This window comes from Mytilus trossulus, unplaced genomic scaffold (assembly GCF_036588685.1).
Source record: "Mytilus trossulus isolate FHL-02 unplaced genomic scaffold, PNRI_Mtr1.1.1.hap1 h1tg000234l__unscaffolded, whole genome shotgun sequence".
NCBI lineage: Eukaryota > Metazoa > Mollusca > Bivalvia > Mytilida > Mytilidae > Mytilus > Mytilus trossulus.
In genome coordinates this window covers 1,829,702-1,973,880 of record NW_026963315.1, presented here as the reverse complement: position 1 = coordinate 1,973,880, position 144,179 = coordinate 1,829,702, and the positions used below count along the sequence as shown (strand labels likewise).

General features: G+C 32.4%; 3 protein-coding genes and 1 long non-coding RNA gene across 4 annotated transcripts; 2 read left to right on the top strand and 2 right to left on the bottom strand.

Moving 5' to 3' along the window:
* Positions 1-36,884: 36,884 nt before the first annotated feature.
* On the bottom strand, positions 36,885-42,100 carry LOC134701291 (ankyrin repeat and SOCS box protein 8-like). The gene is made up of 3 exons (XM_063562422.1): positions 41,989-42,100; positions 40,296-40,534; positions 36,885-39,316 (listed from the first exon to the last, which is right to left on the bottom strand). Exons 2-3 carry the CDS (start codon positions 40,521-40,523, stop codon positions 38,681-38,683), a joined length of 864 nt encoding a protein of 287 aa, XP_063418492.1. The 5' UTR covers positions 40,524-40,534; positions 41,989-42,100; the 3' UTR covers positions 36,885-38,680.
* Positions 42,101-46,889: 4,789 nt separating this feature from the next.
* Positions 46,890-98,653, top strand: LOC134701327 (presequence protease, mitochondrial-like). Its single transcript, XM_063562463.1, has 27 exons — positions 46,890-47,064; positions 50,945-51,041; positions 51,616-51,722; positions 55,024-55,175; positions 58,887-59,001; positions 59,832-59,928; positions 60,516-60,676; positions 61,225-61,351; positions 62,516-62,604; positions 63,235-63,363; positions 64,764-64,877; positions 65,767-65,863; positions 66,400-66,534; positions 67,548-67,686; positions 68,901-69,017; positions 73,492-73,621; positions 74,082-74,202; positions 75,425-75,501; positions 76,392-76,557; positions 77,442-77,548; positions 84,469-84,577; positions 85,247-85,359; positions 86,636-86,689; positions 89,039-89,107; positions 89,711-89,825; positions 96,752-96,885; positions 98,317-98,653. Exons 1-27 carry the CDS (start codon positions 47,015-47,017, stop codon positions 98,411-98,413), a joined length of 3,018 nt encoding a protein of 1,005 aa, XP_063418533.1. The 5' UTR covers positions 46,890-47,014; the 3' UTR covers positions 98,414-98,653.
* A 10,718-nt stretch (positions 98,654-109,371) lies between these two features.
* Positions 109,372-119,575, top strand: LOC134701235 (interferon-induced very large GTPase 1-like). Its single transcript, XM_063562366.1, has 5 exons — positions 109,372-109,645; positions 110,041-110,133; positions 110,855-110,932; positions 113,907-114,035; positions 114,684-119,575. Exons 1-5 carry the CDS (start codon positions 109,372-109,374, stop codon positions 119,573-119,575), a joined length of 5,466 nt encoding a protein of 1,821 aa, XP_063418436.1.
* Positions 119,576-130,522: 10,947 nt separating this feature from the next.
* Positions 130,523-133,429, bottom strand: LOC134701329 (uncharacterized). The gene is made up of 3 exons (XR_010104093.1): positions 133,319-133,429; positions 131,772-131,837; positions 130,523-130,918 (listed from the first exon to the last, which is right to left on the bottom strand). It is a non-coding gene; the product is annotated as an uncharacterized LOC134701329 (long non-coding RNA).
* Between the last annotated feature and the right edge of the window lie 10,750 nt (positions 133,430-144,179).

The window sequence follows — 144,179 nt, the reverse complement described above, 5'->3', positions numbered from 1 at the left end:
GACGTATTTAAGCTGTGTCCTATTTGCATTACCAGAGTCTTAAAATTTAGATACATGTTCCTTTATCAGTATATATAAGGACAAGCTGACCAATGTCCGGACAATATCAGTTTTCAGCAAGAGCTTGCAGTTAAACTAGCATGTGCCACTGGATCACTTGGACGGTACCATTGGTTGAATGTTTTCAACAAGTTTCCTATAAGAATCTATATCTTAATTTTTTCCTACAATGATATAGAGGCTGGAAGGGACGTCCGTACTTTGTTCGTCTTGGTTTTGTATGAATTTTTTCTCTATTTCTTGTTTATTTGTCTACTATTTTCTATTCTTATTTGTTGGTCTTTCTTTATTATTTCTGCGTTATTTGTTCACTGTTTTCTCCCTATATCAGTAAACCCCATTCAAGTCCTCATAATAGTGAAGTACGTGAACTTCAGAAGAGTACATAGAAGTGCTTCATAAATTAATGGACAACTTGGTATGTTTAGAGGTCATCCCTTAAATCTAATCATGTCTATGACAAGATCAGATCATGACAATGCTTTTAGAGAAGTAAAATGTTACGTGGTAGTTATAACTATCACTATATGGTTTCCTCTATAAAAAGTAAATGATATTTTGCCCACTAACCTCCATTTTTCTTTTTATAAATCTTTTACATGCATAATTAAAAGCAATCTGTAAAAATCTTATAAAATCTTTGTTATTTTTTAATAGTTTTTAAGAACTTAAACTTGTCAATGATAAAGCAATGAAAAATCAAGAGAACATTTTCCCGTCAAAACATTTCAATGGTTGCATGATATCTCGAAAACAAGCACATTGACCTATATTTTATGTTTCGCTCTTTTGGTTCCTTTATTAATTCCCTATCAATGTATACTAGTCTTATAAAAAGCTTGTTATTCTGAAACTGAGTAGCGAATTTCCTTAACATTGCTTTATCATATCATTTAGTCTTCCACATGTACAAAGTATTTACATCAAATATAACTAGACGAACGTTCATATTGAGGTCGTTTTTTTCACATAAAAGTGCGATAACAAGAGGGGGCAAATAAAAAGAGGGCAATTGATTAACCCTCAGTCGAGAAAAAACAGACATATTGGTTGGTTGATGTTTAACCCCACAGGGGCGGATCCAGCCATTTAAAAAGGGGGTCCCAAACCAGAGTAAAGGTGGGGGGGGGGGTCCAACTATATGCTCCCATTCAAATGCATTGATCGTAAAAAAAAGACCCCCCTGGATCCGCCAATACCCACCATATTATTTTTGTGCCTGTGGTGAGTCAGGAGCATGTAATTCAGGGGTTGTCATTCTTTGCTGTATATTACACATGTTTTTCGTTTATTGTCTTGTACATGTACATGTCCTTTTTTGTTTAATTGTTTAACATTTGCTATTTTGTGGCCTTTTATTATTGTAATGTTTATTGGTCGTTAAGGTTACAGTTGAGTAGAATCTTAGTGTAGAAATGCATGGTTTACGCTAGAGAAAGAGTTACGCAGATTCAGACGTTTGGCGGGAGTTTCAGTGGTTGGGTCCATCGGTATGGGGGTGTTTGAGAGGTACTCTTGTGTTCGGTATCGGGAACATTTAGAGAACACCCCTATCAAGTAAATAGTATAGTCGCCCTGGGGTATATAAGAGAGTTAGAAAAGGCACTCGGGTCTGTCGGTTGGCTGTCAATGAGTCGTCACAAGTCTACAGAGAGTACGTTGGTTGTATTAAGCGCTAGTAAGAGCCTTAATATTCAAAGGACACTTTGTACCGGGTACAAAGTAAACGTACAAGTTGAACGGATTGACAAGGCAGACTGTCCCACTCGAAGGACAGGCTGTACCAGCCCGCACTGTCTGGTAGTGACAGGTTGTCCCACTCGGAGGACAAGTTGTTCCGGCCCGCACTGTCTGGTAGTGACAGGTTGTCCCACTCGGATGACAAGTTGTACCAGACCGCTGTGTCTTGTATTGACAGACTGTCCTATTCGGAGGACAAGCTGTACCAGCTATACTGTCTCTAAGTGACACTTAGTCCCATCTTGAGGACAGACTGGTTTATTGTATTATATGTGTATATATATAATTGTCCGTTGTTACTTTATATCGACAAAGAGTCAATGTGTATATTTTAGTTCATTGTGCATAATATAGATAGTTGCATGTAGTTTTTAGCATTACCGTATTGTTTGTGGACAACTTGGATCCAAGTATTGACTGGAACGGACGTTTGGGATATTAACGCCTGGTTACTCGTTACATTATCATTATGCGGTATATCTGGATTTTGTTCTTGTTGAAGGACAGACGGTGACCTATAGTGGTTAACATCTATGTCATTTTGGTCTCTGGTGGGTTGTAGTCTCGTTGTCAACCAAACAACATATTCGAAGTTTTATATATAGTTAATTATCTTTACAACATACATGAAGCTATTCCGGAACATTTATTACTCCACTGCACGAAGTCCTATTTTGATATTTATAAGTGATATCATAACCTTTAAAGCAGAAAGCTTTCGAAGGGCAATTACAACATAAAATCACGCAACGATGAAATCACCGTCAAATTGACAATGTTTTCAGAGAAGTCAACTATTACTATATGGTTTCCTCTATTTAAAGTCCATGATGTTTTCCCTAACCTTATGGTGAATTAATGGATAATATGTCAGTTTAGCTTCTACGGTAAATGTTAACAATTCAGCAAGATTAAAAACCTGCTTTACTAAATGTTGACTAGTTATCATTTATTCTTATATGACGTGCTTCTTTCGCTTTGTAAACAAACTCATGCTCTAAATCCAATAAAATTCGTTTGCACATGCGTATATTGACTTCTTCAGAAGAATGAATTTTATCAAATTATCATGCACTTTATATATTTCCTTAACTTTAAAACACATTCAAACTCTTAAATGGTGCACATTATGTTACTAATTCATTTAACTGTAATGTGTTGCATTCCGAAATTGACATATTTGACCTAGATACGACAACCGTTCATGCTGGCGGTTCAAACTCCTCCCTCTGAAAAATCACAGTGCCAGCCGTTTGCTGTTTTTCAAACAAAAAAGGGAGGTTCATGGGAGAGCCTACACAAACGCTTTTACACTTAATGGATATAGAAATTACCTTAATAGTCCTATTCAGAATCGAAATAATGATGCAAGCTATACTTTATTGTAGTTTAAACATGGGTATTCATTATATTCGTGATTTTTTTTTTGCCCGAGCGATAGTGATAATAATTTAATTAATAAAAAGTTAAAGTTTTGGCAATTATACCAGCAAGAGACAAGGAAGTACAGCAATATCATATTGCTATACAAAAGCAGTGGTTAATTTCAATTTAATGACAGAAGTAGACGCATTTAAGAATTTATTTCCAATCCATACATTAAAAACATCTCCTGAAGAGTTACTGCAGCTGTATATTAATATAATGACACTATTAGCGTTTTATTTACTGAATTCTCTTCTTCGAACAGGAGACAAAAATAAAATAATTATTTATTACTGATGTTATCGTCTCATATGTGGCTTACGCTCCTAAAATTTGAGAAGCTTGCATCTAATACATAGAAGTGTTATCAATAATCAGCAAAACTTTCGAGTTTTTGCAAATAAACCAGAAAAAGATAACATATATTAACAGCAATTCATATTGCCATACGGAGAGCAGTCGTAATGTATCAATATTTGATGACAGAAAATGGACGCGGCGAAGATCTTATTTCAAATAATTAGTACAAAAAGCATAATATTGAACGCTCGATAGTCCTCACTGGAAATGTATGCATTGTCTCCGAGTTTCAAGATTTGTCTCATTGGCATACATACCACATCTTCTTTTTCAGAATTATTACGAAAGAGAACAGCAGGTACTATACATAATAGTATATAAAATGGAAAATGGAAACAGGACTATGTCAAAGAGTCAACAACCCGACCAAAGAGTCAAAATTCAACTCCACAGCTATCAAATTCGCAGATACACTGTAGTCGACCCATTTCGAACGATAAACGTCTTGGGGCCCTTTATAGCTTGTTGTTCGGTGTGAGCCAAGGCTCCGTGTTGAAGGCCGTACTTTAACCTATAATGGTTTAATTTTTAAATTGTTATTTGGATGGAGAGTTGTCTCATTGGCACTCACACCACATCTTCCTATATCTATAAGATTATTATATAGTTCGAAATTCTATTATGCTGTTTTTGTGTACAATCGTAAATTAGTTTTAGGTATCCATTGTTATTCTGTGGTTAACATGTCGGAATGTACTATTTATTTTTTGTTTTTCTGTGTCCTGAGTGTTCTTGCATTTATTTTTCTTGTAATATTGTCATTTTAGCGGTATATTTGTATATTTAACATCTCCATAAAGCGTGAGGTTTGGATAGCCACAAAACCAGGTTCAACACACATTTTATTTTCTAAAAATGTCCTGTACCAAGTCAGGAATATGGCAGTTGTTATCTAATAACTTCGTTCTATTATGTATATTGCATTGTCGTTTGTTTTTGTTGCACATCAGGGTTTCGATTGTTGCGTTGTATTCCTCTTATAATTTATGTTTCCCTCGGTTTTAGTTTGTAATCCGGATTTGTTTTCTCTAAATCGATTTATGACTTTTGAACAGCAGTATACTACTGTTGCCTTTATTTATTTCCAATGCATGTCTACCCTGTGGCTACCCATGTCATATTATTTTTATACAATTGAAAACATTTTTCGTGCATATTTTTTTCTCACTATATAAAGTAGCTTGATAATTTGGAAAAGTGGGGGGAGGGTAAAAACACATCACCCATCATGGTGATACCATATCAAAGAGTGTTTATGTTTACTGAAGACGATCGGCTGAAAGACCTAGTCAACAATGGCTCATCTTAATTTTAAAATATAAATTGAATTAAAGAGCAATATTTTCTATTTTTCCAAGATGCGTATCTAGACTTTTATTCTAGTAGATGCTTTTCATATGATAAGCAATTGTAGTGTAGTAAAAATGGAGTGAAGTACACGATCCCTTTGAATGTCATAGCTAGCCCAAAAATGGAGGAAACAACCCATCAGTGCAATTTCTGTTCATTCTTCTGTCCTTACTGTCCAACCTGCCCTTTTTGTTTCCTACTCCTTCAAATGCAAAGAAACTTTTCAACTACCGGAAGAACATTTGTATGAGCACAAAATACTATAAATCCAGCAAAAAATTCACAATTTGTTAAATTATTTTAATTTTCTGATCTTTAAACATTCAATTGTCCAGAGAAACTGCAATGAAGTGCTTTTCATCTTTAAAAATGTGCCCCTCTTTCCGTTAACAATCACAATAACACTACCTTGTAATAGATGGATATACCCCCCTTTTTTATGTTTACATTACAAATACCAATTTGTCTAATTAAAGCAGATATAAGTTAATCATTTATCGATGTAAATAATAAAAGTCTTACCTGAAGGAGAGCAGTTCTTCAAACGACATGTTAGGGACTAATTATTCTGTTTTATCACGTTTTATCATCTTGTACATATAATCATTACCTTAAAAGTGCCAACATTCTGATTTGATTGGTTACCAAGGCAACAGAATACTTTAGAAAATCATCCTATTCATTTTCTTTGGGTTATTGAATAAAGCAGACTACTGTTGTTTACTTAATTTGAATGTTATTAAAAAATGTTTTAAAAGAAGAATTGATTCTCATAATCTTAATTGCTTTCGTATATGATTTTAAGATCAAGTATCATTTTTCAAGAAAATATTGAAATTTTTCAATTTCTTATTTTTAAGACAGTTTTATCAATTTTGCTTCAAAAATTAAATTATTATATGTTTTATCATTAAATCACGTTTTAATTATTTCTTAAATTTCAACTTTTAAGTCGAGAAAGATCAATTGAATCTTTATAAATGTTTGGAAATCAAAAATGAATCTGACGCATCAATTCGAAATCTTAAATGTTGTCATCTATTTCAAAACGAGTTTGACGTATCGAAACCTTGAATGTTATCATATATTCTATAAAATGAGATTGACGTATTAAAAATTATGACTGTTGTCCAGGATAACATGATGAAACCTTCTAGTTTTAGTTGTTAATTAAATCTTAAACGGAGTTTGTTTCCTTGTGAAATCATTGTCTGCTTTTGTCACAAGATGATTAACATCTTGCTTTTCGTCACCTACATCACTCGGGGGTTGCCATGGAATTGCCAGCGCCTTTTGTGTGATTGTTTGATTACTTCACCTCAACATATAAGATTATCTGATTACCACAAGTATTTGTGATATTTAATTAATAGAAAAAAACGTCAAGTTTGTTACTTTAATATAATTGTTACTCATTTCATCGATCATACTTTTATGCCGTTATGTTATATCCTCTTTGATATTTCACTGACCAACTTATCAAATGTTCATACTCCAGTAGCGGATACAGGGGGCAGTAATTTTCAGAGTTTAAAATTAAAAATGTTGATCTTTTTTCATTTAATGTCTTAAAAGATGGATATCATGCGGAAGATATTCATACATGAAAAAAAAGTAATACATGACATTAAAACATCTTTCTCAACCAACAATCTTGGGCAGGACTATGATCTTTTAAACCATGCATCCTTCATTTATGTCTATGCATATATTCCGATAATAGAGAGGAGTTCAAAGAAAAGACTTTTCCAATCTTGAACTTCGTCAAAATATTTAGAAAGATTACGCTTAAAACTGATGTAAGTATTGCTAATTCATTGATAGTTTTCCCCTCCCCCCCTCTTGTATGAACATTTCTGGATCCGACATTGAATGTCTAGCCTGTCGCAGTCAGATGCCTTGTCACTAGTTTCACAAGTCGTCTGAGTAGCAGGAAGATTTTTGTATAAAAAACGGTTCATTTACTGTTTGCACCTTCCGGGAGACACGCATATTTTTGTTGCGGCTTTTGTTTAAAGTTCGCAAATACCCGTTTGACTGTTTCCGCTACGCAGTGCTAGTAAAATTTGCCACTGTCAATTCGAAAATTAACGGCGACAACGCTTCATATACAGCAGGGTAAATCCTTTAATTATAGATTGTTGTAACGTTGCATGCCGTTTTCCATTTGTCGGTTATAAAAGCATAGTAACATTTTTTCTTAGCAATTTAATGGAAGTAAATTCGTTAAATTGAGGAGAAAAAAAGGACTTATGAAACGATCAGTTAACTTTAAAAAAAAAGGGGGGGAGAGGGGAGGGTAAGGGTTTTTCCTAAATAAAAGATATTTCCCCAATTTGATGAAAAAACATTGTGGTCAATCATATAACCAAAAAAAAATTCTGAATTCGGATTTTCTCCATACCTTAAAGTGTTAAATTCTAAAGAAGGAAAAAACGATTCATAGCGTTGAAAAACTAATAATAAATATGTTCGAATTTCTTATTCAGAAAAAAAACATGTCACCCTCACTCCCTTTTTGAATTAAATGGTTGTTCCCTAAATTCCATCGCGCGTCTTACGTAAAAAAATCCCCCAGCTTGGTATCTTTGACGGCTTTTTATTTAAGTATCGAATGCTTCTTTGTGTAACTTCATCGGGGTGTAAAAGCGTTCACTCAATTACATTTTGTATGAAGCGCTTCATTCTAAAAATGTGCGCACGGTCAACGCTTTTACAACCCTATGCAGTTACTAAAAGAAGCATTCAATACTTATAATTACATTTTTTAGCTAGGATCATGAAAACACGATTTTTATCAAGTTCTTATTTATTTTACCTGTGCACTTTATTGATGGACCTCGTGTCATCATGAATGATAATTTTTATTGTGTGATGAATTGGATTAAGGAATAACGCGAGATTGCAGTGTAGCCAATAAGAATAACGTATTATAATGAAACATACATCTAATGTAAGTATTGCTCATTCATTGATAGTTTTATTGACATACAACTAAGATAACTTAAATGTGAGTTAGAACTTTATTACAAGTTAACAAATTTTCAAGTTGAATTTATATAGATTCTACCACTGCATCGAGTGTAATACGATATTTATCCACTCGAGACAGTTAAATTTTCAAATTTAAAACGCGAGGCTTGCCCGAGCGTTTTAAATATTTAAAATTTAACTGTCGAGAGTGGATAAATATCGTATTACACGAGATTTGGTGGTGGAATCTGTTTCTCTAATGATTTTCTGATATTATGCAGGCAAACATATTCCTTCTTTTCGAATGATCTGCAAAAAGATGTGTTCTTTCTATGTGACGTCATCAGGCATGGTCGCCTTTTTTCATTCCGTCACAATAGGAAATTCAAAGGAAAGCAAGAAAATTCGACGTCATAATCGGATTCTACCCAATGAAGGACTGAAACGAACCACACGTTGATTAAATTTTTTTTTATACAATGGGTGCAGAAAGGGATAAATTGATGAAGAATTAGAGAAAAGACAATAATACACATTCGATATGGTCTACCGAATTGTCACAGCAACGTATATATACCTTTAAGTCTTGCTTATTTTGTGAATGCAATATCACACGGGATTCCGAGTGCCAAAGACAGTTGTAATTTTATGATGATTAAGCCATAATTGAATGATGGAGTTTGTGTCTCCGTTGCATCTTTCTTTTTCATAAAAGGATTTAGCACAAACAAATGTTTCACTGTAAAAATAAATCATATTGTTTTATTGTTTCGCACATCTTGCATATCTATAAAAAAAAAAAAAACAGAAAAAAAAACATACAAAAAGTCGTCTCCTGAGGTTTTAATGATGTTGCATAATTATATAAATGCGTATCGAATCCTGCAGACTCCTGCAGACCTATAAACCGTTAAATCAACTATAAAATGATATGAAATATGGATATATGTCGTGTAAAACAATCACAACATCCAGCACGAAATAGGATATACATATAAAAATGATATTAAAATGGGAAATAATTAATTGGAAAAGAATAAAAGATGGATGTCCACGTGTTAGCCATATCATAAAAATCTTGGAAAAGCGTTTTATGTCTATTATACAGCATCTATGTAATTTCATCACTTGTTCTTTTCTGTGTGATGTGGTCAGATTTCGTTCAATCTGCGCATGTAGATGATTTCAAGAGATGAATAAAAATGTCTATATGTATCCCTCCCGCCAATAAAACACACAAGCAGAAACATTGATACAAGCACTTCGTTTCTTTTAACTTGTGTACTGTAAGTTTTATGTTCTCTATCGAACATACCCTTAGTTTCCAGATCATTTTTAAATTTGGGATTTCATTCAGATCGATCGACCCGACCATCTTTGAAAAAAAACTTTTTTTCGTCCTGACTTTATGTAATATTTTCCACTGAAAGATCAGCAAACACCAATAGACCGGCCATTATAAACGATTCAAGAATCTATCCACTGGATTGCAGCATGATTTACTATGATAGAATTAAAACCAACGGGCGACCCAAATTAAGATTAAACCTTGAAGAAGAGCATAACATATAGATTTTTGTCGAGCCTTAGACTTTTGTCGAAAAAACGAGACAGAGCGATCCTACATTCCGTTGTCGGCGTCGTCGGCGGCGTCCACATATATGCACTCTGTGGTTAAAAATTTTGAAATTTTAATAACTTTCTTAAACTATCCTGGATTTCTACCAATCTTGGACTGAAGCTTGTTTATGATCATAAGATAGTATCCAGAGGGAAATTTTGTAAAAAAAAATTCTAATTTTCCGTTTTTTTACTTATAAATGGACTTAATTTTTTTCTGCCAGGAAACATTACAGACACTCTGTGATTAAAGATTTTAATAACTTTCTTACACTTCCCTGGATTTCTACCAAACTTGGACGGAAGCTTGTTTATGATCATAAGATAGTATCTATAGAAGGACATTTTGTTAAATTTTGTACCTGTCTATACGTAGTTTACTTAAAACTGGACCTTTTTCTTCCAGTTACATATACAGTCTGTAGTTAAGATTTAAAACATTTATTCTATTCATAAACTATCATGGGTTCTTACCAAACGTTGACAGAAGCTTCTAACAATCAAAAGATTGTATCGAAAGGAATATTTTTATTATTTTTCCACACATTTTTGTTGAGCCTTCGATTAACAGCAAAAGTAGGTGAGACACTGGGTTCCGTGGAATCCTTACAAATTTTACCACAGAAAGGAGCTGCGTACATTATTGTCGTTTTTGCTTGTTGCAAAAAAAAAACTCGGTGTAGTTGATATATGAATAAATTTTGGAAAAAGAAATGAATGTAATTCCCACTAAAACAGGAATCAAACATCATAACACTATACAAAGTCATTCAGAGGTCAAATCATATATATATACAGACCTCGAATGATAGACAATTACATGAATACCATATATATGTAAAGTTTATAGAATTTGTCCGCAGACATTTCTATTTGAATTTCACGGGAGAGAAAGTAATGTCATTACGGTATTGATTCCGAAAACCTCAATACAAACAAACAATTCCAGCTAGCAAGAAACGTCTTAAAGAAAGTGTATCAACAGTAATAGAATAAAGTGTTGGATATGAATGTAAAGCATTCACATAATACATGTATTAGATATGAAAATGTTACAGAGTAAGAAATGATTAATTGTATAGCGAGTGCGAATTTTTTTTTTTTTTAATATATATAAGCGTATAGATTTACAGTTGTAATTACACTCTTTATAAAGGAAAAAAACAATAAAAGGGATAATATTTTGATTTAACGTCCAGTGAGAAAAATTTCAATCATATTTAGGATGAGAAAAAAATGAGATTAGAAAGTTCTACATGTTACATGTGGTAAAAAAGGGGTTGCTTAATGCTTAAGGAAGCTGGCTTGTCATGTTTTGGATCTATTGTCAGATTTTCAGAATCCTCTGGTTTTATCCATTTAAATGCCTTGAAAAAATTTGCCCGGTGACCCCCACTTTTCTTTTGAAATTCTTTAACATGTATAATGATAAGCCATCTGTAAAAGTCTTATAAAAATTTAATTACTTTTTAACAGTTTTTGAGAAGTTTAACTTGTCAATGATAAAGCTATGAAAAGTCAAGAGAGAATATTTTTCCGCCAAAATTTCAATCGGACTCTTATCTCGAAAACAAGCACGGTGACATATATATTTTTTTGACTTTTTGGATTCCTTTATTAGTCCCTTATCAATATAAACTAGTGTTTTGAAAAGTTAATTACTTTGAAACTGAGAAGCGAGCTCCCTTAAGTTTTGTGTCATGAACTAGAATTTCAGGAAAATGGCAATTGTTTTTCACTCGTTTCGTTGATTGATTTTGTCACTTTTTATAGATCTCCTTTCGAAGTTCTCTTATTATTATACTTTTCTTATTATTTGGCTCGGAAATTTGGTTCATCATGAATAAGATTTTTTGGACGAAAAGGGGTCCCTCTATTTTTGGCATAAACAGGGATTAACCTGATATATGAATAAATTTTGGAAAAGGAAATGAATGTAATTCCCACTAAAACAAGAATCAAACATCATACACTATATAATAAGCCATTCAGAGGTCAACTCATATATGATAAATGTAACATGTTTCAAGATTTATACCTTCATTAGGAATTTAACATTCAAACCAAAACCCCCAAAACCTGGATGTATAAAAACCTGAATTAATATAGGTGTGTGGCTTTATGACCAAAAGGGTCTAAAACAATAGTCCAAATCTGTCAAAGACCAACTTAGCCAGCGAGAGTTGGAACATCAGTTTCTAAAATTATCGATGGGGAATTAAAGAAAAGAAATCAATGTTAGCAAACATAGCAGTATTGATAAAAACTGACTTCCTATAAAAGTGCATGCAGGAAATTTCGAACAGTAATAGAAAATTAATATATACATTGTATATAACCTTTGTCTGTGTCAAGTTCGAAGCAAATGCAATGGTTACAGTTCGTGTCTTCTTTTGTTTTTCGTTTTCTGTTTTAGCTTAAGTCGAGGTGGCATTTTGGTCTTCTTTTTTGTATTGTTTAAAATTTTGTAATGGAGGAGACTTTTTGTGTGTGGATTTAATTGCTCATTGTTGATGTTATACGATGATTTGTAGTTGTTAACATCCCGACATTTGGCGCTGGTAGATAGCTGTCTCATTGGCAGTCATATCAGATCGCCATATTTTCATATGTAATAATTCAAACTAGTTTAACTATGCCACATCCTATATGTGCTTGGCCCAAGTCAAGAGCCTGTAATGGAGAGTTGTCTCATTGGCAATCATACCACATCTTATTTTTATACGTGTAGTAAAAAAATATCTGTACAAAGTTTAAAGACAGAACGAAGAGCGAGGCTTGCATGTATTGTTTGTTTTGTTTTAGTTTAAGCTAAACGCGTTATTAAAGTCAAGTTAGAATTTCCAACTGTCTATTTTTAACGTTGTTTGCATGGCATTAAAACACCGCAAAAAAAACTGTAAGTTGCGAAGGTAGTTACCAGTTGTTCAAAATAGAAGTAGGATCAATGGAGACTTCAACAAAGCAAACATTCATTTGTAAACCAATTATTTGTACATCAGTTGGATGATTGCAGGACAAAATCATACAAATTGAATTGGAATTCATTTGGGCACAATCACCTTTTCTAAATTAGCAATGCACTGCATAATATTCATGTCTCTTTACGGTTTTTGGTTCGCTCTCGTCTTGATTTGATATTTATTAAGCTACATCTATAAATACAGCATGCTTTGCATCTTGAAGTCCGTTGGTTGGTTGATTTTAAGTAAAGAAGTTTACAATGAATAGATCGTATAGTAGATCTATATCTGATATCCCCATGTGAAGCACCAATGTCGCATTCTTGAAAAGCGTGAGAAATCTCGCGTGATTTTGACTTCGTCATCACAGAGTATAAAGGTAAAATATCTTGGAACTTTTGGTCAAAAAATTAATAAAAAGGTGAATTATTGACCCTTGATTGTGTAATACAACACAATACCAAACTACTCCGTAAAGCAGACAAACAAACACGTAAAAATCTTTGAATATTGTTTTTATTGGTATTAATATTGATTTTGTTATCTGTAAATTTAAAGCAAACTAAACATAATGTTAAATAGATACCTGTATATTTGACTTGCACAATGTCATGTTTTTCTCTGACTGTTTATGATGTCTTTACACTAACTACATTGGATATTGGAAGTGTGTTGATTAATAATTTAGTTTTAGACTCCTGATTTTTTTGTAAGTTGTTACTGCATGGCTTTGAACTAGCTGCCAGTAATTGCAAGTACTCTTAGATCTGTACTTAGTGTCTGTTTTTTGTTGGAATGTACAAGTACCAGTCTACCTCCGGGTGCGGGAATTTCTCGCTTCATTGAAGACCTGTTGGTGACCTTCTGTTGTTGTGTTTATTCTTTGGTCGGGTTGTTGTCTCTTTGACACATTCCCCATTTCCATTCTCTATTTTACGTTTAATCTGTGTTTTTGTTCAATGTATCTATATTTGTATTCATCTGATGAGTTAAACCTTTTCAATTGACAGTCTGTTTTAATTTGCGTAGTGTAATATGAAATGCTCATCAAATGTTAATTGCGTTGTCTTTGTAAGATAACTTTGGAACAGGTATTTTGTTGTTGACAAATTGTACTACAATTTTACAAATGTATTTAAAAAGTATATAGAAAAAGGTTAAAATACGTGATCAAGTTGCTTTTAGGGGAAAGGAAGATTTAATTTGAACTATCTTCATATATATAGCGATTACAGTCCACAATAATTCCAAAATGGGATACAAGGACGCTGGGCATGTTTTCAAAAATGTTATTTTCGTTGTGTTTCATCTTGATATTTCATGAATGTATTCAAAGATGAAATGAAATCAGACATTATTATAGTTTATTAATTATATATATTATATAATTCTAGATAAGAGACTGCCTTCGATTACATGTGTTACAATAAACACCGGTAGGGGTCAATCCAATTTGCAGGTACATGTATAATCTAACATTAATACGCTTATGCTAATTTCGTTTTTTTTTTAATAATTAAAAAACGTGCACATCTGTCAACGCCTTAATTTTTTTATTGGTGCAATAAATATTTCACTAGAAATAGTTAAAAATTAATAGCACAAATATTTACTTGATATATGATAGTATTATATATAAGCACCAACGCATAATTATAACGAAACTGGGATAAAAATGATTTTGAATTTCAAAAATTCGTGTTTAAAAATAAAAAAAAACCAACATAACAAAAATGAAATCGTATTTAAGATAACAGCACCAATCTCAATATAGATATGTAAATCCAGTCAAAGTCGTTAAACACATCCATCATCATCAATACGGAAATTATTACATTCTTCATTTCCTTGAACAAGGACAAAAGTCATTACTGTTACACCATTGTCCCAGGTTAGGAGAGGGTTGGGATTCCGCTAACTTGTTTAACCCCGCCAAATTCTGTATGTATGTGCCTGTCCCAAGTCAGGAGCCTGTAATTCAGTGGTTGTCGTTTGTTTATGTGTAACATATTTGTTTTTCGTTCAGTTTTTGTACATAAATTAGGCAGTAGTTTTGTCGTTTGAAATGTTTTACATTGTCATTTCGGGGCCTTTTATAGCTGACTATGCGTATTGGGCTTTGCCCGTACGATGAACTATATTTTTTCATTTCTGTGTCATTTTGGTCTCTTATAGAGAGTTCTCCATTAACGTTATTGAAGTTCCAAATAAATTTTGATTTTTTTTTAAAAAGAAAGCTGATGTGGTATGATTTTCAATTAGACAACTATTCATCAAAGTTCAGATGAAGTGGATATAAGAAATTAAAAATGACCGTATAGCATTCAACGATGAGAACCTCCATACTATTTTGTCAGCAGCTGCACAAGAAAATTAAAATGTATGTCCCCTTTTTTCCGGTACAAGCAACGCCATGCATTAGAGCAATAATTACACTGCAAAACGTGGTTTTATCGATTCAGCGAGGTTAAGTAGGTTTTAGTCTTTAAAATAATTCACAGCATAGTAGGGTATACCTATTAGTGCGGTGACTGAAGGCAGATTTTTTTGAATTTAATCTCCCCACCGAACACACACCTATATGATATATCATTGGAAAGAGGAAATCGTGTACTATAATACTATGCCTGTCGTCATGACTTGATATGGTCACATTTTTTTCAAATTGAGATCAAAGGTCATATGTAAAAATCTGTGAAAATTTGGGAGGGTTTGAATTTTGACATTTTTTTCTATTTCTAAACTATACCTAAATACAAATGATACTGTTTTGGCTTTATTAAATTTGTTATTATACATTAACCTTAATCATTGAGATTTTTTTTTATCAAAAAAGTTCCTAAAACGACGTTTTATAAACAAAACTTCAAAAATCAAGTTTTCAACCTATTAAATGTTTTGAGCACCTTAACCTTATGAAAAATTTCAATTTCGGTTAAAGAATCAAGTGTCATGCAGGGCAATACTTTAAAATTATTTTTTTAAACTATCATTTTGGTTGAGGTATCAAACCAAAGCAATATAACTCTTCAATCAAATATGACCTCAAACTGAATTTGCGGATACTTCAGGTTTTTTATAGACTACTCATTGTTTTTGGTTGTTTTTCACAATTAATACTGCTTCCATAGTATAATCTGTTGTTGTGTATTTAACTCTGGTAAATATCTTTTATATTATAGGTTTTGTACCTATATCCCCCTTTTTTTCCTTGCAACGTACCACAAACTTTAAAAGTATTCCATATCATAAAAGAAGATGTGATATGATTGCAAATGAGACAATTACATGTAACTCTCCAAATGAGACCAAATGAGACATAGATTAACAATTATAGGTCACGTACGGACTTCAACAATGAGTAAAAGTTATACTGCATAGTCTTCAATTCCCGAAATGAATAATGTAAAACAAACGAAAAATCTATCGACTTGATAAATATACAAAATAAATAAGAAAGAAACAAATATAGTTTATAGAAACAAACGACAAACACTGCATAACGGTCTCGTGACTTGAAACAGACACATACAGATTGTGGCGGGGTTTATAACTTTTTGAAGGGCGCGCCAAAACTCCCAAAACCTGGGGCCTGGGACCGTGTGTACCAGTGCAAACAGCTTTTTACCTAATCAACCGTCATCCTCATCATCTTCTTTTTCATCAACCGCCACAAGACATGTTTTAATATTTCTACACATTTCACTTATGGCCACAGTTCTGCACATGAAAGGTTCTGCTCAAAGCAAACACCTTATTTTGAGTTTTTCTTTACAAGTACAGACAAGGTATTGTAGGAAATCCGAAGACATTTGTTCCTAAAATAATAACAGATTCAAACCATCCCTATTAATTCATCCAAAATTTAACAGAGCTCTAAAGGGTTTTTTGGAAAGTGCGATGGCATCCATATGCTTGTCTGCAAAGATGCTGGGGAAACATTATCCGAGACGAACACACTATCTTGAATTCGCTCAATTTCATGGTTGACACCACATTAGATGGCGCACTAGCGTCGCACTTCATTTTTAGAAGCATAAAATCCACTGGCATTCAAATTTTCAACAAGGTGTTTTAAACAAAACTCATGGTACATTTGTAATGCCAATCCTAAATGAAAAGGAGGGGGGAAAGGCCACACAAACGACTGACTCAACAGTTGATTAGCATGTACGCAATTTCTCTGGTGCCATTTTCCGAGAATAGTCTTGGCTGTATGCAATTTCATCGAGTAACCATACAATGAATTGCAATAAATACGAAGGCATTGGATGAATTGAAGAAGGAAGAGACAGTTCATCCGAAGTTGGGTATTCTTCTGTAGAGTCTCGGTGTCTTTTCTAAGCATACTTGCAGCGGAATGAAACGGCTGTCCGTGTTTGTATCTATTACAGTTGACATTGAGATTCCGAGGTCAGTTTTCAATTGACTAGCAGCTGATATGGCATCTCAAATAGGTTTTTTGCTACTAAATATTGTTATATTTGCATTGAACTTGTTGAAATTGTTTGACAACTGAATTTCCATAAAAATCAAATGATAAAATTGAGAAAGGAAATGGTGAATGTCGAAGCGACAACAACCCGACCATAGAGCATAGAGCAGACAACAGCCGAAATGAGTTTAGACTACATTTAACAAGTATATTATTTTGAATCTGAATCAGCAGGAAGGAAAGATCTATATTTATCAAGTAACGGTGTCATGGGAATTACCATTAAATTGTTTTCAATAGCCAACAATTTTTTTAGTAAAAGCAGTATCGTGATCTGAGATATCTGCTTCCACGGGTTTGGATTTTCGTTATTAGCAAATAATTTGTAATGCAATCAAAATGACTTTAAAAGATGGACGGGAACCTGTTTTAACTTTAACCTTATTTGACACGGATAAAACATTCTTAATACGCTCATCTGATTCAAATTTCAGTGGATTTTTTTAAGCACGTCTGCATAAAATTTAACGACTTTTGTCTTTTCTTTGGACTAAATGGAGCAAGTTGCAACGGACTTAATATATCACGGAATATTTACTGAAAATATCCGTCAATTATTTTGATTTTACAATAAGACTTTTCTGACAAAGTATAGTTGATGTTTTATAACAAAAAAACATAGAATATAAACATATTCAAACAACGTATGTGGCATATATCAGTGTTCAATAATGAAAATATGTGTATATAATAACGAAAAAGGTATAAATTCCATGTATCAGTTGAGAGCAAATTATTGACTAATACACAAAATGTGACGGAAGGCAAGTGATTCAGTTCCGTGTTGAAATTAAAGTTTTCCTCTCATTCTTATTCCATTGATTTCTTAAGGTTTCTTTCATATTTTGGTTCCGAAATTTTTATCACTTATTAGTTTTATGAATTACTATATGCTTAAAATATAATGGGATAATCTTCATAACTACTATGAAGAAGAAACTGAAGTTTGTGTCTAAATTTGCAATTAAAATTACCTAAATTTTAAACAGTCCAAACTTCGCAAATTTTATAGATTAGAAGACAATAAAATACGGAATAGAATATTTTGACATATAAAAATAGCTCCAGGAAAAACTATTTCAATTAAATTTAAGCAAACATACACAATTTTTCATTTTGAAAAAGGGGGGTTGAAACTCTCCAATATACTGCTAGTCATTAAAACGACTTTTAGAAAAATGTGACCGTACGAAATTTTGACGACAGGGCAAAAACGAAAGAAGACATATTTGTCTTTAAGTTAAGACCATTTTTAGCCGTGTGTTATTTGGGGAGATTAAACTCGCGATCTAGACGTCTTTTTACACTTCTGTCACCGCACTATATATATATTTATGCTCCACTAAAAATGTTCAGCATATAAATTGGGTAATTTACAATAAGTATACCAAAATTTGCATTCATTATTTAGACGTAACCGTAGTAAAATATTCTCCTTAAGAGTTATTTCTTTTCTAAAATTTTGTTCTTTGCATTTTCAAATTCGTAGTACATTGTCAGGCGAGAGATGAGAGATGATGAAATTTCAAAATGAATTTTGCAAAGTTATAGAAAACCCATTTTCTTTTTTCAGAAGCATTCAACAGAGTTCATGACTTTGTATAGATTGTTTCAGCATCATGCAAATATCAAATAATTTTGTCTGCCTTAAGGGGGCTCGCGGGTCTAAATATTTTTTTTTATTTAATATAGGATTTCGCTATATTTTTCTATAAATGAACTTTATCTTATCCTTAATAGAAAAATGAAATAAAAAATTGGGGTCACCGTTCATTTACGCTCACAATCTGCCTTTGAAAGAAGCATGCATTTTTGTAAAAGTCCTTTTTTTCGGTTGAACTAATAGGAGAAATAGCGGTAATATCGAAATAAAAAAAGAACTAAATTACAGAAATCGCCCAAATTTTACAATTATTTAGTTTATGTACAGCTAATTCGAAAACAACAATAAAAAATATAGGTCACCGATGAGTTAAAAAAGACATTTCAATTTTAATGCCAAAAAAAAGGCTATTTTGCAACAAAGGGAGATAATTTAGAGCTTTTTAAATGATATTGACTTTTTGAAAGTCACCTGGGGTCAACATGAATTTTTTTTTTGGAATAATTTTTGTACCATATGATTAAGTAACAACTACTAAAGGTAATTAATAAAATTTGTAATGTAAAATAAAAGTTTTTTTTTTTTTCTAAAAATCTTATACCCGCGAGCCTCCTTAATTGGTTGTCAAGCTTTCTGAAAATTACAAAGCAGAATTTTTGATTTTAACTGAAACTTATTTTACACAGAAGTCTCAGATTTCAGATGATATATCGAAACTACACTAAATTTGAATCTATAAGGCTTACCTTCTCTAATAATAGTAGTTTATACTTGTCTTGTCTTTTATCCTTCTTTCTGTCTCTTCAAAATGCAACATAGATATTCGCTAAGCGATACCATAGACATGACAGGAAATGGACCTCCGTGATGCCCTTGTCTTTATATTGTTTATTGTAACACCGACCCGAGGCGGACCTGGATTATCGCTCAGTGGGGAGTCCCGTAAGATCTCGAGTCGAGTTTTATCCCTTATAGGTATTCTATATTGTGTACAGAGAAACTACGCCAAAACCAAAAAGCTATTAAATGATTTTTTTCTTTTCTTTTCCTTTTACAAGGGTTTTGATACAGCCCGTAACAGAGAAGTGATCGAATTGATGTTTCTTTACCGTCAAAATTAGCTACGTTATCGACAAACTTAATTGAGTAGTGACCGAACTACCAGGCAGAAGCTAGCGAACAATAGCTAGCGAACAATAAGCCAGCGAACAATAAGGCGATATATCGAGAAACCAAAAAACAGAATAAGACAACAACGGCCGTTAAATAAAAAAGTATTCAAAAAGGCAGAAAATCAGTTAAAATATAGCAATTTTAACTCAATTTTGAAATGGTTTTTATCCAATCCATTGATTTAACAAGTCGCTTTACTTTTTAGGCTAATATTCAGTACCACAATAACTCTGCATCTATCAACGGATTATTTGTAGGTGTAGGGCCACCAATGCACCCACTTCAATTTAGAACGTATGTAAAAGTAGTCCTACCCTGTAAATTATAGCACCTTTTATGTCATTGTTTAATTTAGAGCTCAAAATTTGAAAAAAATGTCAAAAAATTAGGGGGGTCGGCCTATTCTAGGACTTCTAGAGAAAAATAATGAGGGGTGTCACGGGGTATGACTATATAGGTCTTGAAGAGGAGAAACAGGCGCTTCTTTTGCGCTAGGTATCGAAGGGCGCTATGTTCAAAAATCTGAAACTAGAGCTCAAAATTCGAAAAAATTGTCCAAAAAATGGGGGTAGGGTTGGCCTATTCCAGGAGTTCTAGAGAAAAATAATGGGGGATGTCACGGGATATGACTATAAAGGTCTTGTAGAGGAGAAACAGGCGCTTCTTTTGCGCTAAGTATCGAAGGGCGCTATGTTCAAAAATCTGAAACTAGAGCTCAAAATTCGAAAAAAATGTCAAAAAATTAGGGGGGTCGGCCTATTTCAGGGCTTCTAGAGAAAAATAATGAGGGGTGTCACGGGGTATGACTATATAGGTCTTGTAGAGGAGAAACAGGCGCTTCTTTTGCGCTAGGTATCGAAGGGCGCTATGTTCAAAAATCTGAAACTAGGGCTCAAAATTTGAAAAAAATGTCAAAAAATTAGGGGGGTCAGCCTATTCTAGGACTTCTAGAGAAAAATAATGAGGGGTGTCACGGGGTATGACTGTATAGGTCTTAAAGAAGAGAAACAGGCGCTTCTTTTGCGCTAGGTATCGAAGGGCGCTATGTTCGAAAATCTGAAACTAGAGCTAAAAATTCGAAAAAATTGTCCAAAAAATGGGGGTAGGGTTGGCCTATTCCAGGAGTTCTAGAGAAAAATAATGGGGGATGTCACGGAATATAACTAAAGAGGTCTAGTAGAGGAGAAACAGGCGCTTCTTTTGCGCTAGGTATCGAAGGGTGCTATGTTCAAAAATCTGAAACTAGAGCTCAAAATTCGAAAAAATTGTCCAAAAAATGGGGTTAGGGTCGGCCTATTCCTGGAGTTCTAGAGAAAAATAATGAGGGGTGTCACGGGGTATGACTATATAGGTCTTGAAGAGGAGAAACAGGCACTTCTTTTGCGCTAGGTATCGAGGGGCGCTATGTTCAAAAATCTGAAACTAGAGCTCAAAATTTGAAAAAAATGTCAAAAAATTAGGGGGGTCGGCCTATTCCAGGGCTTCTAGAGAAAAATAATGAGGGGTGTCACGGGGTATGACTATATAGGTCTTGTAGAGGAGAAACAGGCGCTTCTTTTGCGCTAGGTATCGAAGGGCGCTATGTTCAAAAATCTGAAACTAGGGCTCAAAATTTGAAAAAAATGTCAAAAAATTAGGGGGGTCGGCCTATTCTAGGACTTCTAGAGAAAAATAATGAGGGGTGTCACGGGGTATGACTATATAGGTCTTGAAGAGGAGAAACAGGCGCTTCTTTTGCGCTGGGTATCGAAGGGCGCTATGTTCAAAAATCTGAAACTAGAGCTCAAAATTCGAAAAAATTGTCCAAAAAATGGGGGTAGGGTTGGCCTATTCCAGGAGTTCTAGAGAAAAATAATGGGGGATGTCACGGGATATGACTATAAAGGTCTTGTAGAGGAGAAACAGGCGCTTCTTTTGCGCTAGGTATCGAAGGGCGCTATGTTCAAAAATCTGAAACTAGAGCTCAAAATTCGAAAAAAATGTCAAAAAATTAGGGGGGTCGGCCTATTCCAGGGCTTCTAGAGAAAAATAATGAGGGGTGTCACGGGGTATGACTATATAGGTCTTGTAGAGGAGAAACAGGCGCTTCTTTTGCGCTAGGTATCGAAGGGCGCTATGTTCAAAAATCTGAAACTAGGGCTCAAAATTTGAAAATAATGTCAAAAAAATGGGGGTAGGGTCAGCCTATTCCTGGAGTTCTAGAGAAAAATAATGAGGGGTGTCACGGGGTATGACTATATAGGTATTGTAGAGGAGAAACAGGCGCTTCTTTTGCGCTAGGTATCGAAGGGCGCTATGTTCAAAAATCTGAAACTAGGGCTCAAAATTTGAAAAAAATGTCAAAAATTAGGGGGTCAGCCAGCAGCGGCATAACGCAAAAAAACTCATCATAAATACCAGACGCGCGTTTCATTTACAAAAGACTCATTAGTGACGCTCGAATCAAAATAATGGTTGAAAGGCCAAAATAAAGGATGAATTCGAAGAGCATTGAGAACATAACATTCCTAGCAGTTTTGCCAAATACAGGTAAGGCAGTCTATTCCTGGTGTAGAAAAACCTTATTTTTTCAAAAAATTCAAAGCGGTGTTAATTTATAAGATTATATCAATGATAAGCCAAGTCAACACAAGTGCTGACTACTGGGCTGGTGATACCTTCGGGGAAATAAATCTCTACCAGCAGTGGCATCGACTCAGTGGTTGCATTTTAAGTTTTAACTCATCATAGATACCAGTATTTTAATTTTATATTTACGCCAGACGCGCATTTCGTCTACAATATATCAGTGAATGTCCTATGAAGGGAAAACAGGCGAACCGTTTGCGTAAGTCTTCAAATGGTGCTATGTTCAATTTTGTCGAAAGGAACCTATTCTTGTCATAAAAAGTCATAATTTCCCCATCCGAATAACATGATAAAAGAGTTTGTAAAATGTGTTATGTAAATACTGATAAAAAAATGCTGATCTGGCTGTGAAGGTTATGTCGAAAAGAAAACAACGAAGATGAAAGAACTTTAGTGCGAATGCCAGATGGTATATAACCAAATTGGAATTGAAATTAAAAAAACACTCTTTATTTTTTTCTGATATAATTTGTTAAAATTGAACTAGTTAAACACTATTTAAATATCACCGGAGTTTGATCAATAATTATCGACTCGATAAGTTCTTATCTGCACATGCAGCTACTGTACCCGTACACAGCAAAACATGTGTTTCATCCTCATTGTTTTCAACACTTTAAATAACCAAGTTTATAAAGTTGTGTGATTGACACCTTGAAATTGGTCCTCCACAACTCTTAACCGCAGCAAGATGGCAGATTATCAGCATGAGAGAGGCAGGAATGTCGCTGTGACAATTGCACGTATTGTCGGTCATCACTTTTCCACTATAAGTCGTTTAGATAAAAAAAAAATGAGGCAATACACGATATAAAAGACTATCCGAGATCAAAAAGACCCCCTATGCCACCTGCTAGGGAAAATCAAGCATGATAAAGCTTAGTCAGAAAGAAACCCATTGCATACAATACAATCCTAAAAAGAGAGGACTGGGCATACAGGAGCCTTTTAACAATAATTTTTCCAGATTGAATCATCCCTTCTGGTTATTGTGCGACCATTTCAGGACGTTTGCTTACGAACAGACACATAGTTATCCGTATCCAATGTAGTGCAGAGCTCGCTAAAATTGGAAATTAGCATCGTGGAGGAAAATCCATTGTTCAAATTGAATTCGGTTCATCTTCCTTGGCCAGATCGTAGCCCGTATGTGAACCATATCGAGCATATTTGGGACACTATTGGGCGGAAAGTGCACAAAAAGACACACCAGTTCAAACACATCATGAAATAAACAATGCCCTTCATCAGAAATGGTTGCTGCTACCTTAACAACGTATTAGCCGATTTATGGCAGGAATCAGAATACGGTGAAATGCGGTAATCCGTTTGATTGGAGGCTGCGCACAAAGTACTAATTCTTTGGCGTATAACGACCAACCATGATGCGAACAGTCATCTGAAGATTAATTTTGAAATACCTGACATTGTAAAGTTCGACTACAGTACAAGTTGAAAAATGCATTTTTTGTACAAAAAACACTACATTTTGTTATTAAAATTGTGGTTGCTAATGTTATCATAAACTATGTTTCAATAATATCATACACATATGTTATTATATTTCATCCAAAAAAAGAGGCTGATTTTTCAAGTTTTAAAAAATCAAGGTGTTGCAATACTTTTTTCTATGTGTATATATAATACAGCCGTGCGTAAGATGGGTTAATTAGGGTTGTTAACTAAGCGTCTTTTTGAAATAAGTCACTCGCTTATTGCAAATAAGCAGTCGATGCTCAACATAAGAATACAACGACTCGCAACTATGTGAGTTAAAGAACATGGGTTGTCAACTATGCACTATATAACCGACTTCATCTAGTCAGCCGTTTAACAAACCTCATCTTCACAAAAGTACAAATCGGTCTAGGTGTCTCTATAGAAAAGTTTGTTAAACGGATAAAATATTTCGACTTAAATTCGAGAAACGATGTTTGATCGTTGTTCGTTTGAGTGAAACTTGGATTACAGTTCTGTTTCAACAGAATAAAGAATTCACGTTTATTCTTCGCATCATTTATGTTGTACTTGCCAATATGACTAAGTGCCGCCCAAGACCAAGAAGTTGTGATGATCCAGGTTGCTTTTCATACCATATTCAAGTCAAGTATTTTCATAAAACTATGGACGGAAAAGATTACCGAATTCAACAACAAAGAGATCAAAGTACTATGCATAAAACACAGCGTTGATGTCTACTCTATCGATCCCGGAAGATTTGAGGAAACTCGAGTTTTTCTCGACCACTGAGATCATACCATGATGGGGAAGATGAAAAAATACTTTAAAGCCAAAAATATTCACACTTGCGTGATTGGTACTTTAGATGATCTCATTAACCAACAAAAGCACCACCAAACAGCAATCGACTTAGGACATGTGGCTGTAACTTATAAGAAATATGAAAGATAATAAGTTGAAGTGTAACTTGTATGCAGACATACTAACTATACAGCAGGGTCAGTTCCGCGTGATTACCAATTCCAGAATTTTAACAATGAGGAAAAACAGGGTTCCCGAACTTCTGAATACCTCGTATCGCATCTATAATCGTATAATTGGGGTGATGTAAATGATCTCTTGGAGGAATGGAAAGGTATTCTCAGTCATTCATTTCTTGGTTCAAACAATAAGACACGGAGTCACAACCTCTATTTTCAAACACAAAGGTTCATGGTTTTATCTCCGTTTCTGGGATACAATTTCAGGGACCAAATTGTCGGCTCTTCCTTCACACCATTTGTCTTCTGGAACAACGATAGTCTGTCAGAAGGATACGCGACTGAACACGTGTTAAAAAAGAGCCATACCACTTGCACGTAAAAGACAACTTGTTAGCTTCCAAAAAAAGCAGGCTAATGGCGCTGCAAGGCAGCACTCGCACAATAAAAGTAGAAAGGGGTATGATTAATTTAACTCATAATAACTTGTTTCCAAATAAACTTAAAATAACTATGCTTAAACTAACATCTCTAGAAGGTCTATATTCTTGTTGATTCTCCAGGACTGTAAAGGTTATGAGAATGTAAAGGTTACTACTAGTAACCAATGATTCAGCGGTTTTCTCTGATAAATCAGAGTAACTACTATGAGTATATGCTGCATTCTATTAAACAAGAGATGTCGACGTGAATCAATTTAATTGGCGTGCCGGTGCTATTGAGAGGAGTGACTTGCGGGTAGACATTGTTTGTAGTTGAAATTATGATATGTATTTGTGTATTAGAGGTAGTAACATGGATATCTAAAAAAACGATAGTATTCACGGGTAAGTTATAACTAGATGATTGTGAGGATTGAATAAAAAAAATCTAATTTAACGGATTTCTTAATCTGAACGAACATTTACTGATTTGTTTGCTAAATCTCTTCCACCACCTTTTTATACCAGCAATCTTCTGCAATTTTATCATGATAACCTATATAAATATCACTTTTTTGTGAGTATGAATCTAAAATTCCTCAATTTTTATATCGAAACTATCTAGTTATGTATCCAAAATTCTTCTAAAGTCTTGTAAGTGCTCGTTCATTTCCGGAACAAATGGCTTTAAGCTTTGTATTACTTTTCCTTTCTTAAAATAGAAATAAGGGACTTCTTAACTATGTGAGAGACGTATTATTCATAGAAAGATGTCAAAGTGACGTGACATTACATTGAGTGCGACACATAGTAAACGCCATGTGTGTGGTATTTACGAGAGGTATGAGTATGATGCAACGTACTACCCTAATTTTTTAAGGTTTCGATATCTACTCTAGTTTGTCTCAACACATCTCACTCCGTGAATCTATTCAATTTCTCTTTCTTGTTCTTCTTGTTTTGCTTACCAAACATTCATCACCTGGATCTCAGCTGTCGTTTTATTTTCGTGAAGTTAACAAATCAATGGTTCTGCATGTTTGAATTTGTGGTCATACTTGTCCAGCTTGTTCATTATTTTTTCTCATGTTCTTTTATTGCTGCATCATATTCTATTTGCATCCATTTTATATCCGTTTCATACGTGATTTTTAATGAACCAACATTTCATTACAGCATCCGAAATGGCCCTCAGAGCTTTCATGATGGTGATATTGTGGTCATTCATGTTCCAGTATCTGAAGAAACTACACTTGATCATCCTATTTTATCAATGACCCTTTCTGTTGTTATTTTCCCTGAAAAGTGTTATTCAAGTTGGATGACCGTTTCCGATGGATTTGGGCTCTTTTTGGTGAGTCGTCCAAGTTCGTCCCAAAAGATGTCCCATTGGCGATAATATGAAGACATTACTGGCCACGGCAACACTCGAATGCGATTATTCTCCAAAACTCATTAAAATGTGTTTACAACGGGCGTTTTCTGTTAAAAATGTAGTTTAACGATGCCTTCGGAGAAACGGGAGAACTAGTGGAGCCAGAATTTCGTTCCTATACCTTTTTGCATTTAGGTTTCATTCACTAATTGTCAGATCGGGGCGTTCCTGGTAGGTTATCCATTTCATACCATTAATTCGCCACCCTAAAGCCAATTTGTTTCCTGTACGCACGCATCAAAAAGCATGCCTTGCACCTGCGGCAGACCATGTCTCTGCCGTCGATAAATGTCAAGTTGAATTTTGATTCAGCGGTAAAAAGGATTTGTCTCCATGTTAGTCTATGTCATCGAATCCGAACCCCCCTTATTTAACTCGCGACATTCTTCGATTCTGCGTAAGGATAGGTCACTTCAACGAACGACGAGCTCTTAGACTACCTAAAATAAAGTCGGTTACAAACTGTTTGCGCATATAGCCTATTTTTGTTTCTTCCATGAGTTTCTCCAAATCGATTATGGAGATGAATAATGCGGATTTGCCAATCTTCACACAACCTCGTTTCACGTGAGTTGCAACCTCGGGGACGTTAAAATGTTGTACCAGTATCTCTAAGACGAGTCTTTAGCGCCTTTCAAAGTCATTCTAGAGACATTGAATAGTGCTCGATACATTTAATGATCAAAAGGAAAACTCAGTTCCATCTCTATAAAGGTAAATGGTTGAAAAAAATGCGTATTTGTTTGAAATCGGAAAATGGCGTTAAGTTATCTTCGAATTTAAAAAAATAAAATAAATGATCATGAATAAATTATTCAGATCATTAGTATTAATCGTGAAAATATTACAAACTAATATATTAAATATATTTTACTTAAAAAGTAATGTTTCTTTTTTTATATATACACATGGAAAAAAGTATTGCAAAATATTGATTTTTTAAAACTTGAATAATCAGCCTTTTATTTTTGATGGAATAAGATAAAATATTTGTAAAATAATATTGAAACATAGTTTATGAAAATATTGGCATTTTAACGAACAAAAAATTATTGAAAAAAAAATATTTAAAAATATTATCGAACCACAATTCTAAAAACAAAATGAGGTGTTTTTTTTTGTACAAAAAACTGCATTTTACCACTTTTACTGTAGTCGAACTTTACAATGTCAGACATTTCAAAATTAATCTTAAGATGATTGTTCACATCATGGTTAATCGTTATACGCCAAAAAAAATAGTACTTTGTGCGCAGTCTCCATTTAAACGGTCAATCGCCACTTAACGTCTTATGATTTCTGCCATAAATCGACTAATTTGTTGCTTAGGTAGAATCAACCATTTCTGATGAAGGGCATTGTTTATTTCATCACGTGTTTGGACTGGGGTGTCCTTTTGTGCACTTTCCGCCCAATAGTGTCCCAAATATGCTCGATATGGTTCAAATCCGGGCTACGATCTGGTCAAGGAAGATAAACAGAATTCCATTTGAAAAATGGATTTTCCTCCTAGATGCTTATTTCCAATTTTGGAGAGCTCTGCACTACATTGGATACGGATAACTGTGTGTCTGTTCGTAAGCAAACGTCCCTGAAATGGTCTTATCGCACAATAACCAGAAGGGATGATTCAATCTCGAACAATTATTGTTAAAAGGCTCCTGTATGCCCAATCCTCTCTTTTTATGGTTGTATTGTATGCAATGGGTTTCTTTCTGACTAAGCTTCATCATGCTTGATTTTCCCTAGCAGGTGGCATAGGGGGTCTTTTTGATCTCGGATAGTCTTTTATATCGTGTATTGCCTGAATTTTATTCTCTAAACGACTAATAGTGGAAAAGTGATGACCGACAATACGTGCAGTTGTCAGAGCGACATTCCTGCCTCTCTCATGCTGATAATCTGCCATCTTGCTGCGGGTAAGAGTTGTGGAGGACCAATTTCAAGGTGTCAATCACACAACTTTATAAACTTGGTTATTTAAAGTGTTGAAAACAATGAGGATGAAACACATGTTTTGCTGTGTACGGGTACAGTAGCTGCATGTGCAGATAAGAACTTATCGAGTCGATAATTATTGATCAAACTCCGGTGATATTTAAATAGTGTTTAACTAGTTCAATTTTAACAAATTATATCAGAAAAAAATAAAGAGTGTTTTTTTTTATTTCAATTCCAATTTGGTTATATACCATCTGGCATTCGCACTAAAGTTCTTTCATCTTCGTTGTTTTCTTTTCGACATAACCTTCACAGCCAGTAATCAGCATTTTTTTTAACACATTTTACAAACTCTTTTATCATGTTATTCCGATGGGGAAATTATGAATTTTTATGACAAGAAATTGAAAATTAGTCTTTGCTTACTATCATATGTTTTTTTTTTTTGGTTTTCGCGTTCTTGTCTGACAGTTGAGTTTTTCATTAATTTTTTTAAGTTCCTTTCGACAAAATTGAACATAGCACCATTTGAAGACTTACGCAAACGGTTCGCCTGTTTTCCCTTCACAGGACATTCACTGATATATTGTAGACGAAATGCGCGTCTGGCGTAAATATAAAATTAAAATACTGGTATCTATATATGATGAGTTAAAACTTAAAATGCAACCACTGAGTCGATGCCACTGCTGGTAGAGATTTATTTCCCCGAGGGTATCACCAGCCCAGTAGTCAGCACTTGTGTTGACTTGGCTAACCATTGATATAATCTTATAAATTAACACCGCTTTGAATTTTTGAAAAAAATAAGGTTTTTCTACACCAGGAATAGACTGCCTTACCTGTAATTGGCAAAACTGCTAGGAATGTTATGTTCTCAATGCTCTTCAAATTCGTCCTTTATTTTGGCCTTTCAACCATTATTTTGATTCGAGCGTCACTAATGAGTCTTTTGTAGATGAAACGCGCGTCTGGTATTTATGATGAGTTTTTTTGTGTTATGCCGCTGCTGGCTGACCCCCTTAATTTTTGACAAATTTTTCGAATTTTGAGCTCTAGTTTCAGATTTTTTAACATAGCGTCCTTCGATACCTAGCGCGAAAGAAGCACCTGTTTCTCCTCTACAAGACCTATATAGTCATTCCCCGTGACACCCCTCATTATTTTACTCTAGAAGCCCTGGAATAGGCCGACCCCCCTAATTTTTTGACATTTTTTTCAAATTTTGAGCTCTAGTTTCAGATTTTTGAACATAGCGCCCTTCGATACCTAGCGCAAAAGAAGCGCCTGTTTCTCCTCTACAATACCTATATAGTCATACCCCGTGACACCCCTCATTATTTTTCTCTAGAACTCCAGGAATAGGCTGACCCTACCCCCATTTTTTTGACATTTTTTCAAATTTTGAGCCCTAATTTCAGATTTTTGAACATAGCACCCTTCGATACCTAGCGCAAAAGAAGCGCCTGTTTCTCCTCTACAAGACCTTTATAGTCATTCCCCGTGACACCCCTCATTATTTTTCTCTAGAAGCCCTGGAATAGGCCGACACCCCTAATTTTTTGACATTTTTTTCAAATTTTGAGCTCTAGTTTCAGATTTTTGAACATAGCGCCCTTCGATACCTAGCGCAAAAGAAGCGCCTGTTTCTCCTCTACAATACCTATATAGTCATACCCCGTGACACCCCTCATTATTTTTCTCTAGAAGCCCTGGAATAGGCCGACCCCCTAATTTTTTGACATTTTTTTTCAAATTTTGAGCCCTAGTTTCAGATTTTTGAACATAGCGCCCTTCGATACCTAGCGCAAAAGAAGCGCCTGTTTCTCCTCTACAAGACCTATATAGTCATTCCCCGTGACACCCCTCATTATTTTTCTCTAGAAGCCCTGGAATAGGCCGACCCCCCTAATTTTTAGTTATTTTTTTCAAATTTTGAGCTCTAGTTTCAGATTTTTGAACATAGCGCCCTTCGATACCTAGCGCAAAAGAAGTGCCTGTTTCTCCTCTACAATACCTATATAGTCATACCCCGTGACACCCCTCATTATTTTTCTCTAGAACTCCAGGAATAGGCTGACCCTACCCCAATTTTTTTGACATTTTTTTCAAATTTTGAGCCCTAGTTTCAGATTTTTGAACATAGCGCCCTTCGATACCTAGCGCAAAAGAAGCGCCTGTTTCTCCTCTACAATACCTATATAGTCATACCCCGTGACACCCCTCATTATTTTTCTCTAGAACTCCTGGAATAGGCCGACCCCCCTAATTTTTTGACATTTTTTTCAAATTTTGAGCTCTAGTTTCAGATTTTTGAACATATCGCCCTTCGATACCTAGCGCAAAAGAAGCGCCTGTTTCTCCTCTTCAAGACCTATATAGTCATTCCCCGTGACACCCCTCTTTATTTTTCTGTAGAAGCCCTGGAATAGGCCGACACCCCTAATTTTTTGACATTTTTTTCAAATTTTGAGCTCTAGTTTCAGATTTTTGAACATAGCGCCCTTCGATACCTAACGCAAAAGAAGCGCCTGTTTCTCCTCTACAATACCTATATAGTCATACCCCGTGACACCCCTCATTATTTTTCTCTAGAAGCCCTGGAATAGGCCGACCCCCTAATGTTTTGACATTTTTTTTCAAATTTTGAGCCCTAGTTTCAGATTTTTGAACATAGCGCCCTTCGATACCTAGCGCAAAAGAAGCGCCTGTTTCTCCTCTACAATACCTATATAGTCATACCCGTGACACCCCTCATTATTTTTCTCTACAACTCCAGGAATAGGCTGACCCTACCCCCATTTTTTTGACATTTTTTTCAAATTTTGAGCCCTAGTTTCAGATTTTTGAACATAACACCCTTCGATACCTAGCGCAAAAGAAGCGCCTGTTTCTCCTCTACAAGACCTATATAGTCATATCCCGTGACACCCCCCATTATTTTTCTCTAGAACTCCTGGAATAGGCCAGCCCTACCCCCATTTTTTGGACAATTTTTTCGAATTTTGAGCTCTAGTTTCAGATTTTTGAACATATCACCCTTCGATACCTAGCGCAAAAGAAGCGTCTGTTTCTCCTCTTCAAGACCTATATAGTCATACCCCGTGACACCCCTCATTATTTTTCTCTAGAAGTCCTAGAATAGGCCGACCCCCCTAATTTTTTGACATTTTTTTCAAATTTTGAGCCCTAGTTTCAGATTTTTGAACATAGCGCCCTTCGATACCTAGCGCAAAAGAAGCGCCTGTTTCTCCTCTACAAGACCTATATAGTCATTCCCCGTGACACCACTAATTATTTTTCTCTAGAAGCCCTTGAATAGGCCGTACCCCCTAATTTTTTGACATTTTTTTCAAATTTTGAGCTCTAGTTTCAGATTTTTGAACATAGAGCCCTTCGATACCTAGCGCAAAAGAAGCGCCTGTTTCTCCTCTACAAAGCTATATAGTCATACCCCGTGACACCCCTCATTATTTTTCTTTAGAACTCCAGGAATAGGCTAACCCTACCCCCATTTTTTGACATTTTTTTCAAATTTTGAGCTCTAGTTTCAGATTTTTGAACATAGCGCCCTTCGATACCCAGCGCAAAAGAAGCGCCTGTTTCTCGTCTACAAGACCTATATAGTCATATCCCGTGACACCCCCCATTATTTTTCTCTAGAACTCCTGGAATAGGCCAACCCTACCCCCATTTTTTGGACAATTTATTCGAATTTTGAGCTCTAGTTTCAGATTTTTGAACATAGCACCCTTCGATACCTAGCGCAAAAGAAGCGCCTGTTTCTCCTCTACAAGACCTATATAGTCATACCCCGTGATACCCCTCATTATTTTTCTCTAGAAGTCCTAGAATAGGCCGACCCCCCTAATTTTTTGACATTTTTTTCAAATTTTGAGCCCTAGTTTCAGATTTTTGAACATAGCGCCCTTCGATACCTAGCGCAAAAGAAGCGCCTGTTTCTCTTCTACAAGACCTATATAGTCATTCCCCGTGACACCACTAATTATTTTTCTCTAGAAGCCCTGGAATAGGCCGACACCCCTAATTTTTTGACATTTTTTTCAAATTTTGAGCTCTAGTTTCAGATTTTTGAACATAGCGCCCTTCGATACCTAGTGCAAAAGAAGCGCCTGTTTCTCGTCTACAAGACCTATATAGTCATATCCCGTGACACCCCCCATTATTTTTCTCTAGAACTCCAGGAATAGGCCAACCCTACCCCCATTTTTTGGACAATTTTTTCGAATTTTGAGCTCTAGTTTCAGATTTTTGAACATAGCGCACTTCGATACCTAGCGCAAAAGAAGCGCCTGTTTCTCCTCTACAATACCTATATAGTCATATCCCGTGACACCCCTCATTATTTTTCTTTAGAACTCCAGGAATAGGCTGACCCTACCCCAATTTTTTTGACATTTTTTTCGAATTTTGAGCTCTAGTTTCAGATTTTTGAACATAGCGCCCTTCGATACCTAGTGCAAAAGAAGCGCCTGTTTCTCGTCTACAAGACCTATATAGTCATATCCCGTGACACCCCCCATTATTTTTCTCTAGAACTCCTGGAATAGGCCAACCCTACCCCCATTTTTTTGACAATTTTTTCGAATTTTGAGCTCTAGTTTCAGATTTTTGAACATAGCGCCCTTTGATACCTAGCGCAAAAGAAGCGCCTGTTTCTCCTCTTCAAGACCTATATAGTCATACCCCGTGACACCCTTCATTATTTTTCTCTAGAAGTCCTAGAATAGGCCGACCCCTCTAATTTTTTGACATTTTTTTCAAATTTTGAGCCCTAATTTCAGATTTTTGAACATAACGCCCTTCGATACCTAGCGCAAAAGAAGCGCCTGTTTCTCTTCTACAAGACTTATATAGTCATTCCCCGTGAAACCCCTCATTATTTTTCTCTAGAAGCCCTGGAATAGGCCGACCCCCCTAATTTTTTGACATTTTTTCAAATTTTGAGCTCTCAATTAAACAATGACATAAAAGGTGCTATAATTTACAGGGTATGACTACTTTTACATACGTTCTAAATTGAAGTGGGTGCATTGGTGGCCCTACACCTACAAATAATCCGTTGATAGATGCAGAGTTATTGTGGTACTGAATATTAGCCTAAAATGTAATGCGACTTGTTAAATCAATGGATTGGATAAAAACCATTTCAAAATTGAGTTAAAATTGCTATATTTTAACTGATTTTCTGCCTTTTTGAATACTTGTTTATTTAACGGCCGTTGTTGTCTTATTCTGTTTTTTGGTTTCTCGATATATCGCCTTATTGTTCGCTGGCTTATTGTTCGCTAGCTATTGTTCGCTAGCTTCTGCCTGGTAGTATAAAAGTCCAAGCTTAGAATAACGGTTGACACTTACATGTATCTTTTGAAAATAAAAAATTCTACAAGACTAACAAAGGCCAGGAGCTCCTGACTTGGGACAGGGCGGCGTAAAAATGAAGCGGGGGGATGTTTTGAGATCTCAATCCTCCACCTATACATCTGATCACTGTAGAAAAACAAATGCAAAACACTACGCATAGTAAAACTCAGTTTAATAGAAGTCCGAGTCCGATGTAAGAATAGGTAACAAAAGAAAAAATAAACAAAACGACAATAATACATAATAATAAAAGACTACTATATAGCAGTAACTGACATGTCAGCTGCAGACCTCAATTTAACTGATTGAAAGATTATGTCGTCATCATATGAATATCAAGCACAATCCCTCCCGTTAGAGGTTTAGTATTATATACTATCATAAAATATACGAGAAGAACATATATAACCTTTGTCATGCCAACAACAGGTTTTAGAATAAATGTGTTTAATTCCGATGCAAAGACCCTTTAAGTGAATCAATATTGAAGCCAGAATATGCAATTTTTAATGACCTGTCAACAGTATCGTAACTGTATCCCTTCTTTATAAGTATGTTTAAAGGGTTTAGTTAGCTTTTGAGGTGAATACTGACATTTTTGTGCTTTATAAAGAATATTACCATAAAAGATTGGATGATCATGTGGAATACCTGAACGTATAAGATATATGCATGTTGAGTTATATTTACGAATGATGTCCTTGTACCGATAATAAAATTCAGTAAATGTTGTGACTACTTTGTTATATCGAAAACACTGGTGTAATAATTTTACAGTAAGACATAAATTTCTCTCGCTAAAATCTAATACGCTGTTACATACAAGGGCAAATCGTACAAGTTGAGATAGATATACACCATAAGATGAAAACAAGGGAACGTCACCACCAAAAAATGGATAATTAACGATAGGAAATGAAAAATCATCTCTTATATCATAATTTTTTGTATTAAGCTTCCCGTTAATGATATAGATATCAAGATCGATGAAAGGGCAGTGGCCATTGCTAGTATTAGCTTTATTTAAAGTAAGTTCAACAGGATAAATTTCTTTAGTATACATACTGAGGTCATCATTATTGAGAGCCAATATATCATCCAAATATCTAAAAGTACTGTTAATTGTGGTATTAGATGTTGATTCGATAGGTCTTTGCTGTTTTTTTTTGTCATAAATTGTAACTCATAACAATACAAAAACAGGTCCGAAATAAGTGGTGCACAGTTAGTCCCCAATGGAATTACGATTACTGGACGATATACGGAATCTCCAAATCGGACAAAATGTTATCTAGTAAAAATTCAAGAGCTGATATAATATCAAAGCATGTCCAATTCACAAAGTACTTTTGTTTGTTGCTACTAAAAAATGACCTAAAAGAGTTTGAACTTATGTATTTGCATTTTGACTTATTTAATGCCTTTTCAAAAAGGTGTATGATTTTTTTCTTAATAAGAATGAGGCAACGTTGTATATAGGGTAGACAAATCAAAACTTTCAAAATCATCAATACATGCATGTAATTTATCAAGTAAAATGTACTTCCAACGAGTTTTTGACACCCCAAAAGTAATTAATTCCAATATTTTCAAAGGCCTTATTTGAACAATTTATTATCAGTTTTTTTTATTGTATCAAGTGCAGTAGTAGATAGAATAGACAATTTAGTAGTGGAGCAATGACTTGAAGACGAAATAAGATGAAATAAATCTGTATTTGTGAGGTGTTTTGTGTAGCTTCGGAAGCCAGTACACAGTTGGGACTTTCTTTTTATTTGGTTCTGCTTGTAAAGAAGTAGCTACAAGTTTATCTTTTGTGTGACAACTAATGCTATTGTATGGCAACATATGATTGGTACCCTTCCCCTTTTTTATATGACTTGAATATATTGCAACCCCCTTTAATAAATGGCTAGATCTCTGTAAGTGAGCATTGTGTTGCTAAATCTGTTTTGTGTGTAATGTTTTGTAAATGATCTTCTTTTTGTAAATATCCTCCATCTGATGAGTTAAGCCTTTTTCAACTGATTTTCATAGTTTGTTCTTCTGTTGTACTGTTACAACACTGTTCAAGGTTAACAGAGGATAGGGATCAATCTATCATGGTTACCCCACCCCCTCCCCCATTCTGTAAGTATGAGCCTGTTCCATATCATGAGCCTGTAAAATTAGGTCGTTCGTTTTCTCGTATTTTGTCATTTCATGGCCTTTAATAGCTGACTATGCAGGCTTTGCTCATTGTTTTTGGAACTTAAACATTAAAAACAGCTTGAACAAGATTTCTTCACAATATAACAGTTTATTCTTAACAAATCTCAAGTGAAAACAAACAACAAATCTAATAATGATATAAAATACATCTACATAATTTGTTTTATACAATAGAGACAAGGTAATTTGTTTAATAAACTGTGGACACAGAGAATTGTCTTGCCATGAGTGTTATTTCTATAGTAAACAATTTAAGAAGTAAAATTTTAATAGTAAACAATTTAAGAACTCATTCTTTGTCAATACTGTGATTCATTGAAACCAACTGGAAGAAGCAATAGTGTGCACCAAGTCAGTTGAGAGCTTCAAAAACAGCTCTCCAACGCTGTCAATAGGCGCTCTCTCTCCCATCGAGTAAAAGTATTGGTACCTTCAACGTAACGATACAGATACAGACAGAAATGCAAATGTTAGAATTAAAATGGCAATACATGTACTTCCAAATGTAACATATTCCAAAAATTTACAAAATGATGTAGGGTCACAATATCTCCTTGGAAATTATATATGCCAATGCTAATACAATTCACTGCATAATAATTCATTTTTTTCTATTATAATAAAGTGGTTTTACATACAGTGACATTATCACAAACTTTGACATGTAAAGTTTTCAAAAATTAATTACAAAAGTAATAATTAGTAAATAAACTATGACTTAGGGACAGGACCATATATTATAATTTCCCTAGAAATGCTGTAGGCTTTTGCTAATACAAATGCATAGATGTGACCAAAATTTCATTCAATTACCGTAAGTGGATCTTCTCAGGTGCAGATGTAGAAATTTTCATAATAGGAGGGGCACTGACTGCTTAAGAGGGGGCCTACTCCTGTCATGCTTCGGTGATTCCTTTTATTTTCAAACAATTTTTTCCAACATAAATACGGGGCACTGGACACCTGCCCCCCCTCTGCTAACTAACATAATCCCCATATCACAAACTTGAAACATTAAAACTATTCAAAATTTTCAAAGTCAACAAATAGACCATGATTGAGGTGGAAAAGTCTAATGATCTTCAAGAATATTAGATGTGTAAATGCTGATACAACTTCATACCAACTTACCATTATATGTACATGTATAGTGCTGTCACTTAAACTATAACCTATAATCACAAACTTTAACATCTAAACTAAGAACAGTATCAAAGTCAATAGCCAAAATTGAAGGGACAGGACCAAATGATATTTATACATGATATATGTACATGGAAATAACATGTACTAAACTAATATGCATGCACATCAATTATCATTGACTAAGTTATTACATGTAAGTGAATCCCGTTAAACTGAGGTAATAATTTATAAACTTGATAAATTGGTGATATGCCACATCCACTGCCAGGAAACAGCATGCTTAAATCTTGCTTCCACTAAACTATATAGAGGGCAGACATAAATAAACTCATCATAGATACCAGGACTACATTTTGTATATATGCCAGATGCATGTTTCGTCTACAAAAGACTCATCGGTGACGCTTGAATCCAAAACACTCTTGCACAGGCATGGATCCAGGGGGAGTGGGGTGTTCCTGTGGTTGGAACCCCCCCTTTTTTTGGATGATCATTAAAATGCATTTGAAGATGTTGAATGGGGACATGTACATTAGTTGGAATCCCCCTTTTTAAAATGACTGGATCTGCCCCTGCTTGCTAGTGTTCTGTGAACTGAACTTCTGTGAAATAGGGTGATTTTATGAATGCATTTTTCCTGTTGTTAAGTTTGTTAGATAATCACTGACATGAGTGAAACACATACCAACTATGACAATTTATGTGACTTTTTAAGTAAAAAAAAACCATCCCAACAATTATATTTTTTTTTACCCAGTTTGATACAAAGAATAGGTTAAAATGTGGATGTGATCATTTATAACTTTTTTGACTCATTTGATCCTAATCATGCTAATTATATATAATGGTATAATAAAGGGCATCTTTGATGATAAAAGATAATTACCATTTGTAAATACTTTCAAATATTACCTATTGAAATACACAGCCCTGATATTAAAGAGTGAACTAGCCCTTTTCAGCAGTAAATACATGTATATATCATGAAAGATTACCAATAAGAAGAATTTTCTAGACTTCATGTGGATTCATTTTTATTTTTGTGAGAAACCAATTTTTGTTAAATGTTTTGGTACAGATGAACTGTAAATTTCTTTGAAAAATTTGATAAAGTTAAAATTTTCTATGCCTATGGGCTTGTGAATACAAATTTTATCAAAACAATAAAATTGATTATTAATGAAAATACATGTACAAGTGTTTCTTAGTTCACAAAATTGGTACCTACGAAATAAATGAATCCATACAATGTAGTACATGTTACTAGTGTGTACTGTTCCATAATGCAAATATATATACTATTTAAAATTCATTTTTTTAACAAGACTAACTCTTGAATAGATCTAGGAAGAGGTAACTTTGGTACAACGTTTGGCAAGTATCTTTGGCCTAAAAATTTCCTAATAGTAAAACGACATAGATTTTCCAATGGTCGAACATTCTGTGAGAGTGGTAACAGTGTTTCGCATAACTTATTGTCTCTAGCTAAATCAGCCGGAAGTTCTGAATTCTCATTTCGAAAGTCAAACTGACCAACAGCTCTCAGCAATAACTCCATGCAGTCACTGTCCGCATCTGTGTTGAGTCCACTAGCTAATACTGATGCTATCCTATGTAATGCTGTAAGTCCACGAAGATTTTTACAATTGACACAAGCATTGTAATCTAAAAGTAGTTTTATTATAGATACACTGCCTTTTCTAGCTGCCCAACTGAGAGGTGTGTCATCATTGAAATCATGGGCGTCAACATTGGCCCCATTCTTTAATAACAATATAACACATGGTTCGTTGCTCTTGAATGCTGCCCAGTGTAAAGCTGTGTTTGAATTAGCATCTCCAGCATTTACGTTGGCTCCATGTTCTATTAACATTTCTGTACAAACAGAATCTCGCTCAGCAGCATAGTGTAAAGCTGTTCTCCCATAACCATCAGCATCATTAACCTGTAAAATATTAGACTGTCCATTAGTCTTATGGATCATTAAATATCATACAAAAGAAAGAAAAAATGTACCATTGCCAATGAGACAACTCTCCAAAAGAGACCATCACACATAGAAGTTACATTGCATGTATATGCCTCACCAGGTGTTTGACGAGTTTGTATGTCAAAATTTATTTTTATACATGTATGTTGAATTTCCCCTCAATTTGTTTTGTCCCTCAGCTTTTGATAATAATATTCCCAATTCTAGTGATTACAACTTAATCAGGGGTTATACTTAAACTTGTCAGTGTTTTAATTATCTTTGGTGAAAATAAAGGGGAGATAATTCAAATCTTCAAATGAAAAATAAATTTACTTCTAGAAGTATTACTGTTACTTACTTTTACCATGTTTACATTTTCAACATGTTCAAGTAAATAAACATGAAGTGTATGCAAGTCTTAAATCTTCAATTGTATTTTGTATTTAATTGTACTATGGTTTTTCTAACTTATAATTATGATCAGCGTAAACATCTGATTTATGGTTATCAGTCATGTCATGGCCTTTTTTTTTTTTTTTTTAATCAATAAACATGATAAAACATGTACATGAATGAGTGTTGATGTATAAGCTTTATGAGGGGCTGGATTTTCATGTCTTAATTTCTATATTTGTTTTAAGGCCATTCATTTGCTTAATCTTTCTCTAATTTTCTGTTCTGTAGACCATAATTCAGATCTTCACTAACACTTCAAAGTTCATAAATTTTGCTAAAGTGTTTCTGAATTTATAAACTTTTGTACACTGGGGGATATTCATACATGTAGCTTGCCTCTGACATATATTGAAAACTTGACAACATTGAGGTTCCGTGTGTATATAATGACCTGAAGATGTGTTTTAAATAAAAAATTTTGGTTTAATTACTCTATGTATTATTGATGGTAACCCTACTTTTACTTTTTTCCTTGGCATATTTAAAATATACTAACCCTAGCACCTTTGTCCAACAATAACTTGAGAGTTTCATTGTCGCTGACCATACAGGCACAATGGAGGGGTAACAAAGTACCATGCAGTCTGTTAACATCTGCCCCTGCATCAATAAGATCTTCTATGTCGTCTACAGAGGGAACACATAAATGCCAATTACTAATAGCTCGAATCAGACGCTCTGATAAAGCATACATATTCTGTTCATTCTCCATAGCATACCACATTGGTAAAGCAGCTAAAAAATAAGTGAAAAACTCATATAATTTCTTAAATATAAACTACTGAGTGATTGAAAAAGCATAAACATTTTTTTGATTCCACCAGGGTGAACTTAGCCTAATTGGTTTCTTGTTTTTCATGTTGAAAAAGCAAAGAATTTTCTTTTGAGTGCACAGTCATTGACAGTAAACTACACTTGACATAAACATTTAAGTGTACAAAATTTATCTCACAATAAGTACATTTATATAGTACTATATACATTGTACATGCATGTATGACATAAATGTCCATAACAAGGTGTAGTTATATATTATGCAACAATGCAAAAGAGATTTTCATATTTAACATTAATACTTCAAAAGAGGGGCCAAAAATACCAGAGGGACATTCAAAGTAATAGATCAAAAATAAAACGGACAAAGCCATGGTTAAAAAGAAAATCAATAGTACATGTACACAAGACACAAACTAAAGACTTTGCAACATGAACCCCCTAAAAAAACTAGATCTCAGGTGCTTCAGAAGGGTAAGCAGATCCTGCTCCACATTATGACCACATGTGGCACCAGGACACATTCGTCGAAAGGGCAATGGATTAATTGTATATTGTACATTTTGTAAGTATGACATTAAAAACAAAACATGTATATTTATATTCTGTGAAACAGATATTCTGCAACAGTCAACTAACTCATGGAAACATCTGTAAAGGAGTAGGTCCAGTAAGACCCCTTTTCGGCCCCAAAATATAGCAGTTTTACAAAATTGTTAAAATGTAAACTTGTGGTTATCTATTGGATAGTAGAATGGTTCTGCTACATAAATATGGGCTGTTTTTGACAATACAATGCACATATATTGGGTACTTAAGCACCAATAAGTCATGCTATATTACTGAAATCTTAACAATTCCAGCATTTTACTTAAATTTTAGACAGTTTCCGTGTAAAACGAAAGCGGCCCCATTCGTGTTCATCCAAAATATTGAAATGGAAGTTGTATTTGATGATAATACATAACATATATAAAGATTGAGGATGAACACGGATGCGGCCACTTTCGTTTTTCACCGAAACCATCTGAAAAGTGACATTTTTTCGCATATTTGGTAGATTTTCATATTTGAGCTTAAATCGGATCGATTTTTATGACTAAATAAGTTAAAATCTTTCACATAAATTAATTGAATCATATGAAAGAGACAATTAATGCCATAGAGATTTATTTTAAGGGAATTATTATTTTAAATTTTTGCAACATTGGAATTTGATATAACTGTTGTTTTTTTTTTGCAGTAAAATAGCCAAAATGATTTCATTTAACATTTTTATATGTTGGCACATGAATATATTTATAGGGAAAAATAAAACTACATGTCAGCATTTTGTTTAAATGCATTCCAAATTTTTAATGCAAGGTATTTGTTGTGCTATTTTTCTATGAGTTTACGATCTAATTAAAATATACCATTAGCCTGTACTACTTAAACGTGTTGTCACTGTCCAGAAAGCCTTTTTCTTCAAATTAACAGCTGTCAACTATCTGTCAAAGTTTGTTGACATTTTTTTGTAAGGTAAAGTTACTGGGTTACACTAATGTCCTGACAATGTCCTGACAATGTCCTGACAATGTCCTGACAGAAATGTAATTGCTTAATACTTTTTTGTTATTGGAAGGATTGACTTGAAATTTGGAATTATGCAAGATGGGAACTTATATTTAATAAATATAATAAAAAAAAAATTAAAAAAAAATTTTAAGACTTAGAAAACTTGACCTGACCAACTTGACTTCGAAAATACTATTGTCCTGACGGATATGAAACGGCTAAAAAATAACTTATTATTGACAACATAGACTTCAAATTCGATACCAAGGAAGATTAAAACATTTAATACAAAAATATAAGAAAAAAAAAAGAAAAAAATAATTTTAAGACTTAGAAAACTTGACCTGACCAACTTGACTTCGAAAATACTATTGTCCTGACGGATATGAAACGGCTAAAGAATAACTTATTATTGACAACATAGACTTCAAATTCGATACCAAGGTAGATTTAATCATTTAATACAAAAATATAAGAAAAAAAAAAGGAAAAAATAATTTTAAGAGTTAGAAAACTTGACCTGACCAACTACGTCCAACCGTAACTAATGTCCTGACCGACATAAAACTGGTAATTTATTTCTTATATTCGGACGGATTGACTTTAAAGTTGACACAAGTAAAGAAAGTAACATTAAGTTAATACTTATTTGAAAATAATTGGAGGAAAAATACTTTGAGGGTAAGAAAACTTGACCTAACTATACAAATCCTTGACCTGACGAACATCGACTTTGTTGTGAGTAAATGTTTTTAGTTCTTACCTTATATTGTAATAGAATTTATATATTTCCTATCCTCAAAATACAACATCCAAAGCAAATAAATTTTGTCAAATGAAACGATTGGGGAAATAAGAGTTGCTGAGTGACTGTGAGTATTGTTTACCCCTTTGTTTCACAAATCTACTTCTTAATTTGATTAATAATTCAGAGTGACTAATGAAACTAATTATTGATTTATTAAACTCAATCAAAAAATATAAAAATTTGTTGTGATTAGCTACCTATTGATTTTAATAACTAAGTTCATTGAATTTTTTTATTTCTTTCTTGGTGCAATAACTAAGTAAAAAACTGTTTTAAAATAAAGGCAAATTACGGAAGGTGACAAGAATCAATAAAATTAAAACAAACCTATATCAATTACTGTAATCACAATTTGGAATGTTTTCTTTACAATAAATAAACTATCTTTTTGTTTTTTATCTAGTTAGTGAGTGATTATACATGTCATATAAAAGCAGGAAATGGGCTTCGTTTTGTTTGAAAAGGATGTATATACAAGCATTATATTAGAATCACAAAGAAATACAATAAATTAACTCACAATTTTATCTAACAGAAAAATGATTCAATTAAATTAAGTTCCAACAGAACAATTAAGTACAATATACAATACAATATACCATACAATATACAATACACAATACAACACAAATTTAAATACACAATACAATAAAATAAACAATACACAATAATAATTACAATGAAATACACAATACCGTTAACAAGTACAATACAAATAATAATTACATTACAATACATAATTCAATACAATACAATATACAATACAAAACAATACACAATACAACACAAATTTAAATACACAATACAAATTTGAATTGAAATACAATACACATTACAACACAGTAAACATTAAAATACACAATTCACAAAACAATACAATACAATACAATAATACGATACAATACAATGTTCAAGCATCACGATGTTCATCACAGTACCAATCTTGTGAAACTCCTGAACATGTCTGATGAACCCACTTAGTACAGCTTATCCGTCCTCTTTTCGCTTCACATCCTATCATGTTCTCGAAAACATCTGGTTTACCACACTGACAACTACACTCAATTCTTCTTGCATAAATCCTAACGAAGTCTGTACTTGATGTTGTATTTTGAGGAAATGGTGTAAAATGGCCTTTTTCCAAACACGATATCAAATGTGGTCGCATGTATTTTTCAATAAACTTCGTACGTCTTTGAGTGTTGAGTTTTTCTTTATAACAATACTCCACCAAATTGGCAATAGCATACACTCCACAGTCATATCCATTTGTCTGTTGTTGAACATCCGGTAATTTAACAAGCAAGTTCTTTTTTCCATGAGAATAAATAGCTGATAACTGAATTTCTGTAGATGGTGTTAATCTGAATTCTGTACTGAGACTATCTAACACATAAACGGCACTATCCTTTTTCGTTTGCAGAGATGTAATCCAATGAGATTTTCCGGTATGGTGAATTTGCACACATGGTGTATCTTGACTGATGAATGTTCCGTAATTTTCTGTCCAACACTGTTTATCTTCATCGAAAAGAGGCGCTAAACCTGTTGGTTGAAATCCAGATATAAGTGGGAACTGTTTCGCTAATATATTCATGCTCGCATTTATAATTTCGGAACATAGCCATGTATTATTTTCCAACATTAGTTTGTGTTCTGTATTTAAACTTGCTACCCAAGGTGTATGGTTTGTACTCTTAGCGTTTGCTGCTAATTTGCGCTTTTTCATCGGAAGTCGACAGGTACTCTTCGGTGACACAGACGGCGATATTAGCTGTATTTCATCATCATCCTCTGAAAATCGCAATTTCTTTCCCTTTTTAGGTGTTTCACATGTGTTTGTATCCTGTTCCTTACATTTCAATTTAATTTTTTTCTTCGATTTAGGTGTTTCCGTTGAGGATGATTGTTTTCCTGGCGCTGAAGTGCCCCTTGGAATTGGTTGTCGGCTCTAGGTAGGACTGCAGATATGATGATGTCGGCTGTTGGGTTGCTGTGCCAAATGTCTGATGTCAGTTGTTGGTATTTCCTGAGTAGAGTCTTTACAGATGAACCACGGGAGAGGTCGTTGGCGCCAACGTGAAGTACCACAGTGTTGTAGTTGTTGATGGTTGGTTGCAGTTCGTTGAACATCTGGTCAATACGGAAACCTGAATAAGAAAGCACATTAGTTTTAGATAAAGATAAATATTGCTCAAAATACTTGGCCTGGGAATGGCCAGCAATCAGCACTGGAAATGAAGACATGATTAGAATCAAATAATATGAAACAAAAGCACAAAAATATATTTACAATTTTCTACAATTAATTACACTAAACAAAAAGGTTATTTATATATACACAGAAAAAAGCACTAAAGCAATATATCAATTCGAATAAAAAGCACTGAGGTTGTGTGTGTTATAGCACTATGAAAACTTTTGAAAGAGACTCAAGAGTGTTTTACATTTATAACTATTAGTAACTAATGTTCACATTTAAAAAGCAGTCACCAAGGCTTATAGAAGCTCATACATACCAATATATATATTGTTTATCATAAATAATCAGTCTTAATGATAACACAGTTCACGTTCATAATTATTTAATTGGATTAACAAATAGGTGATTAATCTAATCATAACAAGTCCCTGATCAGATTAAATAATAGAGCAATAAGAGAATATTAACATGCATGAATAAACAATACTCACATTCAGCAACTGGAACAGGGCCTAACAGTTTTCTTTCAATCATTTCAACAGTATCTCTCGTGTCCAATGTTGATTTTAATATTATTGTGATCGGATATTTTAATTTCACTAATTTAAGGTAAGAGGTTAAATTTTCTTTCTGACAGTTAGTAATTTTCTTAAGTCCTATGTACACTGGTCAGGTCAATATTATATTAAACCTTGCAATAATTTTTCACTTTTTTTTTCTTTTAGTCACTTTTAAAATATTTAATAAGATAATGATAGTTTTCAAAGTTAAATACTTATTTAAGTAATAAACATAGTCATTCTGTTTTTTTTTATAGCTGCATGCCTTTTCCCGGTGAATAGCCCATGTTGGTCAGGTCAAGTTTTTCGTTCTTTTCTACATTTGTTTTCTTTTTATTTCTTATAATTTCTTTGTAAAATGTTGCAAACTTCTTTACTACTCTATTTGAATTCATTCATTTCAATAACAAAATAGATAGAATAATTTTTATATCGATCCGGACATGAGTCACGGCAAAGGTGTAGTTGGTCAGGTCAAGTTTTCTAAGTCTTAAAATTATTTTTTTCTTTTTTTTTTCTTATATTTTTGTATTAAATGTTTTAATCTTCCTTGGTATCGAATTTGAAGTCTATGTTGTCAATAATAAGTTATTTTTTAGCCGTTTCATATCCGTCAGGACAATAGTATTTTCGAAGTCAAGTTGGTCAGGTCAAGTTTTCTAAGTCTTAAAATTTTTTTTTAATTTTTTTTTTATTATATTTATTAAATATAAGTTCCCATCTTGCATAATTCCAAATTTCAAGTCAATCCTTTCAATAACAAAAAAGTATTAAGCATTTACATTTCTGTCAGGACATTGTCAGGACATTGTCAGGACATTAGTGTAACCCAAAGTTACTATGTAAGAAAACAAAGACAACTTAATTTTAATAAGGTCATCCAACGGACACCTGCTAAATATAAAATAGTAAATAATCAACCAGTGTAAACTTAACCACAGACATTTATTAAATGCATTTCATGTATCTGACTCAACTTATTTTTCTACTATTCAATCAATATTTGATTCAAGATATAACATTGGAATATTCACTTTACCGTATAAATAAGAAATGCAGAAAATGGGAAATAATGTATTTTACAATTATCTTCAAAGACATATTTTGACAATATGCTTGTAATTTTAGTTTTAAATTAATATATTCAACATTATTTTACTGTCATATTTTTTTTAGATATGTTAAATTTTGTTTATATAAATTATTCTCTTCTGAATGTCAACATGGATGCGCCCATTGAAATTTGACCGACCTGACTTATAATTTTTCTATATCTACACTTCGAGCTAATCAGTTGACTATTTTGATACAACATGCATAGGATAATCAAACCAGGAAAATTTTCTAGGATTTTTGCGAAAAGGTATGTGACTGTTTTATGAGGCTCACAAGTCTTGCATCAGAAAAAATAATTAAAGTACACATTAACCTCTCAGGCTCTCTTAACCTTAAATCCTTTAATCATTGAATTTAAGCATATATTTAATTGCAATTGTCAGTTGAAAAGTGGTGTCTGACATTTAATATGAGGCAGGCATAACCTGTGAATGGGGACGAAGTCGGTATGTATTTTTTTTTAATTCAATGAATCAAATTATCATGTTGATGAAAGAAACCGAAATACCGTAAGTAACGTTCCCGATTTTGGTTCTGTTGTTAGGGAATTAGCTGTGACGTTCTTGAAGTAATGACGTCATATGCGATGTAAACAAAAGAAACGCTTTCATCAGGTAACGTTTTTATTATATCAAACAATTATTAAATTTGAATTTGTATTGAGATCCAATCTTATATTCTACTAGACTGATAAATATAATTTTTATTTCAAAGTCTCATGCCATCCAGACAGATATATGCGCAAATGCGGGGAAAACCGGAACAGGAAGTAGATTTGAAAAAAAAAGTTAACGATTTTGAGTTCATTAGGGTGCAATCAACAGTTTTTTCCTATGACGTCATATTTTGAGGGACCATCTATAATTGACCCTTAGTGGTGTTAATGTTAATGAAGATACTTGTATAAAACTAGATATCATTAGAATCAGAATTTTCTCTAGTTTATGATGAAATAAAAATAAATTGTACTTTTAATAGTACCAAAAAGTTTTATCCAGAGAAAATGGGAAAAACATTGCCTAATCTATGCATAAAAAACATGAAATCAGGCCATGTGCACACCCATGCAGACATGATACATGCACATTTTTCATATTCAAAACTGTATGAATTTCATAGGTTTTTACCTGGTCTTTCTAAAAATTTATGCTTCAGGCTACGTTCGCCTGCTCCGAAAAGAGTTACATTGGGTGCAAATAAGTTTTGCACTTTTCACTGCCAAAAAAACAGGATGTTTACAGTTTGTCTCCCCTTAAAACATGTGTATTTAATCTAATTTTTAAAAATTATTTTAATCATACAACCTGTTTTAATTGAAGCTAATTAACTTATTTTTACAATCAAATATAAAAAACATGATACTTTTTTACCAATTATGTTGATAAAAAGGGACTTCCCTCCAAGTCTATTTTTAGTTGGGGAATAACCCCTAGTTTTTTATACGAAACTGTTTATAGCACCCTTAAGCAAAACCTTGTATGCGATATATAAAAACTTCTCAGCTTTTATGAATCTGTACACAATACCGATTAAAATGATGTCTTACTTTAAGGATTGTGACCCCGAATGGTGAAACTACAGCTAATTTTATATGTTGCATAGTTGTGGTATTTTGGCCAGTGGCAAATAGTTTAACTGGCATATTCCAAACATTGCCTGTTTTCTATTGTCATCAGTTTATTTAAAAAGAAAAAACATAAAATTGGGTTTCTTTTGAATAAATGGAATAAAAACTGTAAAATTAGCATAAATAAAGTTACTTTAAACATATTTTGTCCCTATTATTATATGAACAAAGTTGTAGCTGAGTTGAGAAAAAAATTGAAATAGTGTATTTCTTATATATGATACTTGGAGCCTTTTAACTATAAAAAGTACAAAAAATATAAATTAATGAAAAAAAATCCATGTTACACTAATCAGTAGTACAGGCCAAAGAAGAAAAAATCAACACTTTGCATGTGCAACTTTTGGTTCCATATATAGGAGAGAATTAATAAAAGTATCATGACGTCGCAATAATCTGAAAAACTTCAAAATTTGAACAGAGTCTGGTTTTCTTATATCTGGTTGCTATGTACAAATCTGTAATATTTGCATTAAATATACCAAACTGATGCTTTAAAATTAATGTACACATGCCATACAATATTTTTCAGAATTGTTTTAGTCCATTCACTAACACATTTCTATGCGAAAACCTCACTATATTATATGTTTGTCCCTTTAAGGGTGCAATCAACAGTTTTTTCCTATGACGTCATATTTTGAGGGACCATCTATAATTGACCCTTAGTGGTGTTAATGTTAATGAAGATACTTGTATAAAACTAGATATCATTAGAATCAGAATTTTCTCTAGTTTATGATGAAATAAAAATAAATTGTACTTTTAATAGTACCAAAAAGTTTTATCCAGAGAAAATGGGAAAAACATTGCCTAATCTATGCATAAAAAACATGAAATCAGGCCATGTGCACACCCATGCAGACATGATACATGCACATTTTTCATATTCAAAACTGTATGAATTTCATAGGTTTTTACCTGGTCTTTCTAAAAATTTATGCTTCAGGCTACGTTCGCCTGCTCCGAAAAGAGTTACATTGGGTGCAAATAAGTTTTGCACTTTTCACTGCCAAAAAAACAGGATGTTTACAGTTTGTCTCCCCTTAAAACATGTGTATTTAATCTAATTTTTAAAAATTATTTTAATCATACAACCTGTTTTAATTGAAGCTAATTAACTTATTTTTACAATCAAATATAAAAAACATGATACTTTTTTACCAATTATGTTGATAAAAAGGGACTTCCCTCCAAGTCTATTTTTAGTTGGGGAATAACCCCTAGTTTTTTATACGAAACTGTTTATAGCACCCTTAGTACAATGAAAAATTCGGGAAATTTTCCCGATTTTTTTTTTTTTTTTTTTTTTTTTTTTTTATTGATTTTTCTACCGTAATTGGGGACTTTGTCCCCATATTAGTTACTTTAGAGCTAAAATTTTGTCAATGAAGACTGAACAGCTAAAATGAAGGGGAAAAATGGGGGGTAATATGAGGCAGGCATAACCTGTGAATGGGGACGAAGTTTGTATGTATTAATTTTTTTTAATGCAAACATGTTAATGAAAGAAACCGAAATACCACATGTAACGTTCCGGATTTTGGTTCTGTTGTTAGGGATTTAGCTGTGACGTTCTTTAAGTTATGACGTCTTATTCGATGTAAACAAAAGTAACGCTTTCATCAGGTAACGTTTTTTTTTTCATAACAAACAATTATTAAAATTGAATTTGAATTGAGTTCCAATCTAATATTTTACTAGACTGATAAATATATTTTTTTTTCAAAGTCTCATGCAAACAAGACAGATATCTGCAGGATTTTCCACAGGGACTTTTTTTTTGTTTTTTTCATGTTTCCTGTCTATTTGTATTACATACATGTAACTGACGTTTTTAATGTTGGCATTAATATTTGTATTACATTATTGACGTTTTTAACGTTGGCATCAATATTTCTTTGTTTTCTAGCTAGCAATGTGCATGCAGTTTATTATCCATATCTGTATACTGGAAATTTTTATATTTACTAAATTTTAGTATATGGTAAATGGTAATAAACTGCACACTGCTAGAAAATGCAGTAGGGGGATAGGGGTGTTTTTAAGCTTTGGATTTATCAAGGAATTCTTTTTCGAGATGTCAGGATTTTAATTTATTTCAATTGAACCTCTGGATATCATGTTTTTAAGCCTGGAATTTCAGGATCAGAACCTCTCTGACCCCCCACACCCCACCCCCTCTAAACTGCACATTGCAAGAAAACAAAGAAATCTTTAATGCAAACATTTAAAACGTCAACAATGTACATTTAATGCATTTAGACAGGAAATATGAAAAAAAAATGTTTGCTAACCAAGTCCCTGTGGGATTTTTTTGCTGTGTTGAACACCCATTGGTGGCCTTTGACTGGTATCTGCTCTTTGTTCATGCCAATTATTGTCTATTTCACATATTCCCCATTTCCATTCTCAATTTTATTGGGACACAGTACATATTAATAGATATATATCCAAATTTAAAACTAAATGTTCAAAAAAAATACAAATTCATTTTCAGTCAAAGAATTCACCACTGCCGTCTATGTTCCTCTGTACAAAATGCAGTGAAGAAATACAAAGATGGAGATAAAGTGCATGGTTATACAGTTAGAAAGGTATGAAAGTTAAGGTGATATGACATGTATGGTGTCCGAGTTATTGGTAGCAAATTTAAAAGAACTCGTAATTAAATGTATGAACATATATAGTTAAATGGTAAAAAAGTTGACCATGATACATAATATACATTTATTGTATTTTTTTACACTTATCTCTATATCATGTGTATTTGATTACACAATACTTTTTTTCATCTTTTACAATATAAAGAGATTCATGTCGTCAAATGTCAAAGAAGGAGGAACCTATAGTTTTCAAAAGGGTGATATTCAACCAGCAATGTCTTTATAAAAAAGTTTTCCAAATTTGAAAAAAAAATCCTGAGAACTGACAACTCTAAGAACAGAAATGTCAGTACAGTGTATAGTTCATTTTCATGAAGAAGAAAAAATGTTTACTAGAATGTTGTTCTGTCGTCTTGAGGTTTTCACTGGGAACTCTTGCCTCTCAACCAGAAAATAACTTAAATTGGCTGCTATGATCGATGCAGCCAAGAGTGCTGAAAGAAGCACTTAACACCTGGGTCACTGAACAATCAATTAATCATAAAACTAATGCATATCTTTGTAGGTTGTTGAGGTTCCCGAGTTAATGCTGACCAGTGTTGTACTCCACCATGACAAAACAGGAGCAGAACATTTACATGTGGCCAGGGATGATAGTAATAATGCTTTTAGGTAGGTAAAGAAAATATGTCATAACTAGACTAGAAAGTGTATACCATGTTTCAAGAAGAAGTGAGGGGAAAACACTTGACCGTTTATATATACAGATATTTTTATGCTAAAAACTGGATCAACCTTTAGTTACTAAGTAGGTCTATATGTTTATGTTTCACATTGTTTGTTTAATTACTTTATATATATATATATATATATATGATATATACAACATTTGATATACCGTCTTTTGGTATGTATAGTGCGCATTGATGTATTGTGCGCACCCCCTTTCTGGTCCGAGAAACTTAAGAAAAAAAGTTTCTTGTTCGTATAATACTCATTGACATTTTCGGAAAAGTCACATCTCCGAAATCGGCAAACAGGAAGCCGGTAATGTGGAAGTTTTCTAAATGGACACCGATTTCGGAGAATTCCGTACGGAATACGTAATTCATACAAAATTGCAAATATTCTGACAAATAAATAATATCTTATAATAAGAATATATAAAGAAGTTTTCTAAAACCGAATTTAATAATTTGATTGAATATCAAAGACAAATTAATTTCCCATGATTAAAGTTTTGATTGAAATAATAAAATAATTATACAATTCAGTCAAATAATTATTATAAACATCTATTTCTCAATCTTTAATGTTTATAAACACATGTAAGCCGTCAATTCATTAGATTGTTTTATCTTGTATTAAAAGCCCAAGCTGACCATGCATTGGAATTTCAAGGCTTGCAATTAAAAGAAATTAAAATTAATTCTTTTGTGACTGAGTTGAAAACAATGTAATCAAAACATCATTAAGTATTTCATATATAAATGAAGTGGCAATTTTAATTTATTAACCTCCGAATTTTCAATACCAGAAGATGGGTAAAATAAGACAGTCATATACTGCTCGTGAAAAACTTAAAGTAATCGCGTATGCCGAGGCACATGGAAACCGGGCAGCTGGTAGAGAATACACAATTGGAGAGTCCAACATTCGTCAATGGAGAAAACAGAAAGAGAGACTTCAAAATATGCCACGTACTAAAATGGCTAACAGGGGCAGCGCAGCACACTGGCCAGAGCTAGAGAGAGAACTCCTTGTCTGGGTTACTAATCGCCGTTTACGGGGATATGGTTTATCCACTACTGAGCTCAGACTTTAAGCTTTACTTCTGGCTAAACAGAATGATGCAAATGCACAGTTTCGTGCATCTGTTGACTGGGCCCATGCATTTATGAAAAGATCTGATTTGTCCATTAGAAGAAGAACACACATTGCACAGAAACTGCCTTCTGATTTTGAGGACCAACTTACCAAATTCCAGTCCTTCATTATCAACCTTCGAAAGAAACATCACTATAGCCTCTCCCAAATTGGCAATGCTGACCAGACGCCACTCACATTTGATATGCCATCCGGTACAACAATTGACCAAAAAGGTGCCAAAACTATTACGATAAAAACTACTGGCAATGAAAAGAACAGATTCACAGTCCTTGGGTGTACTGCTGACGGTGGGAAGCTACCAGCATACGTCGTGTTCAAAAGAAAAACCTTCCCTAAACTACCGTTTCCAAAAGGCATAATCGTACAGGTCCACGAAAAGGGTTGGTTTGATGACCGAATTACCAATGATTGGCTACAGAGAGTTTGGGATAGGCGTCCTGGTGCAGGCCTAACTAGAAGTTTGCTAGTGTTAGATGCATTCCGTTGTCATCGTACAGATAAAGCCAAAGCCGTACTTGATGAACAACGTACTGACCTTGCCATTATACCAGGAGGGATGACATCTATACTTCAACCACTAGATGTAGACATCAATAAACCTATGAAGACTGCTCTCCGACGTAGGTGGAATGAGTGGATCTCATCAGATGACCATTCCTTCACAGCTACAGGTCGTATGAGGAAGGCTGATTTACCCACTATTTGCACTTGGATAAGAGACGCCTGGGAGGAGTTGGACCCAGCCATTATCGTAAGGTCATTCAAGAAATGTACAATCTCCAACGCACTAGATGGGTCAGAAGATGACATGGTCTGGGAGGACCAAGACACACCCACTGCAACTCCAGACGTAGTTGAAGAAGAAGAAGATGATGATCTTGATTTGTACTATCAAGACGAAGAGGACACACCACTATCTATTCTACAAGATATTTACAGAATCTTCAATGAAGACAGTGATGATGAAGAATTTGAAGGGTTTTGAATGACAATTTGATAATTAGTGCCTCACTGACTTGAATATTGTAACTTTCAGTGCTTTGATATATATGCAATATACATGTTTTATTAATATTTGTTATAAATTAGTGCTGAAATAAATTGTTAAAATCTCATTATTTTTATTTTTTGTTTGTTGATTCTAGCTTTTAATCCGGATTATCACACCTCAATCAACGGGTCTAATCGATGTCAAAACAAATCAATAACAGGTTTACCTTGTTCCTAATTAAATTCGTTCAGGTTACAATTATGGGATAATAATGTTTTCAATCGTAGTTTCTTGAAAGGTTTTAATCAGTTGTTTAAAAAACACAAAGAAGAAAAGTATTTACAAAATAATAAAAAAACTTTATACACGAAATCACCACTTTACAATAAAGTCACATGATTTGCGATCACCTGATACACTAGAAAAAATATTCTGTACTCTTCACTTCACCTGAAAATGCCTCAGTCGGAGATTAGACCTGAAAAAAGACTAAGAAAACGTCTGTAGGCATGTATAACGCGCACCCCTCTTACATGAAACACAACCCAGGGTATAAATGTGCGCGTTATACATACCAAAAGACGGTAGTGATAAACAAAATTGAAATACATGAAATTATCACTGCAAACATATCTGCCAGCTGTCACTATTTGTAGTGGATTTTCACCACAAAAGTTCAAAACCGGAAATTTTGAAAGATTAATTTTGTCCACAATTCAAAACAAAACAAAACAATTTAATTATTACATGGCTATAGATTTGTACAAGTATGAAGAGGCAAAAATAAACAACATCAAGATAAATTGAAGGCCCTGTTCATAGGTTTTATTGGATGAGAGCCATCTTGCACATATACATTTTATGTAAATTCATGGGCATTTTGAAATGTTGGCATATAAAAAAAAAATCAAATAAATTCATATGCAGTGCCAATAAGTTTTTCGCCAGCATTTATTTTTACAAGTGGAAAAATAACTTGAATATTTGAACTGTTAACTAAACTAACAGGTCAAGTAAAATTTGAAAATTGCAGCATTAGCTAGAAAAGGCTAGATAAAATCACATATTATCTCATATGTTTTATAATTTCAGTGTTATGTTCAGGACCACACCTATGGATAGTACAGGTGTACCACATATACTAGAACACACCACACTGTGTGGATCAAGGAGGTTTCCTGTCAGAGATCCATTCTTTAAAATGCTGAATAGATCATTATCTACGTTCATGAATGCTATGACTGGTATGTTACAGTTTAAGTTTTGCTTATTATTGAAGGTTGTATGATGTCCTTTCATTACTTGTATCCACATTATTTAAGGTGGTACCTAACACTACAGAGAGATAACTCTGTAAAATCATCAGAACGTTTTAATGACACAGTGTTCATAAGGAAATATTAAGCTTCTGAATGATCAAAATAAGTGTTTGCCAAACTGCTAATATAGCCAGTGTAATTTTTCTGATAAACAGTTGGTTCAAACTTTTTTATTTTTAGCTCACCTGGCCCGAAGGGCCAAGTGAGCTTTTCCCATCACTTTGCGTCCGGCGTCCGTCGTCGTCCGTCGTCGTTAACTTTTACAAAAATCTTCTCCTCTGAAACTACTTGGCCAAATTGAACCAAACTTGGCCACAATCATCATTTGGGTATCTAGTTTAAAAAATGTGTGGAGTGACCCGGTCAACCAACCAAGATGGCCGCCACGGCTAAAAATAGAACATAGGGGTAAAATGCAGTTTTTGGCTTATAACTCAAAAACCAAAGCATTTAGAGGAAATCTGACATGGGGTAAAAATGTTTATCAGGTCAAGATCTATCTGCCCTGAAATTTTCAGACGAATCAGACAATCCGTTGTTGGGTTGCTGCCCCTGAATTTGTAATTTTGAGGAAATTTGGCTGTTTTTGATTATTATCTTGAATATTATTATAGATACAGATAAACTGTAAACAGCAATTATGTTCAATAAAGTAAGATTTACAAATAAGTCAACATGACCGAAATGGTCAGTTGACCCCTTTAGGAGTTATTGCCCTTTATAGTCAATTTTGAACCATTTTTCGTAAATCTTAGTTATCTTTTACAAAAATCTTCTCCTCTGAAACTACTTGGCCAAATTAATCCAATCTTGGCCACAATCATCTTTGGGGTATCTAGTTTTAAAAATGTGTGGCGTGACCCGGTCAACCAACCAAGATGGCCGCCACGGCTAAAAATAGAACATAGGGGTAAAATGCAGTTTTTGGCTTATAACTCAAAAACCAAAGCATTTAGTGGAAATCTGACATGGTATAAAAATGTTTATCAGGTCAAGATCTATCTGCCCTGAAATTTTCAGACGAATCGGACAACCCGTTGTTGGGTTGCTGCCCCTGAATTAGTAATTTTGAGGAAATTTTGCTGTTTTTGGTTATTATCTTGAATATTATTAGCTCACCTGGCCCGAAGGGCCAAGTGAGCTTTTCCCATCACTTTGCGTCCGGCGTCCGTCGTCGTCCGGCGTCCGTCGTCCGTCGTCGTTAACTTTTACAAAAATCTTCTCCTCTGAAACTACTGGGCCAAATTGAACCAAACTTGGCCACAATCATCATTGGGGTATCTAGTTTAAAAAATGTGTGGCGTGACCCGGTCAACCAACCAAGATGGCCGCCACGGCTAAAAATAGAACATAGGGGTAAAATGCAGTTTTTGGCTTAAAACTCAAAAACCAAAGCATTTAGAGGAAATCTGACATGGGGTATAAATGTTTATCAGGTCAAGATCTATCTGCCCTGAAATTTTCAGACGAATCAGACAATCCGTTGTTGGGTTGCTGCCCCTGAATTTGTAATTTTGAGGAAATTTGGCTGTTTTTGGTTATTATCTTGAATATTATTATAGATAGAGATAAACTGTAAACAGCAATTATGTTCAGCAAAGTAAGATTTACAAATAAGTCAACATGACCGAAATGGTCAGTTGACCCCTTTAGGAGTTATTGCCCTTTATAGTCAATTTTTAACCATTTTTCGTAAATCTTAGTTATCTTTTACAAAAATCTTCTCCCCTGAAACTACTTGGCCAAATGAATCCAAACTTGGCCACAATCATCTTTTGGGTATCTAGTTTAAAAAATGTGTGGCGTGACCCGGTCAACCAACCAATATGGCCGCCACGGCTAAAAATAGAATATGGGGGTAAAATGCAGTTTTTGGCTCATAACTCAAAAAACAAAGCAATTGGAGCAAATCTGAAAATGGTCATTTGACCCACTAAGGAGTAATTGTCCTTTATAGTCAATTTTTAACAATTTTCATAAAATTTGTAAATTTTTATTAACATTTTCCACTGAAACTACTGGGCCAAGTTCATTATAGATAGAGATAATTGTAAGCAGCAAGACTGTTTAGTAAAGTAAGATTTACAAACACATCACCATCACCAAAACACAATTTTGTCATGAATCCATCTGCTTCCTTTGTTTAATATTCACATAGACCAAGGTGAGCGACACAGGCTCTTTAGAGCCTCTAGTTATAGATAGAGATAAACTGTAAACAGCAATTATGTTCAGCAAAGTAAGATTTACAAATAAGTCAACATGACCAAAATGGTCAGTTGACCCCTTTAGGAGTTATTGCCCTTTATAGTCAATTTTGAACCATTTTTCGTAAATCTTAGTTATCTTTTACAAAAATCTTCTCCTCTGCAACTACTTGGCCAAATTAATCCAAACTTGGCCACAATCATCTTTTGGGTATCTAGTTTAAAAAATGTGTGGCGTGACCCGGTCAACCAACCAAGATGGCCGCCACGGCTAAAAATAGAATATGGGGGTAAAATGCAGTTTTTGGCTTATAACTCAAAAAACAAAGCAATTAGAGCAAATCTGAAAATGGTCAATTGACCCACTAAGGAGTAATTGTCCTTTATAGTCAATTTTTAACAATTTTCATAAAATTTGTAAATTTTTATTAACATTTTCCACTGAAACTACTGGGACAAGTTCATTATAGATAGAGATAATTGTAAGCAGCAAGACTGTTTAGTAAAGTAAGATTTACAAACACATCACCATCACCAAAACACAATTTTGTCATGAATCCATCTGCTTCCTTTGTTTAATATTCACATAGACCAAGGTGAGCGACACAGGCTCTTTAGAGCCTCTAGTTTTTTATTTTTGTCATGTTTGTCAAAGGGTCAAAGTAAATACTTTGTCAAAACTTTAAGAAAATTAAACAAGCCAAATTAATTTTAGTTAAATTGTTAGGTACCACTTTAAACACTGTTGGATAGTTGTCTCTGAATATATATGCTGTACATGTTATTGCACAGAAGTGTACTGTATAGGATATTTTTAGTTTTGTTTTCACTTTTTGTGCCTTTTCAACCTACTATTCAATCATGCATACAGTTAAAAAAATGTATAAATTAAATATGTTGAAAACCTTTTGGAACACATGTATTGTTATTTAGAATCAATTCTTTCATTCATGCTTATAAAGAAATATTAAAGAAGATGTGGTATAACTGACTTTAAGACAGCACCTCACCAGAAAACAGATAATTTGAAAGTTAGCAACTTAAGGTCACCATACAGCATTGAACCTTTAAGAAGGACTAAAACCCAAACAAAACTATAAAACTCCATAAAATGACAAATTTAAAAAATCAAAATGAGAAAACTGAAGGCATGATTTATAAACAAGACAATGAATGAAAAAGAAATATGATAAACAGCAACACACACAGAGTTCGGGAAAAGTGTTGGGCCTCATGATTTTACCACCAAAATTTTGCATAGGACTGACACAATTTTAGTACTTTTCAATAGAATTAATAGTGAGGACCAGCAGATTTTCTTCAAGGACCATCAGGGAAAATAAGATTTTGCGAACTCTGCACAGTGACACAACCACTTATTATGCATATTTTTACTTTTAAATTTTCTGTTCATCTTTTATTGTTATAGCTAGTGATTGGACAATGTACCCATTCTCCTCACAGAATCAAAAAGATTTTGAAAATTTGTTGTCAGTTTATTTGGATGCAGTGTTCTTTCCACAACTGAGAGAGCTTGATTTCAGGTTTGTAAATCTTGTTTTTCTTTTCATGTGTCTGGTGGCAGAGGGGTATAAGAAGTTAATCTTGACCTACTTTACAGATTGCTATAACTTATAACCATTATCAAGAAATCAATGTGATTGTAAGAAAGGATGGTTGCTTTTAAGAATTTCAATGATTTGTTAATATTTTGTTTTTCTATAGAGTCATATTGTGTATACAAAATTTGTCAAGCAATCTCTTGTGTTTAAAAAAAGATAGAAAGACTTCAAAGCACTTCTGTTAAAAGAAAAGTATTTTTTATTTAAATGTATTTTTGTTACAGTTTAAAATATCATTCACTTCTAATTATTCAATTTGTTTTGAAAAAAAAACCATTTAAGGGTTAAATTTCACATCAGAAGGCTACTCTAGATTAATGGAAAATAACTCTAAAAATTCAGTGACAAGTGTGTCAACCATTATCAGAAATATCTTAAAAGCTTCTCAAAATAATCCATCAAAAGCATTAATGAAATTGCCTTTGAAAAATTCATTACTGATTTAAAAAGAATTTTCTCCCTTTCCTCATGTTAAGTCTTGTTGTATTTTCAAACCTGACATAATGCACTGAGATCAACTTCTTTAAAGAAGTGTGCATGACTCTTTTACTGCATTCCACTATATACAGGATATCATACGCTTTGTTGCTTTCAAATCCAAGTTAACTGCAAATAAAATAACTCTTTCAAAATATATTCAAGTGAATCAACTAGGATGGTGGTAAGGAAATGAAGACTGCCAGTGGGAAAAAAGTATGTCAGAAAGGGACAGAAAATATATTTATGGTTTTTAAACTATATTTTTTTTACAGTCAAGAAGGGTGGAGATTAGAAAATGAGAACCCTGAAGACAAGTCTTCCCCACTGATGTTTAAAGGGGTTGTATATAATGAAATGAAAGGGGTATTTGTAAGTACTCTGTTATAGTAATATGGGTTGGATAAAACAAAGGAATACACATTTTCCCATCCTTTCTATCTGAAAGACTTTAAAAATGACACACAAGTATACTGGATGAGAAATTTTGGATGTTTACAAATTAAAAAGAATATATCTAAGCTGGGGTAAAATAAAAGGTACTTTCCTATCGACCACCATTCAATACAGGAATGCTGCCTAAATTTATCAATTCAAATTTTGGGGTATTTATTGCTTATCACATGCTGATTGAAAATAATCAAGTGAAAAAAAGGAGTTCCAAGCTTTAAGGTATTCATAAATAAATATCTGTTTGCACCAGTATATATATTTTTTTTGTGGGAAAAAAATCTGTGGCTGAACAATTGGCAAATGGATATTATATCAGTTCGCATCCCCTCCCTCAACAGTCATACACACAAAATACAGAAACACAATAATAAAACTTGACATTAGAAGTTTCCTTCATTTCAATTAGCCACAAAAATTATTGATTTTTTTGTTGTTGAAAATACATAAATTGAATCCTAAAAACATTTCTTTTGTTTTATATCCACAATTCTTTCATTTTGTTACAGTCAAATAAAGACAACATCTATTGCCAAGCAGTAGAGAATGAACTGTTACCAAGTCATACCTATGGAGTTGTATCTGGTGGTGAACCTTCAAAGATAACAGATCTTACATGGGAACATTTAAAGAACTTCCATGCTTCACATTATCATCCTTCAAATTCAAGGTATGTATATCCAGAATTAATGATCTCATTAAGGAACTGGTAAACAAACTCCTTGTGTTACTTTAACACTTTATATATAGATACAATAGACAACCAACCAACTAGAAATCTTACATAGACATATTTAGACTTGTAGGCAAATTTGTCCGCCATTGCATTAAAATCACACAGGTTCCCAAAAACTTTGACATCATAATTTAAAATATTTGTCGTTACAATTTAAAAGTGATTGTTGCTTGACTTCAAAAGGTGATTCGGAGTCGATCTAAGGTCATTTGGAGTCGATCTAAGGTCATTTGGAGGCAAGATACAGCTAAATACCAAAAGTGTAAATACCTTTATTGGAAGAGGTCAAAAGCTCAAATACGTTAAACAAACTGATTTATCACGACTTTTGCAAGTAGAAAATAATGCCAATTTAAATATTTGCGCAGTTAAATTAGAAAATCGCAAAATTAAATAGTCTCATAGTGGACTAGAAAGTAAAACAAGAAATAAAATATCCTCGAAAATAAGTTGGTTTACAGGATCCATTATTATTTTTGTAGGTTTTATACATATGGTAATTTTCCCTTAGAAAGACATCTAGAGTACATTAATAGTAACTATCTACAGAAATTTAGTAAGATTGATATTGATACTAAAGTGCCGAATGAACCAAGATGGACAGAAATGGTAAGTTGATACTTCAAGTTGTTGGTTTGCTGTCTCATAGATGTATTTCATAAATCTCCTTTCATTCGCATATATATTTGTGTGTGTCTAAGGCCACAATATGTTTCAGATTTAGATCTTTTAAATGTAGGCCAATAATTAATCAAATCTGTATAAAAATTGATATTGGTACAAAAATGGGTCCTAAGATCCAAGAAAAATCTTCTGCTGGTAAAAGTTTTATATATATATCTACTTTATTTTTTTACTAAACTTATATATATATTGGTTATTTTTGCAGTCTTCATTACACATCTACACAGATAGTAGAAATCAGAGACACAATGTTTTACTGGACCGCAGGCTCTAGACGTTCTGTCAATAGTATAAAAATATTGGCAATTGGAAGAAAATATTGTCCATATATATATATAATATAGAGAAGTCTTCCAATGTCAAAATCGTCAAAATGTAAACAAAGCGGTTTTAAATTTTCGTGAAAGGCTTGCGCTTTACTGTTACGGTATTTAGGGACAAGGGAGTACCTGTGTGGGATAGCGATGTTATGGCAGTTCCACAATGAAAGTCGAATATTTTCCTCAGCACGACAAAAGTGGTCAGTGGCGATGTCTAGTTGATTAATATCCAGTAAAAAGTTGAGCGGAGTAATTATTAGGTACTCACTTGTCCCAAAATACCGCAACAGTAAAGCGCAAGCCTTTCACGAAAAAAAAAACCGCTTTGTTTACATTTTGCTGATTTTGACATGAGAAGCCTTCTCTATATTATATATATGGACACTATTTTCTTTCAATTGCCAATATTTTTATACTATTGACAGAACGTCTAGTGCCTGTGACTGGACCCTTTATACAGGACTATTTTACTGAGCTTACAGATTACAAATAAATAATACATATTCAAATAATATATTGTAAATATCTATATACAGCATGTACAAAGAATTTAAAGTGATAATTGTTTATACATTCAGAATGAAGTTGATACAATTTCTAATAATAGATAGCATTTTCCCCCATTAGATTCATCACTTGTTTATTTGGTTGAATCTGTTTGATTAATTAATTGGTATATTGATTGAATGATGTATTGAATGTAAAAAAAGCCAGTAATGAGATATTTAAAGTTCCTTTATTCTTATACATCATTTTATATTTTTATCAGAGAAGAACACATATAACCTGCCAGCCTGACCCAATGGCACCTGACCCAGAAAAACAAACAACAGTGTCAGTCAGTTACCTATTAACAGAGTAAGCTTTGTAGCTAATGTTTTCATGTCCAGGTTTTTTATAGCTGACCATACAGTATTGGTTTTCTCATTGTTGAAGACTGTACAGTTTCCTATAATTGGTTACATCCACTTCATTTGGACTTTTGTGGATAGTTGTTGCATTGCCAATCATACCAAGTCTTCTTATTTTTATCTGTGAAATGAATTTTTAGTCAATTGTCTCGCTAGTTATTTAGCTATCAATGAATTAAATATATTTCTGCAGTTGGTCTTCTTCAATTCTTGACCTGTATGTATATTATAAAGAGCATTTGTACATATGTGTTTTCTTTGACGACCTGATGAAAATGACTATTTTAGCTCATAGACCATATCAGGAAAGAGAGCATTTTGTTGATATTTTTGAAAGTATGTGCCAAAAGTAAAACCTCTGTGAATATAAATATTTTAAAACAAATCAATTTTTGAATATTTGTGTAATTGCTGAATTCTATAAACAGGGGTTTATTAATTAAAATGAATAACAAGACTGCTGCAATTAGTAATACATGATTTTTATTATCATCAACATGCACATATATCTATCACAAAATACATGTGATAATATAGGTTGAAATTTCATTATTATTTGTTTTTAAATTTATTTCAGTATTTCTGAAACATTTGAATCCTTTACCCTGAGTATCATTGGAGCTTTACTGATGGATGGAGAAACTTCACCATTCTATCAATCATTACTGGTACCCAACATTGGTTCTGATTTTGCACCAATGACAGGGTAAGTAACTGTATGCCTGTTCATATTGGAAAGGGAGGTAACTGAAAATATAAAACAAAATCATCTATTTAAACTTAGGCCACGTTTTTTTTTATTTGTTGGTTAACAGATCCGCCGACCTGATTTTGCCAATTTTCAGAATAAAAATAAAATTGACTTTTCATGCTTTTTTATTCCCGCAGACCCTTATAAATGCATTATCCCTGAAAAATAATTAAAATTTTCTTTTATTATGAAATGAAATGCATTAATCATTAACAAAGTTGATAACACTTTCTGTTGTGAAAAATAAAACTTCCAATTTATGTTTCTAAAAATAGACAAATAAATTATAACTGACCTTGAAATGTCTTTTGCGCAAATAATTTTGTGGAATGAAACCTGTGTTTAAAACCAATTACAAAATAAGTTTGTTTCCCTTATTTGTCATCAGTCCATAAGATGCATCATCTCAGAGAAATAGACTTGTCCAAATGTTGACAGGTGGAATACATCAATTAAAGTACTGAATATTAACAAATCATTTGAAATTTTCTTGTTTCATAGATAACAAAAAATATTGATCATTGGGATAAAAACCGGATTGCATGACAACTGATTAACCCGATATTGTCGTTTATCCAGTGGACGAGTCTATTACGTTTTTCGACACGTGTGTTGAAACTTATTTTTGTACGACGTTTTTACATTTTTTTAATTTATCAGTTTTTGTGACTGAAGATCTTTATTTACCAAGTTTTCTGGAATTGATTGATCCCTACGCGAATCTGTTTTTCTTGTTTGTGAAATGATGATTTAATTTCTTCTATGTCCGTGCAACCCCCCTTTTTTACAGGAAATTATTAAACGATGTCATGCGATGTTCATGAACACTGATCAATAATAATTCATCGAACTTAATGTTAAGAAATGATGACAAAACAGCATTTAAGACAAACATTTTGTTAGTAAGGTGAAATATATATTTATTTTGCATATTTTTTCTGTTTTGAAAGATATTTTTTTTCTTTTTTTTTCCGACTGACCGACCAGACTTTTTTATGCGGAAAATCCGTAAACCAACAAATAAAAAAATCTTGGCCTTATTGTATTATTTAAAAATTGTATACAGATAATATCACACTGTTTGAATAATAAATATATAATGTAACAGATATGATATTATCTGTATGTATTAACAAAATATGAAAACAATTGGTTCTTAGGGTGCATGTCTTATTAAATGTCTTATTAAAATAAGTCATGATTAACTTGTAGTAATTAGAATCTCCATATTTGGACCAAATTGTTCCAAAATGTCATCCTTTGATTAGTTTTCCACTGTATGAAAATTATACTGAAATATATTCCAGACATTAAATTATTATATTTATATATAATTTATATATTAATGTTTTCAGTTACCATAGTGATACCAAAGATTCAGCATTCTCTGTTGGTCTTCAAGGAATCAGCTCTAATGATGTGGAGAAAGTCACACAGATCATATCTGATACCTTTGATCAAGTTGTAAGGTACTTTAAACTTTGAATGTGAATATCTGAGGCAGTAATCAACAAGTTACATAGTGAAATTTTCCTGAATAAACATTTAAGGAATGACTGAATATTTTTTCTGTCTGTGAAAAAAATAACATAGCGTAGCGGGTTATTTACAGTGTGCACCACATTTTTTATGTTATTTCCAATAGACAGAAAACATATTACAGTCATTTCTTATAATTTAATTCTAAATTCCATGTTAACTGAGAAAACCATGAAAAAACGTTGATGACGTCACAGTCACATGACTAAATTATGTCTATATGGGCTCGTAACAAAATATCGTCAGCCAATCAGAAGACACATTACATCCAAAATTAAATTATTGTTATTTACCACGACTTAGTACAAATCTGATAATTAACATTCAAACACTAGATTCCACAAAAACTCATTGTTTTCCTGTCACATCTATGTTTCCTCTTTCTGTCTGCCCTTTACAATTGCAAAGTGACTGGATTTCACTGAGACTTTAACCTTTAAGTATCCAATGGTATTTGACAAAAAATTATTTTGAATTTATAAAAGCAAAACCTGGTGTTTGCCGTGGGTCTTATTGGGGTTTAAGCGTGACACGGGATTGCAAAATTTTTGTACATCTGACACATGAAGTCAAATTATTGTGCCGTGAAAATGAGAAATGAAGTCTAGCGAGACACAGCAAATTACCAAAAAATGAAAATTGCTTACCTACATAGTGCAATGGGGATACGGGAATCCGACAAAACAGTAAGCGGTATCTGGGATCAGAAACCCCAATGAGACCCCCTTTGCCATTCACAACAAATTGGGAAAGGGGATATTGATTTGTAATTCTGCTGTCAGTTTCTAGTTTTTTCATAGATGTGTTCTTCATTTTTAGTGAAGGATTTGAACAGAAAAGAATTGATGCTTTGTTGCATCAGATAGAACTTGGACAGAAACACCAGAGCAGCAACTTTGGTATAAAATTAACTTTAGTAAGTATACAACAGAATAGATATGAAATAAGTAATCGAAGAATCAAATTTAGAAAAATGTTCAACAAGTGATCTAACAACACATTTATTGATGAATTTTCATGAGTTGAATATTGTTTTGGATTTTGAATTCTTTGATTAGTTATTCTATTTCATACATTATAAAAATATATATTTACACTAAATCTGACATATATTGTAGAAAACTATAAATGTTGGCTTTGATAAATATGGCAGTTGAAAAATAATATTTGACTATTGGTGATTTATATATATATATAGGTAGAAATAAATCTTTAAATAAAAGGAGATGCAGCAAGAGGACAAGTATGTGAACAACTGCATGTCACTGTACAGCCTTCACAAATATGCAAAACCAAAACCATATTGTAAGTCATACAATGCATGGGTGACAAGATGTTAAAACAGAAACAATTCAAAGAAGAAAACCAATTGCCTGATTTTGCTGAAAGAAAAATTAAGTGAAAAAAGTAAATGTAGCCAACTCTCTTTTTATTTTTTTATTTGTATTTTAGGGTATAAGTCATAGTTGGAACCATGACACAGATCCTGTCGAAAGTCTACAAATAAATAAATACGTCGGACAGTTCAGACAGAAATTACAAGAGGATCCACAGTTCCTACAGAATAAAGTTAAACAGTATTTTAAGGTGAGAAAGTTTGAGAAGTTGGTTGGTTGTTTGTATGTCAATCAAGCTAGAATGTAATTTTTATGCCCCGCTTACAATAGAAGTTATGGGAGGAATTATGTATTAAGTATGTGTATTTGTACATCAGTCCATCTTTCAATCCTGTAGGGTATTAATGGTTTTTGGATACTGGTAGTTAACGTTAACTTGAAATTTGATACACATGTTCATTATGATGTTAGAAACTATGTCAAACAAATTATAAAGGCATAGTGCATTTGAGGTTGTTTTAAAAATCAGAAAAAAATGTTATAGGGGTTACACTACAGTACAACTTGGATAAAGAAGTAGCTTTCCCATACTTAACTTTGCTTTTCCTGACTGGCAAAAGGTTATCTAGTTGCCCAAGTGTTCACAACAGCTTCTTTTAGTCATTTTCATTTTCAGCAATTTTCCATGTTGATGAAACAGCAACTTTGCATTTATAAGTAAATAAATTCTAACTAGTTGAAAGATTGACTTCACAGACAGATTGGTCATATGTTATGAGAAGAAACAACTTTTTAAGAAGCATTTTCTTTTACTTTTGGTACTTTTTCATGCCAAGTGCACAATAAAACATTCTGATTTTTTAAATGCAAAATAGATTTGTTTTTTCAATATGATATCAATTGCCTAGTGGTCATTTTTCATCCATTGCATTAAAAACCTTAAATCTCTTTCCAAATCACTTGTCAATAGAAAAGAAAGGATATTTGGTATCCATCCACGACAAAAATAAGTACATGCACAGCAAATAACACAAAAAGCAAAGAATCAGCGCTTTAATTTATTTTCTCCATCTGAAAGTTGCAGTACAAAGGCCTTAAACACAAACCAAAAAAAACTTCCAACTCACTGCAAGTTCAAGACTGCTCCTATCAATAATTTGAGCGTAATTCTTTGCATACACTTTATTTTTTTATTTGAAGAGACAGGATTTGCTTTGGACAACTTTGCATTTATCAAATATAACATGTGATTTATTTTGACAGAATAATAAGCATTGTTTGGTGTCAACCATGAGTCCTGATGAAAAGTTTGAAGAGAAAAGGAAAGAAGAAGAAACAACACGATTACAAAAAATGGTGGAAAAATTAACAGAGGAAGATAAAGAACAAATTTACAAAAAAGGTTGTTCAAGTTTACTACTGTTTTGCAATAAGAAATACATTTAAATTTATGCTACCTCAGACATATACATTTCTAGGAATATTAAAAGTCAAAAGCAATTACATTGAGACTGTGTATTTCATATTGTTTTTTTAGGTGTGGTTTATTTTAATACACAGTTAGTATAGGAGCCAGGTTCTTTATTAAAAAAAAACCAGTGTTGACGAAAAATCTGAGAGGTTCAACAGACGAACAAATTTATGATAAAGATTGAAATCAATGCAGAAAACACATAAAACATATTAAAAGCTAACAACTTGTTATTGTTAGTATTTGTTTTTAGCCCCATATAGAATTAATTGACACCAAATATATATAGAATAACCTTACATTGTCTCAAAATATCAATGTTATTTGTACAAGGCTTAGAAACAGGTAGAAAGCGAGGCTGTGCCGAGCATTTGTACCTGTTTCGAACCGAGTACAAATAACAGATTGATATTTCAAGACAATGTATGGTTATTCTTTATATACTGCAACTCTTATAACTGTTTAAAATGAAGTATCTAGGGTAAAAAACGTCATTCTTTAGTTGTGAGTGGACAACGTAAAATTGCCGCGAACTTGTATGTTTTATTGACGTCATAAATAAAACTATAAGGAAAAGCATTGTCAACGTCATAAACAAGGTGATATACGGTCATGGACTGTATATGACATATGAATATACAGTCAATGCAATTTGACTGCTCAAATAGCACAGCTGCAGTATATATCATATTAGGTCACTAGCACACTATGTAACAAATAGTATGTTTACTGATTTTGGACTACACAAAATTTCTACACAATGCAAAAAGTTAAATCAACTGTATTATATAGGTTTTATCACATACAAAACATTAAATATCAACTTGAAATCTAGTTTGCATGTTCATTATGGAATAAAAAATTAATAAATATTCCAAGCTAGGGGTTTAACCAAAAGTTTGTGGTTCATTGAACATTGTTACATTAGTGAATATCAGGTTGAAGTTTGGATTGATGTAACTTATGGTTACATAGACTTGAAACATGATGAAATGAATTGTTATACAATTTGATTAATATATATAACGAATGCATGTAATGGTTTTAACAGAGATTTTGCAGTTCACAGAAATCGGTAAATGGGATAATGCGAGCAGGGCATGATTTCTATGGTTTTATATTCTTGTTTTTCCTTGATACTTCAGGCCAGACACTGCTACAACAACAGATGGAGAAAGAGGATCTGAGTTGTCTTCCAACACTTCACATCAATGAAATAGACAGAAAAATTATACCAGAAAAAACAGCTACAGTCACATCGGGTAAGGAAAAGATGACAAATTTGAAATCAAGAATTTAAAAATCTGAAAAGTTAAGGATGTATTCTTCGGACTTTTCAGTCTCGTTCAGTCTTGTTGAAATTTTGTTCTTGAATTAATGTTTGAAAAAATTTGAATTATTTCCAAAACATGTGATACAAGTGGAAAATATCAATGAATTTTAAAAAAAAATATAATCAAACATAACTCTGTGAAAAAATTGTGTATTTACAATGAATGGTTTTTGAGTAATCCAGTTTTCAAATTTTATGACCAATCAAGTCTGTATTTTTAGCCAAAATTTTGAGAAAATGGGTGAGGGATACAAAAAACAATTTTACAAGAATCATGTACATCCCATTATATTTTGGTCCTTTCAAATTTCTTAGATATTTATTTTTTCAATCATTTATAACAAAAAAGTTGAAATATTATGCATTTTGTTCTTAAAACTGAGAAAAATCACAAGAATACAAAATTGACAGCATGGTAAATTTGACTAAAAAAAGCGTCAAAATATGATAAACCTTTCTTATATCAACACCTACCTATAGTTTTTTTAAGTAAATTTTATTCAGATTAGCCCACTTCATCTTTATAGAAAGAATGAACAAAAGTTTGATTGTGGAACTGTGATTTTCTTTCAAGATAATAGCCCAAAAATAGGTAAAAGTCGATAAAAAATGGGAAAATCATCAAAATTGAGCATTTTCAAAGGGCCATAGAAAAAAAAGAAGTGCACCAGCATATGATTTTTTCTTCACCAATTATTTTGTTACAGTCTTATAAACCCAAAAATCAGGTTACGAAAAAAAGTTTAATTCTAGAAATTTTTGGCGTCTCAGAGGTGTACATCCTTAATATGAAAGGGCTTCTCAAACATGAATATGCTTTAAAAAGAGAGGCGAAAGATACATGACATTCAAACTCATAAGAATATGATTTTAAAGAAGTGTTCTAGTAGGAAACTTTAAGAAAATCTCTGACAGAAAAAAAGGGCATAATGATTTTAAAAAACTCAATTAATAGTGTCCTTTTTTAGCTCACCTGACCTAAAAGGTCAAGTGAGCTTTTCTCATCACTTGGCGTCCGTCGTCCGTCGTCTGTCGTCCGTCGTCCGTAAACTTTTACACAAATCTCCTCCTCTGAAACTACTGGGCCAAATTCTACAAAACTTGGCCACAATCATCCTTGGGGTATCTAGTTTAAAAAATGTGTGGCGTGACCCGTCAAACCAACCAAGATGGCCGCCATGGCTAAAAATAGAACATAGGGGTAAAATGCAGTTTTTGGCTTATAACTCAAAAACCAAAGCATTTAGAGCAAATCTGACAGGTGTTAAATTGTTGATCAGGTCAAGATCTATCTGCCCTGGAATTTTCAGACGAATCGGACAACCTGTTGTTGGGTTGCTGCCCCTGAAATGGTTATTTTAAGAAAATTTTGCTGTTTTATCTTGAATATTATTATAGATAGAGATAAACTGTAAAAAAAAATTTTGCTGTTTTATCTTGAATATTATTATAGATAGAGATAAACTGTAAACAGCAATAATGTTCAGCAAAGTAAGACCTACATATAAGTCAACATGACCAAAATTGTCAGTCGACCCCATAAGGAGTTATTGCCCTTTATAGTCAATTTTTAACAACTTTTCGTCATTTTTTGTAACTTTTCTAAAAATCTTCTTCTCTAAAACTACTTTGCCAAATTTAACCAAACTTGGCCACAATAGACCACTTTCGAGTTCATCCGTCACCGGCAAAAACTCGTCAATTATACACGCCTTTTTGACGTCATTTACCAGATACAGGGGCTTGCCTGTATCCCTGCACTATTTACGCTCATCAAGCGTCTTAGTGATCGTCTTTGTGCAGGATAAACTAGAAATAATGGTTGCTCTGTAGGTACTTACTGACAATTCCCTAATGCCAGCAGTGTTGATTGTCAATTTTGAGAATTCAATTTGCCGAATAATTCGTACAATATAGAATTATAGTTTTCCAACAACTCGCTCAACATTGGAAGGAAGTGACGACGCCCCTAAACGCACAAATGACGATGATAAAGGCGCGTATAATTGACGAGTTTTTTCCAGTGACGGATGAACTCGAACGTGGTCTATTATCATTGTGGTTTATAGTTTAAAAAATGTGTCCGATGACCCAGCCTACTAAACAAAATGGCCGACACGGCTAAAATTAGAACATAGTGGTAAAATGCAGTTTTTGCTTTATATCTTTGAAACTAAGACATTTAGGGAAAATTTTTCAAAATTGAAATGTCCATCAGAATAAGATATATTCCCTCACAAATTTTCAGTTGAATCGGACAACCTGTTGTTGGGTTGCTGCCCTAAAATTGGTGATTTTAAGGAAATTTTGACATTTTTGGTTATTATCTTGAATACTATTATAGATAGAGATAAACTGTAAACAGCATTAATGTTCAGCAAAGTAAGATCTACAAATAAGTCAGCATGATCAAAATTGTTAGAGGACCCTTTAAGGAGTTATTGTCCTTTAAAGTCTATATTGAACAACTTTTCGTCATTTTTGTAACTTGTATAAAAAAATCTTTTGTAAAACTACTTGTCCAAATTTAACCAAACTTGGCCACAATCATAATACTAGGGTATCTATTTAAAAAAAAAGTGTCTTATGACCCGCCTACCAAGGAAGATGGCCCACATCAGTAAACACATTAACAGGTGAGTGACACAGGCTCTTGAGAGCCTCTAGTTTTTTACTGCCAGTGATCACAACTCATGAGGATGAGAGAAAATTATGCTTTTATCAAGTTGATCTATCAATAGATTCTAAGAACAGTCTTCACAAGCGAAGATGGGCTTTTCCAAATATGGAAAATGTCAAGCTAAATGTTAATCATTTGAAATTTTCTTGTTTCATAGATAATGAAAAAAATCCAAATTGGATATAAAAAACGATCCTCGTTTTATTTTCCAGTGGACAACAGTCTAACTAAGTTGTAACCTTAAACTAATTTCAACAGAAAATGTTTTAGTTCTTATCTATAGCATTAAACCCTAAATATACTGAGAAAAAAGTCCCATCTTACTTGAGGAAAACTTAAAATCAGCATTTTTAATTTCTTGTGGAAATTAACATTAAAAGGGGAGATAACTCTGCAAAAATGGTTCTTTTTTTGTCAGTTTTTGGTTGATTTTTTCTAAAATTTATGTGAAGTATGATACTTTGATGGGGTTATAAGTTCATATTTGACTATACTATATAGTCTTCTGCTCATGAAATTTAAAAAGACGAAGTGTTATGGGTATATTTTAAAAAAAAAGTGCATTATTGGTAAAGAAATTGCAAATTTGTGGCTTTGTGACTATTTTGAAAAAATGATGTGACAATTTAGTATGGCCTTTATTTGTATATTATATTTGTTCAGAGTCTACCTTGTTTAAAGAAATTTTAAAACAAAAAAGGAAGAATATTCCCTCAATTATTTTTATTAAATTTGAGATTCTTCACCTTGACATGTTGAAAGAAAAATTCAATAAATGTTCAACTAATGAATTTCGAAATCTAGATTGTAGCTTGATAAAAGATATGAAAACACCTTTAGAGTTGTTTGTTATATTTTAAAGACGGCTAAAATATCAAGAATCAATACATTCTGTGGAATAGAAGCGGTAAAGTTATAATTTTGTATTAGTTTTGATTGATATTTCTGCCATGTTTGCAGAGTTATCTCCCTTTTTTCAATGCAAATCTCCATAGGAATTTAAAATTGTGATTTTTTAGTTTTTCTCAAATAATATTTTATGGGACTTTTTTTCTGTGCATATTTGGGGTAGAATGCTTAAGATTAAACTTTAAAATCTTCTGTTGAAATAACTTTAAGGTTATGATCAAATTTATGCTAGATTGACTGGACTACAAGTCTATTATGTTTTTGACACAAATGTTGAAACTTATTTTGTACAACATGTTTGCAATTTTTTTCTTTATCAGTTTTTGTGCTTGAAAATCATTATTCACCCAGTTTCTTAATATTGATAAAGGGCTATGCGGATCTGTTTTTTTCTTGTTTGTGAAATGACGATTTAATTTTGTCTTAGTTCTTGGACACAACCCCCCTTTTGGAAATTATTAGATGATGTACTGAGATGTTTATTACAGCTCAGCAATGGTATTTACTAAAAGTTAAGAAATAATTACAAAAAAACAGACCAAACATATTGTAAGAAAGGTGAAATATTATTACCTTGTATTTTTTTCTGTCTTGAAAGATTTTTTTTTTCGACCTACCAACCTGACTTTTTCATGAGAAAAATCTGTAAACCAACAAATTAAAAAAAACCTGGCCTTAAGACTGTACTATATGATATTTGAGCTTTTCCATAGATGTCTATTTTTGCTGAAGTTGTGTTTTTGAATGTCTTTCATCTTACTGTTTGGAAATGAATATCCTGATTTCATAATTTCTATTAATAAATATTTTGTAGGGAAAGTACCAGTACAGTTATGTGTCCAACCAACCAATGGAATCACTTATTTGAACATGATGTCTAACATGAGTGATGTACCAGCAGATCTTAAGCCATATGTACCCTTGTTCTGTGATGTCATCACAAAGTGAGTACAAATATTCTGTGATGTCATAACAAAGTGAATACCTTTGTTGCAGAGACTAGATGTGTGTTCGCCAATTTTCTTGCAAGTTGTAGTTTATCCAAAAATTTAAAGCATTTTTTAAGGGGTTGGGAAGAGACCTATATAATCTCAATTGAAACAGGAAAATTAAGAATTCTAAAGTTTCTGCTAATCAATTTGTGTTTAAACTTATAACAATTAACATGATTAATAAAAAATCTTTTATTGATAAGTAGATAATTTTAATGTTTAAGGGTATTTGAAATCACCAATATAATCTTTACTTTTATATTTATTCATTTAAAATATTTTTCTACTGTAGGATTTATTGCATATTTTTATAGATGGAAGAAATATCTAGATTAAATTGGTAAGTATTTATTTCATCAGTGATAATTTGGCATTTATAATTATTTCTGGATTATTTTATCTTTTTTACCAGAATGGGAGCTGGCTCTATGGATTACAAAGAATTATCTCAGCAGATAGAGCTAACCACAAGTGGTCTGGGAGCTGGTACCCATGTCAATCAACATCACAGTGATAATTACAGTTATGAACAGGTAAGTGTGTCTCTTAAAATGAGGAGATAACTCTTAAATAGAGGGGATATAAGAAAGATAACTTTTTAAAAGGGATACAACTGTCTCAAAGTGAGGTAAGTCAGCCTATAGTTAAAAGATGGAACTTAACAGGGAAAATAACTGCTTTTAGATATGGTATTGGTTAGAGTTTTATTTGGAAGGAAATGATCTAGAACCAAAAAAATCTCCTAATTTAAGAAAATTTCCAAATAAAAATTGCAATCTTTTCACCCCAACAAGTTAATTTTCAGTGTATTTCAGCCTCCACAATTGTTTTTTTCGAAGAATAACCTTAAATAAAATTTTCCACTTAATTATTTCCACCATGTGTGTTCAGATATATTGCAATGGAAATATAGATTCCACAACTGCAACAAGTGTATTATGATATTTTTCCACTCGAGACAGTTAAATTTAAATATTTAAAGCGCGAGGCTTGCTGAGATTTTTAGATAATTAAAATTTAACTGTTGAGAGTGGAGAAATATCTTTATACACGAGTTATAGTGGTGGAATCTGTTTCTCTAATGATTTTTATCCTTTCTTTTCAAAGATTTGAGGAAAGTTGTGTACTTTTGATGCGATGTCATCAGGTATGTTCGCCTTTTTTCATGACGTCACAATAAGAAAATTCAGAAGAAAACAAGAAAATTTAACATTGCAATTAAATTTCAACCAATCATTTGCCAAGAACAGATTTTTCACTAGTTCGGAGAAATATTTTTTTCACACCGGTGTCATATGGTATTTTGAACCCCATGGCAAATTGACCCTGTGGTCAAAATACTGCTATGATAAAATGACCCCTCCCCCTCCCTGGTAAATTGACCCCCCTGTATGGAAAATTGAACCCCCCCTTTTTTCATACTTGATGATTATAAGAACATTATACATTTGTCTAAAGCTTATACATTCATACAAGAAGGGGATGTACCTTTTCAATGATTGATTAAAAGAAATATCTTTGATTGCATTGGTATAAGTGCTCCAACAAAATGTCATTCAAATGTGAAAATAGCACACAAATTAGAAAAATTACATTCATACTATATATTTCATGCTAAAACATATTTATGATTATCTTGATGAACAGCTGGAAATAATGTGCTGTGAGTTTATGAGAATTTTGTACATGTTTGATATATAAGTTGTGCCTCTGTGGAAATAATTGTAACTTATGTTTTCTGTATTTCTTTTTCAGGGTGTAGAATTTTCATCTTACTGTTTGGACAGAAATGTTGACAAAATGTTAGATCTATGGACCAATATATTTTGCAGGTAATGTTTTCCTTAGTATGTAAGAATTGGTACCAACAAAAATAAATGAATACATCATACTCATAAAATTTGATCAGTGATAAAAAATATACTGATTTAATCATGAATGCCAAAGTTCTTTGTTAACTAGTGGGCTTAAGGTGGTACCTAACACTACAGGGAGATAACTCTGTAAAATCAGCTAAATGTTTTTATTACGTTGTGTTGTTAATGGAATATTAAGCTTCTCAATGATCAAAATAAGTGTTTGTCAAACTGCTATATAACCAGTGTAATTTTTCTGATAAAACGGTTGGTTAAAATTTTTGATTTTTTTTTATATTTTTGTCAAAGGGCTAAAGTAAATACTTTGTCAACATTTTATGCAAATTAAGCGAGCCCAATCAATTTTAGTTATTAAAGTGTTGGGTACCACCTTAAGTCTTTTATTTTAGATTGATAGATTATCTTGAGTTTGGTAGTATTTTAATCAAAATTTGTTTTAAACTCTCACAAAATTATTTGTATCATACTATAACCATTTTCTTGAAATTTTCAATATTGCACACTAATATTTTTTTGGTCTTATGGTAAATTTCATGATTCTAGTTGTTAATTGTATATAATTATTTAGTGATGTTCAAATGAAATTAGTTTGTAAAATTATATTATGTATTATTAAAAAGGATACTTAAAAGGTATAACAATCAGATTTTCAATTTTTGATGGCAATCAAATGTTCATAAATTCTTCTGCTGTTGTGTTTTTTTCTTTGGTCGGGTTTTTGTGTCCTTGACACATTCCCCATTTCCATTATCAATTTTATTCTTTGCCTCTAAAATTTTATATTTGAAATTATTAAGAGTAAATATTAACCTTAATTATTGGTTTTCTGTTTTTTCCAAATTTAGTCCTAATTTGAAAGATGAAGGTCGTTTAATGACTTTAGTAATGATGGAAGCAGCTAACCTTTCCTCCTCAATATCAGGTCAAGGTCATTCCTATGCTATGACACACTGTAGTTCCCGTATGAATGCAGCTGCCCAGCTAAAGGAAGTACTAGGAGGAATGGCTCAGGTATGTTTGCATCGACATATTTAAATATATAAATATACTATTGATTTAGTTTGATTCATTGGTGTTTAAAGCCACTTTCAACACTATTGCGTTATTTTGTGGCATTTATTTTTTATTGGTGGAGGAAGCCAGAGTGCATGGAGATAAACTCTGACCTTTGGTAGGAAAACTGACAATCTCTATCGATTACATGTGGGATTTGAACTCAACAACCTCAGTGTTTTGACAGGCAAGGGATTCAGCAGTTCAACTACATAAACCACTCAGCCACCAATCCGCCTTAAAAATGTAGTATGATTGCTATAGAGTCAATTATCCTCAAGAGAACAAATGATAAAAGACATAAGTAACTATAGTTTACCCTCAAACCTTCAACAATGAGCAAAACCATTTATCACATACAGTATAGTCTACTATAAAAGGAACAGACATGACAAAATATGAAACAATTCAAAAGAGTAAACCAATGGCCTACTGTTATTATGTACTGTAAATTCAAAAATCATTGCAAGGTTTTTTATTATTGGGAAAAATGCAACTATGTGCATATTGCAATAATAAAAACTTGCATTCTGATATCTGAAGCAAATATCTGTATGCATTTTTTCCAGAAATCAAACTCAAATTTTTGTCCATTCTTCAAAAATGGCAATAATAAATGCATGCAATAATTTGTGAATTTACGGTATTTGAAATAGAAGTTATCAACAAAGTATTTCTGAAATAGTAATGAAACATGACAATGAGAAGATATGGTACGAATGCCAGCGAGAAAACGTTAACTCTCCACAAGAGACCAAAAAGACACAAAAATTAACAAGGATAGCTAGGTCATTGTACGTACAGCCTTTGATTTATTAATTTATGTTTTATATTCAATGTAGGTTTCCACTATGAAGACCTTAGCTGAAACTGATGAAAGTGCTGTTGTGACAATTGTAGAAAAACTTCAGAAAATTGGTCAATTTCTACTGAATAAAAATAATATCAGGTATTTTCTTATATTATATATCAATAAAATTGAGAATGGAAATGGGGAATGTGCCAAAGAGACAACAACCCGACCATAGAGCAGACAACAGCAGAAGGTCATCAACAGGTCTTAAATACAACAAGAAATTCCCGCACTCATATACTATAAAACAACTTTAATGGTCTTTTAGTTTAAAATTTAATGGTTACTGTAAATTAAGATATGTGTTTGTGCATTTATTATTAGAAATTTTAAACAACATACATAATGGCGTTGCTGGTAGGAAATATTATAAACAAACAATGTTATCAAATTAGAAATGTGAATTTTCGTTTTTTGCAAAACGTATCCTCTCACAATTTTTGCAAAAAGAAAAACTGAAAAAAAATCTGAATCTAAAGAAAACATTTTCAGAAGAGGAAATGTTTTGTCATTTTTTGTCATTTTTTTTTTTAATTTAAACATTTTATTAATAATCACCTGGTACATCAACCCATAGGGAAGTAATTAAGGGGGGCCTGATTTTTATAGTCTAATTTTTTTTGGGGGGGAGCAAATGAGGAAAAAAAATTCCCATTATAAATTATTTTAACATCTATCTCAATAACCTTGATATAACAATATTAAAAAGAACAGTACATTTAAGTAATCATATAGTGCCAAAGTTGTAACTCCACAACTAACCGTGTATTGAAATAAGCCCTGTCTCCACACTAACCTAATATGGAATATACACAGTCTCCACATGGACACTTTTAACCAAACATACTCCTCGAAACGTATAGGAGGTAAGATAATGTAGGATACTCAATGTCGGCATCATTAGCATCTGATTCCTCTTCACCAGATGCCGACACAGAAGATACTGAAGTCCCGCCTGCTCATGCACATGACGCACTTCAACCTTCCAACTCGAGTGACGTCCTTAGTATCATTCATGCCAAAAATAAAGCCCAATCAGTAAATAACCATTTACAAGATAAAATTCAGTGTGATCAAGAAATAGTGAACGATGGGGAAAATGATGAGAAAAAAAAGCCAAAGCATAAAAAGAAGAAAAAAAATACGGAACCCGGTGGCAATATTGAACAATATTTCAAGGGACAGACCGTTAATACCCATACCCCCGCAGCAAAAAAAAATGGAAAAAGAAATGCCAGCACTCCAACAGAAGATAAACACAAAGAAGCTGTCCCTATTCAAAAGACTAAAACTTAGGGTCAGTTGTAAACGGAAATGTATTCATACCAATAAACCGAACACAAAATAATCAATGAAATCCAAGTGTAAATATTTGTATATATTTGTAATATTTAGCCTGTTTTTATATATAAAAAAAATAAATAATAAAAATGAGTGTGATGTAATTAAGGATTACATACATTCACATGTGTATGAAAGTAATTCAGACAAATCTGAAACAAACAAAATGATGTATAATAAAAAACAAAAGTATGTCAATTTAAATCACTTTAATTATAATTGTATTAATCAAATACGAAACAGTTGTAGCTTGTACAATATTTTCTTCAATAGAATAGAAAATATAATATTTATGCAGATATTTGAACATTTTACTAACATTATTCACAAGAAAAAGAGAATAGAAATCTTGGAAAAAGTAAATCTATTAATAGTACCTATTCTGTTTCAAACAGGTAAATTCTTGTTTATGTCCCAGATATTGAACTTAACAATTTTTTACACTAAAAAGCTCACATCGTTTTATTCGTACAGTTGTCAATGTCCATTTTCCTATTGTTCAGTACTATGCTATTACATCCTTCTATTTTTTCATGTTCAATACATTTCAATTCTTTATACGCACTACTCAATTTCCTTTAATAGAACACTAAGTTTTACGAAATCACTATTCCAATATTCACACGATAAGTTAAAGATCCAATCACTCTTGTATCTGCAACCATGCATACACCGACGTTGTCTGGTGTCTAAAAATAGAAAACAACAGGTGTTACAAAATGAAAGAAATCAACTGTTTATTATATTGAAATTGACATGTCACAGCATGATTTTTGGAGACACATATTTCTCTAATGATGTGTATTTGATTTTGATCAAATGTTCTGTAACAAATTCATTTGTAAATCTCTTGCTTGTATTATTATTTTTAATGTGTGTATTAATGAAAAATGAATATTGTATATTTTTGAAATATGTGTATACTTTTATAAAAATAATAGCTTTAAGAATGCAAGAATGTAATTGTTTAGGCTCAATAAACATTCAAGTAAATAAAATTCTAAAAACAAAAAACTTATGACAAAAACAATTCACATATGTTCTTTAAATTGTCAAGGTCTCAGAGTAAAAGATAAAAGACATAGATTATACTTGTGGATGAAATATCAAAAATGTAATATTTTGTTTGTTCAGGAAAGTCATTTCACTGAAGATTTAGAGAAAGACTTAAATTCTGAAATTAAAGGTCAACAATATCATAGCTTTGGAACCTCACAGTCCAGAGGAGTTTCAATTTTTATTAATAATGATTTAGAATGCAAATTTATAAATATATTCAAAGACCAAGAGGGCAGGCTACTCTTAATAAATGTTGAAATTGAAGACAGTATTTACACTTTAGTAAATGTCTATGCACCAAATATACCTAAAAACAGAAATATTTTTTTCAAAAAAGTTAAAGAGGTAATTACAAAAAATAGTTTTGGAATGGTTATAATTGGAGGAGATATGAATGATACTTTAACAAAAATAGATAAAAAAAATAAAGTGTCAGCACAAAACTTAAAACAAACAAAACCAGTTTTTAGCCTTAAATCTTTAATTAAAACTCAAAAACTAAGTGATATTTGGAGAGAGATTCATGGCAAGGAAATACAATTCACTTGGCGACGTAAAAATAATTTAAATGAAGCATCTAGAATAGATTTTTTCTTAACCTGTCCTGAAATAAGAACTAAAATAGAATCTACTGATATAAGGCCAGCTATTATAACTCATACAGACCATCAGGCTATTTCTATAAAAATAAAAGGTTGATCAGACCAAAAAGGTAAAGGATACTTTAAAATTAATAATAGTATTTTAGAAAATGAAGAATATCAAAACCTTATTAAAATTCTGATCAAACAATATGAAAAGAAAATTTTACTCACCAATGATATTGGGGTCAAGTGGGATCTTTTTAAAACTGAGGTAAGAGACCATACCATAGCATTCTGTAAAAGAAAAGCACAAAATAATGTTAAAGATATACATATTTTAGAAAATAAATTGAAGAAATTAAATGAGGGTATAAACAAAAAATGTAAAACAAATGATATAAACTCTCTTAAAGAGGAAATTAATATTATAGAAGAAAAACTTGGTAAATTATATGATTCAAAAACAAAAGGAGCACAAATAAGATCCAGAATTAAATGGGTAGAAGAAGGTGAAAAAAACACTAAATTCTTCTTGGGACTAGAAAAAGCTAGGCAAACAAGAAAAACCATTACAGCGCTAAGAGACAAAGAAGGGGTGATACATACACATCCTACAGAAATACTTAATATTGAAAAAGAGTTTTATGAAGAAATCTATAAAAGTTCAAATCCCGATAAAAATTCTATTAAAGATTATGTTATGAATACAGAATGTGATCATGTCCTAACAGATAAAGAAAGCAATAGTATGGAAGGTTTATTAAGCACTCAAGAATGCACAGATTCTTTATTTAAAATGAAACTTAATAAAGCCCCTGGAATTGATGGGTTAAGTGTCGAATTTTATAGAACTTTTTGGGAACATCTTAAAGAGTTTGCAGTCAAAACTTTTAATCTTTCATTTGATAAAGGGGAGTTAACAAATTCACAAAAATTAGGAGTTATTTCCCTTTTACATAAAAAAAATGATCCTCTCAGTTTAGACAATTATAGACCTATAACATTATTGAATGTTGACACAAAATTAGTTGCTTATTCACTTGCTCAAAGGATAATTAAAGTATTACCACAAATTATTCATGGAGACCAAAATGGGTATGTTAAAAATAGATACATAGGATATAATATTAGACAAATTCAAGATGTCATTGATTATGCAGACAAATTTAATATAGAGGGTGCCTTATTATTTTTAGATTTTTCGAAAGCATTTGATTCATTAGAATGGGACTTTATGTTCTTTGCTTTACAAAAATTTGGATTTAAAAATTCTATGATGAGATGGATAAAACTTTTATACACTGACATAAAAAGTTCAGTTTTAAACAATGGGTGGATCTCTAAACCCATGAGTATATATCGTGGTATACGTCAAGGCTGCCCTTGCAGTGCGATAATTTTTGTTATTGCTGTTGAGATTCTTGCTTGTAAAATTAGGCAAGACCATAACCTAAAAGGATTTGAAATCAAGATAGATGGAAAAACCCACACTTTAAAAATAAGTCAATTAGCAGATGACACTACTCTTTTTCTCAAATCAAAACAAGATATTTCAAAAGCTCTTAACATGATTGAAAAATTTGGATCACTTTCAGGATTAAAACTTAACAGATCTAAAACAGAGGGTATTTGGCTAGGGAAGCAAAAACATTGTAAAGAAAAATATGAAAATATTAACTTTACAGAAAAACCAATTAAGAGTCTCGGGATATATTTTGGGCATAATAAAAAAGAGTGTCAAAAACTAAATTTTGATAAACAGCTAGAAAAGACTGTAAAAATTATATCAAACTGGAAAAAAAGGAACTTAACCATGATAGGAAGAATAACAGTTATTAAATCTTTAATAATTCCTATAATCACTTATTTGGCTACAGTGTCAACCTTAAGCAAAGAATACTTGGACAAATTTAAAAAAATCATATATGAATTTTTATGGAACAATAAGACAGAAAAAGTTAAACGCACCGTATTAAGCTATAACCAACTAGCTGGTGGATTAAAAATGGTAAATATAGATAAATATATAGAATCTATAAAGATAGGTTGGATAAAAAGATTAACTGCTGATAAATTTCTTAATTGGATGGTTATACCAAAATTTTATCTTAATAAATTTGGTAGCAATCTACTTATCTTAAGGATGAATACTAATAGTATATATTCTATACCGGGTACTAAAGAGCTACCAGAATTTTATCATGATATGATTAAAGTATGGTTAAAAAATAAAAATAATAAAACTAAAAATCCAAATAATTACAGACTTATCCGTCAAGAAGTTATTTGGGGAAATCAATTAATTAAATTTCAAAAGAAAACACTCCTTTTTCAAAATTGGATAGACAGTAATATCATTCATATAAATGATATCATTGATGAAAATGGAGTCTTTTCAGAAAAAATTATAAGTTTAAAGTTAAAAAATAAATCAAACTGGATAGCTGAATTCTCAAAATTGAGAAAAGCAATTCCAAAAGAATGGTTAGAAATATTAAATGAAGAATGTTCAATAAAAACTAGTGTTTTAATAAATAACTCACTATATATAAGTGAAAAAAATAATTGCCAACATAAACTAGAAAAATTAGATTCAAAGAAAATTTATTCAATTTTAATAGAATATGATAAAGAAGTTCCAATAGGATATCATAAGTGGAATAATATTTTGAAATGTGAAAACATACAAATTGAAGCTCAATATGTGCAAAAATTTATTCATAATTACTTAAAAGATAATAAACTGAAAATGTGCAGATGGAAATTATTACACTTTATTCTTCCAAACAAAGTCTTATTAAAACAATGGAAAATAAGCCAGAACTCTACTTGTAATTTTTGTAACGTTACAGAAGACTATAAACATTTTTTTGTAACATGCCACTTTTTAGATGAGTTTTGGGGAGAAATATATAAGATACTTGAATTAGTTAAGATTGGTAGACACATTCTCACTGAAAAAAAATTAATCTGGGGATATAAAAATAATGATAAACATTATTATGAAATAAACTTTCTACTTACAATTATTGTATTTACTATTCACAAAGTACATTATTTGTCAGAATATAGAACACAAAATATCAACATATATAATGTTTTTAGGTCAGAATTTAAAATAGGATTATTATTACAAAAAAAATATATTAAGATTGAAAGTAAAGGGATACTAGAAAAGATACATTCTTATATTTGATAGCATTATTGTCAGTATTGCAATATTTTATGTATTTTACAGAGCTCCTTGTACTTCAATTGTTTGATAGATGTTTGTTTTTTTGAGTTTTGAAAGTGAAAGTACAAATGTACTTTTTCCATAGATCTACATACTGTAACTTAATATTATACATAAGATATGCAAATCATGCTTAATACATTATGAGAACAAGATTCTTATGTAAACCTACCTTCCGTGGCTAATTCATTTAAATTTGGAAAGCACGTGGTGAAAGTAATTAATCCACACAAAAAATAACAAATGAATTTACCGTTATACCGGATAACAGAGAAATACATTAAACCACAAATCAAATTCGGAACACGCTTAGATAACCCGTGATTCTGTTTTAATCCCCAACATCTATCAGATAGTTACAATATATATATATATATATAAAGTTCATATTCAGAGTTATAATTGTAAAATTATAGAGAATTAATGTATTTAATGATAAACAATGTACAACGACAAATAATATATAAACTAACAAAATTATAAAAAAATACTACCTGAAGATACCCTGGTCTTAAGGTACTAACAAACAGGGATCTTTACTGAAATAGCTGTACCAGTGAAGAAATCTGTTAACAGCATGTGATATATTGTTGTTGAATAAAAAAAAAAAAAAAAAGGATACTCAATGTTACAGCTGAACAATATATATGCATGTAACTATATAGATTTTACCCCAACCCCATGTTGTTAATTATAGATTTATACATGGCTTGTTCATTTCTGTCTTGTAAATTCCTAAACTTGTTTGTCTTCCAGAAAACATTATATATTGATATATTGTCCTATTTCTATTATAGGTTTGCAATCAACAGTACATCAGAACAAATGTCTTCAAATCAGAGTAAAGTGGAAAAATTCATTGAAGGAATACCAGGGGATATAAAATCTACAGAAAAATATACACAGGTAATTACCAGGAAATTTGAAATAGAAAAATATATACAAATCCTTCAAATAAACTTAATTTTCATGGTTATCAATTTAACAATATTACAATAGTAGGAACTTTGAAAACAAAAGAACAAAATACATAAAGAAAGTCATGTATTTAAACTTTTTGAAAACAGATTTTGAATGTGTAAATTAAACAAAAAAACAAAGAACAAAGTTCAGAAATTGTTTGCATACATTCATTATAAACTAGCTATGGAGACAAAAATGCTATAATTATTTTTGCAATTTCAGTATTTACTGCACACATAGATTGCAATTAAAATTAGATTGTAAATAGATATAGGAAGATGTGGTGTGAGTGTCAATGAGACAACTCTCCATCCAAGTCACAAGTTATAAGACTCAACCATAATAAGCTCACACTGAACAACAAGCTATAGAGGGCCCCAAAAAATTACTAGTGTAAAACTATTCAAACGGGAAAACCAACAGTCTAATCTATTTAAAAAGTGAGAAACGAGAAACACTTATGAACCACACCAACAAAGACAACTACTGAACTTCAGATTCCTGACTTAGGAACCAAGTCTATTCTGTAGCAATTTTTGCAATCATGAACACATGAAACTATACTAAATATGTATCTTGAAGATTTTATCATAATTATTTTATTTTCTTCAGCATGGTTATTTTGAACCAGAATTAGTAAAAACACAGTTTGAACTTCCATTCTCTGTAAATTACATGAGTAAGGCAGTAGAAACAGTTCCCTACACACATGAAGATTTTCCAAAGTAAGTTCATATAGAATAGAGGATTTGAAAAAAAGACCTGAACTTGGATTTAAATATACATGTCAGTTTAAAAATTTTGTTTTCCTTCAAATTTTTCAATTTCTCTAATGACATTCTATTTTATATTATATATAGGTAATATCATCTAATGAAGAGTTTACATTTTTTCAGGTATTAATTCTCAAAGTGTATATAAGTATGAACTAATCACTATTTTTATTTTAAGTTTTCAACAATACAAAAGATTCCCATGGGGATTGTGTGCATAATTTCGCCAATATCACAGATTGAGATATCCACAAATATACATTTTTCCAATTCAGAAAAAAATAAGTGCTGACATTGTTTTTATATCTGTCTGTTAATCTGTCTGTCCGAGATTTCAGATTTAAACTTCAAAAAGTTTGTTCCTCAGTCCTCTTATAAAGTTTTGGTTTATAGTACTTTGTGGTTGCATCAACTTGTTGTTCCATATTAAAGGGGCACTCGCTTAGAGATATGAACAGAATTAGAATATGCTTTGGTTTTGTTCAATCGTCATTATCTGTGAAATGATGAAATAATAGTTTGTTTTTAGCAAAACAACTTTGTCAAATTAAGCAAGAGAGCATTTCAAGTGAATGATTGGACCCCATTGAATTCGTTTCCATGTAACCTTCATTTTAACCCAATAGCTAAATATGGGTGACTCATGTATTAATCTTGGACAGTCATTTATAGGAAAAGAATGTCAACATTGAAAGTGAAAAAAAGGTGAACCATTTTGTTGTCAGACTGATTTGATCCACCAAAAAAATCATTTTCATACAGGTTAAAACTAAAACGGCAACTAACTTTTGATTAAACATGAAATCAAACAGACCAAAAAAAATCAATTACACGAGGTCAATATTTATTTATATCTATGTTTATGTTTATATCGGGTTATATGACAATCGGCAGTCTTCTGTGGTCACCTTGAAAGTTTTTAATTAGATTGCGTCTAGACTCAAAAACACACGCAATTCTAATATATATATAATGGAGTACATGCAGTGTATACTGTTTATTTCAGACTTAATGTATATTGAATATACAATTTATTATGTTATTAATCGAATATTAGAATTTGAGTCAAGTCAGTAAATATGAATTTGACAGCTAGTACCACTTTGATTTGAATTTTGACCAATATTTTATTGTTTGCTGATCATGGAAAGGTAACAGTGCATGATTTGATTCAGAACTGCATTTTGCAGATTTATATTCTATATATATTTATTGTTTGTCATTTTAGATTGAGAGTTTTGTCAAGAATGATGTCAGCTAAATATTTACACAGAGAAATCAGGTAAAATTTAAGGTTATATATAAGCACTGGATGGCGTTTTCAGAATAGAAAATAATCGTATGAAAAGTACAGTTTAGTAGGAACAAAAATAATAGATAAAACTTGACTTCATTCATATTAAGTGTTAAGGTGGTATGGGAGTATAAATTCAAAAGGCTAGAACTTGTACATACTTTGCCAAAATGTAGTATACATTGTGAAATGTTCAAATATATAATAAAATATTTAAATGACAGGTCACCGCGGATTTTCTCAAGCTACAGGTTGTTACAAAAGGACACATTTTGTATGGATTATACAGGAGAAAACACCATAATGTGATAGGAAGCTTAACAAATTGAGAGAATCATGAAATTAAATACTAGAAGATAGCTTCTAGAAAATGCTTTGAGAATATTGATTGAAAAGATATATAGGGTCATTGTATTTTTTTTCCAGAAAAAATATAAAATTGTAAAATTTCATGTACATTTCTTCAAAAAATGCACTATTCCAGAGTTACCTCCCTTTATATACAATGTAAAAACAATAAGAAGCAAGCAAAATACTATGTGTTTGTAAAAATATTAATATTTATGAGTTAAAATGTTATAAATTTATTCTTTTTAATGAAAAATCATAATTGTAATTAGTTATCTACATTCCTTATAAAATTTAGCTAATTTGATTGAAATTCTGGATCTTAGACTACAAACTGCTCAGAGTCTCAAAGAACTATATTTTATATACAAAGAAGCACAGGTCTGAATTTACTTGATAAGACTCGACGTTATTTTGGCAGTATATAGCTGTACTAAACTGTAAATAATTCTGGCTAGACTTTACTTTATATAAAAAACTAAAGATGACTGAATTTAGTCTGAACTTAAAATTTTAGGTATTTTTTTAAATATTAAATAAATCACTAAATTTGAGAGCAATGAATCAAACTATCAAATAACCTGGAATTTTTATAAATATATAATTGAGTTAGATGGACTGATTCAGACCAGTCTAGACTGAATTTGTAGGTCATGACTGGTTGAGACTGTTGGACACTTAGTCAAGACTAAGTCTTGACCAGTCCAATTGCAGTGTTATTTCAACAGATATGACTGCTTGACCTTATTGTGGTAAAAACAGGATTTGTGGAAATAGTATCTTCCTATTAAATTTCAGTTAAGAGTCAGCTATTATATTAGACAGCAAAGCAAAGGCATTTTATCCTCATATTATCTTAATTTTTTTTTAATAATACTGTGTATAATTCATTTATTTTCTTGGGTATCAATTTTCATGGATTGCTAAAAACTTGCGTTTTCATGGATATTTGATTTTGGGGTTTCTTCAATAATTATATACAATTCCCATTGAAAATATGTTATTTGTTGAACATTTGAATATGTGTTCAACTCTACCAACGAAACCAACGAAAATTGGTATCTTGTTGGGTGTGAGCCAAGGTTCCGTTGTTGAAGGCCGTACATTGACCTATAATGGTTTACTTTTTAAAATTGTTATTTGGATGGAGAGTTGTCTCATTGGCACTCAAACAACATCTTCCTATATCTATCTAACGAATAAATATTGATATTTGTCTGCCATTACTGCACAAATTTTGACATCATAAAACAAAATATCTGATGATGCAATGTAAGTTGCATATTTAATTTTATAATATATTGTTCAATAAATATATCTGCTTTGTCTTTTTGCAAGACAAATGAAGATGATATTCCCCTAAAAGATTAAATATTTTTTAAAACTTTATATTCTTTGACTTAATTTTCTTTCAAGTCACATAAAAGTCCTTTGTTCTTAAACCATCACCAGAAGTAGGCCAAAAATATGTAGTATCTAAGCTTTGTGACATGTGCTTATATTATATTTTCGTAGAAAGCATGGTTTATACTCCTATGCTTCCTCCAAACAAAATTTCTCTGAAAATTACTGAATTTTTCACAGTGAAGTTTTGAAACTTGTCAGAATGATAGAGGATAATTACAATTCAGAATTTTTAGTACAGTGTTAACTAAAACAGCTGCTTCAGTTCAAAGTCTGTTTAACATAAATCTAAATGCTGCAAATATCCCAAAGTTAACAGTGCTTTCAAAAATCATATTTTTAAAGCTTGCTGTAAATTTGTGATGTTTATTATTACAAAAATTGTGACATGATAGGTTTGGAAAAAAAAATATAAACTTGCATTTTAAATATTTGAGAGCATAATTGGTTTATTTAATTTCCTGAAATCCCAATACCGTTATCAATCTTGCATTTGTGTGCACTTTAAGAGATTCATTTAAAAATTACTGAAATTACAACACATGTTACTTTTTTTAACTGTATTTGAAAATATTTGTTTTCCAGAGAGAAAGGTGGAGCGTATGGCAGTGGGGCTGTTTGTGGTTCAGGAGTGTTTAGTTTCTACTCATACAGGCAAGGACTATATATTTAGGGTTACCAAAAAATGTCTGTGTGTGTTTAACTTTCACATTATGAAGCATTGTTTTATCATGACAAGTTTCAAATCATGTTTGAATTTTGTTCCATTCTGACAATTACATGGTCATGGTCTTTAAATTTAGTTTCCACACTTTTTTGTCTTGCTTGATATATAGTTTTATCATGACAAGTGACAGATCAAGTTCAAATGTTTCTCCGTTTCAACGAATTTGTGCAGTCTTTGGACTCATATTCACTCAAATAATCCATTTTTTACATTTGTTTGCGTCATGACATGCACAAGGGAAGATATATTGACTTGATGATTGTTACAAATTTTACAGCATGACAAGTAATAGATCCAGTAAGCATTTTGTTCCAATATAACGAATTTTTAACTGATAGGGACTATGTATTGCCAGATAAAACTCACAGAATGTTTGTTTTCACTCTAGTTTCAAACGCCAAAAAGGGTTTGTTCAGTAAAAAAAACCATTTTATAGATATACAAAGAATGTACAGATTTAAATGGATGCAGTAGCAAATTAATAGAAAAAGTATTGATTGAAATCTGACAGGTTATTGCATATTTTATAGAGATCCCAACTCCAGTAAAACATTACAAGTGTTTGACGAGGCAGTCAAGTGGGTCGTGGATGACAAGTTTGTATCCGAGGATGTTGATGAAGCAAAGTTATCAGTTTTCCAACAGGTATTTATATACATACTCTCATTTTTATTATTTTTATGGCCCCGCTTATGAAGAATTATAAAGAAATTTTTTCTATACACCTCCAGATTTTGAGCTGATTTTTGATATGTGAGACTACCATCATGTTTGTGTCCACATGTGTTATTGAAATTGCAGTTCAATTTATTGAGACGGGGCCATTCATGTCCCTATGACATATCTAGTTTTTAGCTCACCTGGCCCAAAGGGCCAAGTGAACTTTTCTCATCACTTGGCGTCTGTCGTCGTCCGTCGTCGTCGTCGTCCGTCGTCGTTAACTTTTACAAAAATCTTCTCTGAAACTACTGGGCCAAATTAAACCAAACTTGGCCACAATCATCATTGGGGTATCTAGTTTAAAAAATGTGTGGCGTGACCCGCCAAAACAACCAAGATGGCCGCCATGGCTAAAAATAGAACATAGGGGTAAAATGCAGTTTTTGGCTTTTAACTCCAAAACCAAAGCATTTAGAGCAAATCTGACATGTGGTAAAATTGTTCATTAGGTCAAGATATATCTGCCCTGAAATTTGTAGATGAATGGGACACCCCGTTGTTGGGTTGCTGCCCATGAATTGGTAATTTTTGGGAAATTTTGCTGTTTTTGGTTATTATCTTGAATATTATTATAGATAGAGATAAACTGTAAACAGCAATAATGTTCAGCAAAGTAAGATTTACAAATAAGTCAACATGACCAAAATGGTCAGTTGACCCCATTAGGAGTTATAGATATAGGAAGATGTGGTGTGAGTGCCAATGAGACAACTCTCCATCCAAATAACAATTTAAAAATTAAACCATTATAGGTTAAAGTACGGCCTTCAACACGGAGCCTTGGCTCACACCGAACAACAAGCTATAAAGGGCCCCAAAATTACTAGTGTAAAACCATTCAAACGGGAAAACCAACGGTCTAATCTATATAAACAAAACGAGAAACGAGAAACACGTATATATTACATAAACAAACGACAACTACTGTACATCAGATTCCTGACTTAGGACAGGTGCAAACATTTGCAGCGGGATTAAACGTTTTAATGGGCCCAAACCTTCTCCCTTTTTCTAAAACAATAGCATAACATCACAACATATAAAAACATACGATAAAATATCAATTAGCAGACTTAACTCAATCAAAAAACGTATGATTACACAAAGAACGAATAAATTTGATCTGCGATATCTGAATACAAATGCACAGTTAATTAAATATTAGAGACAAACAGTCATGACCAAAAGGCTATCAAACAAATTCAAACACACTGAGAAATATTTAACCAATCAATGTTCACTTTAGAAAAAAACCGGTTTTTTATAATCTTGAAGTTTATACAAATGTTATAGCCCTTTAAAGTCAATTTTTAACCATTTTTCGTAAATTTTATATATCTTTTAAAAAAATCTTTTCCTCTGAAACTGCTGGGCCAAATTAATCCAAACTTGGCCACACTCATCTCTAGGGTATAAGAATCAAAAAATGTGTGGCATGACTCGCCAAACCAACCAAGATGGCCACCATGGCTAAAAATAGAACATAGGGGAAAACACAGGTTTTGACTTAAAACTCAAAAACCAAAGCATTTAGAGCAAATCTTACATGACTTAAAATTGTTTATCAGGTCAAGATCTATCTGCTCTAAAATTTTCAGATGATTCAAAGAACCCATTGTTGGGTTGCTGCCCCTGAATTGGTAATTTGAAGAAATTTTGCTGTTTTTGGTTATAATCTTGAATATTATTATAGATAGAGATAAACTGTAAACAGCAATAATGTTCAGCAAAGTAAGATTTACAAATAAGTCAACATGACCAAAATGGTCAGTTGACTCTCTTAGGAGTTATTGCCCTTTAAAGTCAATTTTTAACCATTTTTCGTAAATTTTATATATCTTTTAAAAAAGTCTTCTCCTCTGAAACTGCTGGGCCAAGTTAATCCAAACTTGGCCACACTCATCTCTAGGGTATATTAATTAAAAAATGTGTGGTGTTATCCCCCAAACCAACCAAGATGGCTGCCATGGCTAAAAATAGAACATAGGGGAAAACACAGTTTTTGACTTAAAACTCAAAAACCAAAGCATTTAGAACAAATCTTACATGAGGTAAAATTGTTTATCAGGTCAAGATCTATCTGCTCTATAATTTTCAGATGAATCAAAGAACCCGCTGTTGGGTTGCTACCCTTGAATTGGTAATTTTGCTGTTTTTGGTTATAATCTTGAATATTATTATAGATAGAGATAAACTGTAAACAGCAATAGTGTTCAGCAAAGTAAGATTTACAAATGAGTCAACATCACCAAAATGGTCAGGTGACTCCTTTAGGAGTTATTGCCATTTAAAGTCAATTTTTAACCATTTTTCGTAAATTTTATATATCTTTTACAAAAATCTTCTCCTCTGAAACTGTTGGACCAAATTAATCCAAACTTGGCCACACTCATCTTTAGGGTATATAAATTAAAAAATGTGTGGCGTGACCGGCAAAACCAACCAAGATGGCCGCCATGGCTAAAAATAGAACATAGGGGGTGAAATGCAGCTTTTGGCTTATAACTCAAAAACCAAAGCATTTATTGCAAATCCTACATGAGATAAATTTGTTTATCAGGTCAAGATCTATCTGCTGTTAAATTTTCAGATGAATCAGAGAAGCCGTTGTTGGGTTGCTGTCCCTGAATTTGTAATTTTAAAGGGAAAATTCACGATTTTTTACTTATGGTTTAAATATGTTCATTATGACATAATATATATATTCACAAAGTTTTATAGCTATATGTGCAGTAATAAAGGAGAAATTCAATATTTAAGGAAAAAATATTAACTACTTCCTGTAGGTCGTGACGTTTTCTCCTGGTTTTTGCATGCCGGGATTTAAAAAACAATCATTAAAAGTCTTGGTTTTTAATCATATTTTAACGTAATCGTAAGCGCGCCGATGACTTATGCTTTATCTAATAACCATCCGATAATAAGAAGATAAAACGCACATACGTTCAATTGTACATATTCATGAGATAAATTTTCTATGTTAAACGTATATATTCGAATTATTTTTGTAGACAACACAAAAAGTTATAAATTGATTTTTAATTAATGTATTTTCGGACTGATAAGGTTAACAAAGTAAAGTACAATAATCTGTAAAGACAATATGTTGGTGTACTCTTATTGACCTTTTACTATCTCTGCTATGACTTGGTTGATACGATGTGTGTATTCACGGTTCTGTAGCAATACTCGTAGGTGGCTTGTTGAAAGGTAAATTGTTATTTGCACTTCGGTATTTAACCACGCCTCTCGGGCACACCTTGCCAGGTGTGACTGTCTATTCGGATCAGTGAATTATAAGACAAGGGGAGCATCCAATACACATATTTTAAAATATATATTCAAGTTGGTGACAAATAAAAATTGATCGCCGTGGAATTATTTAATTATGTTTGGTGCTATTATTTATTTGAATTCAAATAAGTTAATTTACTAAGAAATACACAATTTTTGGTTAAAGACTGGAAACTTAATTCATATGTCCGATTGAAATGATTTACACCTTTTGTCCTTGATTGATGTCTAATAAAAGGGAGAACTTAGAAATTATAAATAGCCTTACCAAAGTATTTTTATTTGTCTTTATTAGGCAAATAAATGAATGAGAACACTTAGATTTAGACTTTTTAAAAGCCACGTACAAATTAATAACTGGAACTCACTGAAGATAACTCTACCGAAGCGGAATATAGTAATATGAACGAATAAAGAAAAAATACTTTTGTACTTGAGAAGTCTTAAAACATTGACAGCAAATTTAAGGTCTTCTTGGAATGGAATCGAAAAATTACGAATAGATATTCTTTATCAAGTGTGAAAAACGTCAACCAAATTTAATCATAATCGGGGACGTCCTTATTAAAGAAGTCTTCGTCTCACAACGTATAATACTTAATAACTATTTGACCAAAGATGTTTAAAAACAAAAGACAACGAATTTAATGTCATCTTTCCCTATTTATGAATGTAATTATAAGTCTGTTCAACTGGCAAGAATACCCCTAAAGCGGACAAATATCTGACAAGCAGTTTATTCTTTAAATTTGCTGTCATTGAATATCAAGAAAGAAAATAAATCCCGAAAAAGATTTGAAACTTTAATACTCAATAGCTTTCCTAGAAAATATTCACATCCCTCGGGGATTATTAGTGTACGTCCAGTTGCATATGTCGGAACAGTTGTGGTGATGACTAATTTCTTTCTTTATTCGAGAACAATCTAATTGATATAAAAATCTGTGATTTTACTATGTTCATAACTTCGATGAACCAGAGCAAGTTATAGATCGACCTGTATTTAAATCAAATTGGTCCTCTTCTTCTTCTTCTTCTTTTGGTATACAATAGTCTATCGAATTGGATGATTACATACTGTTGGTATACGTGGACTAGTCTATTTACAAAACTTTTACCCCAATTTGCACAAAATGTATGTTTCTTTCTTATGTTCAATGTATACATGTATATATTTTAAATTGCGCTGTAGTTCCGTAACTTTCTATCCGGGCGTATAAACGAATCGTCGACAAGTGCGCACATTTTTTTAATCAACATTTCTGGAATGATCCAACTATGTCCTTTACTATTGACAACGAGTAAATATTACATTGTCCCAGAGACATATAATACAATTATATGTCTCTGATTTTTCCCAAATTAACCCTTGGAAAAAATACGTATATTTGTATATCTTCAATTTTTTTTTTTTTTTTTTTGGTATCATTTTTTTTTTTTTTTATAAATAATATTCTTTACACCAGAAATTTTATTTATAAACAAGCGTATGAGTTAAGTAATGACTAGTATATTATATCACTTGCGGACACGCAAGACAGAGATGTATATTATACATGCACCTGATAGTTCAAAATGGAAAGTTATAAGTTATCGGACGTGTACACTGATCAATACCTACAGAAGTGAAACGATGCATGAACTTGCAGGCCCGACAGGAAATCGCTTGAATACCTGGTCGTGTCACCTTACACCCCTCACAATACCTTTGGGAGTAATACCTTAAGCCATGCGGGTGATCAGTGGAGCGAAGATCCTAATTTATTTGAATAAAGTATATTATTTTAAAGAATTATGAACGAATTAGATTTTCGAAAACAATTTTCACGGAACTCTTATTTATGATTTGAACTTTGACTTTTTAACTAATTCCAATATTAACAGTTTAAAAATAACAGACTATATGGTTATTAAAAATATAAGAACATTTTCCGAATCAAGTTAGTTAGTCAGATAAAACAACCGTACGATTGACAAGACATCGACACGTAATTACGACAACATCGGTTACTGTAGTTTTGTTTCTTTATGGTTTATAGACATATCGTGATTTTTATTTGGACAAGATAACAAAATGGCGGAACGCAAAGAACTGATACTCAAAATTTAAAATCGATGGTGATCTCTTATCTAGCGGAATAAAACTTTAATATTTATAAATTTGAGCATTTTTATACAGAATGGACATAATATGATTTTTTGATTTTTTTGCGAAGTTTCCCTTTAAGGAAACTTTGCTGTTTTTGGTTATTATCTTGAATATTATTATAGATAGAGATAAACTGTAAACAGCAATAATGTTCAGCATTGTAAGATTTACAAATAAGTCAACATGACCAAAATGGTCAATTGACCCCCTAAGGAGTAATTGTACTTTATAGTCAATTTTAAACAATGTTCAGAAAATTTGTAAATTTTAACTACCGGTAACATTTTCCACAGAAACTACTGGGCCAAGTTCATTATAGATAGTCATATTTGTAAGCAGCAAGAATGTTCAGTAAAGTAAGATGTACAAACATATCACCATCACCAAAACACAAATTTATCATGAATCCATCTGCTTCCTTTGTTTATTATTCACATAGACCAAGGTGAGCGACACAGGCTCTTTAGAGCCTCTAGTTATTTTTTTTTAAGGTCCCATTTATGGGCATTATTTTGTTTGGTCTGTGCGTCCGTTTGTTGGTCCGTTTGTTTGTCCTTTTGTCTGTCGGTCTGTCTGTCCTGCTTCAGGTTAAAGTTTTTGGTCGAGGTACTTTTTGATGAAGTTGGAGTCCAATCAACTTCATATTTTAACAGTCCACTTAACATAGAAAATGATGTGCGGATGGGGAATCCATGTACTAGGGACACATTCTTGTTTTAAGATATAATAAACATTAAAATAAAACAATTAACAAGTTTTTCATTAAACAATTCATTGGTGTAAGATTCTTTATGGACTTTTAGGTCCAATATTCAGTATTTTGTACTAACTGACTGGTGTACAAAAGCGTGGAGACAAGGCACATGAAATGTTAGAAATAGACCTGCCCTGAATCTTTAAGGGATCATTGCTGTTGGTCTCATTTTAAGAACTTTAGGTATGCATGCATTGTGTTAAATTTTTATTTGATAGCACATTGACAGAAGGTTGTAGATATATTGGTTAACCTCCCAATTTCTTGTAAAAGTTATGAAAGTGAAACTATGGTCAATTTCTACAAAGATTTAAGTATTCCAGTTAGTTATAAAAAGGTCAAAAGTTTTTATACATTTAAGATTAATATTACTTCAATGTCAAATAAAAAAAAAATTGCTAGCAATAACTGATGGTACCCTCTTACCCCAGTTGCCAGAGGAAAATCTTGAAAATCTAAAAGTCAAATAGGGTATCTACAAATGCCAATTAACATTTTTGTAAAGTGTCATGAAGGTTGGAGCATTTTGAATATTTTGACATTTTTGCTGTTTCCATGGTTAGGGTGGCCATTTTGAAAATTCCAAACTCTTTGATAGCACTAAGAAGTATTCAAACAAAATGTGTAAATTAAACCATTTTTTTTTAATTGCAGACTGACAAGCCTATAACTCCAGGGTCAGCTGGTATGACATTATTTTTGTCAGGAATTACTGATGAGATGAGACAGACCATGCGAGACAGATTATTCCAAGTATCAAAACAGGATATTATAAATGTAACAAATAAGTAAGTAATGATGTGAATGAAAAGAGCAAATTAAAAAAATATTTATTTCCATTGGTTATATTTCACTGATAAATGGACTTTTTTATTTATGACCACATATTGGTATCACATTGTTGTCGTTGTTGTCCGCGTCCTCCATTTGGTTTCTGGACATTAAATTTGGTAGATGAAAAATAGAAATCTGTGATATTTAAATACATGGTCTATCACCATAAGAGGCAGGTTGGAATTGATTTTGGGGGTTATGGTTCCAACAGTTTAGGAATTAGGTGCTAAAAATGGGCCCAAATAATCATTTTTCTAGTTTCCAGTCAATATCTTGTGGAGTGTATGGATCTCTCTGAATTTATACCACAAGTTTCGGTACCACAAAGGGTGTTAAGAATTGGCTTTGGGGGGTTATGGCTTATACTATTTCAGAATAAATGGCTACAAAGGGGGAAAAACAAGGGTGTCCAGACTCCTGGTTAAGTAACAATTATTTAAGTACAAAAAACAATATATAAGCAGTGTAAGGGAGGTAATTTAAACACATCATTGAGAAGTTACCTCGCTTACGCTGCTTTTAAATTATGTATTTTATTAACTGTCAATTTATTTTTAGAAGTTACTATTTTAAAAAGGCTGATAAAGGTAATTTAATTTTAGCCAAGATTATTTTATGTCCTTTTCTATTTTAAGACTTTGATGATGTATTTAAATGGTTTATTATGGTTGCAAACTCCAGTTGAAGTTTGAATTGACTTTATGACCATATCTTGAGCTAAAGATGTTTTTTTGGGAAAAAGAGGGAGGGGGGGGGGGCAAAAAATATTTCTTAGTGGGGAGGTGAGTGAATTCACATTAGGATAGTGTTAAGCACAAAAGCAAACGAAATGAATATAAATTCAAATCACATGACCAATTCAAGTTCTTTTACCTCAGTTGTTCTGTGTCAGAATCCTATTATGGGTCAAATATTTAATTACAATTCAAATTTAGACCTGTATCAAGTGCAAATATTGTGTCCATTTTTGCCCCAACTGTTCAGGTTTGGACCTCTGCTGTCGTAGCCAGCTGCGCTTGGCAAAGCAATTTATTTTATCTTAAGTTAAAGGTTGTTGCCCATCAATTACTTTATTAAACTGTTTTTTTACATGATAATATGGTAAACCACCATGGAATGTTATAAAACTTGGACAGATGCTAATCTTCAAAACCAAGAAGAAGCATCTACAAAAAAAGTTTTGATATTTTCTTAAAATTCTGTATTTACTGACCAATGGGTTTAATTTTTAGGTCAACAGTCCTTTTTTGCATTGAAATCAGCCATTGCAGGAGACTTATAAATTTTTATTTTTACTTTCTCTATATGCTTCAAATGGGAAGTTAGCTTGATGCTATTTTGGGTTAGATCATTTTACTTCATACTTTCCAATTATACATTTGTAGATACCTGACAGGAGACAGACCAGCAGCTGTGTCATTTATAGGACCTGAAAACTCTACAGTAAAGACAGATGATACATGGAAAGTTATCAAAGGATGATTTTAGTGTCAAATCAACATTCATATAGACATGAAATTCATATAGACCTAGAGCTTACAAGACACAGTGTATGGAAATGCATTTAAAAGCAATGCAGCAAGGCTAAAATGAAAAAAAACATCTAGTTTAGTCAGTACAGACAATGACAATGAAAAAGATATTTATGGAGATTTATATGCAGATACTATTTGTGATTGTCAAAGTGCTATTTTAATCTGTAATAAATATTGATTCAATCTATATTTTATGTTCCCTATATTCACGCCCCACATAGGAGTATGCCCTACCTAGGTGCATTATATTTTTCTGTCTATGTGTCCTTTTGTCTGTTTTCTGTCTGTCTGACTTCAGGTTAAAGTTTTTGGTCAAGGTAGTTTTTGATAGGGTTTAAGTCCATTCAAACTGAAACTTAGCTCACATATTCTCTATGATATGATCTTTTTTAATTTAATCTCAAGTTAAGAGTTTTGACCCCAATTTTGCTTTCCACTGAACATAGAAAATGATACTGTCCCCTTCAGGTTTAAGGTTTTGGTCAAGGTAGTTTTTGATGAAATGGAAGTCTGATTAATTTGATAATCGGTACACATGTTCGCTTTGATGTGATCTTTCTAATTTTTAATGCCAAAATATAGTTTTGACCCCAATTTCATGGTCCACTGAACATAGAAATGATAGTGCTAGTAGGACAACTGTGTAGTATGGACATATTATTTATATATCATATATATGTTTCTATTGATTCTTTTTCATAGTCTGAAAGAAGTCTTTCTTAAGCAAACATACTTCCTCTGTGGTTTCTTGATTGCATTCTGGTCTCAAGTGCTGTAATTTTAATTCACTCCCTGCTTAACACATAACATTAAGAAGAACAAACTCAGACATGTTGGCCAGAAATTTTTGAGTAAAGAAAAATCTGGAGTTTAAACTAATATCATGTAAGCATGTGCATTTACCTGAGTGGGAAACCACAACAAAGAGAGATACCTCTGGATCCACCAGCTGCATACTTAAGAACAAAAGTTTAGTTTCACATTTTAGCCAAAAGAAAGTTTTTGTACAATAAATACATTTTTAGACAGTTGAAGAATTTTTAAACATGCATGTTTTTGTACAATAAAATTGATTTTTATATATTTGAAGAATGACATAGTATTTCATCTTGGTTTATAAGAACACCAAGATTGTTTTTAGCATATTTTATGGGCTATGTTTCTGTTTGACAGTCTGTATTTTCATATCCAGAATTTATTGTATTGGTGTTTTTCAACAAAGATATGATTTTTTTGGACCTCTTGATAGATAAATGTCTATGGAATTCAGGAAAAGTATCCCTATTTGAGTAAAATTCTCTTGTAGCCCAATTTTTTGACTTTTGTGACCTTTTTTGCAATATTTAAATCAAATAAATGCAGATTGTTGCTCTAGTTACACCAAAATGATTATATTTCACCATTATAACTTGAAATCAAATCTATGTAAAGATGCACTTACCATAAACTTTTATCGGACCACAGATAAATTATCATATTGTGATTGGTTAAACGCCGTCATGTGGTGACCCCCTATGAGACCATATGGGGTTAGTAAGTTTCATATGGGGTTCATGACGTGTTAATGGCGATGTCATCTATTAATGTTGTTGTGTTTCATTGTTTATTTTTCAACAAAACGCCGCAGAAAAAGTCCAGCGTCCGATAAATTCGTTAAACGGTTAACTACTGACCCCCTAGAGATCCATAGAGGGTGAATAAAATTCATAGGGGACTCGACCTCCGGCCTCACCCCCTATGGATTTTACTAACCCTCTATGGATCCATATGGGGTCAGTAGCGAACCATATAACTTATAGTATAACACAAATATAAAGCTGTTATTTGTAAGAAAGGAGGAGAAAGAGAGTGGTTAAAAATTATGATTGTCAATTCATGACAAATGTGACATTACAAAAATCCGACTTTCAAGGGAAAGACCTATCAATTGTTTTAAAAAAAACATCTTATTTCTCTCCTTTAATGTGACCATAATTTTTGCAGTTATAAAATGTAGTGACATTGTCAGCATTGTTATGGTCGTCTAAAGACATTTGGTTTCCCCGACAAAACCTGAGTATCAGTTAATTGATCTATATGAAGTTGTACCACAAGGTACCATAAAAAAGGAATGTTTCGGATTGATTATTGGGGTGGCATACCAATCGGTTTAGGAATTAGGGGCTAACATTGGCCGAAAATAAGGATATTCTAGTTTCCTGAATTTTAACTTGAGAAAAAAATTATGTATCTCTATAAAATTGTACCACACTATTCATCCCTGAATGATTTTTTTTATTTTCTGGCCTTTTTTCAAATTGATCTACATATAGGTCAAATGGTTCCATATATTATTTTGATTTTAATTTTAGAATTTGGGTGTTGCTTTCTGGGTAATTTGCTGAATAATCATGTAACATGAGTGCGGATGTACTATTGTTACAACACCTGTTTGTTGTACTGGTGAAGTGAAGGGGTAGGGGTATTTTTTTATTTGAAGAATGTTACCAACTGAGTGTCTCCGTCAATATTCATATATTTATGGCACTGACTACGGTTACATGGAAATGTACCAATAATAAAATCATTTTTTTTACGTTGGATACTTATTGTCGGGATGTATGGTTGGGTAAATAACTGATTAAATACGAAATAGCAGAATGTAACAATAATATTCGTGTCTACGATAACATTGCGTTATTGTTGCATTCATACACTGAAATGTACGATGGGAAGAGCAATACGTATTTAAATAAAACTTGAAAACTTTTATTAGATACTTGCATTCATTTGTTAAATTTTATAATTTGTTTTTGAAGCATGTTTTAGTCTAAATAGAAATTGGCGAAACCACTCAAGCAGCCATCACAAACCAGTGATGCATTGTGCATGTCTGTATTGCACACTGTTCCCTCACATTCTGCACTATCCCTTTCTGAAGCTAAAAATTTAGAAACAACATTATGGCCTCCCTGGAAACATGTATCAGTAAGTAATTCACAGTATCAATTTTAGTTCACTGTTATCAAGTCGTTTGCTTTTGACATATCTTTGCATATGACACCATAGTTTATCTGACCATTGCACCAGACGGTCCAAGGACACATTTGTCTTCCTCTACGAATATAGTCCTTAGTGTGAACAAATTATGACTTGGAATTTTAATTTCATGCACTTTCCTAATTTAGTTCTTGATATTTAATGCATCAAATATTAAGTAGGGGGATGACATTACATGTTAAACAAATGTGGTTGCTGAATCTTTATGGTAAGTTGTGATTTGGTCCAGTTAAAAACGTTTATTATTATCTCGTACATGTCAAAGAAATAAGTAACACAAATATAGAAGGTTTAAATCTAGCTTATATCTCAGTCTTCAATGTAACAATAACGCAATGTAACCGTAAACACACCAATTTTTGTTCCAATCATATTTAATCGGTCCCTTACCCAACATTGTATTCTGACAATAAGTCATCAATGTATCATTTTTTATTTATTATTTATTTGTTACTTTTCCATGTTACCGTAGCCAGTACCTCTCTTTATTAAGGCCGCACTCCGTCCCCTGCTCTGCTCTGTTTGAAGTGACTGATATACTGTGAATGTGTCAAATATATTTGAGACATTATTTCGAATTTACCACCCTTAATAGTTTTATTTGGGTAAAATCATTCAAAACATATATTGTTTCAATCTATTGACCTGTACTGAACCGTTATCAAATTAAAATCATTATCCCACAGACAAGACGACACAAGTCAATAACATTGTGTTAAAGATTTTCACAGTTAGTCAATTTTAAATAATTACAATAATAATACGTTTGATGTTTGTCGAGATCTATACCTAGTTTATAATGGAATATTAAAATATGTAGAAGACAAAGGTAAATATATTTATAGTAGAAACACAATTAATATCACTACTCCGCACAAACTGCATGCACATATTTATTATTATCTCGATCTTGACAATTATAACACATTGTGCAAGATTACACTTCACTGTTTTCTAACTTTCAACATTATTAATTTATTGTTAAACAACATTCATACTTACGGAAGCCCATAGGGGACTTACAAAAAAATAAAATTATTTCGTTATCTCAATATATATATCGTTATTTCCATATAATTAAATCGTTATTTCGATATAATTAAATCGTTATCTCGATATATTTATATCGTTATCTCGATAATTATTTATTTCGTTATCTCGATATAATTATATCGTTATCTCGATATTTAAATCGTTATATCGATATATTTATTTCGTTATCTCGATATAATTTCATCGTTATCTCGATATATTTATTTCGTTATCTCGTTATCTCGATATTTAAATCGTTATTGCGATATATTTATTTCGTTATCTCGATATGATTACATATAATTGCAATTTTTGTTTCGCCTGCAACCAAAGTCGCAGTATGCGAGACATAGGTATTACTATCAGGTGGCGTAAACTATTTGTTTAAAGCTTTATATGTCAGAAGCCAGAAGACCTGTATGCTTCATTTCTTGTATGCATATACCTTATGTTACGAAGTTTCCGTCTGTCATATGTCCTTTGTCCCTGACCTCATTTTCATGGTTCAGCGACTGCATGAAAAAAAAGACTTTTTTGTCATATGAATTTCTCACTTATTGTGAGTAATAGGAAAACCATATTTGGTATACAGGTTCATTGCAACGTCTTCAAGTCTGTCAGACAAGTGTCACCTGACCTCGACCTCATTTCATGGATCAGTGATCAAGGTTAAAGTTACGTGATTAGGTCCGTTTCTTAAATACTATAAACAGTAGGTCAACCATATGTGGAATGACTGTAACGGGTACATATCAGTCTGGCAGGTTTCATCTGACCTTGACCTCATTTTCATGGTTCATTGGTTAATGTATTTTTTTTCTTTTTTTTTTAAGTCTGTTTTTGAAGTACTAAAAGCAACAGTTCAACTACAAATGTATATTAGGTGTATGTTATGACTGTAATGGGAACATTTTCTAAGGCAGAAAAATCTTCATATCATCAACCACCTTCCTTCTTGTGTTTTTTATGATAAGCTTAATTAGCCCACTTGTGCCGATGGGCTGCACAACCTTTTTATTTTTCGTATTTAATTCTTATGATACTTAATTAAATTTTAACTATAATAACACTATTATAAGTGCAATTAAATGAAATAATGAAAGAATGTTTTCAAATAAAAGTTAAACATGACGACGAATAGTGATCCCTATATGTCGCTTCTGCGTGCGCAGGCGACATAAAATGAGGGTCTACCCAACAAGCGCATGTGAATCAGTCTGCGACATTTCTAAACGATGGCAGGGTTCACCTGACCTCCACCTCATTTCATGGATCAGTGATCAAGGTTAAAGTAACATGATTAGGTCCGTTTCTCAGATACTATAAGCAGTAGGTCAGCTATATGTGGTGTATGGAATGATTGTAAGGGGTACATGTCAGTCTGGCAGGTTTCATCTGACCATGACCTCATTTTCACGGTTCATTGGACAATGTTAAGTTTTTGTGTTTTGGTCTGTTTTTCTAATACTATAAGCCATAGGTCAACAATATTTGGTATATGGAATGATTGTAAGGTGTGCATGTCTGTCTGGCAGGTGTCATTTGTCATTGACCTCATTTTCATGGTTTGGTCTTTTTCTTGTATACTGTAATCAGTAGGTCAACTATATTTGGTGTATGGAATGATTGTAAGGTGTACATGTCTGTCTGGCAGTGTTCATCTGACCTTGACCTCATTTTCATGGTTCATTGGTCAATGTTAAGGTTTCATGGTTTGGTCTTTTTCTTGTATACTATAAGCAATAGGTCAACTATGTTTGGTGTATGGAATGATTGTAAGGTGTACATGTCTGTCTGGCAGGGTTCATCTGACCTTGACCTCATTTTCATGGTTCATTGGTTAGTGTTTAGTTTTCCTGTTTAAGTCTCCTTCTTAGATACTATAAGCAATAGGTCAACTTTATTTGATGGATGGAATGATTGTAAGGTGAACATGTCTGTCTGTCTTGTTTTATATGACCTTGACCTCATTTTCATGGATCAATGATGATTTTAAGTTTATATATGTGAAACTTGTAGTGAAACTTTATCTTAAGAACTATCAACATTAAACCAATCATGGTTAGTAAAGCAGGCGAGATATTTCAGCGTGTGCACTCTTGTTTAACGAATCCACTACAAAGTAACAACAAGACCTATATAGTGAACACCTATATCAAGTTATAAAATTGAGAATGGAAATGGGGAATGTGTCAAAGAGACAACAACCCGACCAAATAAAAAAACACAACAGCAGAATGTCACCAACAGGTCTTCAATGTAGCGAGAAATTCCCGCACCCGGAAGCGTCCTTCAGCTGGCCTCTAGACAAATATATACTAGTTCAGTGATAATGAACGCCATACTAATTTCCAAATTGTATACAAGAAACTAAAATTAAAATAATACAAGACCAACAAAGGCCAGAGGCTCCTGACTTGGGACAGGCGCAAAAATGCGGCGGGGTTAAGCATGTTAGTGAGATCTCAACCCTCCCCCTATACCTCTAACCAATGTAGAAAAGTTAACGCATAATAATACGCACATTAAAATTCAGTTCAAGAGAAGTCCGAGTCTGATGTCAGAAGGTGTAACCAAAGAAAATAAACAAAATGACAATTATACATAAATAACAACAGACTACTAGCAGTTAACTGACATGCCAGCTCCACACTTCAATTAAACTGACTGAAAGACTATAATTCATCATATGAAAATCAGGCACAATCCTTCCCGTTAGGGGTTTAGTATCATACCATCATAAAATATATGAGAAGAACATAACCCGTGTCATACCAACAACTGTTTTTAGAATAAATGTGTTTAGTTCCGACGCAAAGACCTTATCAGTGACTCAATATTAACGCCAAAATATGCAGTCTTTAATGACTTGACAACAGTATCGTAATTATATCCCTTCTTAACAAGTCTATTCAAAGGTTTTGTAAGTTTCTGAGGTGAATACTGACACCTTTGTGCTTTATAAAGAATATTTTCATAAAAAATTGGATGTGAAATACCTGAACGTATAAGAAGTCTGCATGTTGAGCTATATTTACGAATGATGTCTTAATACCAATGATAAAATTTAGTAAATGTTTTGACTAGTTTGTGATATCGAAAACCCTGATGTAATAATTTTTCAGTAATAATTGTTCGATTCTGATTAGTGATTCTCAAAAAGGGAGATGCAAATGTGTTTTTCTATAGGGTTTCAATGCAAATTTTGACCTCCGCTAGTTGCCAGACAGTTTGAATTTCGGATCGGCTCAAAAAGTAACAACACTTGTTAAGGACTTTGGTAAGAACATATTTACTTATAATTAGATTCAATCAAATCAATTCAGTAGTTATATATAGAAAACTCTTGAAAATCGACCAAACAGAATGTTCAAAGTCCCCTGGTGGACGTACGTACGGACGGACAAGGGTAACACTTTATGCCAGAATACCAATAGTTGTTCCAAAGTAGATTTTTAAACTTAACGATTAATGGACGGAAGACGGATGCATGTTGATGGCATTGGCTGAGGCTCATGTGATTCTTCAGATTAGGTGCAACAAAACTCAAACCAACATATAAATATAAAAAAGAAGATGTGGTATGATTGCCACTGAGACAACTCGCCACAACAGACCAAATGACTCAGAAATTAACAGCTATAGGTCACCGAAAGGCCTTCAACAATGAACAAAACCCATACCGCATAGTCAGCTATAAAAGGCCCCGACATCACAAATGTAAAACAATTCAAACTAGAAAACTAACGGCCTACTTAATGTACAAATAAATGAACGAAAAACAAATATATAACACAGCAACAAACGACAGCCACTGAATTACAGGCCCCTGACTTGGGACAGGCACATACATACAGAATGTGGCGGGGTTAAACATGTTAGCGGGATCACAACCCTCCCCTTTTTTTTAAGCAGTCGCTGATCCATGAAAATGAGGTCAGGGACAAAGGACATATGACAGACGGAAACTTCGTAACATAAGGTATATGCATACAAGAAATGAAGCATACAGGTCTTCTGGCTTTTGAAATATAAAGCTTTAAACAAATAGTTTACGCCACCTGATAGTAATACCTATGTCTCGCATACTGCGACTTTGGTTGCAGGCGAGACAAAAGTTGCAATTATATGTTATTAAATCGAGATAACGAAATAAATATATCGATATAACGATTTAAATATCGAGATAACGAGATAACGAAATAAATATATCGAGATAACGATGAAATTATATCGAGATGACGAAATAAATATATCGATATAACGATTTAAATATCGAGATAACGATATAATTATATCGAGATAACGAAATAAATAATTATCGAGATAACGATATAAATATATCGAGATAACGATTTAATTATATCGAAATAACGATTTAATTATATGGAAATAACGATATATATATTGAGATAACGAAATAATTTTATTTTTTTGTAGGTCCCCTATGGGCTTCCGTACATACTTGATTAATATACTGAAAAAGTGACACTAAATATATATCAATCATTTGTTGAAAGTCCATGAACGGTTTTATCCAGGATATATTGCAGATCAAAATATTTAAGGAACGGTATTTATCTTATCAGCCGCGGAGTCTTTTACATATAAAATGTTGGTACACCTTCCACTTGCATTACCACTTGTACAAACAACAGAATGACACCATTAAGATATAGTTTTATAAATATTACCCCACCCAGCCCAGTCGCTAACTTATGCAATCATTACAGCAAAGTACAAAATGACACAAAAATGTATAAGGCATACATTATTTAAGTTTGTATGGGGGATGCGTGGTTGAACCTTACTTTTTGACAAACATTCTTTTTACAGATGCTTGTGTGATAATTAGTTAAACATTTAAACAATTATTTTGTTCTTGATTGAGCAGGAAAATAAAAAAAAAACAGTGAAAAAAGACATGGTCCCACACAATCACGAATAAACAATGTCTTATGTGAGTCTGACTAGCGACACATGTATATATCTTGTGAGTTAAAAAGTCCAAGTAATTATAAATAAAACAATCAACAAAATTTCCTTTGTCTCCCTTTTGTTGTAATTTTTTCTTACATAAAAACTGCCTTATTCAAACTACAATTTCTATTTTGTATGTTTGCGCATACCATTTGAATATTTTAGTTAATTAAATTCTTAATTGCAACTCCTCTTAACGAGGTCGTTGCTATGCTATAACAGAAACAGCGGCCATTTTTTCACCGCTTCAAAAGACATTGTTGTAAATCATATTTAAAAACCGTTCTTAGTTCGTTGATCTGAAACATTAAGATTGATAATAATTTACTGTTCAAAATTATTTGAGCTTAAAAATCGGTCTGACTAGGATTTAAAGTGTTTGAAATGTACTTGTGCAGTACTCTGAGACTGGTTTTATTAGCATGACAAGATTCAGTAATGGCATGCTGTCCGTCGAATAAATGTTTTCTTTTTATGTTCAATCGATTTGAATACTTTTTTTTATGGATGCTATATTTAAATGAACCGTCAGTGCCGATTTTTATCTTTTTTACGTACACAATGTGCACTACAATAGGTATCATATAGGGATTTAATCGTTCAGTGTTTTGATAATAATATTTTTATTTAACTGGGGTGCACCTGTTTCTGGGTTATCAAAAGTTATAGATATGGCTTAATTATTCTCAACACCCATTCTTAAAAAAAAAACATGCAAAAGGCTCATAATGTACCTATATTTTGATTTTTATTAAGTGTGTCTGTTTTGTTCAAGCATCGTTGTAACGGAATTTGATGAAACTGTCATAGAAGTGAGAGGTTTAACGCTATAAACCAGGTTCAATCCACCATTGTCTACGTTTGAAATACCAAGTTAGGAATATAATAGTTGTTGGCCATTAGTTTGATGTGTTTTTTCATTTGATTTTGCCATTTGATTATGTACTTTACGATTGAATTTTCCTCGGAGTTCAGTATTTTTGTGATTTTCCTTTTTTTTTTAGAGGGTTTCTATTTTTCTTCTTACCAGCATGGTTAAGTAGCTTTGTGAAGATTTTGTCATTTTTCGTAGATATCCTTTACTAATACAGCATCTTCTGTTATCATGTTATTATATATCATTGGCTTTCACAGTTTTTTTAATTGAAGGATTTCTACTTATTTTCATTTCAAATTAGTTTGGAACACTGCAGACTGATGAAGCATGACAATTCTAAAAAATCATAAGAACAAAAAACAAAGTTTTAAATGGATGATCATTTATATATCTGAATTTGGAAACAACGACATATAAAAATAAATTGACAACGTGGTTGACCAGGATGTTGAGGGCTTCTGCTAACAAGAAAGCTATTGATTGTAATGATGTTAATGATGAAATAAAAATAAATGCTCGATTTTCATCCTTTTCGATATATTAATCGATGATAACATATTTGAATTACCATATATAAAATATATTAGTGTTTTCACACTGTCATTCATATTTTTCAATCATCAACCTGCTCTTTGAACGCTAGTAACAATTACTGTTTGTTAAGAAATCAAAGAAGAAAAACCAACTTAGCTATGGGATGTCACTCCAAGTTTGCAAGATGCAGTACAGTCGTTGTGGACATATTCTCCAAAATACTGCAAGAGTTACTAGCAAAATCAGGAATTCCATCTCCTGTCGTACACAAAATGATATTGAAGGACAAAATGTTTCAAAAAAAGTTAAGCACAACTGATAAAATATCAATTCAAACATTATTAACTGATAGCTTCACAAAACTAGACGTCACACTGATCTACAAAATCGTCAAGTACTTTAAATTCATCCCACCACCATCTCGAAATTGGGGTTCAAAGCCGATGGTTCATGAGAAGGAAATCGGTGACGATGTCGAGCGGATAAGGCTAACAAGAAATAATTTAGTACACAGAATTGACTGCAATGTGACGGATATAGAATTTAACGAATTTTTTGATGAGTTTATTGAACTTGGAAGGAGAATAGATGTCTATCTGGGAAAGCAAAGCAATGTAGGCTTTGAAAAAGACATTATGTATTTCAAAACATGCCCAATGGATGAGTATCTACAATGGAAGTACATAAGGGCCATAGAGGAAATAGCATGTCTTAAAGGTAACATCATGTCTTATATCACTTATTTAATTTTCCATTGCTAAAGTAAGTCTATATTTATACTGTAAATTAAGAAAAACTAACTTGGAAGGAAGGAGGGACCTATGTTGCCTTTTGAAAGTTAACATATCCTCTCCTTTCAAACATGTACTATGAAAATTGACATAACCGACTTACATTAAGATAAAAATGAAACATGTAGTTTATCACCAAGGTTTTGGAATGCAATAAAGATATTATAAGCGTTTAATTAAAATGTTTTGTATTGATGATCAGACATTTTGTGTGACACATAATGCATAAATATTTGACATTTTAGAGAAAGCTTAACGAAAGATCAAAACTGGAATACACTTTAAACTCAAGCAAGCGTCAAAGTTCTTTTTTTTTTTTAGAGAAAGCCAGATTGTATATCAATAAGTTAGTGTTTCGTGTTTATTACGGAACAGCAATAGAGGATCTCATAAGAGATATTAAAGATGAAACAGGTAAGCTTAAAAGAATAGAAAATATTTGTAAGATTGCGAAATACGTTAAAGAATACCCGTTGATACGACAAGCTTAACTACACATATGTAGTTATAGTATTAAATTACACGCATATATTGACAATTATAACTTTGAATGATACATAAATTGACGTCGTATAAAGAATAAGAAGATTCTATCACACTGTAAAATCGGAGATTGATCGCTGAAAATTGTAGTTACTTTGTTCACACTTTTCATGCTGTCAGAATTTTGAAAACATTATTTTAGTTATTTGTTAGTTGACATAATCATTCGACGTTTCAAAAAGTGTTAGGTGTATAACTTATGTCTATCATTCCATCCTCTCTTCCGTTTTAACGTCCTTATTTCCGTTTAAGTTCTAACATAGTCATATTGATATCGTGCGAACTGAACTTTGTATAATACATCTAGATTTGTGAAATTTTATTTTTGTATAAATCGTACGTTTCCTTTTATTTTTTCTCGTCATTTTGTCTTTAGATTCAACAACCACACCAGTCACAATAATTGTTAAAGGGATTATCGAAGCTGCCAAAAAAGCTGCTTTACTTAATTCTCTTACTGATCAGATAAACAACGGATCTGTCATCCAATTCAAACATGCACGAGAAGGAAGTCTAATTTTGCACGTGACTATTTTAAACAGAGTTCTACAACACCATAGTACACTGATGAATGATCTAACAAATTTTATAGAGCGGGTTTTTAAAATTGGAAATATACTAGAGATCGATTCTATAGCAGACATGAATATAATTCTGACAGCTGATGAAGGTAAACAGTCATTTTGTAACTCCAACGTGATATGGGTTATTCAGATCAGAAAGAAAATGTCCTGTTTTGGGGGTTGCAGGTTTTTTTTTTTATTAATTGGAGACTTTGTTCGAAGATTCAAATGGTCATCAACTGACTCGTTATATACTACACTTCTAGAGAGATTGACAAAATAAGTTTCTGTTCTGTTCGTCAGGAAGGCGCGCATTTTGCCGATCATTTGTATTGAATGTTTTTTTTTCTATCATTAAAATGTAACGAGATAGGTGTTGCCTTTTCCCCGTCAATCCAAAAAATATTTCATACGCAGAGTTCAGTTTTGAGGTAACTCTGCTGTGCAGATGTTTGTCTTAAATACATTATATATATTTCAAAAAATTAAGATAATGTAAAAAAAAGAAAGAATTTAAACAAAAGTTCATAGGAAAAGCATATGCATCAAAATCGTTGTCACATAAAAAAAATAAAAATAGGATTGATAAGAGTAATAAATTTTCAAAACTCTTTTTTTTTATTGTTTATATTATTTATATACTCTTGGTATTTACAAAAGTTCAACTTTGTTTGACATTTTCTTTATTTTAATATTTCATTACTATTTCGTAATTTGGAATTGTAAATATTTTCAGATCTAATATGTGTGCTTATGATTATTAGACATTTGCGGAAACTAGTTATATACCTATGATTACACTTAGATTTACGATTACAGTTGACGAAAATAAGGGGTCCTCTCAAAACTAAAAAAAAAATCTCAATTGAGATACATAGTAAAATAAAAAAATAATATTTTCATCATGTAAAGTCTTTTCGACGACACACAAATGCAGAAACGTATGGTCACAACAAATGTGAATCCAGGGAAAAGCATATGATCCCGACCGGTTCTCTGTCGTAAAAGACCATTAACATCCGCTTCAATTTGAAGTAACATTTCAGGAGTTTCACTTATAAAAGGAATATCGGTGTTGCTTGCAAAACAAGAGACCAACACATCTCTCCCAGTCCAAAAGTGTACCTCATTGCCTATAATATTTCCCTGATTGTACAAGATTGGTCGTTGGCCAAGCTAGGACTACCAGGGTAAGAATCATACGACGAGTGAAATGTGACCTTCTGCTGTTGTTTTTTTTTCTATGGTCGGGTTGTTGTCTCTTTGGCACATTCCCCATTTCCATTCTCAATTTTATTATCTGGTGGAGTCTGCATCAGGGCAGGTAAAGCTGCCATGATGGTAAACCTGTGCTCTTCATAAGGAGGAAAATAAAATAAATGCGTGAAATACATTTATAATTTATTCATTTTCCGTATTAATAGTTTCAATCGCTTTAAAAAATCAAGCGGTATATTGTAAAAAGGTGTCGTTCGTCTTTTATACGATAACACTTTTGTATCTACAAACAAATGCTTCCTAAACGACTTAAATAGTGAATGTTTGTTTTAACAAAAACGTTCAAATCTTAACAAATAATATAAACGGTATTTTTATACTGTTTTTGACGTAGTAAATAACGCGTTGGCGATTTTTTTTTAAATATCAGCTTATAATTTATTCCTAATGAAATATGAAAATATCTCGTTATAAATGATGTGTTATGTGTTTGATTAAGATTCGGATCCACTTAATATTCGTGTGCATTCAAATATCTATACAAGCAAAGAGCATTTAAGTCAAGAATGAAGTAATATAATTTTATGTGATAACATATTACTAATTTATCATGTTTATATTTAAAGAAATATAAAAAAAATCATCGTTTAAGAAAATTGTTTGACTTGCTATAAATCTTGAATTGCATGGGTTCACATACATCCGTGTACTTTAAAAAAAAAACTTGGATGCTTTGATTTGCAATAAATCTAAAATTGGGTTCACAGCTAGCATCCGTGTACTTTAAAAGACAACTTATGCGCTTTAACTTGCAATAAATCTAAATTTGGGTTCACAGACATCCGCGTACTTTAAAAGACAACTTGGGGTCTTTAAGAATATTTAAACGAAATTCTTGGGGATCTATACTCTGAAATGCTTGATCTAATTTAAAATCTATATGTTTAATGCAACTCAAGTTACTTTTATTTTTTTTTAAACAAAACGATGAAAAGGGGCATTTAGAACCCATAAATCAAGAAAAAAAAGACCCCACCGTGGGCAAAATTAAAATGACGAAAATACAAATAAAAGTCCACAAAAACTCCACAAAGAAACATATTGTTCGTTTCTCGATGACGATAAAAAAAAATCAACTGATTTTGACGAATCATGATATATGTTTTCCAATTATTATAACGGTAACGTTTTAAATTAAATGATTGACACCTCTGACAAATAAGGATAATTTGACAAACCACAATAAGGCATTTCAACCATCTTGACAGATTTCAAGGATCATTTATTACAACACGGGCTCGTAAATGTAAAGAAGAATATACTATATATATGCTTTATATTTTAATTGCATTGAAAGATATTTGTTGTTTTATATTTCTTATTGATCTCGTTCAGCCGTCATAAAACAATTTAAAGTAACAGAACTTAATGAAATTTATCAAACTGACAAGTTGTCACAGCTAGCTAAGATGGTAGGTTAGGGGAAACTGAGAGGAAAACAAATCCAGACAAAAACAAACAAAAATTATATTAAACGTAAAAACCACGAAAAGCTACTGGTCTGACAAGTGTTTCAAACTGGTCCGAGTTGTCTTTTCACCACTAGATTCCACCTCAAGCTGCCAAGAAGCCATTTTTACAGATATTTCGTAGAAATCCCGTTGTTCAACTATAGAAAACATCACAGGAGTTAGTCTTTGTTTTGAACCGACGGTTTATATTTACACTTTGAAACGACCCAAGATTTAAATGGTACCTGTAAGTGTAATTGTAATCCTAATCGTAGGTGTATAACAGTTTCCGCAAATGTCTATTTGTAACATGAATAATTTCTTCCTTAGTAAATATTTCCTATCCTTCCAGATGGCTTTGAGTGTAATGATTTCGAGATAACAGAAGAAATATATTCTAGTCCAGATGGAAAACATTCTCTTTTAATAGATTTAGAGGTCAGCAATGATGTATTAAGGACTGATGCCATCTTTCAAGAGAGTATTGGTGGATTTATCGAGAACATCATAACAAAGACAAACGGAAAACAAAAAAATGAAAAACATTATGTTTTAAATTGCATGCATACTGGGTGCATTTCTATATTTACCTTCATCAAGAACGCCATAAGCCGAACATTTGAAAGCCCTGGATGTGTAAAGAAGGAAAGAACATGAAAAGAATAGTATGGTAGTCGAAAGTTGCGATTACTACTAAAACAACTGAGAGCCTGTTGGGGAGATTTATATACATTGCCACACATTGGGGTATATAACTCTCAATATCGTTGTTGACTATGATCAATGTAAATACAATACTTACACGCTAGCCCATCGATCGGGTCTCGTTATTTTTGATTTGTTAAGTTATTTTTATTGATATTAATAGGGCGACTGTCTTTGGTAAGCGAAATCAGCGAATCTCTTAAATATTCGAGCTCTTCTGAAATAACCAAAACAAAGGAAAATATATGTACAAATGATTTACAATATGTTTTGATTGTTATAACATTAATTTACTGACGAATCGTACATGTCGTATATGTATCAAACAATCCTTTTCAGACAATATTGTTTTATCGATACTTAATGTAGGCACTTAACTTTGTTTTGTTTCGCACCCATTTGTCTATTGCTTTTTATATTACAGCAATAGGGGCACAATGCCCAATAAAGAACTCTACAGACGACAGCAGTAAAGAAAAAACGGAAAATGACAAAACTCCGACATATGAATCTCCAGACGACAGCAGTGAAGAAGCAATTGAAAATGACAAAACTCCGACATGTAAATCTGAAACTGAGCTTTTGAGTGAGTTGGGATTAGAAATGTATTACCCTGATAAGATAGCTTTATTTGATATTGTAAAGATCCAACCAAGTCATTCTAACATTAAGCTTAGTAATATACCATGGGTATTTTTAGAGAATATAATTTCTTTGAACTATAATGCTCGCGATGAAATTTTAGAAGAACAGTTAAAACAATCAAAATGTGTTCCTGATGAATTAAATAAACAGGTTGACTTTTTAGATAATTTACTTGGAAGTGATGCACTACTAACTAGAGTGAATCCAATTGATTTGACCGTAGCTATATTCAATTGTTGTTCTCCAGTAGTCAAACAGATTGTTGCCTCAAAAATGTTCATGTGTCGTCTTGCAATTCCCTTTGTCTTTCCGCAATGCAGAAACGAAGCCATGTTAGTATCTATTTGGCCTATTAGACAAATTGTAATAGAGAGAGAACTATCTCATATTGGTGCTGTTGATTGCCCTTGTAATGTTGTGTCATTTGTTCGAATTGGGTATACGTCAGTTTCGAAGTCCAGAATGATTAATGAGATAATTTCAAACCAGTATCATTGTACATTCGTCAACAAAGACAGCCCTCTTGGTTCAACTACAAGATGGATAAGCAATGGATTGGTTGAAATGGCCTGGTATATACCATCAACGAACAGTGGACTTCTTTCTAATGTCACTGCCTGTCTAAATCTAAGAGGTGATTGTGATGTACATAGACCACAGCTCCATTTTATGTCACATTTATCAGATGCTATTGTCATTATGGTTGATATTTATGAAATGAAGAACACGCGATTTATGGAGCTAATTACAGAAGTTTACAACACAAACGTGATGGTCATTTTGTCCATTGATGCTACCCGGTGTAATAAAGAGGTGCTGACAAAAGAATTAAAAGCGTTCTTAAGTAGAACATCCATGTATGAGACCCGAACAAAAATAAATATCATGACAGTGAACGGTATTGTAAGAAATATGTCTGACGTAAAAAAAGAAATGAGAAATATCATTTCTGAATTGGTATCAAAGCGTCCATTGTTATCTCTCTGGCAGAGGGTGCAAGCAGATGTGTGTGAAGAGATGAATTTAGACGAAAACAAGATTGTATACAGTGCTATGAAAGAAGCGGCTGACCAAATAACAAGCTTTATTCCAAACATGTCTTCGAGCATTAAAGCACAGCTCTTACCCCTCCAGGGTGTGCCTTGGAAAGAATGGAGCCAGAATTTAAAAACGGTCAACAAATCGTCGAAGTACAAAGATATGCAAGAAAATGGTCTCATCAGAAATAAAATGATCGAAGCCAGACAATCGCAGTTTCATATTTGTGAAAATCTCGGTCCTTTCATGAGCATGTTTATTGATAAAATACTACAGATTTTACCATACGAAAAAGAAACTAAAGTGTTTGTTGTTTGGTTGAAGATATTTTTTGATGAACGATCGCAGCATATTCTACCCGAATATCTCGAAAAATACAAGTCAAAATGGCAGGAATTGAAATCTGCTCAAGACCAAAACGACTCTAAAGAAACAATTGATAGATTGCAACTTCAGCTCAGTGAACGTGAATATGAATTAGCGGAAGCTTCTTTTGGATTTGAACATTTATGCCGCGAAATGGGCCAAATGTACGAAGCTATGATGGAGAGTAACCTACCGACACCCGTTAAATATCAAACAATTAAATCTGCATTACCGCATATTAGCGCAAAACTTCTACTGATGGGACATCCTTTTGAAGTAATGGACGGGGATACAGCAAATGTACCACTTCTTTGGGTTAAAGCAGTTTTGAAAACTTTAAGGGAAAGCATAGGAGACAAAAAGCTTATGGCATTGTCCGTTTTAGGGATACAGAGTTCTGGAAAGTCGACTTTATTGAACGCAATGTTTGGTTTGCAGTTTGCTGTTGGCACAGGACGTTGCACACGAGGTGTGTTTATGCAACTTGTACCAGTTTTAGACAACACAAAAGCTTATGACTATGTGCTTGTTATAGATGCTGAAGGTCTTCGAGCTCCACAACTAGCACATGCAAAGCGCAGTCATGACAACGAGCTTGCTACATTTGTGGTTGGATTAGGTGATGTTACGATAGTCAATGTGAAGGGAGAAAATACAGAAGAAGTACAAGATGTTTTACAGATTGTTGTTCATGCCTTTCTCAGACTAAAACTCGCAAATGAACGACTGAACCTGAAACCAAAGTGTGTGTTTGTTCACCAAAATGTCTCATCTCCGGATGCCAATGATAAGTTAACACAACAAAGAACAAGTTTTGTAAGAACTTTGGATACAATGACGCTAGCGGCAGCAAGGGTATTAAATATTGCAGACACCAATTCTTTCAGACAAGTTATCAATTTTGATAGCGAGACAAATGTTTGGTATTTTTCCGATCTGTGGTATGGTGATCCGCCAATGGCTCCGGTTAATCCGGGTTACAGTACAAGTGTAAATAGAGTTAAAGACGCATTGTTCTTTGATTCATCATTCACGCAGAGAGGAACATATTTTACAATTACTGATACCATTTCACGAATTGAAGATTTATGGAACGGTATTTTAAAAGATGACTTCGCTTTCAGCTTTAGAAACAGCTTAGAAGTAAAAGCGTATAACAGTTTGGAAAGACAATGCCACAATCTCACATGGATATTAGAAAAGTACGTTCTGGAATTTGTCAAGTCTGAGGCAAAAAGCATGCTTATAAACTGTCTGAATGATCATGAATTAGAAAATGCTTTTCGAAAGATTGTTGCTCAGGTTGCCAGTGAAATAGAAAAACAAGTGAAAATTTCGTGCAACGAACTAGATTCGTTTGTTGAACGAAGTACATTGAAAGATGTCATGTTGCAGTGGACCGAAAGTAAGAAAACTAGTTTCATACTTTCAGAAAGAAATCTTGTCCTCAAAGCAGAATCTAATATTAGAAATATTAAAGAAGAAATAAAAATTCAGAGATTGAAATCAAGAGAGAAGACGAATCACGAAATGAAAATAAACGAACTTGCGAGAAATCTTGCAGTCGAAATGCAGGGAACAATTCCTGAAAGAGATAAATTAGAAGAAAACTTTAATCATTTCTGGAGTTCGTGGATTAATCAGTTGGGTATAAAAGATGACACCGAGGTTTTGTCTATTGCCGATCAGATTAAATTCCTGTTACATAACAAATTCTCATCTGATGCAGCATTCTTTAACGCCAACCCATCATGTGAACGTTTCAGAAAACTTGAAGGAAGTATAAGCTCGCATCAAATACTAACGGAACATTTCAGTCGACATAATTATTTGGGGGTATTTGGAAAAGAGACTCCCGACAAGTGCAGGAATCAAACTGTGGACATAACTAATCAAACATTCCGAAAAATCGATTCAATGTTGTTGGAACTCGATTCACAAGATATTAGGTTCGACATTTCATATGTGACAGAAATAATGAATATAATCGTGAATGACATCGATGATCATAATGATCACACCAGGAATAGCTACAGATTTAATTTCCTTCCACCGTTTAGGGCTATGATTGTGAATCATGTTGCTGTGCATGTTTCATTTTTTTTTACAAAATTAAATGAAAGGTACAATAGAAAACACAGCCCTAAAGGTCAGATGGAAAGTTACAAAGGAACTGCATTGGCTTTGTTTATAAACTTAGTAGAACAAAAGACGGAAGACGTAATAGCTGCTGGGTTCTTTAAGGAAGCAATAATAAAAGCGGTGGTTGAACATGTTACTGAACTGTTGCCAATAGATGTCCAAGAACATATTTTGGTCTTGTTCGGCAATGCAAAATTTAGTTTAATGAAAGATATTATGGTATACTTAGCAAATGCTGAAAAATATGAAGAGTATATAGAATACATTCACGATCCAACCACTTTCGCAAAATCGTGGATAACAAAACTCACCAATGACGTAATGTTCGAACGTAAGGGAAATGTCGAGACAAAATATGCGCATTTGGCAAAAAGTAGAGTACATAAGATATTTCGTCACTTGTTTGAAAGAATACAAGTAGCCAATGAAAACTGCTCTCAACTAGGACAGTCTACTGTTAAACACTGGATCGCAATCTTTATGAATCATGTTGGGGAATCTAATTATCTACCATTGTCAAATGACATTCTAATACATGTCCAAACTAGAAAAGTTTCAGATATAAAAAATTTCACGGAAATGGTACTCGATGCATTGAAAGATACAGAAAGTTTAGTCTTAAAGAATTTCCAGACTACGATTGCAAGTACCGTGCAGTGGAATGAAAATCCTATACCCCAAATTATGAACCGTTTGTGGGGATGTGAGGCAAAATGTATGTTCTGCTACGAGCCATGTAAAAATACTGATAAGGATCATGTCAGCCTTGGGTTTCCACACCAGTGTATACAACACCGACCTATGGGAATCCGGGGATTCGCCTGGGCTGGGACAGACAAATTTATAGTCGATTTTTGCAATTACAGCATAACAACAGAAAAAACATACAAATGGCACGAAAATGATGAAAAGGAGGAATGGAAATACTATAAAGATTACAAGGAATCTCATAAAGACTGGGATATTTTACCATCGTCTGATGTTTCAAAATACTGGATGTGGGTTGTTTGTAAATATCAGCAAGAATTTGCAGAAATGTATGGCTTCAAACTCCCAGATATACCAGCACATTGGTGGAGCATTACCAAAGAAACAGCAATAGAGAGTATATCAAGCACCTCATAAACTGGATACAGTTTTGAATGATATGATTTCTCATGAATTTAGCTTCGAGGAAGTATCCAAAACATTGGATGAAATAGATGTAGCTCGTTTAATTGTCATAAAAGTTGGACAAAGTATTTACTTTGACCAGTTGACAAACGTATAAATATTATAAGAGATGAGAAACTAAGCAATTTACAGGAATAACTTCATTAGATAAATAGCAGTTTTATAAACACTTATTTTTATCAAAAAGGAGATTGTTTCTTCTTCACTTGTACATGTAATAATAGGTGAAAGCAGATTTATTAAGATGTAACCCGTTTAAGTGTTCTAAAACCCCTAATTCAAATATTATTAAAAAGAAATTGAAGTTTCCAACAAACACTTAGATAGTTGAAGATATAAAATGGATTCAAGTTATTCCAAAATGTATATATACACATGGAAAAAAGTATTGCACCAAATTGAAATTCTAATTAAAAAAAACACTCTTTATTTTTTTGTGATACAATTTGTTGGAATATAACTAGTTAAACATTATTTAAATATCACCTGAGTTTAATCAATAAATATCGACTCGATTAGTTCTTATCTGCACATGCAGCTACAGTACTCGTAAACAATAAAGCATATGTTTTTATCCTCATTGTTTTCAACACTTTGAATAACCAAGTGTATAAAGTTATGTGATTGACACCTTTTAACTGTTCATCCACAACTCATAACTGCAGCAAGATGGCAGATAATCAGCATGAGAGAAGCAGGTATGTCGCTGTGACACATGCACGTATTGTTGGTCATCACCATTCTACTATAAGTTGTTTTGAGAATAAAAATCAGGCAACAAACGATGTTAAAGACCTTCCGAGATCAAGAAGACCCCTATAACATCTGCTAAAGAAAATCATTAAAAAGCATAATGAAGGTTGGTGAGAAGGAAACCAATTGCAAACAATACAATCCTAAAAAGACAGTGATGACCATACAGGAGCCTTTTAACAAGAGCTGTTCGGTATCGGCTCATCGCTACTGGTTAACGTGCGATAAGACTGTTTCGGGGATCTTTGTCAAGAACAGACACACAGTTTCCCGTATCCAATATAGTGCAGAGCTCGCCAAAGTTGGAAATTAGCATCGTGGAGGAAGATCCATTGGTCGAATTCGGTTTATCTTCCTTGGCCCAATTGTAGCCCAAATTTGAACTATATCAAGCATATAAGGGACACTGTTGGGCGTAAAGTGCACGAAAGGACACACCAGTCCAAACACGTCATGAAATAAACAATACCCTTCGCCAGGAATGGTTGCTGCTACCTTAGCAACAAATTAGTCGACTTAAGGCAGGAATCAGAAGACGTTAAGATGCGGTTATCCGTTTAAATGAAGGCTGCGCATAAAGTACTAATTCTTTGGCGTATAACGATCAACCATGATGTGAATAGTTATCAAAAGTACCAGGATTATAATTTTATACGCCAGACGCGCGTTTCGTCTACATAAGACTCATCAGTGACGCACAGATCAAAATAGTTAAAAAGTCAAATAAATACAAAGTTGAAGAGCATTGAGGATCCAAAATTCAAAAAAAGTTGTGCCAAATATGGCTAAGGTAATCTACTCCTGGGGTAAGAAAATCCTACAAAGTAAAAGTTGTAAAATGCATTTTTTTGGGGTACAAAAAAAACCCTCATTTTCTTATAAAAAAAAATTGTTAGATAAAACATTTTTTTCATATATTTTTTTCTCGTTTTAATGCGAATGATATCATTAACTACGTTTCAATATTATTTTACAAATATTTTATCAAATTCCATCCAAACCAAGGGGCTGATTTTTCAAGTTTTTAAAAATCAAGGTGTTTTTTTCCATGAGTATATATATATTTTTTTTATAACACAATTGAATAATCTTTATTGCACTGTATGCTTTAATAATTTACCTACCTTTGATCATAAGACTAAGTTTTCTTGTGTATAAATAAGTTCGTATCAAAAGAGAATATATGATATTATATATATTAATGTGATGCCAAAAACCTTGTATTGTACAAGACAATAAAACATCGGTGTTGAAGTGATATTGACGTCACGAGTCATTAAATATATCTTTTCGATTATAATAAAACCCTCGAAAAGCATGAAATTAATTTTGTCCACAGGACATATTTATTCCTGTGAATTATGAGTTTATTTCGATGGTTAAATGGAAGACAAAATGTATGCTTGTTAATGATGCTCTTACACCCATAAACCCAATATATTTGTTAGACTATTGTGGTGTACTTAAATTTGTTTTACAAACGCAATACTATTATTTGATCATTATAACATTGTATAAGTAGATACAATAATTGCCGTCACGTAAAATTGGTACCATGTTTTTGGTTGAAATATTATTCAATAACCGCATTCATTCGAGATGATGTTTTTCATTAAGAGGAATCAAATATCATTCCAAAAATCAACTACTTTCATACTTTTTTTTTATTGTGTTTCCACTGTAAAATTCTGACCTTCTTTTTTATTGTAACACCGCTATCTTGGTTTCTATGATGATGCCTTTTTTACATTACATTCGTTACTCTCCGGTAATATCCTTGTCAATGATGTAATAAAATTTCCCGCAATTTCTGCATTTAAACAAGAAAGATGATGAAAAGCTCCGTAAGACCTGAGGAAATAGTCAGCACATGGAACTCCACGACAACACTTCCGGTAATAACAATGTCGAATTCCACCATACAAAATAATCCTGGGTTATGTAAAGGTCATGGTTATACAGTGCAATCACTATAAAAGGCAGGACAGAAGTTGATTTCTGGAATGATAGTTGATTCCGCTTAATGAACAACTTCATATTATTAAAAAAATCATGGTACCAATTTTACGTGACTTCGAGTATAATTGTAGAAGATATTTTAAATATAAGTGAATTTTTGTGCTGACTTGAATATATATCAATTGATTAAACCACAACATGAAGCATCCATTTCAATGCATTTTTTCATTAATCAACAAAATGTCAAGGAATAATCAAAACAAAGTTGTCGGTAGCGTTTAGGTTCTGCTTTTTTGTACTTGCATACATACATTAAAAATCGTTGTAGGTGTATTTATCTGTAGTCAATGTTAAAAGTGATTCAGACAATCGTTATTAAAACTCCCCAAACTAGAATCAACTAGTATGACTAATTATTTTCATTATATAATCCGGTTAACTTGCTAAACTTTTTGTTGTTGTGTTTTTTGTTTTAGGAATTTGAAAATTTATCAATTGAAATATTTTTTGGATTAATCGAAATAGTCCAACGATAATTCAAATTTGCTTTCAATATTATTCATTTTATATGTGGCAACACTAGAATAAATGAAATAAAGCCCTGTTTTCATTTAAGTTATTTTTCGATATCTTATAACAGAGTCACGGGATTTAGACTATTTGTTTAAGGAATTTTCTCACCTGTTGCGCACTTACACAAATTGTTGCAGAATGTTTTTCCCAAAATGTTACTGAATTATTGTAAATAATAAAAGAGAGTTTTCATTTGTTTTCAAAATTTGTTGTTTTTAAAAGGAAACGGTTATGTCCACCCGACTTATGTTTCTTTTATCACTCATTTTATTTAGTGTTGCGCGTTTTGCTCAGAATGTAATTTTATTTTATGTACTGTTCTCTTTGATTTTGACCTTTTTCTTATCTTGCATTGCATTGTAAGATTGTATTCCAATTATGAAGCTTGTTTTTTTTTTGTTATAAAACATGTAAAAATTCCAAGTTTTTTTAAAGAATGAGTTTATAATTATGAACTTATCAATGGTAATTCATATTAACATTGACAATTCTTTTTCTTACTTCGACAATAAATCGACTTCAAAATTAGTACTTTTTTTTTATCAGATATATCAACAAGCACTGTATTGTACAGATATTTCATATCCAACATAATGGTTTTGTTTTTTTGTTTTTTCTGACTTGTATGCATTACATGTATATATAAACATGTATCTCTGCACTATCATTACATATTTTACATACATGTAAATGTGTTACGGAACTAGATAATACTGACTATCTTATTTATATCTACGGTGCTTGTTCATACATATATGTATATATCACATTAGATTTTTTAAAGATTTTGATGTACATATAATTTGTGACCTAATGTATGAATATAAAGCTTTTTCTAAATTAAAGAAAAATATATATTTATTTTTTATATTATTTCAAATAATCTCATGAATGAAGGTGATTGTGTACATTTTAAGTATTTTGACATTATCTATATTATTTGAATGTCTAACACATCATTAATACCTCAAGTTTGACAAAAAAAATATATATAAGAGAAAAAAAATAATGATATAATCAAAGAAAAACAAACAAAATCATTTAAAAAAAACAAACATTTTTTACACCTTATTCGAATATCTAGTTGTCCCCCGTGTATCTGTTTGAAGTTGTGGATATCACGATATCAATACAGTTGATTAGATATCGACTCCTTATTGCTATTTAAACATTTCAAAGTATATATCTGAAATAGTTTTAAAATTATAGAAACATTTGATCAATTATAAAACTCTTACATTACGTTTCGAAATATTAGATAATATAAGTTGGTTTTTTTCGTTCTTGTCATGGTGTTGTCTTCCGTTTTGCATTGACTCACTCGTGTGTGTGTGTGATTCTTTGACATCTTCTTGATCGTCTTTAAAAATTCTTCCGTTTTAACGAATTTAATATATATCCCTCATTCATACATTGTAGCTGATTCCTTCAACTGATTTGACAATACTTTTGCCTATTTCGATAAATGAGTGGCAGAAGATACCAGAGGGACATTCAAACTCATAAATAGAAAACAAACTGACAACGCCATGGCTAAAAAGATAAAAGACAAACAGACAAACACAACATAGAAATATAAAGCATAAGCAACATGAACCCCACCGAAAACCTGGTTTTTTTTTTCACGGCTAAGCAGATCCTGCTCTATATGTTGCACCCGAGATGTTGCTTATGTCAGAACAAACCCGATAATAAGTTATTCGGTAGGTCATATTTGGGAACATGGAACGGGGTTGTAGATAATAAGGACATACAGAACATATCCTCTATATCCTAATAAACGTTCTTCAACTTTTATTCTATCATGTTTTGGTTATCAAATATATAGATCTCGACCATCTTCGAAAGTCATTAGCTGACAATATGCAAATCTGATGCAGTCACATTACACAATCAAAATGAATATTTTCAACGGTATGCACATTACCAATGAAAAGTAGCATTGAACATATGCATACATGTATGTCTTAAACTGGCCAGATCCGGGATGAAGTTGTAAATTATTCAAAGCAAAACTGCGTTGGTAATTATGTATGTTTATTCTTATACACAGTTTAGAATTATGAATATTTGATAAATGTACATGTAATATATACTTATACTATGGTATATTACGTTTGTACATTTAATATTACCACAACTTGGTCGATACCTCCATTGACCAATTCCATATGGGTATCAATAGATCAGTAGCTAATACTTCGAATCTGGGATAAAAAAAAATATGCTATATGCTATATGAAATGGAAAATATGTTTTGCTTCTCATTTCAAGAACAAATGAAATAAAGTGGAACAAAACATTCGGAAACGTTCATTGCGATTAGATATACATATCACATTTTCACAGCACCTCTAATGCCTCATTTTGATAGCTGCTAAATCAGTTTGAAATAATTAGGAATAGGTACTGCAAAATATTTGTCAGAACGAGCAATATTTCGTGTTTAGGAGAACGTGCCATTGAAAAAACCAATTCAAACGGAACATAAAACAGACACACATTTTTTCGTCTTTCGTTAATGATTTGTGAGTTAAAAGCAAACTTTTGATGAAGCACGTGTCGATCAGTCATCAGTGTATTTCGTAATTTTGTTTGTGTTTTGATAGTTTCCTGTACTTGAACACGGCATTGTCTGTTTTTATGTTGCGTATGAGTTTGAATATCCCTTGGTGTCTTTGGCATCTCTTTTTGGAATAAACAGTCCATTCATTATAATCATTAATGAATGAGTTACTAGTAGTACTAGAACAAAGTGATTTACAAACAAGGCCATCACAGTCTGAGGGATCAAAAACGAATTTGACATGTAGTTGGGACAAGATGTGATCGTAAGAATTGAGATGTTGTATGATTGCCAATGAGACTATCATACATAGTCCAAAATACATAATTGAGCAATTATGATTATTTATTCCAACTTTAATTAAGAGCTGTACAGCAATAATCAGTTGTATAAAGTATCTATGTCCTTATCATGTCCCTTTTAACCATTGCCAGATATAATTATTTCCGAATTCCTTGTTTTCTAAATTTGTTAATAAATCTCGCAAAAATTCTTTTTGACTATGTTAAGATCTACAGATATACTGTTGCCATTCGAATTGTGTATAAGTTTGACTTAATTTTAACAATATCTAGAACCCACGACACATATTTGTAGATTCAAAATACAACACGTTACGTATAGCAATAAAGCTGATTTGAAAACATAGATCTCCTAACATGTTAAAGTGTATTTTAGAGCTAATAACAAGAATAATGACTGATGTAGGATATTAAACCAAAACAAAAGAATAGTAACGAATAAACAACACGAACTACTACTGGTTAAGAAAGAAAACAACATGTTTTATAAATTTCATGCATCTGATGCTCTTTTCTATATTTACCTTCATTATGAACTACTGTTTTGACTATTAGTGTATCAAGATTTTACTGGTTTACTTAAACCTGAATTGACGTCCAACGGTTAACGCATAACATGGATATGTCGGCACGGCTAACCTTACTTGAATAAGCAACCATTCTTACATATGAATGCATGGTATACTAGTGTAAACCTGAATGCATATTTTACGTTGATATTCATTTATACATTCAGCGAAAGCTTTATACCTTTAAAAATCAAATTGGTACCAACGATAATAAATGATCCTAAACTTCCAGATACATGCGATCAAAGTAATATAATGAGACGCATTGACATGATCATGATGATTAACCCTCATCCTGTATCACTACTGTACAATTAGTTACATCATAGAAATAATATAAAGAAAAACTCATCTTCTTTTTTTTTATATATATATATATTTCAGATTTCGATGTCGCTTTTATTAGTTACATCATAGAAAAAATATAAAGAAAAACTCATCTTCTCTTTTTTATATATATATATATATATATAATTCAGATTTCGATGTCGCTTTTATTTATTATTCAATTTAATCAAAATAAACTTGGCAACCTAATTTAATAGACGAACCTGTGTAGATCAAATGATAAATACGACAAAATAGTTCTGTAACGTTCTCCACTAATTCAATATAATGCATAAAGGTTAAAGTTTTATGTAAAACAAAATACGATCTTTATGGCAATGAAATATTTATAAAGGACAATTATACCCACAAGACATTTGAAAGTCCACATTCAGTCCTCGATACTAATCAACACAATGTCTCAATGTTTAGAATTTATAACATAAGTAAATGACCACCACGACTGTTGTATTTTAAAGTCGTCATATTTAAAATTCAATGTGTTTAAATTTAATGCAAAGTTTTACGAAAAAAGATTTGTCATCAAAGGTGTTTGATTCTAATCACAAAACGGCAAATTCATCTTTTTTTAATATTTCAAAGAATTTAGCTACCACTGCAACATCATGTTAATGTTTTAGTATTATGTACGCATTTGATTTGCAGATTGATTTAAATATCCATCCATCACCATCCTTTTTAGTTACTATGAATAGCGATATTCTATGACTGACGAGTAGGCTAACTATCGTAACTAAAATAGTTATCAAACGTACCAGGATTATAATTCAGTACGCCAGACGCGTGTTTCGTATACATAAGACAAATCAGTGACGCTCAGATCAAAATAGTTGTAAAGCCGAACAAGTACAAAGTTTAAGAGAATTAAGGTCAAATTTGCAAACAAAAAAAGCCAAATACGGCTAATTAATGTTATATATTCCTATTGAGATATTCTATAAATATTTGTCTTTTGTTGAAGATACTCATGATACTATGTTGACCTTTACGTGGCTTTTGTCTTTTTTGTGTTTGTTTTCAAACACTCTTTCAGTTATCAGGATATTTGGATGATAAAATGGCAGAGAGGAAATAAAGGCATGTATATTTATCTACAAATATCTTGTAAATCTTGCTGGTATATAAATAACTAGAGTAAAACTACAAATATCTGATGTACTAAGGTTTTTTTCTCTCAGTCCGATAGGTGGAGAGCACATTTCGGTTCAACCGCAGTTTCCAGTCCTTTCATTTGAATTTCTAACAGTTCTTGAAAGTTTTATGAACAAGAGGAAAGCTGGTCACATAATTTTTTCTAAACAGTCACCCATTGTAAGGCCGTGTCTGTTTTTTTCTTTGTTTTGCGTCAACTGATTCTGAGAAAACCTACCAGACAGCAAGGAAAAAAAACACACACAAAGAAAATAACACAAGAGTCTGCTTAAGTTCTGGACTGATTAACAGTGACTTTAGATCAATACTGTCATATCTAAGTGAAAGAGCAAACATGACAAACAGGAAATTTAGCAATGTACAAACTTGATATGACTATATTCTGAGAAATGATAAATGGCCTTGGTATTTCAAACATTTTCCATTTATACTGAAGCCTTTGAGAAGAGACATGTTTTGATCTGAGATGTGTCATGTTGTGTTAAAACCTATGTATAATCAATAATTCCCTGTATCAAATCAATAATGCTTTAAGCATGAATTATCTCCCATTTGCAGAGTTATCTTCCTATAATTTAAATACTTTATGTAAACTTTTTGGCAATATATTAATATTTTGTTCTGCATACTTTTTTTTCAGAAAATAAACTAATGAAATTATGTTTTATATCTTAATATCTTGTGGAATTAAAAATGTACATACTAATTTATCCTATCCTATCAGACAGTAGATATCATTTAAAGAAATTTATTAGAAATATTTGCAAAAACTACTATTTTTCATTTAAAAAAGTATAAAAATTTATTTCAATTATAAAATAAGATAACTTTGCAAATGGGAGGTAACTCTTTCTTCAAGCAAGTAAGGAACGCCTACTGTAAGACCTGTACCAAGGAAGAACCATTACAGTGAAATTGGTTGATCTTTTCAATATCAAATTTAGTGAATCTTAATATTAAATAAAAGCTCTGATACATTCAAATGTTTTATTAATTGAAAACAATTCTTAAAACAAAATTTAAAACAAATAAATCAAAACTTAACATGAGAACTAAAGTATAAAGGTGTTTTTGAAGACATAAACACATCAAAGGCACTCTTTTGTTGATTTGAATTAGTTTTTTCACAAAATTTGTCAGTCACCTCAAAGCTTACATATGCACCAAACATTTTAACAGCATCTATAGCCTTGAGAGATGTATTCATTTCAATTTTTTCCCCGTTAGAGCTAGATGAAACATAACATTTTATCAGAGTTTTATCCCCTATGGTGATAGGTTCATTGAATCTTGTATTTAATGTGTCTCTTATGCTGGCTACGTAAAGGCTCTCTAGGATCTGAGAAATAGTTTCTGTGCCGGCGAGCGGAAAGGCATATGGAGCCAGAACGATCCTTTTATCTTTGAAAAGTGAAACACAAACGATCTCGCTCGCCGGCACATTTAAACTGGCCATTTCTGCTGTCACATGTATCGAAGTCAAGATCTCTTAAACGCTTTAAATAAGGAGCGTACTTGTTATTTAAAGCGCAAAATAGATTTGAGTATAAGAATACACAAAAAACACGGCTGGAAAAACCCGGAAAATACGGATTTTCTACTGACGAACAAAAAAAGTTTGTTTTTGTTTTTGACACAAATTGGCCGAAAACCTACCCGCACGCGGACGCAAAACAAATAAAAAAACAACTATGGCCTAATACGAAGTTTACGATGTTAATCTATAGCATTCACTATCTAGTGTTCAATAGAAATGATGAGTTCATCATAGTCAATAAAACTGCTTAATTGCGACAAGTAAAACACTAGCAAAAGTAAAGAAAAGCTGAAAAAAGGAGAAAACAAATACGTGGATGTTTTCGTTAGAAACTATAAGAAAGGAACGAAGGAGGCTGGAAATGTTAACATCATTATATGAGGCAGTAAATGTGCACATTATAGTCGCCGTCAGCTGAAATTCGTAGCGGTTATCGATAAAAACATTCTTAACCACCACTCGCGTTCACTCGAGATACAGTTTTTCACATTCCCTTCATAAACCGTCTATCGATAACCGCTACTAATTTCAGCTGACGGCGACTTTAGAGTGCTTGAACAAAATACACAACATGTACAAGGTTTATCACGATTTTCAAGCTTTCATGTACAATCAAAATTTTACTGTTAATATCAATCATAAATATAAAACTGCAAGAGCAGATGGAAACAAATCAAAAACTAAACAAAGTGTTGCCCCTGTACTTCACTCTAAAGAATTTCTTTGGGATATAATGGTCTCTGAGAATCACAAATGTTGCCCGAACAATCGTAAAGTAATTTTTTGAAGAAAAAAAAAGTTCAGCATGAAATCATTATATATCTATGGTTTCCTGTAGAAGGAAATATTTAGAAAGACTTTTTACCTTTCATGCAAGTATAAACATTAAACATGATAAAGTTCAACTATCGATAAAAAATAAAACTCTGTCCTCATTTACAACTTCAGCATATATTCAAACTGCTAGTAAAATGAAAACTTCATTTAACTTTAAAAGAAGGTATTTAAAACAACTGTATATATATAATGGGACGAAACAACGGACGGACAGACAGACAAAAGAACGGACGGACAGAAAGGAAAGAACATTTCTTAACTGTCATTTGCGGAGGCATTAAAACACAAACGAGCACAAGCAAACAAGGAAGGTGAAGAAACGCCTTTATTTGATTACAGACAATTTTACACACATTGATATAAACATCTCCTGCATCGTCTCTATATCAACAGCGAGATCTTATTGCAATAAACCGAAACCAGGTCTCCCAACGTAGTCGCAAATAATTCTTTAAATTATTGCCTACATTCCATTGTGAGCAATTCGAGAAAAAAACAGCTTTTTAATTGTCTTTTTTACTTTTTTAGCCAGAGCGTTGTCAGTTTAATGTCGATTTGTGACTGTCCCTCTGATATCTTTCGCCACTCTATATAACAAATTTAACTCCACCACATTCTACATGTGCCTGTTTAATGTCAGCTGTGTAGACTAGACTATAGCTTCAGTTTGAGAATTTTCTATCTTTGAAATGCATTCTCCTGCAAAGAAAAAAATGTAAAATTTCAAATGAATCTTGTTTTATATGAATTTGCTGTTACAAAATTTTGCATTCATTTTTTATTGAGCAAAGTATCTCCCTCTACCATTGATATTATTCTTTGCCCATGTGTCGATTTATCTTTGGTCCTTTTATATGTTTAATCAGCTCCTCGACGTTTAAATAAGCTTACAAACAATTATGTCTCGATTATCACCTTAGAGACTTTAAATGTACAAGTTAGCCTCGAGCATTAACGAAGAGACTTTAAATGTACAATTTTGCCTCGAGCATCACCGAACAGACTTTAAATGCATAATTTTGCCTCGAGCATAACCGAAGAGACTTTAAATGTACAAGTTAGCCTCTAGCATCACTGAAGAGACTTTTAATGTACAACTTGGCCTCTAGTGCTGCAAAATTGGTGCCACAATTTATATTGTATAATCTACTGATTAATTATAATAGAAACACAAAAAGTTCTTGAATTCTTGAAAAGAAAAGCTATACACAATATTCCAGCCGTAATTTGTTTGAGATATATAGTTTTGAATATTTAGACAAAACATTATTAATGGTCACCAATATCATTTCGGACTCATTGGATTTAAGAAATCGATATACTTACCTATTTAGAAAACAAAGACCATTTGATTTGCAATTATAATATTTCAAAACTAGCATGACAATATTTGTACGGAAGTTATTGTTGTGTTCCTCTATACTATGGTCTCTTGCATAACATGTATTGTACCAACATAATGTCAGAGCCATAAAGTATGTGTAATAATGAAATAATTAGAGCAATGAACCATTTTTTATTTACATTTATTAACTAGTATCATATGACTTACCTTCAGACGGTGTATAAAGGTTTTCACGTTCCATTATGCTATTTGTGTGGTTCTTGTCCTTTGTTTCTGAAATATAAATCACTCTATTTAAGGATAATTCGAAACCCTAGAGGAATTGGAGTGATGTGGATCCATGCGTATCCCTTATGTTATTTAGGTTATGTTGAAAAGAAAATTATCCAGATTTAGATTGAAACTCGTTTTTGTAGATGGATACCCCACTGCTACATTTCTGGATCTGCGCTCAAGTATGAAAAAAATTCATGTTACATACTGGAAATAATTCCAATGTTTGTCAAATGCTATTTTTTTTATCTTTTATATTTTGTTCATAAAATGTTATTCTTCTTAAATAATATTTTGTGCAAAATGCCTTTCAGTATTTTCGATATGTTTTATAGAAAAAAAAAACGTAATAACAAATCTATATAAAGCCTCGGTCACACCTTAACGGATAGCTCGAACGGATGCCTAACGGATAACTTTTTTTCAATCCGTTCATATCCGTTAGACGTCCATTCGTATCCGTTAGACGACCGTCCATATCCGTTGCATGTCCGTTTAGCGTAGGTTTCACCCGTCGACATCCGTTCTGTCCGGTGGAAATTTCTAAGCATGTTCAAAACTTTGAACGGACGTCAAACAGATTAAATGTCTGTTGAACGTCCGTTAGATATCCGTTTTGTACGGATCTTGTCTGTTTTTTTCCGTTTTGTATCTGTTACGTGTCCGTTATACATCTGTTGGGGGTCTGGAAGATAAATTCCCCAACAGACTTCTGCCGGTGGTTTAACGGATAAAACGAATGTTAAACGAATAAGAACCGGACTTCTACTGGACGTATAACGGATAAAACGGGCGATGAAAGGATCTGAAACGAATTAATTCCAATTGGAAATTTCGCTTCAGGAATGCCAATTATTGGTATGTCAGATTTCTTAGTGTTCATGATTCCTTATTATTCATAATCCATCTTAGAGTAAGGGCACGTCATCACAATCATGCAGCTTTTATTCAGGCCAGACACTGCCGAATGGCGGCATTTTGAAGAACAAACCGAAACCAGTTACACAGAAACATTTTGAATATTTATGCGATTTACATTTATTATTATTGTCGCCTTAAATTTTTCCGTATATCTTGTTCATCCGTTTCATCAGGTACGCTTACGTTAAGTGTCCGTTTTATGCGTTCCTCGTTTGTTGGATGTACTTTTGATATCCGTTCTGTCCGGTACGTTTCCATTTCTTGTAAGTTGCGTATCCGGTGCGTGTCCGTTATGCATTCGTTTCTCGTCCGTTTAATTCAGTTTGTACATCTGACAACGGACTCCCAACTATTTTGTCCACGGACAATTTTTATTTTCATCCGTTAGGCGTCCGTAAGTGCTATCCGGTAAGGTGTGACTGCGGCTTAAAATAGATAAGAACTTTTGTTTTAATACAACTTTAGCGATTTGTCGACATATGTGTTCCAATATCGACCATTGACATGGCGTTCGACTGACTTGAATAATATTTAATTTATACGGGCTTTGTTCTATCTACCTGTTCGTGTTTGTTGTCGTTTCACAATAAAAATAACTGCTACCAATGCCAGTATCGCTAGTGGAACCAGTGCAGATAACAAGATTACCTTTGTTTTAAAGTTTCCTGGAAAGAAGAAAACAAATGAAGTATATTGAAAGAGTACTATCAGCATACCTGTATAGATCAGATATTCAAATTAACATTATTTCATATAAATTATAGTGTTAAAGCTATACTGCAGTCCTGTAGAAACTATAATTTGAACAATTATGAACTCATCAAAGATATATGAATTATAATTTTCATTAAAAAAAAAGACGAAAGATACCAGTATGACCAAAGGGGTCAAAATCAAAGTAAAACATAAACTGACAACACCATGGCAAACAAAAGACAAAACAAAAATGGCTGTGCAACACGAATTAAACCAAAGACTGGGAGTGATCGTAGCTACCTCTGAATGGTAAACAAATTATTCTACACACGTGGTATCCGTCGTTTGCTCATGTTTGTACAAACCCGGTGATAAGTCTAATTGTTAAGGTAACATTCAGGGGGTAAAAGGTAATGGATTTGAGTTATTACACTTGGAACATACTCGTAATCATCTACGAAACAGATATTCCATAAGGCGAACCGAACTCTATCATTCTTGTAACAAAGAAAAGTGACGTTGACAAGCTTTTGATAGTAAGGTTTTAGGCAATAAATATGAAAATGTAAATGAATAAACAGTCATGACAGATGTGAAAAAGAAATCGTTTAATCCAAAAAACCAAAAAAACTTGTTGCTAAACAGGTAGGTTAGAAATGAATACTGAACAGCAAGTTATTTACATAAAATAATACAAAATTGTTTCGTCCTTTCCTTGATATAATTATTCGATCAAACATAACTTTTCATATGTAATTTTAAAAACTCTTAAAAAAATCTTATTGCGTAAAGGCAACAGTAGTATACCGCTGTTTGAAATTCATTAATTGATTGAGAGAAAAAAGATATCCGGGATACAAACTAAAACTGAGGAAAATACTTCAATTCACGAAGAGAACTACGACACAACAGAAAGACATCACTAAAATATAACACACAGAAAAACGAAATATAATATAATTAGAGTCATTTTCCTGACTTGGTACAGGACATTTAAGAACACAATCGTGGTTTAAAAATGATTTTGTGGCTAGCCAGACCTCTTGCATTTCTTGCAATGTGAAATTTAACATAAAAATTACGAAACACATGTTAAACAATCTACTGGTACAAAACTAGTAATTATAGACCACAGTTATACAAGTATGAAATATAACTAGCTATTGTACAAGGTTTAACCAATCATTTTCTTTAGAAAATGCCTATACATAAATAAAGCATAACAGTTGTTTTCTATTCAATCGGTTGACGTTTTACGTTAAATAAGATATGATATTTAGAAACGTTTCTAATGACAACATATTGCATGTGGCGGCTTCTCGTTTTTTCCCTATGTTTCTTAATTAGACAGCATCAAAAGTAGACTTGTGTACTTTTATGAATCATAGTTTACGACTTAAATCAAGAAGTAACCGTGATCATTCTATTTAATCAGTTTTAAAAAACCTTAATTTTCCTGAAAGATAGTATAGCGTTGTAAAATCTAGAACCCTAATACATTGTATAATGCCGATATATACCAAATAAAACCTTTTTTCTAATACATGTAATAAAAATATGAATACCTATTATTCCTTATATTAATATATGTAAGTTTTACATGTGAATGCCAAAAAGGAATAATCAACTTTTTTAGGACGAGTATGTTCCCTTTGTTACATCTAACGATATTTATATAAGTATATCACAACATGTTCACTGAACCTTTATCTGTAGTGACGCATTTCGTCATAAATTAACTTGTTAAATATAAAGACAATGATTTTGTTGATAACTTGATGAGTACACACATGGAGTATAAACCTTTACTTAATTATTTCACAGTTTGGTGGTACCTTTAAAACTCTTATTTCAAACGAGAATGTAAATTCTCATATTTTACAGTAATGCTTTATTTTATATATCATGTAAACTGATATGAGGATGACAATGGTGACAGGGATTTGCCAGTTGTTTACATTCGTTTGATGTTGATGAGCTTTTGATTTTGCCATTTGAAAAGGGCCATTCCTATTAGAATAAACCTTGGAGTTCGGTATGTTTGATATGTTTATTTTTTTTTCTATTTACCCTACTGACTTTGATTTATTTTTGCTTACTCGATCTATGACTATTGACCATCGGTTTACCTCTGTTGACTTTATTCAGTCTTTTTGCTAGTTGTTCAAGGTGAGTTTAAGACCGACCTGGTCAGTCAAGCCCTTTTCAGCTTTTTAACAGCCTGTTCGTACACAATTTCTATGGTTAGGGGAGAGTTGAGCAGTTACAAGCATGTTTACATTTTAAAAGATATCTGAACCTGTCATTACGTGGTATTTATTGACATTTATATATTGAATTTCAGTTTTTTTTCTTCTAAATAATAGACCGATATTTTTTGTTTGAATTGTGTTCATGGTGGAACATTTCATAGATTACTTCTGGTTCTGGTTCTGGTTCTGTGCATTGTAAAATGTCGAATAGTTACTTATAGTTGCTTACATCTACGTCATTATGTTGAGGAAACATTTGCTTTCTTAACACGTCTTAGGATTTCACATAGGTAGTGCTTTAATATAACAAAATAGTTGTTCTCAAATAATTGACGCTTATTTTACCTTCAAATAAATTTAAATATAAAAAAGAAGTTGTGGTATGATTGCAAATTAGACAACTCTCCACAAGAGACCAAAATGACACAGAAATTAACAATTATAGGTCATCGTAATTCCTTTTACAATGAGCGAAGCCCATACCGCATAGTCAGATATAAAAGGCCCCGAAATGACAATGTAAAACAATTCAAACGAGAAATTTAAAGTCTTCTCTTTGTTAGAACACCCAAATTGACATATTTTAAATGTAATGCTAAGGCTTAAGAATAATCTTTAGATAAAATGTTGATATTGTGTGCACAACGTTTAAATTGTATTTGTTTTTCTCGTTCGTTCGTTTGTTTGTTCGATTTGTATGGTATAAAAACAAACACTGGTCTTGAATATGGATTTTATTAATGTCAATCAGAAAATATCAAACAGAAAACTGTTTGAAATATCATATGTACGAGGACGTTATAAGTATTATACCAGTCCTAAATATTCAAGAAGAAAAACACCTTTTTTTACTACAGTTGTTATTTAATAAGCCATCCTTTTAATCAATTTAATCTATCCTTTGCTGAAAATACATATTTTTGCTTCGTGTTTATGATTGTGACGATTAGTTAAATGAATTAACAATTAGATAAGTTTAGAAAAAAATAAATTTGATACATCAGTCAAACAAAAGACAACACAAATAGATACAGTTGTCAAGAACTATAATATTAAATACGGTCAATTGGAGCTTCTATTATAATGACATAGTCCTTATTATTCCCTATTTCATCTATTGCCTTAAAAGTATAAATATTGTTTTTAACCAGAAAATGACTGTTTTCAATTCGACAAAACAACTTTGTTTGGTCTATGCCTCATTAACTTTTGAAATACACACAAACAAAAACTCACGAAAATACAAATGAATCAATAGCTTCACAATATCTTCCAAATATCTGTCAAAAGATAGTTGTATAGATACATACTTGATATAGTTGGAAATGTATTCATTATGATAGTTAGCTTACCTTTATTATGTTCAGAGGAAATTGTAGCATTGGCATGATTAACTTTAAAATTCACTTTTTCTTTTTGACCTGCTGCACGATGAGATGATACATTGAATGAATGATCAATGTTGATTCTTTTCTGTAGACTAACACTTTCGTTTTTTTTTATGAAGTATGAGGCGGTATCGAAACCATATCGACATCGATAAGTTACATTTACATCTTTTTCTGTTACATTGAATATTCTTAAACTGAATGCATTCCCACGAAGAATAGTTTCTTCATACTTTCGTCGATTGTTTATTCGGCCATTATAGCTTAAAAGTTCGTCATGATTTCCCATTGACCATTGTCTTGTAACGTCTCTATCTACTGTGATTAATCCATTTACTGCGCATACCAATATGACATCTCCTCCGATTATAATGGAATATTTCACCAATCTTAATGACACTGAAAGAGCACAACAATAGCTGATAGTTTTACTTTTGAAAATGAACATATAGAAAATAACCATGATACATAGATATTTGTATAGTAATTAAGCATACACACGTCAGATGTGCTCATTAAATAATTTTTTTTTTAACCGATAGCCCACAATTCAATGTGCATTGTTAGTTTTGTTCTAAAGAAAGTTAACTTATAATATAAACCTGCACATGCTATGCCAGACATTGCAGAAAAAAAGCTTTTCTACTACGCAGACCATAATAATCTAGTTCGTTACTATGTTTGTAAGTGGGTTTTGTTGGTGTTTTCTTCTCAGTTCAGTGTTTCAGGTTTTTTTTCTGTTCTCTTATGATTGATTCTTTTTTGCTTGTAGCCCGGATTTGTTTCCTCTCAATCAATTTATGACCTTTTAACACCGGTATACTTCTGTTGAACGTTACAACCTCTTTAATAAGACGCTAAGTTTAACATCTAATTCAGAAACATCGCATCGTTCAGCAAATTTTATAATTTGATGATTTCATCTTCCATTCTAATTTATTTTGCATTTGACTTGTGTTAGATTATATCCCTTCAGTGAACTTATTTTCCCCACATGATAATTAACGAAACATATAATTAAGGTTATCCATTTTCGTCATTTCTATTATATATATAATACCCCATACTTACAAAACACTTTTGGTTTATCTGCTTCAATTAGTTTACTTGCTGCATCAAATCCATAACGACATAGATATACTACATTAAGATCCGATTCTGTTAGATTGAATATTGTTAGACTGAATTCTTTCACTGAAAGGATCTTTTCTTCATATTTTCTACGATTATGTATTCGACCATTGTAACATAAAAGCTTGTCATCATCTCCCATGGACCATTGTCTGGTTATTTTTCGGTCAATCGCTTGTATTCCATGTAAAGTGCATGTTAGTGTGATATCTCCTCCTATCGAAATCTTATCCGTTACCATTTTTAGAGACACTGAAATGAATATTGATAATAATTTAAAAAAAATATGATTATTTAACTTCGTATACCATGCCTGAGCATCTGAGATCACTACCGATTGTTGGTTGTATTCATGTTACTCGGTCTTTAGTTGTAGACCTCTATTGATATGCACATATTCTTATACAATTGAATCATACATCAATTCATTGCTATGCTTCTTGTATTACGTCAAAATACGTTTAGAAACTATGTTTTGTGTCACAATGTAGATTATTTTTTTAATCTGAATAAGGGAAAAATAATTTTAGATTGCTCGTTTTTTAGCATTGCAATGAGTCTCTACCAGCTATCATTTATTGGTTATATGTATTCTTATATGAACGATATTTGCTTCTACTCAATTCAAATGAATAAACAGTGCATGACAAAGTTATACGTTGTGGGGAAATTCATAAGATACTCTGAATGAAATATTATAAACTTATGTAAATGCAAAATGTCTGTATCCCCCCGTGCAATATGAAAACAGCACATCATAAAGTTCATGCGCCCGACACGCATTTCTTAATTTACCATCATCAGGAACGGTGAAAGCTGATTATTTGAAAGCAAAGGATGCATGAGAGTCAAAACACGTGGAGAGTTATATGAGTATTAATGACCTTGATAGATAGATAGCCAAATCAATCTATGGTCGACTTTTCCTTAGATAGATCTGTATACTTTCAACTTTGATAAAAGCGCAATTTTAAGAATGGCCTGTTATAGATCATGTTAGTCTACTTAGCTGATAATACCCACCTGGATTGATAGTCCATCAAGTTAGGTATCGACCCGTTGCTGTTAGAAATTAAAACAACACATTACAAATTGCATGTGTCTAAGCGCTTTACTGATTTACATTCATCAGGAACACTTAAAGTCAGATATTTGTTAGCCCATTATGTGTAAGAACCGAACCAGTAAATAGGCTGTATAACCAACAGGACTTACAAACTAGCCAAATCCATCTTCGATCAACTTTACATGAAGGAGTTGAAACCTTCATTAGTTTTCATATAACTTAGGGAATAAAAACGGGCAATACTAGAAAAGTACAACAGAGAGCAAAAGATTTCAAAGGGGCATTTAAATTCATAATTCGAAAATACACTGAAAATTCCATGGCAAAAAAGCAGAAGATCTAAAGACAAACAACAGTATACAAAACACACTAAATGAAAAGAAAGATTGAGCATCACGTGTTCTGTAATGATAATCAGATCCTGCTCCACTTACGGCACTCGTCGTGTTGCGAAGGTAGGATTATTTGCACTACAATTATAAAATGATACTTTTTTTGTCAGATAACTTTAGTCTAATTCGTAAATTCTATCCGTTACAACATAAAGAAAGAAAAAGTCTAATTGATGTATACTCAAAATATAATGTTTAAAATTTATTTAACTTTAATTATAACTCTGCGTTACTGACTTAAATGAGACTATTTCCTTTCGAAAAGATAAAAAGATAAAACGACTTTGAAGATCTATCAATCTTTCTGTTTTCTTATTTAGAAGATAAAGGAACTCAAAGTAAATATTATTTTACCCTTAATAAACATAACCCCTGCATATTTGATGTGAATCATATCATTTATGTCATTTTTTTGGGTGATCTCAGTGTTTAACAAATATTGATTCGACAAAAGAATTTGAGAAATGAGTGTACGATTAATCACATGAACAAAATTCTTTGTCGTATTGATGACATATTTTTTTTATCATTGTATGCCAAAATGCCCAAGTTACCAAGCAGTTATTGTTAGTAATACTATTAACAATATCGAATATTTGTGATACGTAGTCATTAAGTTAACGATTCAATATTTATATTTTTTTTCACAATTGATATAATAAGAATGAAAAATTGTAAATATTTCATAAAAGTGAAATGCGATGAGCATTTGTTTTGAAATGTAGATCCAATCTTGGAGGCGAATTTTACTACAGGCATGTTTAGAGGAAACACTTTTTTCAATTCTAATCTTCTAATTTGTTATGTGAAAAGTCAAATAAAAGAGAAATAACGGATTCTAATGAAATTTCATTCGGACATTTCCTTATTTAACTATCAATTGTCATAAACTCTCCTGTTAGCTACGATAATTTTCGACATGAGATCAATTTCCTTAGTAATACTCAAGACCAAAATTGAAAAAAAACCAAATCGAAAAAAAAACCAAATCTTACTGAAAGAAATATGATCTTATCAACCACAAGGGACAAAAAGTATAGTCGATGTCACACCGTGAGCCATAGTAAACGGACTCTTTAAACACATTTTATCAGATATCGAGGTCCATTTAATTTGTTATATATATTGAATAAAACCTTATCTGGTAACATCATTTAATACAGGAATATGAACAGGTTTAGAATAAATGAGTAATATGCAAAAATAGTTTAATGAACGTTTCTGTAAATTTCGTATAATACATGAAGGTTAAAAATTTCTAAAAAAAGGGAAATGATCTTTATGGCAATGAAACATTTTTAAAGGACAACAATAACCACAAGACATTTGAAGGTCAAACTGCAGTCTAAAATACTTATCAGTTGTCAATATAATGCCACAATGTTTAAATTAAATAGCTAATTAGAGAACCCAAAGAACGTTGTACTTGAAAGTCTTTTTTGTTTGTTAAAAGTCAATGGGTATAAAATCTATGAAAATTAAAAAAAAAATTTGACATCAAATATTTTTGTTTCTGGACGGAAAACAGGAAAATCTATCATTTTGAAACACGTTATAAAAATTACAGCAACCATTTGTCAGATGTTTATTGACCAATGACTGGAAATACATTATAAATTGTACCGTTCCATATGTATTAGAACTAATCACTTATACAGTTCAAGTACAAAAACTGGTTTACACACACTATTTACTTGTCTTACACCAATAATTTCCGTTTTTCGTTCAAAAACATTACATAAAACGGATGTGTAAATTTCGCGAAATGATATATTTTAAAAGTTTGAAACAATGATAGACCGTTGGAAGGTTGATCCAGAAGGGTCACACTGAGGGCTCAGTTTGGAAATGAATCAAGATCTATCAAAATTTTAACATGTTAATGTTCTAAAATTGTCCTCCCTCAAGTCCTTTGTAATGACCTTTGTTTTTGGGACACTTGACACAAACTTGAAGTTTTCTAGGGGACATTTTTTTTCAAATTAATTAAACAACAATACAGTTAAATGTAAAATCAAATACGTCAAAAATTTTCGTACGTCTTAAAATACCTCCTATGTACAACAAGGAACTATTTTTGACAAATATTGAAAGCCTTGAAAATCGCAAATTTTGAAATCTATCATCGACATATTGTTTTCAAATACCGTTTCTACAACACTCAATTTTATTTTTACCTGGTCGTTGTCATTTCGTTTTCACCCTTATTGCAGTCATGTTAATTAGAGACAACTCCGGTAACAAAGGGTAATTTCTGGTGAATAATAGTGTACTTCATCGCGCAGTATCTTTTTTTTCTCTATCATTCTGCATTTTTTTAATTTAAAGGAAAATTAACACAATTAGTTCAGATTGGTCTTGTAGGAGTCTTCTGTCATTGATCAGCTTTTGAAGGATACTGCAAGCTATCGCTATAATTATCATAAAATGTTTTTTTCATATGTACCCTTTCAGTTATATTAGATATCGATAGGGAGTATGTGCTCTCGACTATGATTAATGTAAATACAGCTTACTTAAACACTGCAGCATCGTGCAGACATGTGTAAAGTGCAGAAAAGTGACAGGAAGAGCGTTTCCACAGCAAATATGCCTCCGCTACCGACGGATAGTGTCACCGACATGATTCCGTCTACGACAACTGGTGTTGATTTCACTGGACCACTTTTCAGTAATGATAATGTACTTGTTGTTACAAAATCGTATAATAGTATTTGCCTTTTCACATATGCGTGTATTCGCGCCGTACACCTAGAACTAGTTACGGCAATCGGGTCATTCAAATTAGCGTTTAGACGAATCGTAAGTAGAAGAGGAATTCCCAGTACTGTTTAATCCGGCAATGCACTAAATTTTGTTTCCGCTGCACATGACATTCCGAAGGAAATGAACATGCAGACTAATTGGAAATTTATTCCGAAAGCAGCACCGTGGTAAGGTGGATGGTGGGAGAGACTAGTTGGAATTATGGAAACGACATTCAAAAAAGTGCTCGTGCTCGGGAAGTCTCAAGTAAATTCTGACGTATTACGAACATCTTTGATAGAAATTGAACGTGTTATCAACGATTACATATGTGTCGTCCGACATCCTACATCCAGGGCAGATAACGCTGTCACATCTACTGCAGGGAAGAAGATTATCATAATTCTAATTCAGAGGACAATAATTTAAATTTAGATTTTTCAGAAGCAAACGAACGTTTTAATCATAAAGTAAATTTGATTGAACACTTTGTAAAACAATGGAGAATGGAATACATCACCGGATTAAGAAAATTTCACCCCGTCCCCGGAAACCAATGCGCACATGTGAAAATCGGTTCCGTCGTACAAATCATGGACAATTCACCGCGAATGATGTGCAAACTAGGAGTAATAGACGATTTAATCACCGGGAATGATGGAGTAGTGAGAGCAGTCAAACTTCGGACATCAACTGGACTGATTACCACAAGACCAATTGTAAAACTGGTGCCATTGGAAATATGAACTTAAATTATTAAAAAAAAATAATTCAATACCCTTTTTATGAACAATACATGGACAGTAATTGCAATTTGTGGCCCCCAGAATTTTGTGAATTAGTTATAGTTTCAGTCTAGTATTTTATACTTCTTTATTTGCTTAACGTTTTACCGCCATTAACGTAACAATAGGACCGCAACGTCGTCACTTGCCGACGTCTCTTTGTATATCTTAGACTTTAGTAAAGCATACGAAACATTGAAGACGCTTTTGTGTTTACTCGCCTTTATTATCGATACGTCCAAAACACGGCACTTCTTTTATATAACACAGGACTTATATGATAACATGCAATATATGATACTTTAAAACACTATAATATACATTTACATACCTTGGGCATTGGTCCCAATTAAATACAGAAGAAAGATGATCTTATGTGGAAAATGCATTCTTGCAAACTAAAATCAACAAAAATGAATATACACAAAAAAAGCCTGTTTGATGTGCAATTATTTAAAAGCATAGAGCTATTGCTTGAATACGCATATATGTATCTTTATACATTGCAAAATTATAAGCTGACCTAATAATGCATTTGTTTAATTTAAGGTTTTAAAAATTCGTAGCCGACTTTGTGCGTCTCATTTTGGTGGTATTTATGGTTTATGCTGTATCAGGTTGACACCTTTGAGTTCATTATATTAAATTTAGTAACCATTGATTAGAAATGCGTTCTCGTACGAGACCATACGTTACTTTTATTTTGTTTTTTGTTTAATATTGTATTATTTTTGTTTAAAGCTAATTAAGAATTTAAAGGTAAAGACAAATACAAATTTTATGAAGATTAAAAAGAAAGATTAGAAACTTGTTACCATTTATAAAAAGCGTGCTAAAGTACTCGTTTATTTGTCCTTATTAATAGTACTGTTAAGTCTGTTTTTTTATGTTACCCCGTCATTTCGGTATGTGCTATGGTAAAGTCTCATCTTAATAACTTGTAAAAGTATTTTTTTTGTTACATTT

Bases quoted from the DNA above. Each gene is read 5' to 3' on its own strand.
- LOC134701291 (XM_063562422.1), bottom strand. From the start codon at position 40,523: ATGTGGTATGCTATGGAGAATGAACAGAATATGTATGCTTTATCAGAG. The intron at 39,317-40,295 runs GTTAGTATATTT...AATATTTTACAG, and splicing joins TGTTGGACAAAGGTGCTAGG to GTTAATGATGCTGATGGTTA.
- LOC134701327 (XM_063562463.1), top strand. From the start codon at position 47,015: ATGCATAGGATAATCAAACCAGGAAAATTTTCTAGGATTTTTGCGAAA. The intron at 59,002-59,831 runs GTTTGTAAATCT...TTTTTTTTACAG, and splicing joins CTGAGAGAGCTTGATTTCAG to TCAAGAAGGGTGGAGATTAG. The intron at 67,687-68,900 runs GTTGTTCAAGTT...TTGATACTTCAG, and splicing joins AGAACAAATTTACAAAAAAG to GCCAGACACTGCTACAACAA.
- LOC134701235 (XM_063562366.1), top strand. From the start codon at position 109,372: ATGGTTCATGAGAAGGAAATCGGTGACGATGTCGAGCGGATAAGGCTA. The intron at 110,134-110,854 runs GTAAGCTTAAAA...CAAATTTTATAG, and splicing joins AGATATTAAAGATGAAACAG to AGCGGGTTTTTAAAATTGGA. The intron at 110,933-113,906 runs GTAAACAGTCAT...CTATCCTTCCAG, and splicing joins AATTCTGACAGCTGATGAAG to ATGGCTTTGAGTGTAATGAT.